The 144,179-nt window shown below is 37.9% G+C and overlaps 2 protein-coding genes across 2 annotated transcripts in view; one reads left to right on the top strand and one right to left on the bottom strand.

Moving 5' to 3' along the window:
* The window catches only part of LOC145987164 (alkaline phosphatase-like), a 56,036-nt gene extending 43,149 nt beyond the window's left edge, over nucleotides 1-12,887 (bottom strand). Inside the window, exons 1-2 of the mRNA XM_083121675.1 lie at nucleotides 12,761-12,887; nucleotides 2,728-2,793 (exon numbers count right to left, since the gene is read on the bottom strand). Of these exons, the coding sequence (XP_082977801.1) occupies nucleotides 2,728-2,793; nucleotides 12,761-12,863 (169 nt within the window). The 5' untranslated portion in view covers nucleotides 12,864-12,887. The remainder of the gene's footprint in view (nucleotides 1-2,727; nucleotides 2,794-12,760) is intronic.
* An 18,841-nt stretch (nucleotides 12,888-31,728) lies between these two features.
* Nucleotides 31,729-137,951, top strand: LOC145987163 (S-adenosylmethionine-dependent nucleotide dehydratase RSAD2-like). Its single transcript, XM_083121674.1, has 6 exons — nucleotides 31,729-32,047; nucleotides 114,077-114,238; nucleotides 116,742-116,971; nucleotides 128,139-128,288; nucleotides 132,413-132,445; nucleotides 136,077-137,951. The coding sequence occupies exons 1-6, from the start codon at nucleotides 31,738-31,740 to the stop codon at nucleotides 136,239-136,241; spliced, it is 1,050 nt and encodes a 349-aa protein (XP_082977800.1). The 5' UTR covers nucleotides 31,729-31,737; the 3' UTR covers nucleotides 136,242-137,951.
* The last annotated feature ends 6,228 nt before the right edge of the window (nucleotides 137,952-144,179 follow it).

The raw sequence follows: 144,179 nt of genomic DNA, 5'->3' as shown, positions 1-144,179 counted from the left end.
CTTCATTGTATGGTTTACTTTCTGAAAAAGAACCCTACTCCGTAGCCGTAGCATAAAGGTTTGGCACCCTAAGGATGTTGCAGTCTCCTTTCTATACCCCAAAGTTAATCACAACTACGAGTACGATGGGGATAAGGCAACAAACAGAATGAAACAGCCATGCTCGGAATTTGAAGCTAGGATAATCGCTTACATAAATAGTTGATTATAAAAATTGTACATTACATGATGTGATATCCTGAAACTAGACGACCGATACAGGCTCTTCTAAATTTATAGATTGTGAAGTACGTGCTTCAATACTGTCATCATCGCCACAGAAAATTTGCTCATACTCTCATATCTTTCGTTCAGTGTACGTACAATTAAATCAATCGAGATTCCTCGAACATTCTCGTATGACTATTTACCAAGGGCGAAGGATTTTTCATTTTTAGTCAGGGAGGAGGGAGCAGAGTAAGATATCACATCTTGACGTTAATGACATTAATGACATTAATTTGGAAAGAAAAGTAAAATAAAATTAATAAATAAATAGTATGTGTAACACAAGAAGAAACATCGCAAAGTGATTCCGGACGTCAGGTGTTGGATTGTGTACTAGAGTTTTATTTTTCTATGTTATTAGAATATAAATAGTATCCTGAGAGATATTTCATACCGAGGCGACAAACCACAAGTGTCGCTTGAAAACGAGCGGTCGGTAATCAATGCAGCCTTTCGAACCGTAGGGACACAAGCTCTGACTGCACCGATTCCTCAAGGAGATTTTACACCAAAGCGACACGCGACAAACGATACGAGGATTTCACACCAAAGCGACACGGGTCCTTCGGACCAAGGCAACTTTCACACCGAAGCGACATATGTTGCTTGGAAACGAGCCAATCAAGAGCAACATTTCACATCGTTGCGGCATGACGGGAAGCACAGGCCAGCGTTCGGTTGGTGAAATCCTCAAGCGATAAGTGTCGCGTGCCCCTTGTCGCTTTGGTGCGCAATCTCCCTAAAGCAAGACGCTCGTGGCATCGCGCATGCTCGAACAACAAACCACGACAACATGTTGCAAGCTATTGAGGAAATGGCCCAGTTTGAGCGACGCACAAGCGACAAAGCGACACGTGTGACTTATCGTGTCGCCTAGATCTGTTGTTGTAATGTGCGGTTTATCGTGTCGCCTATCTGTTGTTCGCACAATTAGCAGCGAACGCTTGCCAATAGACTGAAGCCACCATGTCGCTTGTCACGAACTCCCCCTGTAGCGCGTCGCTTCGGTCTGAACACTCTTCCTTTAAGGAGCTTTCCTCCCGAAGTAACAAGTAGCACGCGAATACGCCATATGAACGTGTCATTTGCTGTTTGGACCCTCATGTGCAATGAATGCATTTTACAGTCTTGAAGTGCGTGTCACTAGTGTGACAGTGTGAACATCCCGTGTCGCTTGTCCCATTGGTTTGAAAGTTTCCTTACACTCATGTCGACGACACTAAGAAAGTTTTGTGGGGTTCCCCTTGTCGTTTCATGGAATCATCATTATCATCATCGCCGCGATTAGTTTAAAGCGGAAGAAAAGAGACAGTAAATATCGAAAATACAAATGCTTCAGTGTGTATATCTTTAAAAGAAATTATGATGATGATAATAATAATGAACCTAATTCATACACAAAAATTTAGTTGCCAAGAGCATTACACGCGTATTTTTTCTCCCGTATTTTTAACGAAAGTATGGCGATAACAGGACATGGTCGACTGTCTAGAATGTTCGTTAATATCTTCGCGACCACTGTACCAAATATCATAGCAATTATCACATTCATAGAAATGCTTCATGTAAAAGAATCAGACGTTGCAGCGAAAACTCCATTTACTTCCATTATAAGCAGTCGAACACCAAGCACCGGGGTCAACACCAGCGCCTCTAGCGGATCATTTTCGAGTGGAACCAGCCAGAGCGCGCAGAACTGTGCCGTTTTCCACACTACGTTATTCAAGGCGCTGTAGCACAGGTATCAGAGAGATACCACACTTACCCAAACTGCTTCACGGTATCGGAAACTTCTGGGTTGTAAGGATACAATTGACTTCAATCGTTACAACCCAGAAGTGTCTGTGACTGCACCTCTGATTCATTTTTTACGCACCGAAGGGTACTGAAAATAAAAAGGAATTCAAAATGACGGCACGTTAATTATCAAGATCATATCCCGACTTTTCGGGGTCCCGAACAGTCGAAAAATTCTAAAATTTGAAAGTGGTTAATTCTTGGTATTTTATGCACTATAAGTGTGTGAAATTTCATGGATTTGGTAGTTTTTATTACAGTAAGTGCAAAAAATAATTACTTCAGGGGGAATAGTGTATAGAATTCGAAATTTTCACCACGTCCGGATATTAAACATACCTCTTCCCAATCCCATCCCGACCAAGATTTTTGTGTCTCACTCCTAGTTACGGTAGTCAACTTCATTCATGTCTCTGGTAAAAAGATTCTCTAGTTATTCTGTTGGATATGGCTCTTAATTGCCTGTAAATCACAGAAAGCAATATCATTTGTAGTAAAATATCACTATATTAGTATTATATGAAAAATTTCCAAATATCTGCCCCCCCCCCACACACACACACCCTTGCTGGCGCCCTTGATATTTACATTGTAGTATTAATTTCTGACTTACAATATCTGTCCTATTACTGGTAAATGGAAATAATGGATCACAAAACACACCTTCTTCATCTGCGTTCACAGGGCGTACATTGACTGTCATCATTCTTGGATGCATTTTATCCACATCTGAAAACAAGAAGAAGAAGAAATGGTTACAATTAGGGGTACAGTATTCACGGACACCTACAATATGGAGTTTCAAGGAAAGTTACTTTCAAGCTTCAAACAGATCTATATCCACTATAGGTACCAAATATGACATCACACATGATCAATAAGAACGCACAATTTAATCAGTTTTATGACACGGATTTCCACCTTGTTTTGGGAAGACATGAACAATTCTAGTATCGATGAAAGGGCAGAAAAATCACATTTTTACGTAGTTTTATATCTAAACGAGGCTTCATAATAATTTGTGACATCTTCCAGAACCACTAAAATACTCATGCGATAATCTATCTCATTTTCAAATATCTTGAAGAAGAAAAGTACCGGACGTGTAGAAAGTATAAAATTATGCAAAAATATTTTCCAGGCACTTACCAAATCAAAATTTCCCCTCACACCGGCAAACCCGCCCATCCTCGTCTGTCTGGTCTAAATATCGTTTTGGATGCCAGGTTTCCTTTGATTGATTGTTTGATTTGGTTTATTTTACTTGGTATTTCTGCGGATTTTGGCTAATCACGAAGATGAGGTTGAGTGATGGTATGATCAAATTGATGAAGGGTCACTCACAAAGAGCACCCATGGCCAGGCCGGGATTCGAACCGGGGATCTCTGGCAAGTTTTCGGTATTTGGTGCATATATACAGTATAGCTATCAGGGTTTCGGAGCGGAGTGCGGAGCCTACTAAAGGAGCGCTCCGGAGCGACTCCAAGCGTCGCTTCTACTCCGCTCCTCGCTCCGGAGCGGAGCGTGGTACGACAGCACTCCGATCCGGAGCGGGGTGGTTCGACTTTTTGAGTCGCACGCTCCGATCCGTAGCTTAGCGTGATGTAACAGCAAGGGAGGGGGGACGACGACAATGAGGCAGAATTTCCCTAAAATAGTATTACTCCCTTTAAAAATAATATTCAGTTTGAAGTTATCATGTTCCTGCAACGCCCTTGCAATAATTAACATATATTACTGTGACTGAAATGAAATTATATGCGTGAAATATGTACTTTTTGATTGACTTTCATTTCCAGGTGGCGTGGCCCCCTCCCTTCCGGACGTCCATTCGTATAGAGAAATCATTCCAACCAGTCTCGGTTAATGGAATTATAAGGTGACTAGATTTATTAAATCAATATACGCGTACAAGAACATCAAAGAAAAATCCGTAATTGTTAATTCTATGCATCACAAGCCACGAGAATCATGGAAGACCTATACTGTAATAATGAATGGAAGGAAATCATGCCGAGTTTTTATTTATCGTAGTCTACCTGTTCAAGTAGGAATGGAAAGGTGCACAAAAAGAATTACAAAAATGTATGTAAAAGAAAACCAAGTATTTCGATCAAGTTATTTCTATAATTGTAATCAACAATGACCAATTGTCCTTTCAACTAAGTATAAGTTTCAATTTGTCTTTTCCGGACTATTACCTTTGCCTTGCCTTTAATCGTATATTTCTCATGATCCGTAATTTTAAACAAATCCTAGATAAGTCGGTAAAAAAAATAGGATACCGAAACTATGGAAAAGAAATATACTATGATAGAGAAACAAACACAAAGGAAACATCAATGACACCAATGACATGGTCAAACCAACACCATTTGTCGTTGAGAGCTGAACTCACATCCACGAACTCGCAGAAATATTCCCATGGAATTCCTTATTCGTCTGATATTGAATACCCAATTATGCTTTCTGTTATGTAATAGACACTTATGAAGTGAATACATTATTAGGACTTTGCCAGATTTCAAAACACACACACACACACACACACACACACACACACACACACACACACACACACACACACACACACACACACACACACACACACACACACACACATACGTAAAAGATATGAATAAGAGGTTGTTCATTTGGAAATGAATTTCCAAGTTGTATTTTTATGCTCTTGTGAATAGATGTAAAGGAAAGTGAAGTCTCTTATTGTTAAACAGAATTACAAATTTATATTTGCTTAAGGATTAATTTATCACAATATACATTGCAATTATACATTCAACATATGTTGAAACAATGCCTTTTGTTATGGACTTTTGGTGGATTTAAGACTCAACAATACGCTATCGAGAATAGACCTACAGTTTAAAACCTACCTAAAGTGGGATTCGAGCCACTATGTCCCTCCACCGGGTATCGATCCCAGTGCCCCTTCATTACAAGGCGACGTTGTTACTACTATGTTATCGGGTCACAGCGCGCTACTATTGTTTTTCAGTACACATTTATCAATTCTCTCATTATCATCGTCGCGATTAGCCAAAATTCAAAGCTAAGTAACAAAATCAAATCAAATGCCATCAGTGAGGAAGGCGCGTATTGCTCGCAGTCCTGTTTTTTTTTCAAAATGAAACCATAAAATTCAAGACATGCCCCTATCTAAGTAGGTAATATTACATTTTGTGTTTATCACGGTTATTAAGGTTTATACATCTTGTTTCGACTTATCTGCTGACTACACATTGTGCATTACTGAAAACTTGCTTTCAATTTGCTGTGTACAACGTACTCAATACAAAAAATATTAATTTTATACGTATACGTTTTCTGGCTTTCTAGACTCAGAAAGTTAAATATAGCAACATTCCATTCGTCGTTTTTCCAAATTTTTTGCAATTTTCTTATAACCACCATGCCTATTTCCAGGTTATTGCTTACAAACTTGAAATGTTAGATATGGCAACCAGACATTTCTGTCTTTTATAAGTTCCCTATTTTGTAATTTTTGCGGTAGTATACGTATGTAACCATTAAATACCTATTTTAACTTCCTGCCCTTAACATTGGGAAAAATAATCGATATGACAACCCTGCATTTCATACTATTTAAATTCCCCTGTTCGGCTGTATACAAACAGCATTCCGATTTTCGACTTTATACCTTCATAAAATTAAACCAAATGTGGCAACTTACATTTTTGGTTAAGCCGGTTTTCAACTTTCTAGTGTCAGGATTTTAAAAAAGTTAGATATGACAACTCTGTATTTCAAATTAAAACGTTTCCTAATTTCCTAATTGGCCGTGTTTACGGTAACATTAATAAGCATGATTCCGATTTTCAACTTCATACATTCAAAATTCGAAAAGTTAAAATTAGCAACCTGAATTTCCAATTACTTTTAACTTTCCCCTTTCGCTACATTCAAAGTATCATACATAACCAGCGTAAAAGAAAGTTAGATATGGCAATCATGCACCAGCGAGTGTTTTACATGAACACCTGCCTGCCTTTTATCTTCCTCCGTACAAGTTGCTTCGCCTTTCCTCTGCGCGCTCCTGGCCTTTAGAAGGTCGAATGGATTCTCTGCAGTAGTTTCGCCAGTGTTACTCGAACCAATATTCCGGAATAACTCACTTCTCCCGCGGCGTGGACTGTAACGTCGGCCGATATGCCGAAGCGCTTAGCCCGAACCAGAAGTTGAACCGAAATGAGTTTCAGTCGTGATCCCTGGTGGCAGGAAATGAGAGAGTGGTTCCATTCTCTCAACCTATAAAACCACAGGTGGCACACCTGTTATTGAAATATATTGTCCCCAGAAGTAGTAGTAGAGTAGTAAAAGTGATAATGAAAATAGTAATAATAATAATAATATCGCTCTCTTCACGAAAACCGTCCAGTGAAGATCAAAGCTTCCCCTTGCGTCCTCCACACCCCTGGCTCTCCAGGTTTGCCACACTACTTCTACGCTTCACACTTGACACATTGCGCGTTGTACGTATGCGGTTGATTGTGCCTTCCCTGGTGTATTGTGTAAGAAGTATTCGTTGCTTATTGGCAACATTGTAGGTGAGTGACGTGATCTTGACTGGACTGCTTCCGTGGCGTTAGCTTTAGTAATAATCAGTTTTATAACAACAATAACGGGCGATGTTCAAATGCCGTACAAATTCCACAAACAAAATTACTAATGTACTCGGAACCTTTGATCGTTAGTTTTCTGTATACACTCGTATTATCCAACCTCAGAGCACTCCGGAGTCGAGTGGGCAAGTTCTTAGAATAACGTTCCACGCTCCGGAGCGGAGTGAACCAATCCATAAAATTTCGCTCCTCGCTCCGGAGCGGAGCGAGAAATTTTCCGACTTCCTCTGCTCCGATCCGGAGCGGAGCGTGTCAAGATAGCGCTCCACTCCGGAGCGGAGTGAACCATTTTCTAAAATTTCGCTCCTCGCTCCGGAGCGGAGCGAACCATTTCTTAGAATCTCGGTCCTCGCTCCGCAGCTTGGGCAACAGCGTGACTAATATTTGTTAATGTTCAATTTATTGTGTCCATGCATGTATTGTGTCCAGCTAGATTTCTTTAAAAATCTGTTGTCGTTATTTGCCAACATTGTGAGTTGTGTGTTCAAATAATAAAGCAATGACTTCGTAAGCAAATATTTTTACAAGATATTTGGTACACGTAAATGTACACAACTTGAGGTTTTCAGTGGTTTTTTTGTGTATTTTAAGTTATTTTTGATCCAAATGTATGTAGTGCCGTGCCCAGGGAAAGGGATTGGTGCTAGGGGTTTTACCCCCCTTTTCATTCAAAATTTTCTAAAAAAATTAAAAGGAACTAAAACGTAAGAAGAACTATGAAACTCTTGGCAAGTCACTGTATGCGTGTGTTTGTGTGCGTGCGTACACACGCAGGCGTGTGTGTGTGTGTGTGTGGTGTGTGTGTGTATGAGGGGGGCGTGCCGTGTGTGCGAGGTGTGAAGGACGTGGCATTGTGTAAAGTGCATCACACATATTTTTGCCGTTGCGCAGATACCAATTTTCGTTTCGTCTCCCTCTCTCTTAGCATCACGTGTTCTACGCTGCTCGCCAACCTTCGCCATTGTTGCCATATTGTCATTCCATTCCTGGACACACTCGCGCAAACATAATTGAAAACAATTGAATAGCGCTCCAGCTCGCGGTTCACACCGATCGGTAGGGACGGTAATGTGGCAATATAGCATGACGAAGTGGTTGTTTCTTTTATGCAGTGCATGTTCATTGGCTAGCTAGTAACTAGTGTTGCCAACTGTAATAATGAAGCACTATTTCTGTCACGGAAGGAGAAAGGCCGGAAAAGTGACGGTGAGTTTTGTTGGATTGGAAACACCATATTTTTATTTTATACTAAGTATTTGACGTTGTGTGTGTGTATTGCGTGGGTATATGTGAAAGTGTTTGTTTGTTAATGAACGTTAAATTCCATAATGCCTCAAGTTCTATCAAAGATGAAATAAAAAACCTTGCATAGCCAAGCTCGGGAAATTCTAAGCAACGTGCACGAGTTCATGAAGGAGGAAGCCAGTCAAGGTGTTAGCATCCCAATAAAGAATTTTGGCAAGAGAGCAGCGGCTGCGACATTTTATTTTCAAAAATTTTCCCATATTTCTAACTTTAATACCTATTTAAGGAAAATATACTTAATTTTACATATTTCAACAGGTTTATTTCACAAATTGTTCACATTTCATAATTTTGGAATTGTTCAAATAAATAAATTATGTGGCTCCATGAGCAGAGGCGCAACCGCGAACTTTTTTCTGGGGGGGCAAGTACCAGGATAAATGTACCAATAGTAATGATAATAATTTTAATAATAATAATGCTAATAATAATAGTGTTATTATTATAACATTATTATTATTATTATTATTATTATTGATTTGCTTTATTTTACTTCGCTTCTTGTGCTACTTTTGGCTAATTTATGAAGATAGGGATGAGTGATGATATGGTGAAATTAATGAATGAACACTCGCAAACATACGTACATGTCCAAGCTGGGATTCAAACCCGGGACTAACATTATTATTATTATTATTATTATTATTAGTTGTAGTAGTATCAAAGATGTTATTACCCTCGTAAATTATGCAAAAAGGGGTAGAAGTTGGTGCTAAAGCATTTGTGTTCGAACAAGGGATCTGAATTATTTTTTCAACACGTCAGAAACTATTTTTGAAAGACAGAAAGTTCTTGATAAATGAATTCCAAATATAATTAATTATTTTTACATTAACATGTTTAACTTTCATGCACGATATGTTTCACATATATGCAACATGGAGCGACGTGGACACTAAATTGTGTACGTATTCAAAGTTTCTTTAATACATATTATATACAACATATATTATATAAATACATTACACAACCTATTCATCCATCTCACAACATCCAACAGCAAAAATTACAGCCGGTCCCCGTGGCGGAGTGGTTTAGCATATCGAGCTACGACGCCAGGGGCTCCGGGTTCGGATCCTGGCCTGAGCATGGATGTTTGTGAGTGTCCATTCATCAATTTCATCATATCATCACTCATCCCCATCTTCGCAAATTAGCCAAACGTGGCACAAGACGCGAAGTATAATAAAGCAAATCAATCAATCAATACATAAATTGTCTCAAATGTGCACGCTCCCTTTCCTCGAAACAATTGTTCATGCATTTAAAACAAAATCAATTAAGACAAGTCTTATTTCTCTGTCTGGTAATTTACAATGCATTACAGAGAACAATGATAAATTGCGAGCGAAGCGAGGAAGAACATTTTTGGATCCAAATTTTTTTGCAGGCTGAAATCAATATTGATTTAATAGGGCGCAAATAATTTCACGGGACGCCAATGCATTCTCTCTTTGACAACTTTTGTGCCTCCCCGGTGGTAACATCGTCGCCGTGTGATCAAGGGGTCACGGATTCGATACCGGGTGGAAGCAAATGGCACAGTGGTTCGGATGCCAATTTTAAATGTAGGTCCAGTCCCGATTAGCCTTTCTGTGCGTAAAGTGGACTTACAACCACAAATCAATCAATCTTACAACTTATTTTCATTTAGATCATTCGGCGTCCAGGGCCGACTGCCGCTGCTACCTTGATACGGTTGTGAACTTGATAAGAATAAGAAAAGCAGGAATTGCGAGCGAAGCGAGCAAGAACATTTTACGAAAAGTATTTTTATTAGCATAAGACTTGAAGTTGTGGGCGGTAATTGCCCCCTGCAGGTACACTTGGCCGTCGATGTTTGCCCCCGCTTGCCCCCTAGAACTCATTTCGCTCAAAGGTTGGGGGGGCAATGCCCCCCTTGTGGTTGCACCACTGTCCATGAGTATTGCTTGGCTCCGGCACGTGTTCTTGTAGAAATTGCATAGAAGAGGCTGTCATTTTTGCTGCTTAATGCGATGCATATTGTTATCTGTGTTAAAATTGTCATGCTTGATGGGTGACAAGTTCATAGCAAAAAAAAAAAAAAAAAGCCGCGCAGCTTATCGTCTAGTGGCAGTATATGTACTTGTTATTGTTGTGGAAGCCGGCATCGTTTGTAAATGTACAACAAAGGCAACCGACTGTCGCCGATCACAGAGAGGCAATAATACTGCTTGAGGAGGAGTGTTGTGGTCCAATTGTCGCAGTTTAACACGTTCGCATGTTATTAGTTCTCAAAGCAGTGGTAGTGTCGGTCGTGTATTATCTGTCGTTCCAGTTCCGTCCGTACCAGTGTAGACGGGTTCTGGGAGTGAACAGTTAGAACGCCACCAGTGCATTAATGCAATGGAAAATAATAAAGTGTTTATTTTGTTTGAAATCACTCAAATAAGGAATCACTATGAAAGTCTTCTTTGCAGGATTTTTGGTAATTTCACGTTTGTGTTAGTCCATATTTTGCGAATTTTTACTCCAGGTGTATGTAGCTACATGCAAAGCCACTTGTTAGTACGTATTAATCCTAGTCCTGGTATAATGCATGACTTTTAAAACTCAACGTTAGATAGACCTGAATTCTCTAATTTTCTTGTTGTACGTAACAGCTGTGCATCGGTGCACTGCAGCGATTTTTCTATCTGCTCCATTAGCAACACTGCTTCTTGAGTTGTGTCGCGCATCGCACGGCAGAAATATATGTGTTGGGCTATATGCTATTCATATCCGTTTCTAATTTTCATTAGCTGTTATATTTTACCATTTATAAAGGTAAGGAATTACGTATATTTTTTCTTCTATTGCAGGCTCTAAAGATAACAAATTTTGACGTGATGTAATTGCCCACTAGAACTAAATGAAAGTCAGTGAATTAGCCACACAACATGGATGTCAAAGGAGTAGAGCGCTTTAATGGGGAGTGTTGACAAAATGGGCTTCCGTGTTTTCTTTGTAAACAATATTTTTCAAGTCATGAAAGTGGATCTTGGAATGGATGTAATATAGTAATATTTCATTTCGTTGACTTAGTGGTTTGCAGTTGGAATAAGAGAACCTAAATAATAATAATAAACCTATATGAGAGAGAGATATCCTATGTGGGAGAGAATCTTCAAAAGAAAAAAAATGATCTGTCGAACTTCAGACGAGACATTTCAGAAGCTCTAATTATGAGGAATGATAATAGGAAACAGGGCACCCTTGTGAAAATGGGACGCCCAGGTCACCAAATATAGAAGATGAGGATTTAGTTCAAGAGGGCAATAACTTAAAAGAAAATACGAGTCCCAAGAATAATATATTTGAAATGACGCCGAAGAAATATGTGGGTCACGATAAGTTCCAATCCAACATATGCCAGAACATTCGCATGGTTGAGAGGCACACTTATAAAATGGGGGTTGTTCATGGTAATGTAGGATTCAGGGTTGACAATGTGATGGACTATGTTTTAACAAGAAATATAATTGTTTTAGAGATTGTCATGGGAAATAATGAGGAAAGAATGTTATATTCATCCAAACCAGGAGAACAGTATTCCTGTAAAGATGATATATTTGATCATGCATTGCTAATATCTACAAAAAATCTACTTCATACGATTTCTAATAATTTGTTACCTATATATTATTATAAAATGCCATGTACCACAGGCACTAAATAAACATTATAAATGTGTCAATATTTTAACAGAAGTGTGTATTAATGGTATTCATATGTAGAAGGATTAACAAACGATGAGCTCCCTTGACTCACAGTGACGTACGTCATTTGACAACATCCGATTTTTCAATCTTTACGCACACAATGTATATAAAATATATATAATATCATTATTACGAAAAAAAAAAAATAGAAAAAAATTAGCAACAAAAGGAAAATTATGTGAGCCAAAAGGGTAATACATAGAAATACGCATAATATCGAACCTTCGAAAATACTGAAAATATCGAATATGTGTAAATATAAACGAAAATATCCAAGATATCACAATGTGACATTCAAGAAATGATTCAGAAATGTTATAGAAGGGGGCCAATTTGACTACTGTTAACCACATTCGCTGTAGAGTTTGAGAAACAATGCATGGTTATTGACGAACGAAAATTGTATTTAGTTAAAATTATTTATACTAAAATCTAAATTTAGATGCATTTATTTTACTGAAGAAGTTCGTGTTTATCAAAGCTATCTTCAGGTAGGCGTTATATGTACATTATTTTAAATCTCGTTTTTCTTCACCTCTTATTTTGTTCACTAAGATTGAAGTTCGTAGTGTAATTTCAACGTCATATTTAATAGAACTACTACTGTATAAAGCATCGTTTCGAGAATAATATACAGAAATCCTTCATTTAACATTAGATGCCGGCTCAAAATTCGTAATATTATTTCGGCCGTATCTCGTAAGACTATTTCCCTATTTGTGATTTCCGCTATCCATCTATCGAAGGCAGTGTTCGTTCACTGAATCTGATCTTTGTGCGATCTTGCTTTGGTTTTTACTAGCTGACTTACTGTTATGTTATTGTTTCTCCCTACTTCAAAATATATCTCACTGTAATTAAGGAATTTAAATAGAAATTAAATTACGTATACCCAGAAATAGAAAGATCAGAATAAACAATGATATTGCAGCTACAGTAAACCAAGCGTATCCAACTATTAATTTTAATAATCTTAATCCTATTGGCGTCGTAAATATTTGACCAACCTGAAGCAGGGCCCTGCGGAACGCAAGCAGCCATAGATTTTACTCCTAGACTGCATACGATGCAAAGCGTAAGGAACGCAGCAATCCATCTTGTAAAAGCCATGTCTGCAATCTGAAGGAGAGAGAGAGATAGGACACTCTGTTTGACATTAGTAGCTGTTATATATATACACACTTGGATGAACATAAAAAAATGCCTCTCACGATATCAAGTGGTTGATAAAATTATTTTGATTAACCATCTGTATCAGTCAAGCTGCCACAGATGACGAAAAATAATTGCTCAAGCTTACCTTTTTGCCATCTGACAAAACTCTAAAGTGCAAGGACATATACCGACATTCCAACATCATCTCAATAACTGATAAAATAGATTGTGAAAGGTGAAAACTTGTTCAACTGTCTCTTTGTTTCCCGCCAATCCCTTAGCATGCACTGATTGCGTGCTGATAAGGTCTCAAGCGATCAAGACGCAAAGATCCAGTGGCATGCCAAAGAAAAGTTGGAAGGGAATTTGACACTCATAATGGTCAAATGCAGTAAGTGTATTGCAACGTTCTTTCACCTCCGATACTCAAGCACGAAAGGAGAAAATAAACAAGTTCAATTCACAAAGCTGTAAACACCTCACCAGTATGTGGTGCTACATCTCGCTCTTACCGCAAAGCTTTACCCATACTGCTAACTTGTATGTGCACCAATCCTGACATGAAACTTTGTTACACACAAGCTTCGCGTGAAAATCAATGGCCTCCGCAGGGTGGTGGGGGCAAGTGACAGCGTACTCCGTGGAGAATTAATGTCAGCCTATTATTAAATATTTCACACATAGAATTTCAGTTTCAGTTACATCAATTTGCTTCAAAAATTATAAAGGGTCGATAATTACAATGAAGACTCTTTGCAATACTATAATAATTCTAATATGTTTGCTTAATATCTTCGGAAGATACCAGTGGCGTAGCGCAGTTTTCTGTGGCCTCTCGCAATGTAATTTTGAGGAACCTTTGAGAAGAAAAATATTGAGAATACTGTAACGTATAGACGCACTGGTGATGCCAGAGTGGTAGACGGGCGTTCAATAGTTAACTAGCCTCACGCCTGCCTAATAGCGTGGTAGTAACATCGTCGCCTTGGAATCAAGAGATCCCGGGTTTGATATCCGGTGGAGGCACATAGTGGTTCGGATCCCACTTTTAAACTGTAGGTCCAGTCCCGATTAGCCTTTCTGTGCATAAAGTGGGCTTAAAAACAAACTCAAAACAAAACAGATTAGCTAGTACCCACTTCCTCCCGACAACCACAACGGACGATTAATTTTCACCCCAATTTCTTTCTTCTAAAAAAAGGGTGAACCCCCAAAAATCGCCATCCTCCAACCGCATACATTCGGAAGTATGCGCCTTGGTCCAGGTACCTTAAAATAAACCCTGGGCGTCTCTTCCGCGAATGTTTACTCCAAATATGCTTCATCTTGCTTCCCAATTTTATGTTAACGACTTATCAGGGAAGTGCCTTGTGCAAACTAAATCAGGATTACACTAATCTCTCTGATAAATAACTGAAACGGGAAATTGGAAGTATTATCTTCAATTCAACGCAGTGTAATTTTATCTCTCACTTCAACGTAGCCAGGATTTTTTCTTTGAGGAAAGGGCATGATCCTTTGTATTTTTTTCTTCATACATTTTCTTATGTTCCATAAATAGATTACATAGCCGTTCAAACAATACAGTTTTGGGGCATTGTTTAAAGGATAATAAACTCCTCTTTTGGACTTTGAGGGATGGGGCTTGAGCTCCAAAATCCATCTCTTTGGCTGCGCTTGGACTACTAAATCTAATAGTGACTAATATATTCAAATAAACTTACAATTTCAGTCCTGGGGTTTGAAATGGACATATGGATTGTCGAAGTTGACCCAGAATCACTAAGTCAACTGGAATAATTTAGAAAGAAATAGAACGGACGGAACGGGATGAGACTCGAATCACTGATCACGCGTCGCTCATTCAAAATACTATAAGAAGGTTGTTGACACACGGACACGGAGTTTATTATTTTTATTTTAATATTAGTGGGCCTAAGTATTATGAATCATAATTTTAATTTGCTTTCGATATCCGCTGAACATACGTTTTCATGATACAAGACGCTTTAATATATCATAACCAAGCAGCTTTAACACTGGAAAAGGAAAAAAAACCTAATTGGACAGAATCCACAAAACTTCAATACGGAAGAGAAATGAATTTCACAAAATCCTCAAAATTACGGTGGCATGCAATTCATATACGGTACCCTTTACGACAAAAGAGAGATCCAGGATATACGATTTATTATTAGGGATGTACTTACCTTCAGGGCAAGAAGCAATAGCCCGTGGACCCCACCTCCTACGGAGTTTTTGGTATGCAGTTAAAAGTAAAATCAACTACCTTGTCATAGTACAATAAAAACCTTGACTAACGTGTAACACACAACAGGTGTGGACAATGTACGAAATTTATTTTAGCTCTTATTTTGAATATGAAAAAGCTTGGGGCCTCTTGAAAACATTTGGTGGGGAGCTACACACGTAAGTGAGGATTTGTGCAATTAAAAAGACGCACTGACTAAGCAACTGAATCTTCCTACTGGAAGACAATTTACACTCCATAAATTTACCACAAACGGCGTGTGTATGAAATCAAGTGTTTCCCCACATTGATGGCCGGCCATCTCAAAGCAAGTAAGTTAACTCGGCTTTTCGGGTGGAACCCATATTACAAATTCGCCGGGTCTCTCTGACAGCACGTCCATGCTTATGATTGCAGACATTGTCTTATGGCCGGCCCTCGTGGCGGAGTGATTTCGCTACGACGCCAGGGGTCACGGGTTCGAAGGCCTGGGCATGGATGTTTGTGAGCGTCCATTCATCATTTTCATATCAGCACTCAGCATTAGCCAAAAAGGAACAAAAGCGAAGTAAAATATAGCAAATTAATCAATCAAATCATCCAATCATTGTCTTATTATGTGTTACTGAAACCCTCTCGATAACCTGCCCATATTAAAAAGAAAATATCGTGAAGTTATTTGTGGTGTCCATTGATTCGTAAAATAGAGCTAACTGATTGTTCATACGTCTTCTAAGTTCCCGGACAATAAACCAAAAACAAAAAGACCGGTTCTTTCTATTTAGTGCTCACGTCAGTAGAAGGATTTTGTGTTATTCAAACGCTGTCGCCAAAATATCCAGATTTTTACTATACTGATATTTTAAGTGTGTTGCTTAAACCTTTAAGATAACGTAGCTATTGCGCAACCACTTTCCCTGCATTTCTCATGTTTCTAGAACAGCATTATCAGAATATTTTATTCCGTATTATCAATAGACAATCAAAAATAATATAATTTTAGGGGGAAATTTTGTTCTTATAAGGTTAACGCATGTTATTCATTTATCAACACGATAGTTCTTTTTTATGGGAGTTCGTAAGGTTACGAAAATGCACTAACCATAAGAGAATAACTTTCATCTTAAACTTTAGTTACTACAGTGTTTATTAGACTGCTGTTTAAGAATTCAGGAGTGCATTAAATATTGCAGTAATAAATTAATTTTCTAGAGAAAATAATAGCATATTTCAATATGACTCACCATTTTCCTAATAAATCATGAAGTGTGTGACACGCTCGCACTATTTCTTTCCTCTTCTACGACTCAGCAAATAATTTCATTATACTGCCAAAGTCAATTATTTCCATTAGATCACTATCAATATACAATAGGGAAAGAGCACAGAGCTTTTCTTGGTTTAAATTTGATCGCAAGTGATTTCTCATACTTCTTGAAACTGAAAGCGAACGTTCAACACTACAGTTAGTGACGACCATTTAAAAAAAAATCTGCAAACTTATTTCCATATATATATTTATATATGTATTCCACTTGTTCGTTTTCAGTACATTATAGCACGATTTAACCTCGTTTAAGTGTTGAAGGCAAGCTTTAAGAAAAAAAGCCTTCATAAGAGACTCGTTCTTTAGGAAATGCCAGATTCGAGTCATCTCTTCATATTACAAAAAAAAATCCAATTTGTTGAAGATTTACACAGATTTTGCATCTTCCGTTCAGGTCACTTAATAGAGTTAATTGTCTATCACTGTCTTCTGTCTAATTCTGTGGATTCATCGACGATTGATTGATTGATTGATTGAGTTGGTGTTTTGAGTCCAATTTATGCACAGTAAGGTAAACTGGATCTACAGTTTAGAGTGGGATCCGAACCACTATGTGCCTCCACCGGGTATCGAACCCGGGATTCCTTGATTACAAGGCGACGATGTTACCACTGCGCCATCGGAGAGGCCCGATTAATCGACGAGTTTAAGTTTATTCTTTTATAAAATTATCCAGAATTTTTGGTCTGGATGATTGTAAGGTCTTTTTAGTGTATGTAAGGGCAGATTTAGCACCAAAATAACCATAGATTTGGCTTTTGTTAAAAATTTTAAAGAGCGTTGGGAAAATTTATGGGTGTTGGGATGTTTGGTGTGTGAAAAAATCACTATCTTCTTTCTTTCCAAGTCCGTTTGGTAAACACATGATCCACCTGTTTTTCAAAAGTTTTGAACGTATTTTGCCACAAAGTAAAATCAAATCTGTAACGTATTACATTTGCTACAAGTTAGTGTTTACATTTTGAAGTTGATCACTTATGGAATTAAATTTTGCTACACTGAAGTTCCAAAAACATATCATGATCATAATCTCAAGTTTCACGAGATTATGTACGGGAGAACTGGCTTCGATTCTAACATATATATATATATATATATATATATATATATATATATATATATATATATATATATATATATATATTCCTTGATTTGTTGAGTAGATTTCTGACTCCTCGTAAAATCCTGTGCCATACACTGCATCCTACTCATCCTACTGATTAAAATATTTTTGCACTATATAGTTGGTGGTTGTATCAAGTTTGATTGAAAAGTTTAAGCTTTTAATGTTGATTAAATTTGCACACCATTTTTGTCTTGGACAACTCTAGACTAACACTGATATAGTCATCTAGTTGTTAGTGTAACGCAATGGGAAAAACCAGTAGTCACAGCTTCGATTCTTGATCGATTTTCGAATTTTTGCTGGCTCAATTAATCGATCACATACATCCACCCTTTCTCTTCTAGACAGACACCCTTAGAAAAAAAATCAAAGCAAGGTGATAATTCTCAGATGAATGGAAAACCCACAATTTCCCCTCTCATTACTGAAGATCAATTATCAGAAACAAATGAAGAGGAAAATAAATAATTTATATGTTATCATAAATCTTGTAACAAAAAGAGAAACCGATTCGATCTCCTATGTACTTTGAACAATATATATTTTTAAACGTTATCTTTAACGTCATTGCGCAGAATCGCCCAAAACACTCTAGGTGATAACTGATTTTATTTATGTATTTCCCTTTCATTTGTGTAAAGTCAGCCTCATTTACGAAAACTAGCCTTTGCATTTCGAAAAGAGGTTGATCGAGACCGAATCAAGTCTGTAGGGCGGGTGAAGTACCCATTTCAAGGAAAAGGGGCCGCTTTAAAAGGCCGATTGTTCTTTCTTCTCGGAAATTCTAGCAATATCATGAACCATAGAGGATTAAGAGGGATATGTATTTGAGGTTGCGAGTATAAATCCCAGGCTGTCCGTCCTGATTGAGGTTTGCCGTCATTTTCCTCGAGATATTCGCGGAAATGGTAGGATGGTATCTTCAGCGAAGGCCAAGTGTGCTTAATTCCATTCCCCCTCTCTTTTCAATTCTTCATCCTTTCATCTTCCTTATAGCTATTAACTTGCCCGTTGAAATAAGCGACGTTTAATATGTCAACAGCTATCCGAGTCTTCGTAATTATCTGAGCTGCATGAAATGAAGTTTTTTTTACTCATTTCAAATATTTCTATCTAAGAGAGATACCAGACCGAAGAAGCCAAACATGTAATTTGGGAACGAGCCAATCAATAGCAACGCTTCACACCATAGCGGCATGACGATTACGATTTTAATGCCTAAAACTCCAGTTTCGACTTCCATTTCTATTCTGTTTTAATGCAAACCCAACATACAGAATTCGAAATGATCGTGCCTGATCGTGTCAATTGATGCATTTTTAGTAAATAACCCGGAACAACAGCTGGGAAAAGTACCCCATTGGTGCATTCCATTGAATATGTCGATGCATCAATAACAGTTTGTGCACTTTAGAGTAATATATATATATATATATATATATACACACACGTATTTGTGTCAAGTGATACAGTTTGGGTTCTGGGTGTAGGAAAACAGCAAAAGTCGTTGCCCAGTTAGTCCTTTGAAACCTGGAGTTCTTCCTGAAAGATGGATATTGTTTGTTGTTGCGCCCAAGGCCACCAGTTCATTCTGCTTTCTGCTCCAAGGGCCATCTCCTTGACTCCTTCACTCGCAACCTAGATGATGTATTTCCCGGTCGCAACATGAGCACGTTGTCATGGCAACCACGCGTTTGGGAGCTCTCGTTTGTCTCTGGTTAGAGTTAATTTGTATGCCTTTTGTTTCGACTTGGCTGGAAAAATTTAGGACGAAAGGTAGCGCGCAGCAGATACACAGAACTGTATTCCAATTTGTACAGTACTAATGATACTTTATAGTTTTGATTGGTCAGCATAGAAGTCAAGCTTCTCCACCTTCTTGTTTTGTCCCACTACTGCTTTCTTTATCTGTTCCAATACTGCCCTCTTCTCAGCTTTCTGCTACCTGCTCTACACTTTGGTCTTCCTAGCCTTAAATGTCTGCCTCATTCGGGTAATGGCGACGATGAAGTTGAATGATGATTCAATGAAATTGATGAAGGGGCACTCACAAAGGAACGCCCACACTGGAGTCAGGTCACTACATTCCTTCCTTTCCCTTTCTGTATCTGTATCTCACTCAATCTCTCTCTCTCTCTCTCTCTCTCTCTCTCTCTCTCTCTCTATCATTTCGCAGTATCAACCCACCAATCATCACCAATTGGTGGAAAGTGCTTTTGTCTCTCTCTCTCTCTCTCTCTCTCTCTCTCTCTTGTCCTATTTTCTCCCTGTTTTTTCCCTATCAATGCCTATTTACTTCTCACTTTTGTTTGTATCTTTCTCTATCGATAAAGCCTTTTTCCTATTCTTTATCCCTGTGTTTCCTCCTGCCTTCGTGCTTGACACTCTCTCTCTCTCTCTCTCTCTCTCTCTCTCTCTCTCTCTCTCTCTCTCTCTCTCTCTCTCTCTCTCTCTCCCTCCCTCTCTCTATCATTTCGTAGGATCAACCCACCAATCACCAATTGGTGGAAAGTGTTTTTGTCACTCATGAATTCAACGAAAGCAATAGACTGAAACATGTTCAAGCATGTATAATACAAATATTTTTTTCTGTCGTGTGTAAAGTTTTTAAGGCGCACAGAAGAAGACGAGAGTAAACTTTTGATCAATATGAGATGCAGGAAGTGGATTTATCATTATAAAGCATGTTCATTTTCATGACTAATTCGAATATATTATACATTAAGTAATTAAAAATATTACAGTATAATTTATTCGGATGATGAGAGTCAAGCCCATTAATACAGCATCTAACAATTAATAAAAACAATTGCAATGTTTTTGCTTGTTAACCCCCCCCCCCCCCTTTCCAGTTGAGAATCACTGGTCCATTTGGCGTACGTGTAAAATGTGAACATTGCCACGGTTATCACAAGGTTATTACGTTAACGATAAACTTCCGTTTTGGACGGGTCTTCACTTGGCCGGTTGTTACTTCCGAAGATAACGAGCCCCTTGAGGAATTGCTCGCCACCCGATAACGACGAAAGGAAAGGAAAGTGACACCCACGACGGTATGATTAGCCAGCCGCTGCATCATTGGTCCTCCTACATCTTCGTCAATGCCTCCTTGACACAGACATATCACGCATATATGCTCCTAAAGAAAAGAAGAAGAGAAAGGCAACCATACTGGTTCAAGATTTACTCTGTATTTCTCGCTAATATCTGTTCCCAAATTACAAGATGTCAGGGGGAATGTGGCCGGGAAAGGGGACCTTAGGGTGACTACAGGGAAGCATTTTCGAAATTTCCTCTCCTTTCTAAAAACTTATATGATATTCCAAATTTTGAAAAATCGCATTGCTTAAAATTCCTTCTGCATCATTCGCGTGAATCTTGCGTGGTTCGCTTTTGTTGTCGTCGTAGGCCTATTAAACTTCTGCGAATATCTAGACAACAGTGAAAGCACAGGTTTCATCAAAATATATTGATGAGAGACTGGAAAGTCAATCTTCGAAATTATAGGGACCAGCACCAAACTTTTTACAGCCTATATGAAAAAAAAATCTCTTGGGAGTCCATTGTGCTGATGGTAGTGAAAGTAGTCTCTCAACATTTGTATTATGACTTGTAATGCCTAACAAATATTCAGCAATTACCGTAGTTTGAAGTGGTTACAGAAGTTTAATCTTGGGTGAATCGTGTGGTTTACTTTCACCACAGATAAGGGTATCTACCTGTATCTGTAGTGAAAGTAAACCACATGAAGATTCACGCGTATGATCTAGAATGAATTTTAAGCAGATGTAATATTTCAGAATTTGAAAAGCGCTTTACCTCTAATTTCCTTTCAAAGGACGAGGAAGTTTGTTTATGTTAATTATGTCCAATTCTAGCGGTCAATTTTGTCTGCGCAGGCAGCAACACCTACACATCAAATGGCGTAACCTCTCGCCACCCCTCGCTTCATTCAAAGCATCATTTGTTGTTCTCCAACGACCATCCAAGCACTTCAAAAACTAACAAACTGGACACACTATACCCTGTCCCAGATATATGTGAAGCAGGCGAAAGAAAACTAGTATCTGCGCAAGTAGAGACACGAGACGGCTCCACCAATGAACACGTGAGAGGGAACAGGATTGCGTAGAGGGGGAAGCGACTGCAGTTACCAGCCATCGCAGCAGTGTGTACTGCTTCCCTCTGTTCACTCGATTTCCTCCCCTTCTCTGACGCTATGCGCGGCCTTGCTCCAGGGACAGATCGGATAGGGTATAGCACCAGTTGCGCTTTCCTTTCCTTTTGCGTACCTGAAGTGTTTCCACCTTTAAGGGAAAACGTCTGAATGCACGATCGAATTATTTTTGCTAATGTATCTCTTTTATTTTAATTCATCGTCTCTAATTCCAGCTTTCATTCATTGCTGTCCATGCATCTCTGCCACAATCTTGCAATTAGTGTAAGAAATTTGACACAAAAGTGATACAAAGATAAGATTGAACAAGTCAATATCGGCTTCAAACTTGAACATTGCAAGGGGCGCGTTCTGCTGGTTATGCAGCAGCTTCTGTGAGAGCACGAACTGCGCATGTTCGTTTCTTGGATATAAAGGTTCAGCACTATCCGTTTGCATGTAGTATTTAGTAGCCGCCCCCCCCCCCCCCCCGCCAATACTTTCTCCATGGCAGGCAGAAGGTTCAACTGAGAAATTGCACCAGCGCGGTCGGTTCGTGGTTTCTCTTTCGCAGCAAAAGATTTCGTCGTGTTTCGTCCACAAATATATTACTTATTACGTACGAACTTTAGCGAAATCGTAAAGGCATTGTTTATTGATCTTGAAATGAATACCGTACATTACTGCCGTCACTACTTGCGCAGAGACTTGTTTTCGTTCGCCTGCTCCAGAGATAGCCGGGACAGAGTATAATCGTGGCGATTAGCTAAAAGTGGCAGAAAAGCGACATAAATGAAAGGAACGAACGCCTTTCCTACGTATTTTTTTACCAATGTGAACTGCCTTACCTCAGACACTTCGACTCCTTGCCCACAACGCACTAACCTTGAACGGTGTTGAGGTCGACTTTCGATTGATTAACCTACGGTTACGCGTGTTCCATTAGCAGGTCAGGCGCCACTCCCCTTCTTCCCCGTCTGCAGTTACGTGTCGCAGGTCAGACAGAAACAAAACACCATCAGTGTTGCGTCATCTGTTATCAGTCTGCGATAGAAATACGTTTTATCCAAACATTGAAGGCAAAACAAATTTCAGCTTCTTAGACTGGCGCCTAGCTACATTTCTACTCTGTGGCGAGAACGGAAGTTGAAACCGCCCCCCCCCCAGCCCTGGCCTGATCTACTTGAGGTAAATAAATCTTATATCATTATCCCCCCTTTTTTAAAGAAAAGATACATGCTCAACGGAAACTGCCCGAACTGAGGTGTAAGGAGTGATCGTTTCTTAAGACAGCCAAATATCAGTAAAGAATTCTACACAAATTTTTATCTTAACGTTACAACAAAAAATCTTAGAAATTATCCATTGTCTAGCGCTTTTAACTTTGCTTATTCTAACACTATATACTTTTCGAAAGAGTACGTACCTCTTCTCTCACTTTCAGTTGAACAAATTTATTTTCGTCGGTTGTGGGGATTGAAGCAACGACAGACCTGTGGTTTTACTACAAATCCGATGCCCTAACCAACTACTTTATTTCTTTGACTAAATCACAGTTTGTTTTTTTAAGTCCACTTTATGAACAGAAAAGCTAATCGGAACTGAACCTACAGTTTAAAGTAGGATCCGAACCACTATGTGCCTCCACAGAGGATCGTATTCGGGACCTTGCGATTACAAAGCGACAACCGACCATCATAGTAGGGATGCACCTTTAGGTCATAGACACCGAGTTACAGCTTAAGAAAAATAAGACTGCCCCCGGCAAACTCGCCAACTAATGTGAACAGTCATTTGTTTTCTCCTATCGCTTCCCTTTCTCTCGTGTCTGTGAACGCCATGCGACTACTGCGCCAGAGTGGTATTATTATCTTGGTCAAGCTGTATGACGTGATTTTGAATTATTATTATTATTATTATTATTATTATTATTATTATTATTATTATTATTATTATTATTATTGGTGGCTACTTTTCAAGGTGACGGCCAGGGGATTAACTCAGTCAGTGCATTGCAATCTCGTTGCATTAATATATTTTCAGTTCATCAAAGCAAGTACGTCATATTTTACACTTTCTAGGATAACAGCGACTACATGGAATGATGGAGAAAGAGAGGACGAAAAAGCCAAAATGACAGCCTGTGAATTGTCAGGGTCATATTCCGACTTCAGGAAATTATTTCTCGAGTTTTCGGACTACGGGCAGTCGAGAAAGGATCATATTCTTGGTATTATCTTCACTGAAAGTGTGTGGAATTTCTTGAAATTAACAGGTTTTATTCCAGAAATGCAAAGATATTCACTTTGGGGGGAAAAGCGTGTAGAATTCGAGAATGTCACCGTCAGGAACACGGACCTTTTTTCCATCAGGAAATGGCGAATTTTTTAGGTTTCGAATGTCGGGATAAAAATTTCCCTTCCTAATCTCGTCCTAACCCAAAATTTTACCTCCCGCACACCCCTAGTTAGGGCAGTCAACATGATTCTAATGTCTCGTGAAAACATTCTCTCCTTATCATGTTGGACATGGCAATTATACTCTATCCCGGCAATTATACTCTATCCCGGCTATCTCTGGAGCAAGGCTGCGCATACCGGCCGAGAAGGGGGGAATCGAGTGGGCAGAGCGAAGCAATACCAGCTGCTGCGAAGGCTGATAATTGCAGTCTCTTCCCCCTCCACGTAATCCCATTCCCTCATACGTCTTCATTGGTGGAGACGTCTAGCGTAACTACTTGCGCAGAGACTTGTTTTCGTGCTCTTGCTCAAGAGATATACGGGACAGAGAATAGTTGCTGTAACTTAGAGCCCGTAAATCACAGAAAACAATATTATTATGTAATAAAATATCGTTACAACTTCACCATTTGAATTACATGAACTTTTCCCAGATCTCTCGGGGGAAGGGGGAGGGCAAGTGACCCCCCGCAACCTCTTGCGCGGGCGCCCTTGGATTCGAACCAAAGATACCCGTATTCTCCGCTGCAAAAACGAAAGATATTCTAGGTCAGAGGTAGGCCTTGGGCGAACCTTTTTCCCGCGTCGTAACAGTTCAATACGGGGATACCCCGAACGAAGGTCCAGTGAGCGAACGAGAAAGTGAGCAATTCCATCGATCTCTCCCATTGGATGAAGTCCAAGGTTAAACTCTGTTGCTCCGTTCTAAATGTGCTTATAGCAAGAGTTGCCAACTGCGGCTATAAATCTGGGTAGAACATTAAAATACTCTTAAAGTATGTCCAGAGAAAGAAGTTAATTTTTCACCCATCTATGGAATTATCATGTGCCTCAAGCAATACTTTCTTTTTTTTGTTTCAACGCTATTAGCTAGTAATCAAGGTGTAATTTCTGGTAGGAGCACATTTCGGTGGTTCAAATCTCACCTTAAACACGAACTTCAGTTTTGATTAACTTATCTATGTGCATTAGACTTATAGCAACTTTGCATTTTTTTTCTAAATTTTCAAATTGTACCTTGATTTTTTTTTGTTATTTAGCGTCACTTTTCTTCCGTTTGGCTAATCGCGACAATGAAAATGGGTGATAATGTGATGAAATTGATGAAAGGGCATTCACGAAGAACACCCAATCGCATGTTGGGATTCGAAACCGGAACCCCTGGCGTGAAAGTGAAGGTTTTCTCTCTCCCCTTTGTGGTTAGGTTTTCCCTCGCGGACACTTGTGCGCAAGGTGATCCTTCGCTATCATTTTGCAAAAGACTCTAAGAGGGCTGTGTCGTGGGAACGCCACGAGGTGGTGGTATCTGTCGTTTCCCATATTTTCTTTGAATTTTATTTTATTACTTTCATTTTTTTTGCATTTTGTACAAATTTACATCCATTCGGAATCCGTCAGATATTTTTTTCCCCTTTAGAAATCAAATTGTCAGTAAACCAAGTGTATGGCAATTTCTCAATATAAGCCAAATGCCTCGGACATTTCTTGACATTTCCGTTTTCCCGGAGTTTATCTAAAGTGTATTTTATTCTGTCAACAAAGTTAATTGTGCTGTTTTCGTTTCTTGCCTTTAACTTCTAGTTTTGTTCTGTCTTAAGAAAAGTCATAGAATTCAGCATCTTCCATCAGTACATTAATGAGTATGTCGAGGTCTGCTTTATTGAATATTTAGTCTTCTATTCTATTCCAACATGTCCTTAGAGGCACTGAACGAACATTTCAGTGATGTTCCAACAATGTAAAAAACAAAACAATATATACGATTTCAACCAGCATCAATAGCAGCACACCTAAAATTTTCTATTCTCTTATTCGACCAGAACACGTCCAAGCAGCTCTCAGTAAAATAAAATCCTCGGCTATGGGTAATAGACGAAATCTCAATATTAATGATTAACAAAAAAATTTCCCATACACTCTCGTTGCCACAACAAATATCTTACTTCTTTCTGTCCGTAGGCATATACCCATCGATTTGGAAACGAGAAAGTTTGTCCTCTACCAAAAACGAATAAAGTTATCAGTCTAAGGATGGAAGCATTTCCTTTTAGCATTCTTGCGAGCATAATTGCTATGTGTGTATGTCGTGCACTTTATACACCATGTCATCGGACGTTTACGTGCAAGATCGTTCGGCAGATGAGTAATTTTCGGGCTTCTTTATGGCACGTTTAAATTCAGCAAGCGAGGGCACCTATCCTCACCGTGGCGGCTATTAGGGGGGCGTGGGGCTTTTTGCCACTTTGCCCCAGAACTAAGCTAAACCTTATCTACCAATGAAAAGTAAACTATCCTTGGCCCTCTAGTTTTGGAACCCAATTGCCACCAGAGTTGACCATTTGACTTCGGCCTCACGAGGCCCGGCCTCCGAGTTGAAGGTCAGCCTCCGGCCTCACTCGGCCTCAGCCTCCGAACTCCAACTCGGCCTCAACTTTCGAACTCCAACTCGGCTTCGGCCTCACACGGACTCAACCTCCAAGCTCGAGGTCGTCATCAGCCTCCGAACTCCATCTTGGCCTCCGGCCTCACACAAAGCCTCGCAAGGCTCCTGGAGGCAGAGGTTGAGGCTGAGGCTGAGGCTGAGGCCGGGCCTCGGTTTCTCTGGTCAGACCTGGAAAAACGTTTGCCAATTTCTTCAACAGTTCATGGGAAATCCTGTGTGTGTGTGTGTGTGTGTTAATAGAACGGGCTAATGATCACACAATATTAATAATCATGTTATATTTAACATAGAATTTTATGAGGTATGGCTATATTTTCATTTTCGGGTCATTCCACGTCAAATCATCCAGGCCATGTCACCCACCATCTCCGATTTTGATGAAATTCGGTATACTTATAGAACTTTTGATGCTGATTACAAAAATGACAACTTTTTTGAGATTGGTCAAGGGGTTCAGAAATTACGTGATTTTAAAAATCTCCCTGTACGCCACATGCGGCTCCACTTTGAATGACACGCATTAGGCTATAAATTATAGTATCTTCTCTCAGGTTTGCCGTAGAAACTTCAAGTTTGATTTCTTTTTCTCAGGATAGTGTAAACTTTCATTTAAATAAAGTTTCTGATCAGTGTATCAATAATCATGTATTTTATGTATAGTTTCTTGTATTTTTTTAGAAAAATAAATGACTAAATTCAAGAGCGAATTTCGTACAATGCCCCCCCTTCAATTTCACCCAAATTTTATATACAGGTAGCTGAGAGTGGGTACTAATGCTTGATGGAAAAATTGGGATGGGCGGTTCAGAGACAGGGTGATAAAAAAATCATTTGCATTAAAAGTTAATCTTATTAAAAATACTTATGTATTTAGCACAAAGTCTGAAGTACAATATATTTTGAGGTATAATATTCAAAATTTCTGTTCACTATGTGTGAAGGTAATCATAGGCGTAACCTGGTGGGGGCAAAGGGAATAATTTTCCCTATCCAAAATGTATAGGTTAATTAAAAGCTACAAATAATAATTGCAGTGGAACCCCGATTTCAAGTTCCTCGATTTTACATTTCTCTGCATTTTACATTCAATATTGGTGGTCCCAACATAGCAAATTTTCCTCGGTTTTACATTTTCTCGCATTCTAAGTTTTTTCAGCTTTGTCCCCTGAACAACATAAAATCGAAGTTCCACTCTATCTAAGTTAGTTTCAACTGTCTTCAATTTTTTAAAAATATTATGATCATAGTCATTAGCATTCCCAAGCTTAGCAAATTTTCTTCGAGAACATTCTTCTTTTTGTGCATTTTATCTCAATAAGGATTTTTTTTAATACTCTTCACGGAGATACGTAATATGAAGTAAGAATTAAAAATACACATTTGTGCTGATTGAAGTTTTTTCAAATGGAGCTTTTCTTGCCACATACCACAGAAAATCTCCTTGTGATGGGGTGGTTGGAACACTTAGAAGACTTGTATAGACATCAACAGTATCAAGTAACAAGTTCAGCAATGAAGAACCAATTCCATAGAAATAGTATTAGAGGCATACCTTTCTTATTAATCACGTAAGGTGAAATGATAACAACCTGCAGTACAATGTGTCAGCGATTGCAAAGTACTATACAACAGCACCAGGAAGATTAAGTATGCACTGTTTTGAACTTAGGCTACAGGTTATTTACAGTGTTCGGTAAGTTACTTTTGACAAGTAACCGAGTTTCAGTTACTCATTTAAAAAGTAACTCAGTTACAGTTACTGGTACTTTGAAAGTAACTGAGTTACTTTACAGTTACTGTAAAATAAACTTACAGTTAATGATCATTGATTTGTGTAAAAATTACAAATTGTGTTTCTAGTACATAATCCGTATGTCTTCATAAACCTACATTACTACTGCAAATAAATGATGAAACACAGAATCAACTTTTCTTGAACGATTTTAATTAAGAAATCATTTGAATGCTGACCACGGTATTTTTAATACGGTGTCATTGATTCCACTTGCACCTATTTCTTTCTCCTCCATTCCAAGTTCAACAAAATCCGAAGATCCACTCCTTCAACGATGACTGTTTCCTAGCTCGACAGTCCACCTAAAACACTGAAGTTTTCACATGCAAGTAGATATGAATTAAAGTAAAGCGTGGATGAAGTTAGCATGCAACAAAGCATAGCTTCCTTGACAGGCCAGCAATTCCAAGAAAATCCTTTTACGTAGCATCCAGAGAAAGTACAGGTATATTTTTTTACAGTTGGGAACAAAAAATGAGAACGGCACAATTTATAGTGCATGAAATTTTGGCAATGCATAGTATACAATCGAGTAAGTATTTTTCGGTACTATCTTCATGGGCGTAACTTGGGAACTTGGGAACTAACTTTGGTTGAGAGAATCAAATAGTGTCAAAGATTATTTGCTAAATACATTTGAAAAATCACAATAATTACTCTTTTTTTGTTTGTTCCTAAAGTGCCAGGAGGTACACAAAATATATTTAACTTGTAGGTTTTAATTAATCTATAAATTTTGGATAGGGAAAATGATTCCCTTTGCCCCCACCAGGTTACGCCTATGCTTACCTTCACACATAGTGAACAGAAATTTTGAATATTATACCTCAAAATATATTGTACTTCAGACTTTGTGCTAAATACATAAGTATTTTTAATAAGATTAACTTTTAATGCAAATGATTTTTTTATCACCCTGTCTCTGAACCGCCCATCCCAATTTTTCCATCAAGCATTAGTACCCACTCTCAGCTACCTGTATATAAAATTTGGGTGAAATTGAAGGGGGGGCATTGTACGAAATTCGCTCTTGAATTTAGTCATTTATTTTTCTAAAAAAATACATGAAACTATACATAAAATACATGATTATTGATACACTGATCAGAAACTTTATTTAAATGAAAGCTTACACTATCCTGAGAAAAAGAAATCAAACTTGAAGTTTCTACGGCAAACCTGAGAGAAGATACTATAATTTATAGCCTAATGCGTGTCATTCAAAGTGGAGCCGCATGTGGCGTACAGGGAGATTTTTAAAATCACGTAATTTCTGAACCCCTTGACCAATCTCAAAAAAGTTGTCATTTTTGTAACCAGCATCAAAAGTTCTATAAGTATACCGAATTTCATCAAAATCGGAGATGGTGGGTGACATTTTCACAAAATTCTGGATGATTTGACATGGAATGACCCTTTCAGAACTTAAGCACCTCAGGTACAGTCTGCTGCCCTCGTTTTTCTTAACAAGGGTGGTGAACAGGAGTACACTTTCCTTCTCAGGAAGCACGCGACGACGACTGTACATTTTCTGGATGTGGTTTGTAGATAGTCCAGAAGTTACGGACTTTCTATCCAGAATACCCTCGACAAAATCTGAAAAGAGTAATAAAACAGACAAAAAGGAACAAATTGCACCCTACGCAACAGAGAGCCAGGCGTGATGCCAAAAAAAGGAATGCAATCTCCCGTCGAGGCCAAAAATCACCTATATGCCATGGCTCATATTAACAACTAGTAGAAGGCGGGCTTCCTTTCTGAAGGACAAAGACAGTTTCACAAAGTTCCAACTTCGTAATAATTCCAGATCCAATCAATTGGAAGTGAGATCGGATTCTGCTATCGTGTATGGAGAGCTGTACATTTGATATGCTTGCGAGACCCAGCCTCCATCCTCACACGGCCTCAGCCTCCGAACTTCATCTCGGCCTCCGGCCTCACACGGCCTCAGCCTACGACAACCAACTCGGCCTCGGCCGCAAACGACCTCAGCCTCCAAGCTCAAGGTCAGCCTCCGAACTCCATCTCGGCCTCCAGCCTCACACGGCCTCAGCCTCCGGACTCCATCTTGGCCTCCGGTCTCACACGGTCTCAGTCACTCCAACTCGGCGTCAGCCTCGCAATGGTCCTGGAGGCTAATGCTGGACATCTCTGATTGCCACCAGCACTGTATAGAAGGATACATTGAAGCGGTATGAATCACGTTTTCAAATGTTGACAGCATGAGAGAATCTTGTTTGCATTGGTCCATTTAAAAAAGCAGCTTGTAGTCTCAAAAGAAATTGAGTATATAGGAATACACAGTTGTCAGTTTTGGTAGCAACTTGCTGTAGGCTACTCGTCGAACGACAATGGTCTGAGGTATTTTGAAATGAAAATGAATAGTTTCCGACAATGCTAGTTCTCGGGTGAAATCGTAGATCCAAGGCAGCAATAATTGAATCGAGGCAAGGCAAATATTTCCCGGCAAAGGTATTCGTCTACACTTCTTGATGGATAATGCAGAATCAAGAACGAGAATACGGGAAAAAGCCAGGGAGAGGCAAATGCCCCCCCCCCCCCCCTGCCCTTATGTATGGCGCCTATGTCCGTGCCTCCTCATAGTTATAAAAATCTTGATCTGATTTCCCTGTAATTATATTCCGTTTTGTTTCCGCTTGCTCCATCTTGTTACCATCTCTACTGTAAAGTGGCGGAAAATAGTACAAAATAGTGTTCGATGCTCAAATATTACGTCAAACATGAATTATAAAGCAGTGGTGAACTTAATAATCAGTATTCTGTGGCTTTATATCGAACCAAAATACAACTTATTAAAGCAAAATGTTATTATGTCAAAAATTTCAAGCACTAATCATTAACAAGACATATTTCATTTCGCAGATAAATACTACAAATAAAATTAATGTATACACTGCCATCTGATTGGAAATACTTAAAACAATACTACTTCTAATCCTTCAACTTGTAGCAGTGAGTGTTACAAGCAGCGTGGGAATTAACAGGGGAAATGCCGGAGAGTTCTTCCCATGAAGAACTTAATCCTTGGCAAAAGAAAATTATTCATTTCATTTCCTCAGGAGAAACTGTCACAAACATCAGACCATCGGAAAAAATATTTTATCTACAATACACCCGTCTTGCGTCATCATGTCACTTTTGCACTACCGAGCTGTTTATTCGACAGCTTTGTGCCAACAGTTGGCAACGCTGACGTATGAAAGCGCGTATAGCTCGAACCTTGTAGTGTGAATTTAGATGCAATAGACTTCATGGCAATAATGCGTTCGGTCGAGTACTTGTACTATTTTTACCAGTATTTTCTCGGGTTCTTCCGTGAAATTTATGACAGATTGAATGTGTTTGGTGTGAAGAAGGAACAGTACGGAAGTGAAGAGTTGACAAATGCCGAAAGAGATGAATTTCCGCAAAATGTGAACCGACCAATTCCAACGAGCGTAAACTATCATTTCACTCGTCGGTGCAATTACGAATGTGGATTCTGTTTCCATACGGCAAAGACATCTTTTGTACTTCCCATTGAAGACGCAAAAAGAGGACTTCAGCTTCTCAAAGATGCTGGTAAGTCGATTATATTTTTAAAAACATAATTTAATTATATCAATCTCGGTACGGTGCTTCGATGGTTGCATTCAGCGATTGAAGTGACTGCAAGGCCCCCAGGAGAACTTTTTCACAGGGGGGGGGGGGAGCAGTGCTTAAGTGATGCTTTCCCCCAGTTAAGAATAAATTTCATATGTACTTAATCTGCCGTCTCACGGCACCCCTCGTCCATGTTTTCACGCTACACTTGCACCATTTAAATTAATGAAGCATCTCCAGATATCTCGGGGCCCCTCGATTGATTGAATGGCTGTTTTAAGCCCACTTTATTCACAATAAGGCTAATCTGGTCTGGGCCTACAGTTTAAAATAGGATCCGAAACACTATGTGCCTACACCGGGTATCGAACCCAGTACCCCTTGATTACAAGGCGACGACGTTACCACTATGCCATCGGGGAGGGCGCCTGTTCGGTGGAGCTGGAGGTTTTAACATGGTGACAATGAGACAACAGGGGTAGGGGAGAAAACAGAGGAGATCCTTCCCTTAAAATAATATAAAATTCAACGTGTAATTAAAATAATAATAATAAAAAAAGTTTATACGTACCTTGTACGATGAACAGTCAAAGACAGTTCTGGATTATAATTATCCCAATGAAAGTCAACGTGGTTTTTACAAGCCAGAGGTGTCCGTGGCTGAATGATGAGTCGGGGGAAGGGAAAATCAGAATTAATTCATTTACTTTAGCTCATTCCAAGTCACTTTTGCTACTAAAGGCAACATATTCAATTCGTTAAATATAGAAGAGTGAGAATTTAGAGGGGCAGATCAAATAGTGTTCGTTAAAGCAAAAAAAAGAAAAAACTTTCAGTAATACAGTAGCATAGTAGTAGACACGCTGCAATAAATAACTTGTGAGGATTATGACATGATCTGGGGACGCCCGATGTACGGTTAGATTGTTTTGTAAAATTAACATTTTAAAATTACGTCTACGCATTTAAATGGTCATACTGTTCATGAAAGTATTAGTCTTCTGCAGGCCCGTACCCAGGGGAGGAGTCGGGGGGGCCATGGCCCTCCGCTCGAACCATGAAATATTTAAATATTAATCTGTAAAAAGCAACGAAAATAACATCGACGATTTTGCAAATTTGTAAAAATGTCAATTTTGTTCTTGCATAAATAAATGTGTTTGTTGTGTAAAAGTCTGCAATGATGGGTAGTTTTAGTTTTATAATCGTTGATGCAAGGCTATCAGATGTCCGGTTTAGCGATTTACTCGGGACAGTCAGTCCATTACTTTTAATCCCTGTCCCGACTTTTTTCAAACTGTAGTCGTGCTACAAAAATGTTTCTTCCTTTTGTTAATGCACATTTAGATATGTTCTTTATTGTAATAATAATATTAATGAGCAACATTAAATTTATAAATATATTATTATCTATACAGAATTATCATGACTTTTCAATGGCGCTGGTATAAGAAAATTAATGGAAATTTGAAAACATTGTTAATTTGCGGAACACAGAACTGTTTTAATACTTCAGAGAATTGAATGTAAACAGTAAGCACTAAGCTGTAGGACCACAAGTTGCAACTATACAATTGTACGTTTATTTCTAGTATTAATATTGCCATAATATTGGTGGCCACATTTAATACTCCAACACCATTCTCCAACCGCCTTGACGGAGTGGTTAGCAAAGGGTTCCTGGCTCGAATCTCAGCTTGTGCATAGGTGTTCTTTCTGAATGTGTACCTTCATTAATTTCATCACATCATCGCTCATCCTCATCGTCGGGATTAGAAAACGTGGCAGAAAAGCAACCAAAAATAACCTAATTGAATCAACTTCACAGCATGTCTGATATTCTCTCTTTGTTCCACGTATTCGGATCTACCAATCCCTCTTAAAAGCAATTATGGGTACGGTTCTTAGCAACATATACAAAATGAAGATGAAACACGAATGAAAGTCTGATATACTTAATTATGAAATCTTATTGATAATTATTAACAGAAAGCAAGAATTAAATAAAATCGAACACTTAAAAAGCATTTCAACATTTCAACTATTTTGTAAAAAAAAACACTCACTCACTCACACACATCTCTCTCTCTCTCTCTCTCTCTCTCTCTCTCTCTCTCTCTCTCTCTCTCTCTCTCTCTCTCTCTCTCGGTCTCTCTCTCTCTTTCTGTATGTGTATATATATATAAACATGTTTGGATCTGGCTCCTCCCTCAAAAAAATTCTGCGTATGGGCCTGGTCTTCTGTTAATCATGCGGGACATTAGTGCGACCGGAAGAAACTTTCCGGGACACCGGGACAAATATGATACAATTCCGGGACGAATAGCAACTCTAGTTAAAACATTTCTCGCTCGTAATTGCTCTGTGGCCTTCTCAGCACAGCAGCCAGCATATGGCGTACACTCATGGACACTTCTTAACTGCTATAACTCTTATTCAGTCTCAATAGGTGGGACATCAGGATTCGCACCGCCGCCATGTTTCCGGCAATGCTGTTTGTCGTGTGCAAGGAAATACCCACCACACAGCGTTCGTTACACCTGCGCCAAGTGCACGCTTAGTACTGTGTAAACTGTCGGTAACATTGCATAAAAATGCAACGAAAAGGCCAACTCTAGTTCACCTGTGTTTATTTACTTGAACTAGCTACATGGGATCAGTTTGTTTTCGTATTTATTAATGGTTTGGATTCTGCTTGAAATATTTACATCCAGTAAGTAACCTATGTTTCCCGCTCGGAGTGGGAGAAAGTGGTCATCGACGACCTTGAGTACAGATTAAATGAATATTCCAAGCCATTATCTTCTATGTTTCGTTTTATCGTTTCTTCAAGCGCAGTAATTTGATATCTTGAGATGTCCAAAACAGTAAGTTGTTGAAAAACAGTAATTTCACTCCTTGCTTTAACAATTTGGGATATGCAGACCTCAGTGACGCAGTGGTTAGCACAACGCACTACGATGCTAGGGGTCCCGGATTCGAATCTCGGCCTGGGCATGACTGATCTTAACGACTAGCCAAATATAGCAGAAAAACGAAGTAAAATAAATCAATCAATTTGAGACACTTTGATATATCATCAAAGCAGTGCTTTTTTTCTGAAAGTACGCAAAACCTACTACCGGCACCTTTTCACATGAATAGGATAACAATTAATAACAGCTTGTGTTAACGAATGAAATATAAATAATCAAGTACAAGGATTCAATTATCAAGATGAATTTAACTTTGAATGTTATCATTTTTATCGTCAAACTTATCAACACCTTTCTACCAGATAAAACAATAACAAGGAAACGCTACATGCAAGTATGATAAAAAAAAACAGTTCAATCCATTTGAAGTAAGAGCCACAGAGAAATGCGCTATATGAACTTACCTGAAAAGAAATGTTCACCCCACCGCTCTGTACTGTTTGTTTGGTTCATTAACGTTGTCACGATTTATTCTCGCCATGGCGGCTTATTCTAATCAACAATCGGAAAATTCTGTGAAGTGAATTGCACCTTCTGTTCTTTCTCGGAAAATCCTAGGATAAACATGAATGCCTGTTAGACATAAACAACCTAATATTGAACAAAGTATAACATCATAAACAAGGTTCAAATCACCCCCGCCGGCTTGAATTCCTAATGTTTACATGTAAACATTCTTGCAAGAACCCCGCCACAATCATGACTGCTCGATCCCACAATGCAACAGTTTGTGAGGTAGGTGAAACACACCTATAGAATCGTTACAACCCAGAAGTGTCCATGACTGTACAGCCAACGGCAAAGATAATAGTAGGCAAATTGTCCATCACTTTTCGTAAGTTTGTGTTCATTGTGTTCATTGTCCACGTCGTGTTAAATGAAATTAACGATGGGGGAAATATTAAAGAATAAAATCTCAATTTCAACGAACTGGATAAATCTTATAAATTTGAACATTTCATATTCTTAGTGGTATAATCGCAGGAAAAATTTAAAATCTTACGTGGAAGATTTTATCTTGCTCTGAACTCAGTCAAAATGCATTTCGCACCGATCTAATACATTCACTAATGCATTCTAAAATGTTATTGAATGTTTAATGTCGATAATTTGATCAATGCATCAATTCTTGACGGTGAGACAATATTTTCTGCAACTACTACTCTAGTCTCTCATCCCAGTCTCTTTCTGTTCTTCTCCTCTCCTTCTCCAGCTTCTAACCCCTCCTTCTCCTCTGCTTCTATCTCATATTCCCTCCCCTACTGTTCTCGCCTCTTGTCTCCATCCCACTCTTCTCCACTCCTCTTATCTCCTCTCCTGTCTTCGATTTACAACTCCACTTCCCTTCCTCTCTATTTTATTTTACTCTACTCTCCACTACCCTCTTCTCGTCTCATCCTCTCCTCTCATCTCGTTTTTCTTCTCCTCTTTGCCCCATTTTCCTCATCTCTCCTCGCATCTTTTTCCATTCTTCTCACTACTTCTATCCTCTTTTATCCTCTCCTCTACTTTTCCTCTTCTCCTTTCGCTTTCTATTTTCTCCTCTCCTTTGTCCCCTCTCGTTTCCTCTCTCCTTTTTTCCTTTGCGTAGACTCATCAGCGATGAAATACTAGAATATCGTTTTTCTTTCTTTCAGAAATAATTTTGTCATTTGCGATATAGTGCTGATATATTTAATAGTTTTATACAATAATAATTGATTTTATTCCTTTATCATATTTCATAAATATCTATTGTGCATGTGGCAACCCTGAAATTAAGCCTAAATCTACACGCACGCAACCCACCAACACATTTTGTAAGTTGGGTTGTCTAGTTTAAAATGTCGCTGTCCTAAGACTTTTGAGAGACGCTGTACAAGGCTTAGGCTGAGTTTAACCCAGCTTGATATTATGTCGGAACTAATTTTGATACCATCAATGTTTGTATATAATAGTTCATTTCGGAAATAAACCTGCAATGTTGGAAAGCGGACAAACCGAACGTAGTCTTCTTTGTTTGGCACACACCGCCTATTAGCGATTTCCTGCCAGAGGTCCTAGTTGGTAGCAGTTCATTTTACTCAAAGAAAGCCTTCACTTTAGTAACACTCTTCTTTTTCTGATACCATGTCTCTAAAGTCTAAACACGTGCGTGTTTTGCTATGTGAAAGTTTGTTTACTTTTGAAGTCGATTTTGTGTTTCCGTGCAAAGCTGTACAAGATCCACATGACGTCAGTCCGTGGTTCGTAAAGTAGAGACGAGAGGGACATCGGAAATGGGATATCCACACGTTGTAATTGTTTATAAAGAGTATTGCGATGTTGTTGCCGAAGTGGGCAATGGAGAAATAAATGGGTGATTGATTGTGTAGGTTCTCCACACTGACAGGAAGTTACCGGCACTGTATATGAACTGGTGTGTATAACGACGTGACCGGTACGTGTGCATGCGCATGGTAAACACTAATACTGCAGCGGGTAAATTCATGTTTTGAAACCAATGACGGTTGTTCCGACTTGTGCATGCCACTTGTAGGTAGTGGTATTTTGTAGTTGTTGGATGCACCAATCGTCCCATTGTTTTTCTAATTTGATTTTGACCCGTGGGTGTTCGCATCGGGGTAACGTGTTCTTTCGTTCTCGCTTGTTTAGCCATGACATCGACGCGATCTTGAAATTTATTGAGTTCACTTGCGCTTGGTAGCGCTTGAAGTACTTTCAATGCGTCCGTGAGAATTAAAGAGTGATCGAGTCGTAATTGCAGGGCAAGTTGTAACGCTTTAAACATAGCATAACATTCCGCCGAGAAGATAGACATATCTGGTGGGAGGGAAAATTGTCGAGTGATGTTATGAGATGGTATGTAAGAAGCACATCCCACTCAGTCTGCAGACTTCGACCCGTCAGTATTAATAAAAGTTGATGCGGGCCAGAATGTTCGATAATTTTCGTGTCTGCCATGATCTTCATAATGTATCAGACAAACTGATCGAATCCCAAAAAAAAAAAAAATAAGAAAAAATGACATCCTATCTACAGAGACCAACCACTTAAATTTGTTTGTTTGTTTTACACTATAAATACAAAGAAAGGAAAAATAACAACGTTATACTCTTCAGAACTGAGGTCCTGTTATCACTTGCAATATTGTGTTATCGTCTTTCTAAAGATTAAGAACGCCCCTATCGCCGTTCGTGTGAATCCGTCTGAAGTCAACAGTTTATACATTAAACCGTGGTTGCTGTATATTTATATTATAACACTTTTACATTTTTCTAAAATTTCGGTAATAAAATATTAAACTTCTTGAATAAAACAGAATTTTTCAAGTAGCAGTATGTAAATAATATACAGGGTGCGGCAAAAGTAACGCTCTTTTCTAAGTGAAGTATGAAGCGAATATTATCGAGAATGTTTAATTGTATATCACCTGTTGAGTTAAGATTTTAATAATGTTTGTTTTTAGATCCAATAGGTGAAATGGTCATGTAGATTGCCATACCTAATTTTATCTAGTGTAAACCGAAAACTTTCGGGGAGGGGCTCGAGCCCCCTAAGCCTCCCCTTGGATTCGTACCTGTTTAGCACAACGCACTACGATGCTAGGGGTCCCGGATTCGAATCTCAGCCTGGGCATGACTGATCTTAACGACTAGCCAGATATAGCAGAAAAACGAAGTAAAATAAATCAATCAATTTGAGACACTTTGATATATCATCAAAGCAGTGCTTTTTTTCTGAAAGTACGCAAAACCTACTACCGGCACCTTTTCACATGAATAGGATAACAATTAATAACAGCTTGTGTTAACGAATAAAATATAAATAATCAAGTACAACGATGCAATTATCAAGATGAATTTAACTTTGAATGTTATCATTTCTATCGTCAAACTTATCAACACCTTTCTACCAGATAAAAAAATAACAACGAAACGCTACTTGCAAGCATGATAAAAAAACACCAGTTCAATCCATTTGAAGTAAGAGCCACAGAGAAATGCGATATATGAACTTACCTGAAAAGAAATGTTCACCCCACCGCTCTGTACTGTTTGTTTGGTTCATTAACGTTGTCACGATTTATTCTCGCCATGGCCGCCTATTCTAATCAACAATCGGAAAATTCTGTGAAGTGAATTGCACCTTCTGTTCTTTCTCGGAAAATCCTAGGATGAACATCATGCCTGTTAGACATAAACAACCTAATATTGAACAAAGTATACCATGATAAACAAGGTTCAAATCACCCCCCGCTGGCTTGAACTCCGAATGTTTACATGTAAACATTCTTGCAAGAACCCCGCCACAATCATGACTGCTCGATCCCACAATGCAACAGTTTGTGAGGTAGGTGAAACACACCTATAGGATCGTTACAACCCAGAAGTGTCCATGACTGTACAGCCAACGGCAAAGATAATAGTAGGCAAATTGTCCATTACTTCTCGTAAGTTTTAGACATATCCCATTGTGTTCATTGTCCACGCCGTGTTAAATGAAATTAACGATGGGGGAAATATTAAAGAATAAAATCTCAATTTCAACGAACTGAGAAGTGGAGAAAAATTGGATAAATCTTATAAATTTGAAAATTTCATGTTCTTAGTGGTATAATCGCAGGTAAAATTTAAAATCTTACGTGGAAGATTTTATCTTGCTCTGAACTCAGTCAAAATGCATTTCACACCGATCTAATACATTCTCTAATGCATTCTAAAATGTTATTGAATGTTTAATGTCGATAATTTGATCAATGCATCAATTCTTGACGGTGAGACAATATTTTCTGCAACTACTACTCTCCTCTCATCCCAGTCTCTTCTGTTCTTCTCCTCTCCTTCTCCAGCTTCTAACCCCTCCTTCTCCTCTGCTTCTATCTCATATTCCCTCCTTTACTGTTCTCGCCTCTTGTCTCCATCCCACTCTTCTCCACTCCTCTTATCTTTTCTCCTGTCTTCGATTTACAACTCCACTTCCCTTTCTCTCTACTTTATTTTACTCTACTCTTTACTCCCCTCTTTGTGTTTATATTGTGTTATAGTTGTGATGTATTTGTGTGTGTCTTGTGTAGTAGTTGTGCTGTCTAATGTGTTTGTGTTAGTCTTGTGTAGTAATTGTGCTGTCTAATGTGTTTGTGTTAGTCTTGTGTAGTAGTTCCTCCATTCATATTGGGGGTTAGGCGTAGAGCTGACAACTCTGCACTGTAAAACAAAATGTCAAGAAACAGCAATATAAGGCCATGGATGTTCCCAAGGTAAAATATTCCGGAGGTAAAATAGTCCCCCGTTCGGATCTCCGGGTTGGGACTACTTTGGGAGGTCCCTGGACTAAGGATATGATCTACGTTAGGAATAAGGATATTAAATTAGGCACCTGGAATGTTCTGAGCCTTTACCGGCCTGGGGCATTTCAGTGTACAGTTAATGAGATAGTTAAGTATAAATTAGATGTAGTAGCTGTCCAGGAAGTTAGGTGGCTAGGAGAAGGGAACTGTAAAACTAAAAATTATACTTTTTTCTATGGTGGTACTGAAAATCATAATTTTGGAACAGGCTTTTTCATAAATAATAGAATTATCTCGGCTCTTAAAACAGTAGAATTTATTAATGATAGGATATCATATGCAGTTTTACAGGGTAGGTGGTGTAAAATTATTTTAATAAACATACATGCACCAACGGAAGATAAAGATGATAATACTAAAGATGATTTTTATACAGAGTTAGAACAGGTCTTTGATAAATTTTCTCAGTATGATATGAAAATTCTGTTAGGTGACTGTAATGCACAGATTGGGAAAGAAGAGACATTTAAACCCACGATTGGTAAAGAAAGTCTTCATGAATTAAGTAGTGATAATGGTATAAGATTGATTACTTTTGCAACCTCAAAGAATTTAATTGTGAAAAGTACCACTTTTAAACATAAAGATATCCATAAATATACCTGATCTTCTCCAGATGGTAAAACTCATAATCAGATAGATCATATTCTCATTGATAAGAGAAGGCATACTAGTATAATTGACGTTCGTACACATAGAGGTGCTGACTGTGCCAGTGACCATTATTTAGTAATTGCTAAATTAAGAGAAATACTCTCAGTGATAAATCATAAGCAACAAAATCTAAAAGTTTTAAAATTTGATACAGGAAAGTTTACTGATGAAAGAATTAAAAAAGATTACCAAATTAAACTGTCAAATAGATTTGATGTTTTGGAGGATTTAAATGATGATGAAAATATAAATGAAACAGACTTAAATAAAAATTGGGAGCACATACGTAATACAATAGAATCAGCAGCTAAAGAAAGTATAGGATACCATAAACCGAGAGAAAAAGTAAGCCATGGTTTGATAATGAATGTCATAATCTAATAGAAATAAGGAATCAGGCTAGACTTAGGTGGTTAAATAACTCTGATGATACAAATCTAAACAATTATAATAGAATAAAGCGAGAAGTTAACCGCACGTTTAGAAGTAAAAAAAGAGATTACTTGAAAAGCAAAATTAACGAAATTGAAACAAACAGCAATAATAAAAATATCTGAGATTTATATAAAGGTGTAAATGAGTTTAGAAAGGGGTGGCAACCTAAAGTAAACTCGATAAAAGATAAAGACGGTGATTTTCTAGCTGACCCAAGCGATATTCTAAATAGATGGAAGAACTACTTTAATGACTTTTAAATGTTCATGTAGGAGATACATCAGAAGTAAATGAAGTCCACACAGCAGAACCTGTAGTTCCAGAACCTAACTTGACTGAAGTTAAAGATGCTATTAAAAGGCTAAAGAATAACAAAGCACCTGGCATTGATTTAATACCAGCTGAGTTAATTAAATATGGTGGAAATTCATTAATATGTCAAATTCATAAATTAATTTGTTTAATATGGAATAAAGAAGAAATCCCTAAACAGTGGAAAGAATCCATAATTGTTCCTGTGTTTAAGAAAGGTGATAAAATGAACTGCAATAATTACCGTGGAATTTCTCTACTCTCAACAACATATAAAATATTATCTAACATTCTTTTAACAAGACTAACCCCATATGCTAATGAAATTATAGGTGATTATCAATGTAGATTTAAACGTAACAGATCAACTACAGATCAAATTTTTCACATCAGACAGACACTTGAAAAAATGTGGGAATATAATCAAAATGTCCATCAGCTATTCATTGATTTCAAAAAAGCATATGATTCTGTCAAAAGAGATAAATTATATAATATATTAGTAGAGTTTGGAATACCTAAGAAGCTTGTTAGTATGATAAAAGTATGCACCCTGAGACAGAAAGTAAAATTCGTGTAGGTATTAATATGTCGGACAAATTTACAATTCATGATGGGTTAAAACAAGGAGATGCATTATCTCCATTGCTCTTTAATTTTGCCTTAGAATATGCTGTTAAGTAGTGGGATTTGTGGTATTATAAACGCGATAAAGGAAGAGCTCCCCCCAAGCAGAATTGTCTACACTTAAACCTAGCTCAACATGCCCATATGAGCTTTTTGCTCAAGTGTGGAACCCCCTCTAATCTAAGATTTTTGTAAAAAAGCCCTCATGGATTCCATGAGAAAGGAAGAGCCCCTCAGATTGATGTGCCTATACTTACAAAAAGGCACTTCTGTGAGATTGTTGTCCATAATTCTGTCAAAAATATGCTCCTCTTGATATTTTTTTCGGCCACACTTAAAACTAGGCCACGACACACATACACACCTACACACACCCACACCCACACACACACACACACACACACACACACACACACACACACACACACACACACACACATACGCACACACACACACACACATATTGACCTTGACCTTGACCCCGACCTTGACCTTGACCTTGACCTTGACCTTGACCTTGACCCCGACCTTGACCTTGACCTTGACCTTGACCTTGACCTTGACATTGACCTTGACCTTGACCTTGACCTTGACCACACCCACCCACATACACACCTATACCCACCCTCATACACACCCACACCCACCCTCATATACACCCACACCCACCTACACACACACCCACACACACCCACACCCACCCACACATATTTACTTCCGGTCTACTTGTGGCCTATTTCTGGTTTATTTATATTGCATCATGCTGTGCAACATCTAATAAATTATTAGATACGTGTTGTTTTCTGATTGGTTGCTTATGACGTAATGTGATTATGTGTTATATTCTGATTGGCTTATTGTTTCAGATGTGTCGTTTTCCGATTGGTTGCTTATGACGTAATTTGATGATGTGTTATATTCTGATTGGCTTATTGTTTCAATGCGGTCCGTGCCTAGGGATATAAAGAGATTTTGCATTGCATATCAGCCAGTATTGTAAGAGCTGTTGAAGAGTAAGGTTGTATTGTTCCAGTGCTGCTTATATTTTTTAATTGCAGATTTGTATAAATTGAATTACAAATCACACTGCTGAACCCAACTGATCCAGCATAGAGATATGATTTGAACCCCAAGAAATTTTATATAAATACCAAAGCCAAAAATATTAACACACACACACACACACACACACACACACACACAGCACTGTGCTGAACCCAACTGATCCAGTATAGAATTTTGAATTGAAGCCCAGGAAATTGTATATAATAAACAACAACAAAAATTTCATAGCTATACACACACACATGCACTAGGTATACACACTAGGTATACAAAGCACAGTGTTGAACCCAACTGAACCAGTATAGAATTTTGAATTGTATCCCAGGAAATTGTATATAATAAACAAACAACAAAAATGCCGAATCAAAAATATTGTAATCAATGCAATAAAAATATATTTAGCTCTAATTGGGCCAGACACCAAAAGATTTGTAACCCAGACAAACGCAGAACTCCCACAAAAATTTGCCCCAAATGCAATAGAAAATATAGCATGGAATATTTCACATATAAACATAAAGGTACTTGCTCTGCACAGTCATCAACATTGCCCCCACAAGCATCTACATCTGGTCTGAAAAGGAAGCATGAAACACCTCTTAATGCCAGAGCAGCAAAGCAGCCACGCTATGAAGCTATCCATAGCAGTTTTAATGGCCAACTTAGGGATTATCGGCTTGTATCAGAGCCAAGATGTGGTATTGAGAATTTCTTGAACAGTGTAAAACCTGATGTACAGGCAATTCTAAATGCACAAAATGGCTCTTATAAGCTCTCTCTCAAATTGTTTGTACAATATAAGAAACCAAATGGCACAAAATTTACACAGCCCCACATAACAGAAACTGTACCGGTATATTCAAATGCAAATTCAGACACAATAATAAGCAGTTTGATAGATCAATTGAACATTAAACACTCTGAATTTGCAGCAAAAGAGTCTGGATGGAGCCTATGCGGTTCTTCACACAAGCTCTATGTTAATATTTCTGAATTCAGCCCATTACAAGGCTCTACATATCTGCCATTACCTGCAAATATTAAAAACAAAAGAGCCGTGGTTAATATTGAAAATAATGATAATAAATGCTTTTTGTGGTGTATTTTAGCTGTTCTGTATCCAGTTTCAAGGGATCCTCAGAGAATAAGTTATTACAAACAACATGAACATGATTTTGATGAGGCAATGGAGGGTTTAGAATATCCAATGTCTGTTCAGAATATTGATAAATTTGAAAAAAGAGCCAGGGATATGAATGGTAGACAATTATCTATTAATGTATATATTTGTTCCACTGGTCGTGATAATTGCTTGATAGCACCTCTCAGAATCAGTACATTTGTTGATGAATCTACTGTTCCGATTGATTTGCTCTTAATTGAAGGGGATGACACACACCATTACACTCTGATACATAATCTTCTAGCTTTAGCGAGAACACAACTAGACAAAACCAATACAATATTCAGGTTGTGCAGAAGATGTTTAACTGTATTTGATGGTAGAAAAACGGTGAAGGGGGTTCGTAAAGAGAATGCAGAAATTGCTAAGAACAAATTAATTGAGCATCTGAAATACTGTGGGAAGCATAAACCCGTTCATATGGTGATGCCCAATCCAAGTGAAAATTGCAAATTCAAAAAGTTTGAAGCCTTGTTGGAACACCCAGCATATATTGTCTGTGATTTTGAATCGATCCTCAAATCTCTTGTATTTTGTAGCCCAGATCCTGAAGAATCTTCAATTACACCATACCAGCTACATGAACCTTCTAGCTTTTGTTATGTGGTTGTACAGGATGGTGTTGTTACTAAAGAATATTCATACTTGGGGCCAGATGCCATCAAAAAATTTGCACATAGAATAGAAAATGAGTGCCGTGACATAGCATATAATATTTTATTAAAATCAAAACCCATGTTGCCTTTAACAGAGGATCAGATTGAAGATTTCAACAATGCAGAAAAATGCCGGGCATGTGATTCTGAATTTTCAGATACAAATATCAAGGTGAAACACCATTCTCATACAGATGGTAAATTCTTAAAGGCCCTGTGTAATAGCTGTAATATTAAGATCAAGAGACCAAGATTTGTCCCCATATTTTGTCATGGAGCATCCAATTATGATTTTCATCATCTGATCAGGTACGAGGGGTTTGAGAAGCAGAATTTAAATATTTTAGCTGAAAATGATGAGAAATATATATCTATTAGCAAAACAATTAAAGTTAATGGATTTTCTATTCAAATAAGATTTCTTGATTCTTACAGATTTTTACCTGCTAGCCTGGATACACTGGCCACTCAATTACCTGATGGTGAATTCAAAATCACACGTGCAGTGTTTCCAAATCAGGACCCGAAATTAATTAGGCGGAAGGGTGTATATCCATATGATTATGTTACAGATTTTTCTAAATTTGATGAGTGCTCCCTGCCACCACAACATGAGTTTTACAGCAAAATCAGAGGATCTGGAATCACTGATGAGGATTATCACCGTGCCCAATTGGCGTGGGACAATTTAAAATGCCGGACATTTGGTGATTATCACATGGCATATTTGAAACTTGATGTGACCATCTCAGCAGATATAATGCAGACATTCAGAAAATCTTGTATGCAAAATTATGGACTGGACCCAGTGTATTTTTTCAGTGCCCCGGGCCTAGCATGGGATGCAATGTTTTTAAACACCAAAAAGCAATTGGATCTGATCCAAGATCAAGATATGTATTTGTTTATGGAGCAAGGTATAAGAGGGGGGATGGTGCAATGTTCTCAGAGATATGCCAGAGCAAATAACAAATATATGCCTGATTATAATCCAGCACTGCCATCAAATTATATATTGTATGTGGATGCAAACAGCCTCTATGGTCATGCCATGATGCAAAAACTGCCATATGCAGGGCTTGAATGGATCGAAAATTTTAATATTGAGGATCTTCAGAACTATGATGACAGAGAACATGGCCTGTTCTTAGAGGTTGATCTGACAATTCCAGATTATTTACATAACAAATTTTCTGATCTGCCCCCAATTCCCGAGGTTCAGTGCTCACCTGGCTCTAAACAGAAGAAGCTCATGATGACACTGGAGTCAAAACAGGGTTGTGTTACATATTACAAGAACCTCCAGTTCATGATGAAACATGGTGTTCAAGTGACCAAAGTTGGAAAAGTTTTGAGGTTCAGGCACTCAGAATGGTTGAAGCCATATATTGATACAAACACGGAGCTTCGAACATCTGCAAAGAGCGAATTTGATAAGGGATTGTTTAAATTGATGGTAAATTCTGTATATGGCAAAACAATTGAAAATGTCAGAAAACATACCGATGTTAAAATAATTACTGACCCCAGCCTGAGCAAAAAATTGGTTGCAAAGCCTAATTTCAATTACAGAAGAATTTATGATGAAGATATGGCACTTTTCAACATGAAAAAAACAAGGATTAAGTTTGATAAACCTATTTATGTAGGGGCTGCAATATTGGAATTGTCCAAATTACATATGTTAACGTTGTATTATGATGTGTTGAAACCTTTTTATGGTGATAATGTAAAACTGATGTACATGGATACGGATAGTTTTATTCTTGATATTCAAACAGAAGATGTTTATCAAGATATGTCACAGCCTGAATTGTTCAAATACTTTGATACCAGTGAATTGCCAGACCATTTGAATATTCAACCCCACAACAAAAAAGTGCCCGGCAAGTTAAAAGATGAGACACTTGGTGATGTTATTGTGGAATTTGCTGGGTTAAGTGCCAAGATGTACAGTTTTAAAACATGTAGTGGTGTTGCTGCTAAAAAGGCCAAGGGTATTGGCAGAGTAGCTGTGGAAAAAGAGCTTAAATTTGAAGATTATAAAAATTGCCTCAAATCCCAGAGCTTAATCAAAACATCAGAATCCAGAATTCAGAGTGAAGATCACTTATTGACTTCAAATGTTGTAAGAAAAGTGGCTCTGGACCCACATGATGATAAGAGATGCATTTTATCATGTGGGTCCAGAGCCACTTTTCTTACAACATTTGAAGTCAATAAGTGATCTTCACTCTGAATTCTGGATTCTGATGTTTTGATTAAGCTCTGGGATTTGAGGCAATTTTTATAATCTTCAAATTTAAGCTCTTTTTCCACAGCTACTCTGCCAATACCCTTGGCCTTTTTAGCAGCAACACCACTACATGTTTTAAAACTGTACATCTTGGCACTTAACCCAGCAAATTCCACAATAACATCACCAAGTGTCTCATCTTTTAACTTGCCGGGCACTTTTTTGTTGTGGGGTTGAATATTCAAATGGTCTGGCAATTCACTGGTATCAAAGTATTTGAACAATTCAGGCTGTGACATATCTTGATAAACATCTTCTGTTTGAATATCAAGAATAAAACTATCCGTATCCATGTACATCAGTTTTACATTATCACCATAAAAAGGTTTCAACACATCATAATACAACGTTAACATATGTAATTTGGACAATTCCAATATTGCAGCCCCTACATAAATAGGTTTATCAAACTTAATCCTTGTTTTTTTCATGTTGAAAAGTGCCATATCTTCATCATAAATTCTTCTGTAATTGAAATTAGGCTTTGCAACCAATTTTTTGCTCAGGCTGGGGTCAGTAATTATTTTAACATCGGTATGTTTTCTGACATTTTCAATTGTTTTGCCATATACAGAATTTACCATCAATTTAAACAATCCCTTATCAAATTCGCTCTTTGCAGATGTTCGAAGCTCCGTGTTTGTATCAATATATGGCTTCAACCATTCTGAGTGCCTGAACCTCAAAACTTTTCCAACTTTGGTCACTTGAACACCATGTTTCATCATGAACTGGAGGTTCTTGTAATATGTAACACAACCCTGTTTTGACTCCAGTGTCATCATGAGCTTCTTCTGTTTAGAGCCAGGTGAGCACTGAACCTCGGGAATTGGGGGCAGATCAGAAAATTTGTTATGTAAATAATCTGGAATTGTCAGATCAACCTCTAAGAACAGGCCATGTTCTCTGTCATCATAGTTCTGAAGATCCTCAATATTAAAATTTTCGATCCATTCAAGCCCTGCATATGGCAGTTTTTGCATCATGGCATGACCATAGAGGCTGTTTGCATCCACATACAATATATAATTTGATGGCAGTGCTGGATTATAATCAGGCATATATTTGTTATTTGCTCTGGCATATCTCTGAGAACATTGCACCATCCCCCCTCTTATACCTTGCTCCATAAACAAATACATATCTTGATCTTGGATCAGATCCAATTGCTTTTTGGTGTTTAAAAACATTGCATCCCATGCTAGGCCCGGGGCACTGAAAAAATACACTGGGTCCAGTCCATAATTTTGCATACAAGATTTTCTGAATGTCTGCATTATATCTGCTGAGATGGTAACATCAAGTTTCAAATATGCCATGTGATAATCACCAAATGTCCGGCATTTTAAATTGTCCCACGCCAATTGGGCACGGTGATAATCCTCATCAGTGATTCCAGATCCTCTGATTTTGCTGTAAAACTCATGTTGTGGTGGCAGGGAGCACTCATCAAATTTAGAAAAATCTGTAACATAATCATATGGATATACACCCTTCCGCCTAATTAATTTCGGGTCCTGATTTGGAAACACTGCACGTGTGATTTTGAATTCACCATCAGGTAATTGAGTGGCCAGTGTATCCAGGCTAGCAGGTAAAAATCTGTAAGAATCAAGAAATCTTATTTGAATAGAAAATCCATTAACTTTAATTGTTTTGCTAATAGATATATATTTCTCATCATTTTCAGCTAAAATATTTAAATTCTGCTTCTCAAACCCCTCGTACCTGATCAGATGATGAAAATCATAATTGGATGCTCCATGACAAAATATGGGGACAAATCTTGGTCTCTTGATCTTAATATTACAGCTATTACACAGGGCCTTTAAGAATTTACCATCTGTATGAGAATGGTGTTTCACCTTGATATTTGTATCTGAAAATTCAGAATCACATGCCCGGCATTTTTCTGCATTGTTGAAATCTTCAATCTGATCCTCTGTTAAAGGCAACATGGGTTTTGATTTTAATAAAATATTATATGCTATGTCACGGCACTCATTTTCTATTCTATGTGCAAATTTTTTGATGGCATCTGGCCCCAAGTATGAATATTCTTTAGTAACAACACCATCCTGTACAACCACATAACAAAAGCTAGAAGGTTCATGTAGCTGGTATGGTGTAATTGAAGATTCTTCAGGATCTGGGCTACAAAATACAAGAGATTTGAGGATCGATTCAAAATCACAGACAATATATGCTGGGTGTTCCAACAAGGCTTCAAACTTTTTGAATTTGCAATTTTCACTTGGATTGGGCATCACCATATGAACGGGTTTATGCTTCCCACAGTATTTCAGATGCTCAATTAATTTGTTCTTAGCAATTTCTGCATTCTCTTTACGAACCCCCTTCACCGTTTTTCTACCATCAAATACAGTTAAACATCTTCTGCACAACCTGAATATTGTATTGGTTTTGTCTAGTTGTGTTCTCGCTAAAGCTAGAAGATTATGTATCAGAGTGTAATGGTGTGTGTCATCCCCTTCAATTAAGAGCAAATCAATCGGAACAGTAGATTCATCAACAAATGTACTGATTCTGAGAGGTGCTATCAAGCAATTATCACGACCAGTGGAACAAATATATACATTAATAGATAATTGTCTACCATTCATATCCCTGGCTCTTTTTTTCAAATTTATCAATATTCTGAACAGACATTGGATATTCTAAACCCTCCATTGCCTCATCAAAATCATGTTCATGTTGTTTGTAATAACTTATTCTCTGAGGATCCCTTGAAACTGGATACAGAACAGCTAAAATACACCACAAAAAGCATTTATTATCATTATTTTCAATATTAACCACGGCTCTTTTGTTTTTAATATTTGCAGGTAATGGCAGATATGTAGAGCCTTGTAATGGGCTGAATTCAGAAATATTAACATAGAGCTTGTGTGAAGAACCGCATAGGCTCCATCCAGACTCTTTTGCTGCAAATTCAGAGTGTTTAATGTTCAATTGATCTATCAAACTGCTTATTATTGTGTCTGAATTTGCATTTGAATATACCGGTACAGTTTCTGTTATGTGGGGCTGTGTAAATTTTGTGCCATTTGGTTTCTTATATTGTACAAACAATTTGAGAGAGAGCTTATAAGAGCCATTTTGTGCATTTAGAATTGCCTGTACATCAGGTTTTACACTGTTCAAGAAATTCTCAATACCACATCTTGGCTCTGATACAAGCCGATAATCCCTAAGTTGGCCATTAAAACTGCTATGGATAGCTTCATAGCGTGGCTGCTTTGCTGCTCTGGCATTAAGAGGTGTTTCATGCTTCCTTTTCAGACCAGATGTAGATGGTTGTGGGGGCAATGTTGATGACTGTGCACAACAAGTATCTTTATGTTTATATGTGAAATATTCCATGCTATATTTTCTATTGCATTTGGGGCATATTTTTGTGGGAGTTCTGTATTTGCCTGGGTTACAAATCTTTCGGTGTCTGGCCCAATTAGAGCTAAATATATTTTTATTGCATTGATTACAATATTTTTGATTCGGCATTTTTGTTGTTTGTTTATTATATACAATTTCCTGGGATACAATTCAAAATTCTATACTGGTTCAGTTGGGTTCAACACTGTGTTTTGTATACCTAGTGTGTATACCTAGTGCATGTGTGTGTGTATGGCTATGGAATTTTTGTTGTTGTTTATTATATACAATTTCCTGGGATTCAATTCAAAATTCTATACTGGATCAGTTGGGTTCAGCACTGTACTGTGTGTGTGTGTGTGTGTGTGTGTGTGTGTGTGTGTGTGTGTGTGTGTGTGTGTATGTGTGTGTGTGTGTGTGTGTGTGTGTGTGTGTGTGTGTTAATATTTTTGGCTTTGGTATTTATATAAAATTTCTTGGGGTTCAAATCAAATCTCTATGCTGGATCAGTTGGGTTCAGCAGTGTGATTTGTAATTCAATTTATACAAATCTGCAATTAAAAAATATAAGCAGCACTGGAACAATACAACCTTACTCTTCAACAGCTCTTACAATACTGGCTGATATGCAATGCAAAATCTCTTTATATACCCTAGGCACGGACCGCATTGAAACAATAAGCCAATCAGAATATAACACATCATCAAATTACGTCATAAGCAACCAATCGGAAAACGACACATCTGAAACAATAAGCCAATCAGAATATAACACATAATCACATTACGTCATAAGCAACCAATCAGAAAACAACACGTATCTAATAATTTATTAGATGTTGCACAGCATGATGCAATATAAATAAACCAGAAATAGGCCACAAGTAGACCGGAAGTAAATATGTGTGGGTGGGTGTGGGTGTGTGTGGGTGTGTATGTAGGTGGGTGTGGGTGTATATGAGGGTGGGTGTGGGTGTGTATGAGGGTGGGTATAGGTGTGTATGTGGGTGGGTGTGGTCAAGGTCAAGGTCAAGGTCAAGGTCAATGTCAAGGTCAAGGTCAAGGTCAAGGTCAAGGTCAAGGTCAAGGTCAAGGTCGGGGTCAAGGTCAAGGTCAATATGTGTGTGTGTGTGTGTGTGCGTATGTGTGTGTGTGTGTGTGTGTGTGTGTGTGTGTGTGTGTGTGTGTGGGTGGGTGGGTGTGGGTGTGTGTAGGTGTGTATGTGTGTCGTGGCCTAGTTTTAAGTGTGGCCGAAAAAAATATCAAGAGGAGCATATTTTTGACAGAATTATGGACAACAATCTCACAGAAGTGCCTTTTTGTAAGTATAGGCACATCAATCTGAGGGGCTCTTCCTTTCTCATGGAATCCATGAGGGCTTTTTTACAAAAATCTTAGATTAGAGGGGGTTCCACACTTGAGCAAAAAGCTCATATGGGCATGTTGAGCTAGGTTTAAGTGTAGACAATTCTGCTTGGGGGGAGCTCTTCCTTTATCGCGTGTATAATACCACAAATCCCACTACTCTGTTAGGAAGGTAAAAGAAACTAAAGAAGAGTAGAGAGGTAGCACTTCTTTCCTACGCGTCAGCAAAAAGTCGATGCGACTGGTGTTATGTTATATCCGGTCGTAGTGGTGTACGAGCAATTTTATTGTTGAGTCAGCAGAACGTGTCTGATCACGTTGAAGACATCGGAAGCGGTGGGGGGAGGGGGTCAATGGATTTGTCACGTTGTTTCTTGATGTATGCTAACCTAACACATGCTTATATTTGTGTGTGTGTGTGTGTGTGTGTGTGTGTGTGTCTGTGGAGGAAATGCGCGCGCAACCATTGCGTATCATGCAAGGACATGAAGAAATGATTTAAAGATGGCGCCGAAGGTGTTGTACCCCGAAAGTTTAGCGGCTAAGGTTATTGCTCTGTAAAACAAGAGGCGTCGAGGGTTCGATTCCTGGTAGAGTCAATATTGATTGATTTATAGATTGAGTTAGTTTTTTTAAGTCCATTTTATGCACGGTAAAACTAATCAGGATTGGACCTACAGTTGAAAAGTGGTGATTCGGACCACTATGTGCCTCCACCAAGTATCGAACCTGGAACCCTTTGATTACAAGGCGACGATGTCAATATTGAATGGTCTCGATTAGCCTGTGTGTAAATAAAGGCAACAAAATGGTTGAGTTCGAAAATCGAGTTGGGTTAGTGGTTAATGTTGTCATCTGGCAATGAAGAGGTCGCGGGTTCGATTCTCTAGGTAGTTAAATGAGGCCAATTGTTTTGTCCCGCCATTATAGGTCCCCGATTAGTCCATCTGTGCATAAATAGTGTTTGAATAAAATCAATATGGCGGCCGCGTTTTGTATTTAGCGGCGGCGGCGCGGGGGGTGTTTTTTATTCCGCGAGATGTTTTAACCAAGTGGTTGAGGGTTCGATTCCCAATGTTGGTGAAAATTGGATATTCAATTGTATTTGTTTAAAAGTTCCGATTAGCTTTTTGTGCACAAAGAGAAAATGAACTAATTGGAAATAGGATGTTTATGCTGTAAGGAAAAGGTCCCGGGTTCGATTCACAATGTCAAATTGGCTGATAATGATGTTGTTTTTAAAATAAAAAAAAAGAAGTGTTGTGAGTCCCCATTAGTATTTATGCAGGAACAGATATTAAAAATCAAAACAAAATGGCTGTGACTGGTGTTTAGTATTCGAAAGGTTCCAGGTTCGAGTTCCTAGTTATATTTTTTTTTTTAGTTTACAGAATTAGTCCCCATTTATTGCGTTTTGGCGAACATGTCCTCCCCCTTTGTGGCATTTGGACATGTTGGAGATATACATAGAAATTGTTGTCAAAGTGCCTAATAATGATTTTCTGTTTAAATAAAAAAGAAGTGTGTTATCAGTCCCGATTAGCACGAACAGATATTCAAAAAGCAAAACAAAATAGCTGATATTGTTGTTTAGTATTCAAAAGGTTTTGGGTTCCAATGCTGGCAAATTTGCAGAATAACATTGATTTGTTTAAAAAGTGAGTTACTATTCCCGATTATTTTTGATACACAAATAGAAAATGGGGTGATTTTGGAGTTTTGCAACCAAGGGGCTAATGTTGGCGTTTTTTAACGCAGTCCCGATTAACCGTAATGCATAAAGCTGTTTCAACGAATATCGAACCTGGAACCTTTTGATTACAATGCAAAGACTTTACCACTAATGTATGCTATGTTTTAAAACCAAAAATAAATAATAGTATCGAATTTTTAAAAAAAATGCGTTACCAGTCTCGATTAGCCATTATGCACAAACAGATGTGTTTTGAAACCAAAGGGGAGTCGAGGGTTCGATTACAACTGGGTATGTGTGTTGAGGAAACTAAAGGTCAACAGGCATGGAAAGTTTTTACTCGCCATCTCAAAATAAGTTTTTGGGCTTGGTACAGGTAGCTTTTTGTAGAAAGCCCCACAACGACATCAACGTGGCTACCATCTGTGGGGGCCTCTTTTTTTTAAGTTGGAGAGGGGCACAAAGCCGTTTGTATCATACAACGTTGCACCGAAGAACCAACTTGTCAACTAGTCACTCACTCCATCATTAAAGTGCACAACATAATATCAGATTTGCACTGATAATAAGCAAAAAATTATAGCGGCTGCATAATTATATTTCAATGACAGCAAATGGTTTCAAATGAATGGTTTTCACTTTTATTTTTTACTAAGTAACAGATTTGGTAATGAAAAGCTTTAACATTTGCATATAATATGAGATTTCTTTTGGTATCCAGTTTGTATGTTGACCAAATCACAGATATACTATTACTAAGGATAGCATTAACTTAATCTAATAAAAATATATTCCACTGCATTACAAAATTAACTCATTCTGTTTTTTGTTGTTTGAATCCATATGGTAAAGTCTCGAAATTTGATGCACATCTTTTTCTTTTGGTATATACCACCTGAAAAACCCTTATTTCCGGCTTACTAACAACAGAATGTGTTTTTGTGCGTACGATTTTGTTCGAGTTGAGTAAAGTTAAAGAGGAGGTGTTGTTGAGAATAGCATTGGTGAGTGATTCGAAATTGATTGTGCTGCTGTTTTTATGGTTTAGACATATGCCTTTCACCTTGCAAACAGTAGTAACATTAGTATTGTCTGGATTTACTACCTCAAATGCATAACTTTTCGGCCCACTGGATGAAAATGCTCTGATATAAGCATTTTTCCCATAGAGTTCTAGTTCATTTGTTAGAAAAGGCGCATTTAAGAATTCCCCGACTCACAGGTAGTAAAGTCCAACTTTTGCCCCCATCCAGCAGAAAGTGATTATTCAGTATTTTTAAGTTCAAAAATAGTTTCAAAAACTCAGTTTGCTGTGCTCTGTAGTGAGAAAAAGTTAAGCCGATTGTTTCGCTGCTATACTTTTTTATTTCTGCTGCAACCCCACAATGCAACTGGAGGTAAGTGCGTGATATAAGTTTGTTTTTCTAGTTAACTGTTATTTCAAACTGCTTACCCTACTTCTCTAATGGTTACTAATTTTAATCTCTAGTGCGTGTGTGTCTGGTGTGTAGTTTGACCAATGTAGCTCAACCAACAGTAGAATTCACCAACGATAAGATGTAAACCAAATTGAAATGGAATAAAATTAACACTGCAATAAAAAATTCTAGGGTTCGAATCAAAGCGGGGTTATATGTATCTATATAAATTTGTTTTTTAAAAACTGTGTCACCAGCACCAATCAACCGCTGTGCGCAAACAGCGAAATTGTTTAGATGGCCGCTTTATGCACACATGGGGTAATCGGGGCTGGACCTACAGTTTGAAGCGGAGCCTTATGTATGTATTTAAATTAGTTTTTAAAACTGTGTAACCAGTCCCAATCAGCCGCAGTGCGCAAAAAGAGAAATTGTTTAGAATGCCGCTTTATGCACAGATGGGGTAATCGGGACTGGATCTACAGTTTGAAGCGGTGTCATATGTATGTATTTAAATTAGTTTTTAAAACTGTGTAACCAGTCCCAATCAGCCGCAGTGCGCAAAAAGAGAAATTGTTTAGAATGCCGCTTTATGCACAGATGGGGTAATCGGGACTGGACCTACAGTTTGAAGCGGAGTGATATGTATCTATTTAAATTAGTTTTTAAAACTGTGTCACCAGTTCCAATCAGCCGCAGTGCGCAAACATAGAAATTGTTTAGAATGCCGCTATATGCATAGATGGGGTAATCGGACCTGGACCTACAGTTTGAAGCGGTACAATATGTATCTATATAAAATCACTCTTTTAAAACTGTTACCAATCCCAATCAGCCGTTGTGCGCAAAAATAGACATTGTTTGGAAACCCCGTTTTATGCATAGATGGGGTAATCGGGACTCTACATATAGTTTGAAGCGGATTCATATGTATCTATTTACATTTGTTTTTAAAACTGTGTCACCAGTCCCAATCAGCCGCTGTGCGTAAAAAAAGAAATTGTTTAGAAGGCCAGTCCCAATCAGCTATTGTGCGCAAATAGTATTTGAATAAAATCAATATGGCGGCCACGTTTTGTATTTAGCGGCGGCGGCGCGGCGCGGCGCGGGGCGGAGCGGAGCGGCGCGGGGGGTGTTTTTTATTCCGCGAGATGTTTTAACCAAGTGGTTGAGGGTTCGATTCCCAATGTTGGTGAAAATTGGATATTCAATTGTATTTGTTTAAAAGTTCCGATTAGCTTTTTGTGCACAAAGAGAAAATGAACTAATTGGAAATAGGATGTTTATGCTGTAATGAAAAGGTCCAGAATTTAGTCAAAGTAGCTGTATATCCACCCAGGGTGTGCTCAATGATTTGGATTTGGCCTTGGGTACAACTGGGGGAAATAATTCGATTGACAACATAGACAAAACCGTAAACATTGATACTCAAGATATTTTTGTTGCTGTTGCCAATGAATTGGGGGAAGACATTGCTAATAAATCAACTGGGGTTGATTATTCACAAAAGCATAATAAGCACAAACAAAATGTCTCTTTGCTGATTGGGATTGGTAACAGTTTTAAAAGAGTGATTTTATATAGATACATATTGTACCGCTTCAAACTGTAGGTCCAGGTCCGATTACCCCATCTATGCATATAGCGGCATTCTAAACAATTTCTATGTTTGCGCACTGCGGCTGATTGGAACTGGTGACACAGTTTTAAAAACTAATTTAAATAGATACATATCACTCCGCTTCAAACTGTAGGTCCAGTCCCGATTACCCCATCTATGCATAAAACGGACTTCTAAACAATTTCTCTGTTTGCGCACTGCGGCTGATTGGAACTAGTGCCAGTTTTTAAAAACTAATTTAAATACATACATATGACACCGCTTCAAACTGTAGATCCAGTCCCGATTACCCCATCTGTGCATAAAGCGGCATTCTAAACAATTTCTCTTTTTGCGCACTGCGGCTGATTGGGACTGGTTACACAGTTTTAAAAACTAATTTAAATACATACATATGACACCGCTTCAAACTGTAGATCCAGTCCCGATTACCCCATCTGTGCATAAAGCGGCATTCTAAACAATTTCTCTTTTTGCGCACTGCGGCTGATTGGGACTGGTTACACAGTTTTAAAAACTAATTTAAATACATACATAAGGCTCCGCTTCAAACTGTAGGTCCAGCCCCGATTACCCCATGTGTGCATAAAGCGGCCATCTAAACAATTTCGCTGTTTGCGCACAGCGGTTGATTGGTGCTGGTGACACAGTTTTTAAAAAACAAATTTATATAGATACATATAACCCCGCTTTGATTCGAACCCTAGAATTTTTTATTGCAGTGTTAATTTTATTCCATTTCAATTTGGTTTACATCTTATCGTTGGTGAATTCTACTGTTGGTTGAGCTACATTGGTCAAACTACACACCAGACACACACGCACTAGAGATTAAAATTAGTAACCATTAGAGAAGTAGGGTAAGCAGTTTGAAATAACAGTTAACTAGAAAAACAAACTTATATCACGCACTTACCTCCAGTTGCATTGTGGGGTTGCAGCAGAAATAAAAAAGTATAGCAGCGAAACAATCGGCTTAACTTTTTCTCACTACAGAGCACAGCAAACTGAGTTTTTGAAACTATTTTTGAACTTAAAAATACTGAATAATCACTTTCTGCTGGATGGGGGCAAAAGTTGGACTTTACTACCTGTGAGTCGGGGAATTCTTAAATGCGCCTTTTCTAACAAATGAACTAGAACTCTATGGGAAAAATGCTTATATCAGAGCATTTTCATCCAGTGGGCCGAAAAGTTATGCATTTGAGGTAGTAAATCCAGACAATACTAATGTTACTACTGTTTGCAAGGTGAAAGGCATATGTCTAAACCATAAAAACAGCAGCACAATCAATTTCGAATCACTCACCAATGCTATTCTCAACAACACCTCCTCTTTAACTTTACTCAACTCGAACAAAATCGTACGCACAAAAACACATTCCGTTGTTAGTAAGCCGGAAATAAGGGTTTTTCAGGTGGTATATACCAAAAGAAAAAGATGTGCATCAAATTTCGAGACTTTACCATATGGATTCAAACAACAAAAAACAGAATGAGTTAATTTTGTAATGCAGTGGAATATATTTTTATTAGATTAAGTTAATGCTATCCTTAGTAATAGTATATCTGTGATTTGGTCAACATACAAACTGGATACCAAAAGAAATCTCATATTATATGCAAATGTTAAAGCTTTTCATTACCAAATCTGTTACTTAGTAAAAAATAAAAGTGAAAACCATTCATTTGAAACCATTTGCTGTCATTGAAATATAATTATGCAGCCGCTATAATTTTTTGCTTATTATCAGTGCAAATCTGATATTATGTTGTGCACTTTAATGATGGAGTGAGTGACTAGTTGACAAGTTGGTTCTTCGGTGCAACGTTGTATGGTACAAACGGCTTTGTGCCCCTCTCCAACTTAAAAAAAAAGAGGCCCCCACAGATGGTAGCCACGTTCAGTGTTGCCAAGTTGGCCCTTTTGGGGCCAGAACTGGCCCTTTTGAGTACGTACTCAGCCCCAAAATTTAGCAAAAGCCCCAAGGGGCTTTTTAGCCCTACAGAGAGAAATCTTGCTACAAATCTAGCCCTTTCAGTAATGAACTGTTTTTTGGTATTTCAGTAAACTACAAAGAAGAATTCACTTAACCGACCCTCCTCTGCACCTGCAAGCTCGTCCTGCGACCCCTCCTGGGGAGCAGGTAGCAAGTGCACATTATCTATCACTTTATCCCATTGTCTCTGGTTTTGGTATGCTGTGTAGCCCGAGGCGAATTACGGATAATGTCGATTCCAGAAAATGCGAATCTTTGTTCAGTTGCATTGGATCTGGTCCTTGAAAGTTCACAGAAGTGCGGTGCGGAATCGACGAATCGTTCGTAACAGTGAGGTTCGCACAGAGACTAGTTCGTGCGTGCGGCCGTGTGTGTGAGTGTACGTGTACATATATATGAAGGAGGAATATGCCGAAAATGTGTAATGCTTTTGTGTAATCTACTGCACCACAATTTACGGCGGAAATAAATTATTTAAGTTAAGAAAATTAAATTTAGTTGAGCGTATGCCCCTCATCGGTAAATATTTACTATCCTTCGGACACCTATAAATTCTTCGTTTCGTCAATTTTTGACATTCGTACTTACCTATCTGATTCGCGGAACATTCCGTGAATGGTTTTTGGGGATATCCATCCCGGAATCGGTGGGAAATTTAAACTAAAAAGTTAATTTCGTTTGAAATTTTTGAGTCCAAATTTCCCACCGATTCCGGGCTCCGCCCCTGGGGTAATTGACCTACCGCCCCCAACCGCTAACGCGGCTCCGCCTCCGCTCCGCTCCGGCTCCCTGGCTTTCTCTATAGACTCCCTGTTAAAGGCATGTTAGAAATTGGCCGGAGTCACCTGCCCCCAAATGAGCCCCAAACTTTTAAATTTGAAGAAATCCGTTTCCAGGATACGGAAAAATTACCTGAATTTCAGACAAAACACCTTCCCGATGTTAGACAATACTACAGGAACTTATTACGGTAAGTAGTTTCTTTTGTATAAATGAAGAATAGTAAACTAGTACCAACCAGATTTTCTTTTCAGTGCGCAGCCGCACCTTTGTAAATCTAGCCCCTTGGATGTGAATTTTAGCTCCATTTTGGGTGCGATTTAGCCCGTTTTTCTCTCGTGATGTTGGCAACACTGGCCACGTTGATGTCATTGTGGGGCTTTCTACAAAAAGCTACCTGTACCAAGCCCAAAAACTTATTTTGAGATGGCGAGTAAAAACTTTCCATGCCTGTTGACCTTTAGTTTCCTCAACACACATACCCAGTTGTAATCGAACCCTCGACTCCCCTTTGGTTTCAAAACACATCTGTTTGTGCATAATGGCTAATCGAGACTGGTAACGCATTTTTTTAAAAATTCGATACTATTATTTATTTTTGGTTTTAAAACATAGCATACATTAGTGGTAAAGTCTTTGCATTGTAATCAAAAGGTTCCAGGTTCGATATTCGTTGAAACAGCTTTATGCATTACGGTTAATCGGGACTGCGTTAAAAAACGCCAACATTAGTACCTGGGTTGCAAAACTCCAAAATCACCCCATTTTCTATTTGTGTATCAAAAATAATCGGGAATAGTAACTCATTTTTTAAACAAATCAATGTTATTCTGCAAATTTGCCAGCATTGGAACCCAAAACCTTTTGAATACTAAACAACAATATCAGCTATTTTGTTTTGCTTTTTGAATATCTGTTCGTGCTAATCGGGACTGATAACACACTTCTTTTTTATTTAAACAGAAAATCATTATTAGGCACTTTGACAACAATTTCTATGTATATCTCCAACATGTCCAAATGCCACAAAGGTGGAGGACATGTTCGCCAAAACGCAATAAATGGGGACTAATTCTGTAAACTATAAAAAAAATATAACTAGGAACTCGAACCTGGAACCTTTCGAATACTAAACACCAGTCACAGCCATTTTGTTTTGATTTTTAATATCTGTTCCTGCATAAATACTAATGGGGACTCACAACACTTCTTTTTTTTATTTTAAAAACAACATCATTATCAGCCAATTTGACATTGTGAATCGAACCCGGGACCTTTTCCTTACAGCATAAACATCCTATTTCCAATTAGTTCATTTTCTCTTTGTGCACAAAAAGCTAATCGGAACTTTTAAACAAATACAATTGAATATCCAATTTTCACCAACATTGGGAATCGAACCCTAAACCACTTGGTTAAAACATCTCGCGGAATAAAAAACACCCCCCGCGCCGCCGCCGCTAAATACAAAACGCGGCCGCCATATTGATTTTATTCAAATACTATTTATGCACAGATGGACTAATCGGGACCTATAATGGCGGGACAAAACAATTGGCCTCATTTAACTACCTAGAAAATCGAACCCGCGACCTCTTCATTACCAGGCGACAACATTAACCACTAACCCAAGGCCGCCATATTGATTTTATTCAAACACTATTTATGCACAGATGGACTAATCGGGACCTATAATGGCGGGACTAAACAATTGGCCTAATTTAATTACCTAGAGAATCGAACCCGCGACCTCTTCATTGCCAGGTGACAACATTAACCACTAACCCAACTCGATTTTCGAACTCAACCATTTTGTTGCCTTTATTTACACACAGGCTAATCGAGACCATTCAATATTGACATCGTCGCCTTGTAATCAAAGGGTTCCAGGTTCGATACTTGGTGGAGGCACATAGTGGTCCGAATCACCACTTTTCAACTGTAGGTCCAATCCTGATTAGTTTTACCGTGCATAAAATGGACTTAAAAAAACTAACTCAATCTATCAATCAATCAATATTGACTCTACCAGGAATCGAACCCTCGACGCCTCTTGTTTTACAGAGCAATAACCTTAGCCGCTAAACTTTCGGGGTACAACACCTTCGGCGCCATCTTTAAATCATTTCTTCATGTCCTTGCATGATACGCAATGGTTGCGCGCGCATTTCCTCCACAGACACACACACACACACACACACACACACACACACACACACACACACACAAACATAAGCACGTGTTAGGTTAGCATACATCAAGAAACAACGTGACAAATCCATTGACCCCCTCCCCCCACCGCTTCCGATGTCTTCAACGTGATCAGACACGTTCTGCTGACTCAACAATAAAATCGCTCGTACACCGCTACGACCGGATGTAACATAACACCAGTCGCATCGACTTTTTGCTGACGCGTAGGAACGAAGTGCTGCCTCTCTACTAGAAGGACTAAAATTAAATGGTGTGACTCAGTTGTTAGCATATGCAGATGATGTAGACTTACTGGGGGATGATGTGAATACAGTTAAGAATAATGCTAAAATATTTTTCAAAACTGCTAAAGAGATAGGTTTGGAAGTTAACAAAGAGAGAACTAAATATATGCTTACAGGCCGAAACCAAGTATTAGGTAATAATCAAAATCTAATTATTGATAACAACTCGTTTGAACCAGTTTCCAAATTCAAATACTTAGGAGTAATATTAACAAATGAAAATTATATTAAAGAGGAAATAAAAAGTAGGCTTAATTCAGGAAATGCATGTTACTTCTCTCTTCATAAACTTTTGTCTTCTCGTTTAATATCTAAGAAACTAAAAGTTAAAATATACAAAACAGTAATTTTGCCTGTAGTATTATATGGATGTGAAACTTGGTCCCTTACATTGAAAGAGGAACATAAATTGAGAGTATTTGAAAATCAAATCCTTAGGAAAATATTTGGACCTAAAAGGGATGAGGAGACAGGTGAGTGGAGAAGGTTACATAATTTAGAACTACATAATTTGTATTCATGTCCAGATATTATTAGAATAATTAAATGAAGAAGACTTAGGTGGGCAGGCCATGTGGCACGAATGGGAGTGGAAAGAGGAGTTTACAGGATTCTTGTTGGGAAACCTGATGGTAAGAGACCTGTAGGAAGGCCAAGACGAAGATGGAGGGACAACGTTGAGATGGACCTAAGGGAAATCGGTTAGGATGGAAAAGAGTATATAGAACTTGCTCAAGATAGGGAAAGATGGAAGGCCTGTGTTGCTGCAGCCATGAACCTTCGGGTTTAAGAAGGCTAGGGAGTTAGTTAGTTAGTTAGTAACTCCCCTCTTCTCGTCTCATCCTCTCCACTCATCTCGTTTTTCTTCTCCTCTTTGCCCCATTTTCCTCATCTCTCCTCGCATCTTTTTCCATTCTTCTCAATACTTCTATCCTCTTTTATCCTCTTCTCTACTTTTCCTCTTCTCCTTTCGCTTTCTCTTTTCTCTTCTCCTTTGTCCCCTCTCGTTTCCTCTCTCCTCTTTTCCTTTGCGTAGACTCATCAGCGATGAAATACTAGAATATCGTTTTTCTTTCTTTCAGAAATAATTTTGTCATTTGCGATATAGTGCTGATATATTTAATAGTTTTATACAATAATAATTGATTTTATTCCTTTATCATATTTCATAAATATCTATTGTGCATGTGGCAACCCTGAAATTAAGCCTAAATCTACACGCACGCAACCGACCAACGCCTTTTGTAAGTTGGGTTGCCTAGTTTAAAATGTCGCTGTCCTAAGACTTTTGAGAGACGCTGTACAAAACTTAGGGTGAGTTTAACCCAGCTTGATATTATGTCGGAACTAATTTTGATACCATCAATGTTTGTAGATAATAGTTCATTTCGGAAATAAACCTGCAATGTTGGAAAGCGGACAAACCGAACGTACTCTTCTTTGTTTGGCACACACCGCCTATTAGCGATTTCCTGCCAGAGGTCCTAGTTGGTAGCAGTTCATTTTACTCAAAGAAAGCCTTCACTTTAGTAACACTCTTCTTTTTCTGATACCATGTCTCTAAAGTCTAAACACGTGCGTGTTTTGCTATGTGAAAGTTTGTTTACTTTTGAAGTCTGTATTTGTTTACGTTACGATTTTGTGTTTCCGTGCAAAGCTGTACAAGATCCACATGACTTCAGTCCGTGGTTCGTAGAGACGAGAGGGACATCGGAAATGGGATATCCACACGTTGTAATTGTTTATAAAGAGTATTGCGATGTTGTTGCCGAAGTGGGCAATGGAGAAATAAATGGGTGATTGATTGTGTAGGTTCTCCACACTGACAGGAAGTTACCGGCACTGTATATGAACTGGTATGTATTACGACGTGACCGGTACGTGTGCATGCGCATGGTAAACACTAATATTGCAGCGGGTAAATTCATGTTTTGAAACCAATGACGGTTGTTCCGACTTGTGCATGCCACTTGTAGGTAGTGGTATTTTGTAGTTGTTGGATGCACCAATCGTCCCATTGTTTTTCTAATTTGATTTTGACCCGTGGGTGTTCGCATCGGGGTAACGTGTTCTTTCGTTCTCGCTTGTTTAGCCATGACATCGACGCGATCTTGAAATTTATTGAGTTCACTTGCGCTTGGTAGCGCTTGAAGTACACTCAATGCGTCCGTGAGAATTAAAGAGTGATCGAGTCGTAATTGCAGGGCAAGTTGTAACGCTTTAAACATAGCATAACATTCCGCCGAGAAGATAGACATATCTGGTGGGAGGGAAAATTGTCGAGTGATGTTATGAGATGGTATGTAAGAAGCACATCCCACTCAGTGTGCATAAAAGTTGATGCGGGCCACAATGCTCGATAATTTTCATGTCTACCATGATCTTCATAATGTATCAGACAAACCGAACGAAGCCAAAAAAAAAAAATTAAGGAAAAATGACATCCTATCTACAAAAAACCCACAACTTAAATGTGTTTGTTTTACACTATACCAACTTTTACACTCTTCAGAACTGAGGTCCTGTTATCACTTGCAATATTGTGTTATCGTCTTTCTAAAGATTAAGAACTCAACCACTGGCGGATTCAGAAGTTACAGTTGCTCGCCAATCGCCCTCCGTGTGAATCCGCCTGAAGTCAACAGTTTATACATTAACTCGTGGTTGCTGTATATTTATATTAAAACACTTTTACATTTTTCTAAAATTTCCGTAATAAAATATTAAACTACTTGAATAAAACAGCATATTTCAAGTAGCAGTATGTAAATAATATACAGGGTGCGGCAAAAGTAACGCTCTTTTCTAACCAGTGAAGTATGAAGCGAATATTATCGAGAATGTTTAATTGTAAATCACCTGTTGAGTTAAGATTTTAATAATGTTTGTTTTTAGATCCCCTAGGTAAAATGGTCTATGTAGTCGAGTTGTCATGTAGATTGCCATACCTAATTTTATCTAGTGTAAACCGAAACCTTTCGGGGAGGGGCTCGAGCCCCCTAAGCCTCCCCTTGGATACGTGCCTGCTAGGGGTCCCGGATTCGAATCTCGGCCTGGGAATGACTGATCTTAACGACTAGCCAAATATAGCAGAAAAACGAAGTAAAATAAATCAATCAATTTGAGATACTTTGATATATCATCAAATCGGTGCTTTTTTTCGGAAAGTACGCGAAACCTACTACCGGCACCTTTTCTCATGAATAGGATAACAATTAATAACACCTTGTGTTAACGAATGAAATATAAATAATCAAGTACAAGGATGAAATTATCAAGATGAATTTAACTTTGAATGTTATCATTTTTATCGTCAAACTTATCAACACCTTTCTACCAGATAAAACAATAACAAGGAAACGCTACTTGCAAGTATGATAAAAAACACCAGTTCAATCCATTTGTAGTAAGAGCCACAGAGAAATGCGATATATGAACTTACCTGAAAAGAAATGTTCACCCCACCGCTCTGTACTGTTTGTTTGGTTCATTAATGTTGTCACGATTTATTCTCGCCATGGCGGCTTATTCTAATCAACAATCGGAAAATTCTGTGCCGTGAATTGCACCTTCTGTTCTTTCTCGGAAAATCCTAGAATAAACATGAATGCCTGTTAGACATAAACAACCTAATATTGAACAAAGTATACCATCATAAACAAGGTTCAAATCACCCCCGCCGGCTTGAATTCCTAATGTTTACATGTAAACATTCTTGCAAGAACCCCGCCACAATCATGACTGCTCGATCCCACAATGCAACAGTTTGTGAGGTAGGTGAAACACAACTATAGGATCGTTACAACCCAGAAGTGTCCATGACTGTACAGCCAACGGCAAAGATAATAGTAGGCAAATTGTCCATTACTTTTCGTAAGTTTTAGACATATCCCATTGTGCTCATTGTCCACGCCGTGTTAAATAAAATTAACGATGGGGGAAATATTAAAGAATAAAATCTCAATTTCAACGAACTGAGAAGTGGAGAAAAATTGGATAAATCTTATAAATTTGAACATTTCATGTTCTTAGTGGTTTAATCGCAGGTAAAATTTAAAATCTTAGGGTGGAAGATTTTATCTTGCTCTGAACTCAGTCAAAATGCATTTCACACCGATCTAATGCATTATCTAATGCATTCTAAAATGTTATTGAATGTTTAATGTGGATAATTTGATCAATGCATCAATTCTTGACGGTGAGACAATATTTTCTGCAACTACTACTCTCCTCTCATCCCAGTCTCTTTCTGTTCTTCTCCTCTCCTCCAGCTTCTAACCCCTCCTTCTCCTCTGCTTCTATCTCATATTCCCTCCTTTACTGTTCTCGCCTCTTGTCTCCATCCCACTCTTCTCCACTCCTCTTATCTCCTCTCCTGTCTTCGATTTACAACTCCACTTCCCTTCCTCTCTATTTTATTTTACTCTACTCTCCACTCCCCTCTTCCCGTCTCATCCTCTCCTCTCATCTCGTTTTTCTTCTCCTCTTTGCCCCATTTTCCTCATCTCTCCTCGCATCTTTTTCCATTCTTCTCACTACTTCTATCCTCTTTTATCCTCTCCTCTACTTTTCCTCTTCTCCTTTCGCTTTCTCTTTTCTCCTCTCCTTTGTCCCCTCTCGTTTCCTCTCTCCTCTTTTCCTTTGCGTAGACTCACTCATCAGCGATGAAATACTAGAATATCGTTTTTCTTTCTTTCAGAAATAATTTTATCATTTGCGATATAGTGCTGATATCTTTAATAGTTTTATACAATAATAATTGATTTTATTCCTTTAGCATATTTCATAAATATCTATTGTGCATGTGGCAACCCTGAAATTAAGCCTAAATCTACGCGCACGCAACCGACCAACGCCTTTTGTAAGTTGGGTTGCCTCGTTTAAAATGTCGCTGTCCTAAGACTTTTGAGAGACGCTGTACAAAACTTAGGGTGAGTTTAACCCAGCTTGATATTATGTCGGAACTAATTTTGATACCATCAATGTTTGTAGATAATAGTTCATTTCGGAAATAAACCTGCAATGTTGGAAAGCGGACAAACCGAACGTACTCTTCTTTGTTTGGCACACAACGCCTATTAGCGATTTCATGCCAGAGGTCCTAGTTGGTAGCAGTTCATTTTACTCAAAGAAAGCCTTCACTTTTGTAACACTCTTCTTTTTTTGATACCATGTCTCTAAAGTCTAAACACGTGCGTGTTTTGCTATGTGAAAGTTTGTTTACTTTTGAAGTCTATATTTGTTTACGTTACGATTTTGTGTTTCCGCGCAAAGCTGTACAAGATCCACATCACGTCAGTCCGTGGTTCGTAGAGACGAGAGGGACATCGGAAATGGGATATCCACACGATGTAATTGTTTATAAAGAGTATTGCGATGTTGTTGCCGAAGTGGGCAATGGAGAAATAAATGGGTGATTGATTGTGTAGGTTCTCCACACTGACAGGAAGTTACCGGCACTGTATATGAACTGGTGTGTATAACGACGTGACCGGTACGTGTGCATGCGCATGGTAAACACTAATACTGCAGCGGGTAAATTCATGTTTTGAAACCAATGACGGTTGTTCCGACTTGTGCATGCCACTTGTAGGTAGTGGTATTTTGTAGTTGTTGGATGCACCAATCGTCCCATTGTGTTTCTAATTTGATTTTGACCCGTGGGTGTTCGCATCGGGGTAACGTGTTCTTTCGTTCTCGCTTGTTTAGCCATGACATGGACGCGATCTTGAAATTTATTGAGTTCACTTGCGCTTGGTAGCGCTTGAAGTACACTCAATGCGTCCGTGAGAATTAAAGAGTGATCGAGTCGTAATTGCAGGGCAAGTTGTAACGCTTTAAACATAGCATAACATTCCGCCGAGAAGATAGACATATCTGGTGGGAGGGAAAATTGTCGAATGATGTTATGAGATGGTATGTCAAGAAGCACATCCCACTCAGTGTGCATAAAAGTTGATGCGGGCCACAATGCTCGATAATTTTCATGTCTACCATGATCTTCATAATGTATCAGACAAACCGAACGAAGCCAAAAAAAAAATTAAGGAAAAATGACATCCTATCTACAGAAAACCCACAACTTAAATGTGTTTGTTTTACACTATAAATACAAAGAAAAAAGATACCAACGTTTACACTCTTCAGAACTGAGGTCCTGTTATCACTTGCAATATTGTGTTATCGTATTTCTAAAGATTAAGAACTCAACCACTGGCGGATTCAGAAGTTACAGTTGCTCGCCAATCGCCCTCCGTGTGAATCCGCCTGAAGTCAACAGTTTATACATTAACTCGTGGTTGCTGTATATTTATATTAAAACACTTTTACATTTTTCTAAAATTTCGGTAATAAAATATTAAACTACTTGAATAAAACAGCATATTTCAAATAGCAGTATGTAAATAATGTACAGGGTGCGGCAAAAGTAACGTTCTTTTCTAACCAGTGAAGTATGAAGCGAATATTATCGAGAATGTTTAATTGTAAATCACCTGTTGAGTTAAGATTTTAATAATGTTTGTTTTTAGATCCTCTAGGTAAAATGGTCTATGTAGTCGAGTTGTCATGTAGATTGCCATACCTAATTTTATCTAGTGTAAACCGAAAACTTTCGGGGAGGGGCTCGAGCCCCCTAAGCCTCCCCTTGGATACGTTCCTGTTTAGCACAACGCACTACGATGCTAGGGGTCCCGGATTCGAATCTCGGCCTGGGCATGACTGATCTTAACGACTAGCCAAATATAGCAGAAAAACGAAGTAAAATAAATCAATCAATTTGAGATACTTTGATATATCATCAAATCAGTGTTTTTTTCTGAAAGTACGCGAAACCTACTACCGGCACCTTTTCTCATGAATAGGATAACAATTAATAACAGTTTGTGTTAACGAATGAAATATAAATAATCAAGTACAAGGATGCAATTATCAAGATGAATTTAACTTTGAATGTTATCATTTTTATCGTCAAACTTATCAACACCTTTCTACCAGATAAAACAATAACAAGGAAACGCTACTTGCAAGTATGATAAAAAACACCAGTTCAATCCATTTGTAGTAAGAGCCACAGAGAAATGCGATATATGAACTTACCTGAAAAGAAATGTTCACCCCACCGCTCTGTACTGTTTGTTTGGTTCATTAACGTTGTCACGATTTATTCTCGCCATGGCCGCCTATTCTAATCAACAATCGGAAAATTCTGTGAAGTGAATTGCACCTTCTGTTCTTTCTCGGAAAATCCTAGGATGAACATCATGCCTGTTAGACATAAACAACCTAATATTGAACAAAGTATACCATCATAAACAAGGTTCAAATCACCCCCGCCGGCTTGAATTCCTAATGTTTACATGTAAACATTCTTGCAAGAACCCCGCCACAATCATGACTGCTCGATCCCACAATGCAACAGTTTGTGAGGTAGGTGAAAGACACCTATAGGATCGTTACAACCCAGAAGTGTCCATGACTGTACAGCCAACGGCAAAGATAATAGTAGGCAAATTGGGTTATACGTCAAAACATCGACGCAAAAACATCGACAACAAAAACATCGCCGACATTTCATCGACAGTACAAAACATCGACAGCACAAAACATCGACGGTACAAAACGTCGACGGTACAAAACATCGACGGCACAAAACATCGACGGCAAAAACATCGACAACAAAAACATCGACGGCAAAAACATCGACGACAAAAACATCGACGGCAAAAACATCGACACCAAAAACATCGACACCAAAAACATCGACGCCAAAAACATCGACACCAAAAACATCGACACCAAAAACATCGACAACAAAAACATCGACACCAAAAACATCGACACCAAAAACATCGACAACAAAAACATCGACGACAAAAACATCGACGCCAAAAACATCGACGACAAAAACATCGACAACAAAAACATCGACACCAAAAACATCGACACCAAAAACATCGACAACAAAAACATCGACGCGAAAAACATGGACAGCAAAAGCATCGACAGCAAAAACCAACGCAAAAACATCGACACCAAAAACATCGACAACAAAAACATCGACAACAAAAACATCGGCAACAAAAACATCGACGGCAAAAACATCGACAACAAAAACATCGACGGCAAAAACATCGACGGCAAAAACATCGACGGCAAAAACATCGACACCAAAAACATCGACAGTACAAAACATCGACACCAAAAACATCGACAACAAAAACATCGACAGCAAAAACATCGACACCAAAAACATCGACAACAAAAACATCGACGCCAAAAACATCGACGCCAAAAACATCGACGCCAAAAACATCGACAGCAAAAACATCGACGGCAAAAACATCGTCGGCAAATCATCGACGGCAAAAACATCGACAGCAAAACATCGACGGCAAAACATGTACGGTAAAAACATCGACAGCAAAACATCGACGGCAAAACATCTAAGGTAAAAACATCGACAGCAAAACATCGACGGCAAAAACATCTACGGTAAAAACATCGTCTGCAAAACATCTACGGTATAAACATCGATGGGAAAAACATCGACGGTAAAATCATCGATGTGTCGAAAATAAATAAATAAATAAATATGTATTTATGTATCCGAACGCACATGTCATTCTCCCTTCCATGTATTCAGATTTCGTGAGTAAGCAATTGAAAATCACCTGGAAAGTCAAGTTGTATATTGGCCCTTTCTGTCTTTCCTTGTGGGTTAACTATCCTTTTCGTGGCTGCAGATAAGAAAAATCACTGTTACATTTGAGCACTATTGCCGCGTCGAATAAACAACGAACAACAATAGCCGGTGGTCTTTTCATCTTTCACACGAAGAAGCCTCCCTGCCTCCTTACACATTTCCCCCGACCACAAAAGCTGCCGACAAGAGGTGGTAAATTGTTACCAGAAAGCAAACAAACTCACTGCACAATTCAATTGTTTGTAATCTTCGCAATGGCCATTGCACATTTTTAACATTGGTACCACTGTCTTAAGTAAGTTGGCAACTATAAATCGGCGAGCTTTTAAAGTCCGTCCACTCGTTGCGTATTGTTCGTTTCAGTAACAATTTTCACAGACGCAATTGGAGCTTCAGGCGTATTTAGGTAGACTATCTCAAAATATCCGTGATTAGATATTAATTACTCAGTATGGAAGACGTTGTCAGTTTTACGACAAGCCAAAAAGGAAAACAAATTGCCGTGCACAAAGGATACATGTATAACAAGGAAAAAGTTAAAAATGAAAAGTCCTTTTGGAAGTGTGTTCAATATTTTAGTGGAAGATGTCGTGGAAGGTTGTGCGTTAATGAAAATGGACAAGTGCTTTCAGAAACTGGGGGTCACAATCACGTTCCAGATGCAAGGCAGATTGAGGTGAAACAGGTAAGTCAATTGTCATTACTCATTAATATTAGGATTTTTAAAAAATGTTATTACTTTTTAATATAAAGACATTCGGCAAAACGAAAATTTTACAGGAAGCGATGAATGGCTAATTGTTTAACGTATTTCATATATTAATGTGAGCAAGCACATATCTACATCATTCGTACATGCTGCTCCGTTAACAAGGATTTTTCTTCTTGGAGGGGGCACTGAATTTAGTTTCCGCATTTCTTCGAATCCAAGAAGCCATCGACTGTAAGGCATACCTTGATTTGCTTCAGTTTTTGAGAAAAAAATACTTCCCATTTAAGGCGTACAGATATACATAGCGGAGATACCGGTACTTTATTAGAACTATACCGTAGAAAATACTGTCATTAACCTCTCCAACGACAAAGGACACTTTACTTACTGTAAATTATTGACCAGCTTCACGGTTTCCTATTTCCTCATCACACAAAATAACTTTACGTTTAAATCTGCACAGCGCGAGGATTAAATATCTAGGGGGTGCTGAGGGGCTGCGAATGTAATTTAGGGAGTGTGATGTTCCAAATAAAGAAAACATGAAATATGCATGCATCCGTTACTTGTTCAAAGCCGGACAGTAGCATATATTGTATCATACACTCCAAGAGAGTGGTCAAAGAGTTTAAACATTCAGGCACAAGTTACAATCTTATTGAACCCCCCCTCCCCTCCCAAGTGTGTATTAAGAAAAGTGATTAGGGCTGAGCCGATACCACTTTGAACCGATACCGATACTCTTACCGATTTCCACCGATACTTCAAAATAGTTACAATAACAAGTGATAATATTAGTGAGCGAGTATTCCACTTCAATTATAAGCATCCGCCAACCAGAGTTTTGTTTTAAAATATTTAAGAATACATCATAATATGAAAATACCTGTTATGCAATCACAAAATACAGTTTTCTCGTGCAATATTTGTAAACAAAATCAATGGAAAATTTGAATGTTGCATAACTTCCAGTGTCGCGCTGCAATTTTACGGACCCCACGAACGTCGTGCAAAAGTATCAGCTGGTATCGGTAAATAAAATTCAACCGATACTTTCCGATACCGGTACAACTGGTATCGGGTCAGCCCTAAAAGTGACCAGTCAGAATTAAACGGGACATGATGATATTTTGATAGAAGCTGATATTTTTGTTGCAGTGGTACTTGAAGAAAACAGTTAGAACAAGTAGGTGGAAAATAAAACTGTTTCTTATCAGCAATGATAAAAATAACAAAACAACTCACACTGATGTATAGACAATTATCGAAAATCACAAACAGACCACCTGAATAAACAAAAAAACAATTCTAACAACAATACTGACAAAAGAAAGACAACGATCTTTGTAGAAACTGCCGCCAGTTCAAGGAAGTAAATGAGGCTTCTATCAGAATAGAATTAATGCTTGCCTGTTGTATACAATAATAGAGGTATCACCTCAATATGTAATATTGTACGCTCAATATGACGACATACATAATATGACATTACAAGATTTAATAGCATTTTCTGTTGAAAATCGGTTTATTAGAGGGTGCTGAAGGGTGTATGGAAGAAAATTAAAGGGTGCCCAAGCACTCCTTCACACTCCTTGGCGCCGCCCCATGCGAGCGATGCTCCTGTTTCTCTATTTTTAATGTCCGTTTATTGTGCACTACAAGAGCGAACTCACTGACCACCTCTTTACTGCAAATAGCACAAGAACAAACTTTCTGACTGAAAAGTGTTGATTTTTGTAGCATAACAGATTTAAAAGGAAGAAATTTTCGTTCAGGGTGAATTTTATCAATACTGGTATTTGCGCGACACGTCGGCGTAAAAATCATGCTTATTTAAATTGGTAAATACCACATTCTACATTACACTAATACCACGGTATATGTTAGGGCTTCCCAGATGGTGCAGTGGTAGCGTCGTCGCCTTGTAATCAAGGGGTTCCGGGTTCGATACCCGGTGGAGGCACATAGTGATTCGGATCCCACTTTAAGCTGTAGGTCCAGTCTATTAGCCTTTCTGTGCATAAAGTGGACTTAAAACAACAATTCAATCAATCAATCAATCAACCACGGTATATTTATCGTCTGATCCAAGATGCCTTTGAATCCACGGTTCAACTAAATTTTCAACATCAAAGGAACAGATAAAAGCGCACTTTGCATTCGAAGAAATACGGTATACCTAACTGATTTCATTCGTAAGTGGCTAATGAAACTTTACAGTATCTCAAAATGACATCTGGTGTAAAAGACGGAGTCATCTTAACGCATAGGCTTTTCAGCATTAGGCCAATCGGCGCAGTAAGGGGTAGGGGGTTACATTGTACTTCCGTCCATCCAAGTTGTATTCCTCTAAAATAATTTGGCGGACGCCAATCAGAACAGACTTTATTTTTTCATTGAGTGATTCGTGGTAAGACCAGAGCCTACTACTTCTTCTTTTTCAAGTAGCTTTCCAATTATCCTCTCGATGCTGAGCCAGCACCGAAATTTAGGGGGCTCCTATATGAATAGAACCAAGGACTGGTCACATCAAAGACGAGAGCGCTAATCTTTTGGTTACATATGAGCCCTGTTACAAAAGACTTTGTGGGAATTTTTACTGCTTGTGAAAATATACGTATAAAGTTCAGCTTTTCTTATACCATCACTGAAAGCAGAATTAATATTTTCCTTATTTTATGCACAAATAAACGTATTTGTTATTTTCATAACTTTGTCGGCGGGTGTTCGGAAAACAATTCTCAAACCTACAAAGAGAGAGAAATGGTACTTTCCTCTCAACTGTCGAGACTAGACCAGATGAAGCGCCTCCCCAATGGCGTTGTGGTATCGTCGTCGCCTTGTAATCAAGGTGTCCCGGGTTCGTTACTCGGTGGAGGCATAATCCCACTTTAAACTGTAGGTCCAGTTAGTCCCGATTAGCCTTTCTGTGCATAAAGTGGTCATAACTATAGAATAGATTGAGAGCACGCCCTTCGAAACGGGACCAAGAAAATCTCATTACGATCAAAATGAGAATATATTTGATGTCCGAGAGTCTCGATCTCGTTCGAAACTTTCGTGTCATGTTTGAAGAATTTAGTTAAAATTATTTTTCCATTACTATGTGACGTATTTAGGCATACCAATCGAATATGTTGTTGGTTTTTCAAATAAGTAATATTTTGTTTGTCACAATTGCGAAGTTAAATCCATTGTGTGACAACTGTGAGACTGTGATACCTGATGGCATATATTCAGAACAAAATTCCGTATTTCGAGGGTTCGTATCGTCTTAAGATGCTATCCAGAAGAAAAACGTTATTCGAGGATTGCACTTGGATAAAAACATTCATCCAAAAAAGCCGGTATTTATGCAAACTACTGCTTATGAAGCTCACACGCAACACCACTTGTCTTCTAAGGGCCTGTGACTGGTCACAGCGTTACCCAAAATAGGACTTCTCAGTTTGTCTAACAGGGTAACAGATGACCAGGTCCTGACTGGTCACTGGTGTCGGATTTATACCTTTCTTGAATAGGAAATGAAAGGCTATGGAAATGTCTTCCAATAAAGTCGTGTTTATTGTCCTCTTGCACAATTATAATAAAACTTGGTTACTGGCAATTCTGAATAGAGTTGACTGATCTGCTTGCAAATCTGTAACGGGCAACCCTTCCAAAATCAATCAACGGTTGGTTGGTATCGCAAGAACCGTCGCTCGAAAGCATAGGTTTATGAGGGACTAGCTCAAGGTACAAGCCGATTCGCCCGAGGGTAAGAGCAGTCCTCCCTACAGGGTTAATCTGTGATACCATACCAGCCTTACGGCAACCGGGTAAAGAAGGCCGAAAAGTACACAATTTGGTCCTTTTTTATGCAGAACGGTTTTTGACAAAATACCAAGCTAACTTGGTCGATATTTGCATATATCCATGGATTTGCATAATTACATCATGTAATTTAGGATTTTACAATATCTACATGAAATAATTAAAGTTGGAAATTACATACCTATTTAAAATATTTTTCAAATGCCGAAAGAGGTTACAAAATAATTTTGATATCTAAAACAATTGCAGATCCATTCCAGAATGTTCGAATTTCGTGCATGGCACAGATTAATTCATGCGCAGTTTTTCTCCCCAAAAAAGCCGGTTTTTCCCGACCACTTCCAACTCTATTTACAAATAAATGACGTGTAGGTTAAGACACGAAATCCAACTTAACAAATTTTACGTTCACAAGAAACAATACTAGCCCTTTTCGCAGAACATGTGTGTTCATAGCAACATGGTCACAAGCCGTTTCACGACAGGCGAAAACGTCATACTTTTTTTTTCAAGGTTCGTACCAGCGAAACGACACACCAACGACAAGAATAATACTAGGACCAATTATTTATTTTGATTTCGTCTATACGTTTCTCTGGTTTGTATATGGAAGACTAACTATAATGAAATTAACTCTTGTTTTTCAGATAATGCATGATGTGAAGGAACGTGCTCGAAGCACACAAGAATCCAATCTTCAGATAATAGCTGCTGCGTCTGTGGGAGCATCTGCAGCAGTTCAAGGAAGCTTACCGCCAGTAAGCAGGCTGAAACGGACCTTACAACGTGCCAGGATTGAGGTCCAAGCAGCCCCACCAAATCCAGTTTCGGTTGTGGACCTAGTGCTGCCTCATGAGTACACAGTAACGAACAATGGCGACCCATTTCTATTGTACGACAGTGGAAATAATGCAGAGAGAATGTTAATTTTTTCCACAAGAAGAAATTTGCAGTACATGAGCACATGTCGGCATTGGTATTCAGATGGTACATTTAAAACGTGCCCACCTTTATTTCAGCAAGTGTACACCATACACGCTGTAGCCTACAATAATGTAATCCCAACTGTTTATGCTCTTTTACCCAACAAGACTCAAAGAACCTACACACACCTTCTTCAAGTTTTGAAGCAAGAGCAGCCAAACTTAGCTCCAGAATCAATTTTGACTGATTTTGAAACTGCTGCTCAGAATGCCTTTTCAACAGCATTCCCTTTAATAAGGAAACGTGGCTGCTTTTTTCACTTCAGCCAGTGCCTCTGGAGACAGATACAACAAGATGCAGATCTGTTAAGGAGATACATAGAAGATGCAGATTTCGCATTACATCTGCGTGAACTTGCAGCTCTGGCCTTCGTCCCGGAAGCAGATGTTATAGCATCCTTTGAATTGGTCCTGGACTCTGAATTTTACAGGGAAAACCATATATTGCTACAAGGTATAGTAGATTACTTTGAAGACACCTGGATTGGTCGTCCACAATTAAATGGTGCACGGAGAAGGTCCCTCTTTCCCATAGAAATTTGGAATTGTCATGAAGCTGTGATAAATGATCTTCCTCGAACAAACAATTCCGTGGAGGGTTGGCACAGAGCTTTCAACCAGCTTGTGGACTGTCGTAATCCAACAATCTGGAAGTTTCTGAGGGAACTTAAAAAAGAACAGTCATTGAATGAACTGAAAATTGAACAATATGTTGCAGGAAATCCTCCACCACCAACTAAGCGTATCTACAGAGACGTATCTGCAAACATCAAGAGGATTGTTGAGGATCTTGGAAGAAGACCTCTTTTGGATTACCTCCGTGGGCTTGCACACAACCTCAGCCTTCAATGTTCTTGAAATTGTAAGGCTGATATCACGGTCCGACCACTCAGTGGCGCCTTGAAGTAACCTGACTGAAGTAGCTACGTAAATAAAGTACGCCAAATTTTCACTGACCGTAGGATGTGTAGCAGTAGCCTTAAGTGAAATTCAACTTCCAGTGAATGTGTTTGTGAGAAGGGACAGAACGGATGGGTTAATGCCAAATGACGAAATCAGGAATGTCAGTGTTGAGTTGTTTTAATTGAAACTTTTTTGCCATTTATTTTATATTCTGTCTTCAGCGCAACGATGTGCAGTTAGTGTTGACAATCACCCTGTAAACAATCACCCTGCATAGTGTTTCATAAAGGATGTACAGTATTAATAATTTTTGCATACTGATAACAAATGTACACATTGTGTTCTGTAAAATATATCATGATAATTTCGTTCATGCCATCGAAGAACATGGCAATTTCATGCATTTTTGCCAGAGGACTGCACCAGTCTTAGATAGAAAACTAATTAAAAATTAACTAAATTCCAGTGGGCGTGTGAGGGGTCACAATCTCTGTGGGGGTATATTCTTTTGCTACATAATTCATTTGTACACTATGCCACTTTGTAGATCATTTGCCTTGAAGATAACAATTGCCCATCTGGCACCTGCTGTCCTATCGGCCTGCACAAAATTAGTTATAACATTTTCATTTAAAATATTAAATTAATATTTTTTTACAAATAGAAATAAAATTTGAAAACTTTACCTAATTCTACTATAATGGTTAACTATATGTAATAATCACTAACATAAACAGTCCAAAGATATGTAGTGTAGGTTTTCTCTATTTACCTGTGTGCATATTTATGTGTAAGTAGATAAGATTTGATTGAAAATAAAATACAGAAAAAATATTCATTTTAATCTCGTTTAAGCGCGTAAATGGCGCACAGGTAAATAGAGAAAATTGTGTTTACTGTTCTGTTTTAAAGCTTCAAATATGTAATTGTTTCAGGCTTGCTATTTAATATATTTTTAAATACTATAATACAGTCCATGTGGTGTAAACAATGAATACCGTAGAAGGATAGATAGAGGTAAGGTCCTAACCCTGTTTAGATGCTGATTTCATTTTTTTATATAGGTATATCTTCAAAATTACACTTCCGTTATTCGAATCATGTATTAGCAGAAAAAATACATCATGGATGACAAGACTAATTTTGAACCTAACATGTGCATTTTCCTGGTAGTATAAACATTAATGTTATATTGGCGTAGTGGTAACGTCGTCGCCTTGTAATCAGAGGGTCCAGGGTTTCATACCCGGTGGAGTCACATAGTGGTTAAACCCAATTAGCCTATCTGTGCATATAGCAGTGGACTTAAACTCAGTGTTGTATTGTGATTCCTGGCTATCGACAAAGTTCAGAATATATTTTTAAAATATGGTCACCACATCAAATCTAATGTTGCTCACGAGAGGAGACATGTCCTCGTCACTAGACGGCTCGTGAAAACTCTCGTCTCGTTTCGAAAGTCTCTAAAAAATAAAGCGAATATTTTCCAGAAGAGACAGACCAACGTCTCGTGGGCAACACTAATCAATTACACTTTTATTTTACAGCTTGAAACAAGCGTACTGTATTAGAACATGCGGCTGAATGAAAAATCTGAAGGATTTTATGCATTTGCATCTTGTTTCACACAAATACCACAAAACAAATTTGAACACGATTCTTTTATCTGTAATGTATGTCTTGTCTGCTACATATAAAGTGCAAGGGTAACCCCACTGCTTTTTGCACAAAGAACCTGACAGTTCTGGACACATTAATGTGTGTTGGGAAGGCATAAACTGAATTCATTACAAGTGTAAGTACCTCTATCATGAACTAACTCTCTAGCCTTTTTAAACCCGAAGGTTCATGGCTGCAGCAACACAAGCCTTCCATCTGTCCCTATCTTGAGCAAGATCTATATACTCTTTTCCTTTATCATGAACAGGAAAATATTAAAACTGTGATAGAAAAAAATATGTTCTATTACATGGAGATGTTATTTAACTGAAACTGGATCGTCGTATTTCCTGTGTTGTGTTCTCCACTAGGAATTGTTAGATCAAGTCACACATCACAGACGAAGTAAAGCCTTACTTAAGAGCAACAATTCGATTCTTTATACAATATTTTATAGGTCGAACTTCATCTAGGAACAATAACGTATTTACTGGTGTTATACCAACTTCTTTCAGAAAGATTTAACTATAACATACGTAAAATTGTGTGTATTGTATTATGTACAGCTATCAAACCAAGCCGTTGAACCTGAATATTTGTGAGCTATTGAAAAAAAATACCTGAAGTTAGCCCGCCACTTGCTTAGAAAATTAACCTAATTTTGTCAATCATCAGTGCTATGTTTGTACTGGTTTCTACCGTTAAGTTTCGTTAGTGCTGCTATATAATTAGAAAATTAGGATTATTCCAAAATGGGTCGGGTTAACCCTCACGTAGCCCACCACTTGTTTAGAAAAACTCATCAAAATATGCCCATCGTTAGTGCTATTTTTGCCATAAATATTCTCGTTAGTGCTGCTAGTTTTGGAATAATGTCGTTATAAAATGGAGTGGGCTAAATTCGCTTTATTCTAATACAGAAAATTTAAACTTTTTAAATCCATAGAATAGTGAAATAAGTAGCACAAGATTACTTCACCATTGCCTACTTATCAATCTACAGTGAATCTCGCGTTCAACTTTGCCGTGGACCGGTTTCTAGCGCGCCGGGCAGCGAAAGCACGTCTGCAGGCAAACTGGATGCAACTGGAACTGCTAGCTACGTAATGAAATTAGCTCGTACAATTACATTGACAGTTGCAATTAAAATGATCACGTACCTTGTTACAAGACGTGTTGGGAATGTTGTCCTCCTGCATCCACACATTTACGGCATTTTTAAAAGAAATTTTTCACTAACACGTATCAGTTTCTCTTCCGAAATTGCTTCAATTTCTCTGCTCTCCAATTCTTCTAATGTATGGCTTCAGGTTTAAAAGCTTGATAGCTCACCACGCAGACGACTTGGAAATGTCTATTTCTTGTGCAAGGCGCAGGAAGGATTTTAGAGGAGTAAGAACACGCCGTTTCCTCTTCTCTTCTTATCAAGAACAGACCCTGCTTCCCTAAATTTGTTCACAAGTATCCAAACACTCTCTCTGTGTGGAACGGGAACATCTGGTAAATCTGCTGTAAGACGGCATCTAACTTCCCTACAAGAATTCGTAATGACCTAAGAGTCGTACATAAAAATCCGTTGTTTTAAATTGTACGTGTAGCGTACAATTATTAGACTGCAGAAAAGCACCAGTACCACATAAACTAAAACAAAGCAATCTAAAACACTTGTTAACACTTCACAAACCCGTGCTATCTGCATACTGAAGCACTGGCGTGTCCACTGCCAAGCCAGCGAACAGCTGTGGGTCTAAAGGCCGGCAGATGCGCTCTCACCCCCGGCACGCTGGCCGCCGCTCCGTGGCCAAGTTTACCGTAAGACTCACTTTCCAGATGTCAAAAAACTTAAAAAGTAACGGTACCCCTGTGCGTCCACACACATGCCATGAAGGTATGTGGGGTGATGTGGAGGTAAGAGCTCCACATATTCTTGATCTCGACCATAATTGGGAAGATGTATACTGCCGCCTTTACCTCCCCATTTATACGGGTCTGGGTGATCCTCAGAGCTGCGCAGAAACAGGGAGATGACTCGAAAATTTCCTGGTCCACGTCACCTGCCCCGGGATTAGGCTCAGGTCTTCCTCATAAAATTCTTGAAATATTATCACATTTGGACCATTTTTGTTAATTTACAAAGTACGCTGTCCTACGTCCTTTACTAGCCGACCTCCGTGCCATTGCAGTTAACGCATCGCATTAAGGCGCCAGGAGTTCCAGGTACCAATCCCAGTCGGGGCATGGGTGTTCTTTGAGAGTGCCCCTTCATCAAATTCATCATATCATCACTCATTCTCATCGTCGCGAGTAGCCAGTGTCGGCGAATAGAGGGGGCATGGGGGATGGAGTTGATCCCCCCACATTTTGCCACTTTTGCCCCCGAACTATTCCAAACCTTATGGAACAAGGAAAAATTAACTGTCCTTGCCCCCACCCCCAGTTGTAGAACCCAATCGCCGCCACTGCGAGTAGCCAAAAGTGGTATAAAAGCAACGCTAAATAAGAAAAATCAAATTAACAATGAAATCTATTTCTCACTCCCTCTATATCCGCATGCATCTATTAATTATTAACCAAGGGTAGGCATGGCCAAAAAAAAAAAAAAAAAGTAGGAAATCTCTTTTCAGAGGTCTGTAACTGGAACTGATTTTTTCCCCCAATCCCAGTACGATATTATGGAATCATACACATTCTTATAAATAAATAAAAATAACCTTAAAAATCACCAAATTATGGAGTGTCCTTGTTGTGTTGCTAGAGCAACATAGGATAGATATAATTCTAAAGATCAGTGAGAATTCTTGGAAAGGAAGTGTTCTATATTTCTCGCAGAGGGCAAACCAGGGCCGGTGCCCTACCTCAGAGGCGCAACCACGAATTTTTGTCTGCGGGTGCAAGTACCAGGATAAACGTACCAATAATAATAATTATAATTATAATAATAATAATTATTATTATTATTATTACTACTACTACTACTACTAGTGGTGGTGGTAGTAGTAGTAGTAGTATCAAATACGTTATTATCCTCATAAATTACGCACAATGGGAGTAGAAGTCGGTACTAAAGCATTTGTTTGGAACGAACTAAACCCTGCGACAGGTTAAGCATACAGAAACTTTTCGCACATAGAGACCCAAACATGCAAGCAGAAATAGTCCCGCTGCAATATTGCCGATTTTCTCATCGCCTGTGATATCAACAAAGCTGTTGAGGCGAGACTGTCTCGGAAGATTCTAAGAGTCATTCTCGCGTGGATTGATACATGAAACCTGCTGCAAACTTAACCTGTCGCGGGGCTATTTAAAATATTATTTCAACACGTTCAATTTCACATTAGCTAATAATGGAAAACAAGTACATAAACTGTATTTTTGAATGGTAGAAAATGAATGATAAATGCATTCCGAATATAATTATTTTTGTACATATAACATGTATAACTTTCATTAACAAGATATGTTTTACACATATGAAACATGGAGTGACATAAAATAAGAAAATATATATGCAACATGCTAACACTCAATTGTGTAGGTACTTTTGCAAAGTTGATTCAATACATATATACAACACATATTATTTAAATACATTACAGAAAACAATTATATTGCGAACTAAGCGAGAAAGAAAATTTTAGATCCAATTTTTGGAACTGAAAACAATATTGATTTAATAGGGCGCAAATAATTTCACGGGGAGCAATGGCATTCTCTCTTTTACAACCTTTTTCATTTAGATCGGTCGGCGTCCATCACCGACTCCCGCCGCTCCCTAGCTACGGCTCTGAACTTGACGATACCGAGAAAAGCAGGCATTGCGAGGGAAGCGAGCAACATTTTACAAAATGTATTTTTATTTGTATAAAATTTGAAATCGAGGGGTGTAATTGCTTCTCTGTGCCCCCTGCAGGTGTCCTTGGTCCAACTTTCGTCGAAGGTTGCCCTACCTATTCCCAGCTAGTTAAGGCTCCGGCCTTTCCTCTTCCTAACGTGTGTGTAGCTTATGGTAAAAGCCAGAAGACTGCTATATTCAGCCCCAGATGGCGAGAAGTGCAGAAAATGAACATGTTGGTAGTGAGATAATGATATCAGAATTTTCAATGCTTCTAATACCTTAGAAGATAGGAAATAAATACCGAAATATATATTGCACAAATTAGAACAAGTTATTCCATAAATATCGTCAAGGGTTCTTGACCGTTTGAAGCAATTGCTGCGGCTCTTGAGATAATGATCTCAGAAATTCTAATGCTTCCAATTCCTTAGAGCAGTGTTCACAAATTCCGGGATAGGGTGCACAAACACAAATTATGCACTACATATTGTTTTGATCCGTTTCGGGCAAGTGGTGAGGTTTGTAAAATAGCGCTCTCAGAATTTCAATCTTTTTATAATTCCTTACAGAAGCTTTCATTAATTTGGCAATTGCATGCACAAATTATGCACTAAATATTGTCACTGATTTTGGTCCGCTGAATATGTGGTTGGCCTGGTGAGAAAGGCAACTAAGAAAGTCTAATGATTCTAATTCTTTAGACGAGCCTGCACAAATTACAGGATAGCATTCCCAAATTAGCACAAATTGTGCACTAAATTTTGGAACTTTTTGACTCGTTTCGGCCAAGTGGTGGGACTGTTGAGAGAGTGATCTCAGAATTTCTAATGCTTCTAATTTCTTAATGGAGAGTGCACAAATTCCGATATAGCCTGTACAAATTAGCACAAATTATGCACTAAATATTGACACTGATTTTGATCCGTTTCAAACAAGTGGTGGGACTAGTGTGAAGTTGGCCCCACCATTTTGAATTACAAATTCTTGACATACCACCTGTGCATAAATTATGGGATAGCGTGCACAAATTAGTACAAATTACGCACTAAACAGTGGCGGGGAAAGGGTTACAAAACTGGGGCGGTGCAAGATGCCAACGCTGGAAGGGTGGCAAGGACAGTTACTTTCTCTTGGTAGCTATGGTTTAGCATAGTGCGGGGGCAAAATTGGCAAAAAATCCCCCCCCCCCCCACACACAGCAACTAATAGCCGCAACTGGCACTACATACTGTCATACTCGTTTTTCATTTTCATCATGTGGTGGGGCCAGCTTCACGTGACTCAAAATTCCCGTCTGTGAATCTAAATTCTTGGTCGAAGTAGAAGGAAATATGACACTGTGTTACATGCAATTACATTGTTTGAGCTCCGAGGCAAAAAGCAGCTGCAGGTGCTATTGTTTTGGTGTCGCATTGAGCGCGGAATTGTCGAATCAATTAAAATACCGCCCTTGTGCAACAACTATGGCTGATAAGAAATCTGAAAACAACATCTAACAATGTGGGCAAGTTTGGCCGAAACAAAGAACATCTGTAGCTTCACGCTGTTGTGTCAACACTAAATCCCATTGCTTTCACAGAAGCGAATCAAGATAAAACATTTTTTTCCTGGGCCCTTACTTTCGGCCCTGTCCACCAACCCCGTCTTTCACCTTCCTCCAATATAAAAAACATTACCATGTTCATAGGCGCCGACTCCATGGGGTTTGGGGGGGCTCGAGCCCCCCCCCCCCCAATGTTAATGATGTTGGGGCAGAGCCCCTCAAATAATTTTGCTTAAGAGGATCTAATGTATTATTTTGCTTCTCTTGTAAAGTTTACTCTGTATTGTGCCACATGAACGTAACTTTAAATACACGTTTGAAATGTTCTAGACCATCAACTTTGGGGGGCTGAGACCACTAAACCATCAATTTTGGGGGTCTATGACCGGAGACAGCAAAACACATGACTTATTATTATATACTAAGTATATAATTATGACTATTGTTAACATTTTTACTAAAAAGAGTTTCTAAATAACGAGGTGATATGACAATTATACCAATATGTTGTTTAGTGAATGTCCTCCTCCGGGTTAAGGCGTTCACTCGTCTTGAGATCGTTCGCTGCGGGACGGCGTAGGTTTGAATCCGGCTCTGGTCGGAATTTATTCGGCCTACGTATAGGGCCGGTGGCAACCCACCATCGTGAGGAAATTGGTTGGCTGGGGGTTGGTCGGGCCGACCACCCGTCCCCCTAGTCTGGCTGCAGATCTCCACGCCCCCTTGGTGGCCGCGTGGGACCAGCAGTCGGCAGGTAAGCCTTGGCCCAATATTGGGCTGTAGCGCTATAGGGTTAAGGGTTGTTTAGTGAATTCTGAACAATTTGAGGTCGTAAACACGACTTTCAGGCAATATTGATATGTACGATATTTATTTATCCTCAAAATCTCTTCCTCTAGTCCAAGGAATAAAGTCTTTGAGTTTATTTATTACTGGCTTGCAGTAAAGTACGCAAGGAAAGCTTATGAAAAGTCTGTATTGCGAAAGCGGGATCGGCTATGATCAAAGGCATTATTGCTAAAGCACGGCGTGCTATGTTTTTTTATAATTGCAAAATTAAATTTAAGAAGTGAAATATTGTAGCAAGAACAAAAAAATAAAACTATTTTCGTGCGATTTGGGTTAGCATTTATGTAAATAATTAAATAAAAACTGTTAAATATTGTAAATATTCTTTATTTTATGGCTACGTCAACACTAAGGTTATTTGCACCTGTCACATGTCCTTTTTTACAAGTCTGTTGCACTCATTAAAACACACCAATGCCCTCACTGAGACTCGAACCCGAGACCTCCGGATCAAAACGAGTTGAGTCGACCACCCAACATGCTCGGCTACCGAGGCCGGCATGAAACTGTTAGGTTGGCCTCTTAATGTAAATACATAGCCTACTTTTCAATAAAGATGTTAATTGTTATCTAAAAAAACAAATGAGCAGACACAAAAGACATAAAAAGACTTTGAAACATTTTCTAAAACGTTTTTCATGTAACATTTCATTCGCATGAGAAATATAATAGCTGCTTAAAAGCTGCTATACGAAGACGTAATTTTTATCTTTAAAAAAGGGAGGGAGTGAGGCATTCGTGATCTGAGTCCCCCCAATAATTTTGACAAGTCGGCGCCCCTGACCATGTTACACAATATTTATGGTTTTAGAGACAAAATATGATAGCGATGTTTTTGCTATCGATGATTTGGCGTGGACGTTTTACCGTCGATGTTTTGGGTGGGTTTTTTTCCATCGATGTTTTTGCCGTCGATGTTTTTGGCGTCGATGTTTTTGCCGTCGATGTTTTTGCCGTCGATGTTTTTGCCGTCGATGTTTTTGGCGTCGATGTTTTTGTTGTCGATGTTTTGCCGTCGATGTTTTTGCCGTCGATGTTTTTGGCGTCGATGTTTTTGTTGTCGATGTTTTGCCGTCGATGTTTTTACCGTCGATGTTTTTGGTGTCGATGTTTTTGTTGTCGATGTTTTTGTTGTCGATATTTTGCCGTCGATATTTTTGGTGTCGATGTTTTTGATGTCGATGTTTTTACCGTCGATGTTTTTGCCGTCGATGTTTTTGTTGTCGATATTTTTGTTGTCGATGTTTTTGTTGTCGATGTTTTTGTTGTCGATGTTTTTGCCGTCGATGTTTTTGCCGTCGATGTTTTTGTTGTCGATGTTTTTGCCGTCGATGTTTTTGCCGTCGATGTTTTTGCCGTCGATATTTTGTTGTCGATGTTTTTGTCGTCGATGTTTTTGTCGTCGATGTTTTTGCCGTCGATGTTTTTGGTGTCGATGTTTTTGCCGTCGATGTTTTTGCCGTCGATGTTTTTGCCGTCGATGTTTTTGCCGTCGATGTTTTTGTTGTCGATGTTTTTGTTGTCGATGTTTTCGTTGTCGATGTTTTTGTTGTCGATGTTTTTGTTGTCGATGTTTTTGCCGTCGATGTTTTTGGCGTCGATGTTTTTGGCGTCGATGTTTTTGGCGTCGATGTTTTTGGCGTCGATGTTTTTGGCGTCGATGTTTTTGGCGTCGATGTTTTTGTTGTCGATGTTTTTGTTGTCGATGTTTTTGTTGTCGATGTTTTTGCCGTCGATGTTTTTGCCGTCGATGTTTTTGCCGTCGATGTTTTGTACTGTCGATGTTTTGTACTGTCGATGTTTTGTACCGTCGATGTTTTGTACCGTCGCTGTTTTCTCGGCGATGTTTTGTCGGCGATGATTTGACGCTACACCGGCAAATTGTCCATTACTTTTCGTAAGTTTTAGACATATCCCATTGTGTTCATTGTCCACGCCGTGTTAAATAAAATTAACGATGGGGGAAATATTAAAGAATAAAATCTCAATTTCAACGAACTGAGAAGTGGAGAAAAATTGGATAAATCTTATAAATTTGAACATTTCATGTTCTTAGTGGTTTAATCGCAGGTAAAATTTAAAATCTTAGGGTGGAAGATTTTATCTTGCTCTGAACTCAGTCAAAATGCATTTCACACCGATCTAATGCATTATCTAATGCATTCTAAAATGTTATTGAATGTTTAATGTGGATAATTTGATCAATGCATCAATTCTTGACGGTGAGACAATATTTTCTGCAACTACTACTCTCCTCTCATCCCAGTCTCTTTCTGTTCTTCTCCTCTCCTCCAGCTTCTAACCCCTCCTTCTCCTCTGCTTCTATCTCATATTCCCTCCTTTACTGTTCTCGCCTCTTGTCTCCATCCCACTCTTCTCCACTCCTCTTATCTCCTTTCCTGTCTTCGATTTACAACTCCACTTCCCTTCCTCTCTATTTTATTTTACTCTACTCTCCACTCCCCTCTTCCCGTCTCATCCTCTCCTCTCATCTCGTTTTTCTTCTCCTCTTTGCCCCATTTTCCTCATCTCTCCTCGCATCTTTTTCCATTCTTCTCACTACTTCTATCCTCTTTTATCCTCTCCTCTACTTTTCCTCTTCTCCTTTCGCTTTCTCTTTTCTCCTCTCCTTTGTCCCCTCTCGTTTCCTCTCTCCTCTTTTCCTTTGCGTAGACTCACTCATCAGCGATGAAATACTAGAATATCGTTTTTCTTTCTTTCAGAAATAATTTTATCATTTGCGATATAGTGCTGATATCTTTAATAGTTTTATACAATAATAATTGATTTTATTCCTTTAGCATATTTCATAAATATCTATTGTGCATGTGGCAACCCTGAAATTAAGCCTAAATCTACGCGCACGCAACCGACCAACGCCTTTTGTAAGTTGGGTTGCCTAGTTTAAAATGTCGCTGTCCTAAGACTTTTGAGAGACGCTGTACAAAACTTAGGGTGAGTTTAACCCAGCTTGATATTATGTCGGAACTAATTTTGATACCATCAATGTTTGTAGATAATAGTTCATTTCGGAAATAAACCTGCAATGTTGGAAAGCGGACAAACCGAACGTACTCTTCTTTGTTTGGCACACAACGCCTATTAGCGATTTCATGCCAGAGGTCCTTAGTTGGTATCAGTTCATTTTACTCAAAGAAAGCCTTCACTTTAGTAACACTCTTCTTTTTCTGATACCATGTCTCTAAAGTCTAAACACGTGCGTGTTTTGCTATGTGAAAGTTTGTTTACTTTTGAAGTCTGTATTTGTTTACGTTACGATTTTGTGTTTCCGTGCAAAGCTGTACAAGATCCACATGACGTCAGTCCGTGGTTCGTAGAGACGAGAGGGACATCGGAAATGGGATATCCACACGTTGTAATTGTTTATAAAGAGTATTGCGATGTTGTTGCCGAAGTGGGCAATGGAGAAATAAATGGGTGATTGATTGTGTAGGTTCTCCACACTGACAGGAAGTTACCGGCACTGTATATGAACTGGTGTGTATAACGACGTGACCGGTACGTGTGCATGCGCATGGTAAACACTAATACTGCAGCGGGTAAATTCATGTTTTGAAAAAAATGACGGTTGTTCCGACTTGTGCATGCCACTTGTAGGTAGTGGTATTTTGTAGTTGTTGGATGCACCAATCGTCCCATTGTTTTTCTAATTTGATTTTGACCCGTGGGTGTTCGCATCGGGGTAACGTGTTCTTTCGTTCTCGCTTGTTTAGCCATGACATCGACGCGATCTTGAAATTTATTGAGTTCACTTGCGCTTGGTAGCGCTTGAAGTACACTCAATGCGTCCGTGAGAATTAAAGAGTGATCGAGTCGTAATTGCAGGGCAAGTTGTAACGCTTTAAACATAGCATAACATTCCGCCGAGAAGATAGACATATCTGGTGGGAGGGAAAATTGTCGAGTGATGTTATGAGATGGTATGTAAGAAGCACATCCCACTCAGTGTGCATAAAAGTTGATGCGGGCCACAATGCTCGATAATTTTCGTGTCTACCATGATCTTCATAATGTATCAGACAAACCGAACGAAGCCAAAAAAAAAATTAAGGAAAAATGACATCCTATCTACAGAAAACCCACAACTTAAATGTGTTTGTTTTACACTATAAATACAAAGAAAAAAGATACCAACGTTTACACTCTTCAGAACTGAGGTCCTGTTATCACTTGCAATATTGTATTATCGTCTTTCTAAAGATTAAGAACTCAACAACTGGCGGATTCAGAAGTCACAGTTGCTCGCCAATCGCCCTCCGTGTGAATCCGTCTGAAGTCAACAGTTTATACATTAACTCGTGGTTGCTGTATATTTATATTATAACACTTTTACATTTTTCTAAAATTTCGGTAATAAAATATTAAACTACTTGAATAAAACAGCATACTTCAAGTAGCAGTATGTAAATAATATACAGGGTGCGGCAAAAGTAACGCTCTTTTCTAACCAGTGAAGTATGAAGCGAATATTATCGAGAATGTTTAATTGTAAATCACCTGTTGAGTTAAGATTTTAATAATGTTTGTTTTTAGATCCCCTAGGTAAAATGGTCTATGTAGTCGAGTTGTCATGTAGATTGCCATACCTAATTTTATCTAGTGTAAACCGAAAACTTTCGGGGAAGGGCTCGAGCCCCCTAAGCCTCCCCTTGGATACGTGCCTGTTTAGCACAACGCACTACGATGCTAGGGGTCCCGGTTTCGAATCTCGGCCTGGGCATGACTGATCTTAACGACTAGCCAAATATAGCAGAGAAACGAAGTAAAATAAATCAATCAATTTGAGATACTTTGATATATCATCAACGCAGTGCTTTTTTCTGAAAGTACGCGAAACCTACTACCGGCACCTTTTCTCATGAATAGGATAACAATTAATAACAGCTTGTGTTAACGAATGAAATATAAATAATCAAGTACAAGGATGCAATTATCAAGATGAATTTAACTTTGAATGTTATCATTTTTATCGTCAAACTTATCAACACCTTTCTACCAGATAAAACAATAACAAGGAAACGCTACTTGCAAGTATGATAAAAAACACCAGTTCAATCCATTTGTAGTAAGAGCCACAGAGAAATGCCCTATATGAACTTAACTGAAAAGAAATGTTCACCCCACCGCTCTGTACTGTTTGTTTGGTTCATTAATGTTGTCACGATTTATTCTCGCCATGGCGGCTTATTCTAATCAACAATCGGAAAATTCTGTGCCGTGAATTGCACCTTCTGTTCTTTCTCGGAAAATCCTAGAATAAACATGAATGCCTGTTAGACATAAACAACCTAATATTGAACAAAGTATACCATCATAAACAAGGTTCAAATCACCCCCCGCCGGCTTGAATTCCTAATGTTTACATGTAAACATTCTTGCAAGAACCCCGCCACAATCATGACTGCTCGATCCCACAATGCAACAGTTTGTGAGGTAGGTGAAACACACCTATAGGATCGTTACAACCCAGAAGTGTCCATGACTGTACAGCCAACGGCAAAGATAATAGTAGGCAAATTGTCTATTACTTTTCGTAAGTTTTAGACATATCCCATTGTGTTCATTGTCCACGCCGTGTTAAATGAAATTAAGGATGGGGGAAATATTAAAGAATAAAATCTCAATTTCAACGAACTGAGAAGGGGAGAAAAATTGGATAAATCTTATAAATTTGAAAATTTCATGTTCTTAGTGGTATAATCGCAGGTAAAATTTAAAATCTTACGTGGAAGATTTTATCTTGCTCTGAACTCAGTCAAAATGCATTTCGCACCGATCTAATGCATTATCTAATGCATTCTAAAATGTTATTGAATGTTTAATGTGGATAATTTGATCAATGCATCAATTCTCGACGGTGAGACAATATTTTCTGCAACTACTACTCTCCTCTCATCCCAGTCTCTTTCTGTTCTTCTCCTCTCCTTCTCCAGCTTCTAACCCCTCCTTCTCCTCTGCTTCTATCTCATATTCCCTCCCCCTACTGTTCTCGCCTCTTGTCTCCATCCCACTCTTCTCCACTCCTCTTATCTCCTTTCCTGTCTTCCATTTACAACTCCACTTCCCTTCGTTCTTCTCTTTCTCTCTATTTTATTTTACTCTACTCTCCACTCCACTCTTCTCGTCTCATCCTTTCCTCTCATCTCGTTTTTCTTCTCCTCTTTGCCCCATTTTCCTCATCTCTCCTCGCATCGTTTTCCATTCTTCTCACTACTTCTATGCTCTTTTATCCCCTCCTCTACTTTTCCTCTTCTCCTTTCGCTTTCTCTTTTCTCCACTCCTTTGTTCCCTCTCGTTTCCTCTCTCCTCTTTTCCTTAGCGTAGACTCATCAGCGATGAAATACTAGAATATCGTTTTTCTTTCTTTCAGAAATAATTTTATCATTTGCGATATAGTGCTGATATCCTTAATAGTTTTATACAATAATAATTCATTTGATTCCTTTAGCATATTTCATAAATATCTATTGTGCATGTGGCAACCATGAAATTAAGCCTAAATCTACACGCACGCAACCCATCGACGCCTTTTGTAAGTTGGGTTGTCTAGTTTAAAATGTCGCTGTCCTAAGACTTTCTGAGAGACGCTGTACAAGGCTTAAGGTGAGTTTAACCCAGCTTGATATTATGTCGGAACTAATTTTGATACCATCAATGTTTGTATATAATAGTTCATTTCGGAAATAAACCTGCAATGTTGGAAAGCGGACAAACCGAACGTACTCTTCTTTGTTTGGCACACACCGCCTATTAGCGATTTCCTGCCAGAGGTCCTAGTTGGTATCAGTTCATTTTACTCAAAGAAAGCCTTCACTTTAGTAACACTCTTCTTTTTCTGATACCATGTCTCTAAAGTCTAAACACGTGCGTGTTTTGCTATGTGAAAGTTTGTTTACTTTTGAAGTCTGTATTTGTTTACTTTACGATTTTGTGTTTCCGTGCAAAGCTGTACAAGATCCATATGACGCCAGTCCGTGGTTCGTAAAGAAGAGACGAAAGGGACATCGGAAATGAGATATCCACACGTTGTAATTGTTTATAAAGAGTATTGCGATGTTGTTGCCGAAGTGGGCAATGGAGAAATAAATGGGTGATTGATTGTGTAGGTTCTCCACACTGACAGGAAGTTACCGGCACTGTATATGAACTGGTGTGTATAACGACGTGACCGGTACGTGTGCATGCGCATGGTAAACACTAATACTGCAGCGGGTAAATTCATGTTTTGAAAGCAAGGACGGTTGTTCCGACTTGTGCATGCCACTTGTAGGTAGTGGTATTTTGTAGTTGTTGGATGCACCAATCGTCCCATTGTTTTTCTAATTTGATTTTGACCCGTGGGTGTTCGCATCGGGGTAACGTGTTCTTTCGTTCTCGCTTGTTTAGCCATGACATCGACGCGATCTTGAAATTTATTGAGTTCACTTGCGCTTGGTAGCGCTTGAAGTACACTCAATGCGTCCGTGAGAATTAAAGAGTGATCGAGTCGTAATTGCAGGGCAAGTTGTAACGCTTTAAACATAGCATAACATTCCGCCGAGAAGATAGACATATCTGGTGGGAGGGAAAATTGTCGAGTGATGTTATGAGATGGTATGTAAGAAGCACATCCCAGTCAGTCTGCAGACTTCAACCCGTCAGTATAAATAAAAGTTGATGCGGGCCACAATGCTCGATAATTTTCGTGTCTGCCATGATCTTCATAATGTATCAGACAACCGATCGAATCCCAAAAAAAAAAAAAAAAAGAAAAAGAAAAAATGACATCCTATCTACAGAGACCAACCACTTAAATTTGTTTGTTTGTTTTACACTATAAATACAAAAAAAAGATAACTGAGGTCCTGTTATCACTTGCAATATTGTGTTATCGTCTTTCTAAAGATTAAGAACTCAACCACTGGCGGATGCAGAAGTTACAGTTGCGCCCCTATTGTCCTCCGTGTGAATCCATCTGAAGTCAACTTACTTACTTACTTAATTCCTGTTGTTCCCTGTGGAACATAGGGCATCAACAAAGCATCTCCACCTGGTCCTACTGACGGCAATTCTCTTCACTGCATTCCAGCTCTTTCCTTCCTCCAAGGCCTCAGCGTGAACAGATCTTCGCCACGTCTGTCTAGGCCTCCCTCTTTTCCTTCTTCCCTGCGGGTTCCAGTCTAGTGCCTCTCTCTCGACAGTCTCATTTTCCTTCCTCAACGTATGCCCTATCCAATTCCATTTTCGCCGCTTTATTTGTATGGACTCCTCGGTTTCTCCAGATTTTCTCCAAAGTTCTTGGTTTTGAATCACTTCAGGCCAAAAGATATTCAAAATTTTTCTCAGGCAGCGATTGATGAAGGTCTGTAATTTAGAGGTAATCTTTTTTGTTACTTTCCATGTCTCAGACCCATACAACAGTACAGACTTAACATTACTTCGAAAAATACGAAGTTTGGTCTTCATAGATATCTTCTTGTTTTTCCATACTGGATAGAGCCTCACAAAGGTGCCATTTGCTTTTTGGATTCGTTGAGAAACATCCTGTGCCGCCCCTCCGTCTTTTGCCACCACACTACCCAGGTAAGTAAAGCTATCCACATCTTCAATAATCTCTTCACCAATATTAAACGGGTCTGTTTTTGTGGAGTTAATCCTCAGTGCCTTGGTCTTCTTGGAGTTAATCACAAGTCCTGCTTTTTTTTTGCACTTTCTATCAGATCTGCTAGTTTTGTTTGCATATCACCATGTGCTTCAGATAAGAAGCACAAATCGTCTGCAAAATCAAGGTCTTCTAGTCTGTTATTCAATCCCCATTGGATACCACGTCTTTTCCCTCCTATTACATTTCGCATCACTGCATCGATCACGATCAGGAACATTGTAGGTGATAATATACAACCTTGCCTCACTCCAGACTGCACATCTATTGGTTCAGATACACGGCCTTCATGTATAACTCTACATGTATAATCACGATAAGTTTATCGGATAAGATCAAGAATTTTCGTGGGCACTCCATATCGTTTCACTTCCTTCCACATTGCATTTCTGTTGACCGAGTCAAATGCTTTCTCGAAGTCAACGAAAACTGTATAGAGACGAGATGACCATTCTATACATTGTTCCAAAATTATCCGCAAGGTGTTAATTTGATCAATACAGGAGCGATTTGGTCGAAACCCTGCCTGTTCTCTTCTGAGTCTCAAGTTAACATGCTCCTTAATTCTGTTTAGGATAATTCTAGTGAAGATCTTACTCGGAATGGACAGAAGTGCTATACCTCTCCAGTTGTCACACTTTGATGTATCCCCTTTTTTCGGTAGCTTCACCAACAGGCCACTCCTCCAGTCCTTAGGCATCACTCCCTCTATCCATATCTTCTCAAATAAGGGCTGAAACATATTTGCTGTGGTGTTTATATCACTTTTCAGCACTTCCGGTGGTATGTTGTCGACACCAGCTGCTTTACAATTACGTACCTCTCTCAGAGCCTGTTTAATCTCTCCTACTGTTGGAACATCCGTCCTAATTCTTACACTGGGGCCAACATCACCATCTTTATCATCTTCCTCTTCCCCCTGGTCTATCTGAGCATCCACAGAGCGATTAAGGGTTGCAGAGAAGTGCTCCTTCCAACGTTTCAGTTGGTCCTCAGTATTCGTAAGGAGGGTACCATCTTTACTTCTCACTGGTCGATTTCTCTGCATCTGTTTCCTTGACAGAACTTTTGTGATGTTGTATAGTTCTTTAAGATTCCTCTTTTTTGCTGCTTCCTCCGCCTGCTGAGACAGATTGTCTACCCAATTTCTTTGATCCCTACGAACACTACTCTTTACTTCTCGATCCTTCTCTGTATACTTTGTTTGCAATTCTGCCTTCCTTGCCCTTGTCCTGCTTGAGTTCATTGCCTCCTTAATTACTTTTCGCTCATTAATCCTTTCCCAGGTCTGCAGAGACATCCAATCTTTTTTCCTCCTATCCTTGAAACCCAGAACCTTTTCACTTACTTCTGTAGTAGTTGTATTTGTGGTATTATAAACTCAACAAATGATGAGCCCCCCTCAAGCAGATTTGGCTACACTTAAAACAAGCTCAACATGCCCATATGAGCTTTTTGCTCAAGTGTAGCACCCTGTCTAACCCAAGATTTTTGTAAAAATGCCCTCGGGAATTTCCCGAAACTACAGTGTACAAATGATGACCCCCCTCAGATTGATTTGCCCATACTTACAAAAGTTGCATCAGCCAGATTGTTGTCCATAAGCTTGTTAAAAATATGCCCCTCTTGATATTGTTTTGGATAGACTTGAAATTAAGCCAAAATCCTCATAAAACCCACACCCACCCACACCCACACACACACACACACACACACACACACACACACACACACACACATATACACACACACACACACATATGTTTACTTCTGGGTTATTTCTATTGCATCATGTTGTGCAACAAATTATAAGGCAAGAGCTCTTGCATCATGCTGTGCAACAAATTATTATCCAATATTATGCAATAAATTATTAGGCATGTGTTGTTTTCTGATTGGTTAATTATGACATAATGTGATGATGTGTTATATTCTGATTGCTTCATTGTTTCAGATGTTTTAATCCATGCTTAGGGTATATAAAGAGATTTTGCATTACATATCAGCCAGTATTGTGAGAGTGGCTGAGGAGTACAGATGTGTTGTTACAGTGCTTTTCATACTACAGGCCTGTTTGGTTTAATATATAACATTTCTTATTATTCATATTAAATATATTTCTGGTATATTGAACAAAAGGGCTTATATTTTGTATAAAAAATCTGATATTTGTTACATCCAGCTTGTTTGTTGTAATCCACTCATATTTAGAGTCAGGCTTATATCTGTCCCAGCCTGTTATACAAAAATCAATACATAACACAGTGTAAGGTCATTGCCTTTCTAGGACATGCATGTCTGTGCAGGCATTTGTGCTAGGTCAGTGTAGATCAATATTTATTCTCTTTTTCCACTTGTAGGCTATTAGCTTTACAACCTGTCATAGTAAGCATAGAGTTTTGATTTAAAACCCAAAAAATGTTATATAATAAACTGAGGATAAAAATTAATAATATTAACATATTAAATATACACAAGAAATATACAAAGCACACAGCTGAACAAAATATATATATATATTAAGTACAAAATTTTGAATTGAACCCCAGGAAATCTTATATAATAAACCAACAACAAAAATGCCAAATCAAAAATATTGCAATCAGTGTAATAAAAATATATCCAGCCCCAATTTTGCTAGGCACCAAAAATATTGTGACCCAGGCAAATATAGAACTCCCACAAAAATATGCCCCAAATGCCATAAAATATTTAGCAAGGCATATTTCAATAGACATGTAGCCTCTTGTTCTGCACAGTCATCAACATTGTCCCCACAACCATCTACATCTGGTCTGAAAAGGAAGCATGAAACACCTGTTAATGCTAGACTGGCAAAGCAGCCACGTTATGCACCACCTATCCATAGCAGTTTTAATGGCCAACTTAGGGATCACCGTTTTGTATCAGAGCCAAGATGTGACATTAACAATTTTTTGAACAGTATAAATTCTGATGTGCAGGCAATTCTAAATGCACAAAATGGCTCTTATAAGCTGTCCCTCAAATTGTTTACACAATATAAGAAGCCAAATGGCACAAAATTTACACAGCCCCACATAACAGAAACTGTAGCTGTATATTCAAATGCAAATTTAGACAAAATAATAAGCAGTTTGATAGATCAATTGAATATTAAACACTCTGAATTTGCTGGAAAAGAGTCAGGATGGAGCCTATGCGGATCTCCACACAAGTTATATATTAATATTTCTGAATTCAGCCCATTACAAGGATCTACATATCTGCCATTACCTGCCAATATTAAAAACAAAAGAGCCGTGGTTAACATAGAAAATACCGACCAGAAATGCTTTTTGTGGTGTATTTTAGCTGCTTTGTTTCCAGTTTTAAGGAATCCTGAGAGAATAAGTTATTATAAACAGCATGAACACATTTTTAATGAAGCAATGAAGGGCTTAGAATATCCAATGTCTGTTCAGAATATTGATAAATTTGAAAAAAAAGGCCAGGGATATCAATGGGAAACAATTATATATTAATGTATTTATTTGTTCTACTGGCCGTGGCAATTGCTTAATAGCACCTCTCAGAATCAGTACACTTGATGATGATTCTGCTGTTCCGATTGATCTGCTCTTAATTGAAGGGGATGACACACACCATTACACTCTGATACACAGTCTTGAAGCTTTAGTCAGAAAACAACAAGGCAAATCCAATACAATATTCAAGTTGTGCCGAAGATGTTTAACTGTATTTGATGGTAGAAAATGGTGAATGGGGTTTGTAAAGAGAATACAGAAATTGCTAAAAACAAGTTAATTGAACATTTAAAATATTGTGGCAACCATAAACCTGTTCATATGGTGATGCCGATACCAAGTGAAAATGCCAAATTCAAAAAGTTTGAAGCCTTGTTGGAACACCCAGCATATATAGTCTGTGATTTTTTAATCAAATCTCAAACCTCTTGCATTCTGTAGCCCAGACCCTGAGGAATCTTCAATTACATCATATCAATTACATGAACCTTCCAGCTTTTATTATGTGATTGTACAGGATGGTGTTGTTAGTAAAGAATATTTATACATGGGACCAGATGCCATCAAAAAATTTGCACATAGAATAGAAAATGAGTGTTATGGCATAGCATCTAATATCTTATTAAAATCAAAACCCATGATGCCTTTAACAGAGGAACAGATTGAAGATTTCAACAATGCAGAAAAATGTCCGGTATGTGATTCTGAATTTTCAGATACAAATATCAAGGTGAAACACCATTCTCATACAGATGGTAAATTCTTAATGGCCCTGTGTAATAGCTGTAATATTAAGATCCAGAGACCAAAATTTGTCCCTATATTTTGCCATGGTGCATCCAATTATGATTTCCATCATCTGATCAGGTACAAGGGGTTTGACAAGCAGAATTTAAATATTTTAGCTGAAAATGATGAGAAATATATAGCTATTAGCAAAATAATTAAAGTTAATGGTGTTCCCATTCACTTAAGATTTCTTGATTCCTACAGAATTCTGTCTGCTAGCCTGGCTACACTGGCCACTCAATTATCTGATGATCAATTCAAAATCACATGTGCTATGTTTCCAAATCAGGACCTGAAATTAATTAGGCGGAAGGGTGTATATCCATATGATTATGTTACAGGTTTTTCTAAATTTAATGAGTGTTCTCTGCCACCACAACAAGAGTTTTACAGCAAAATCAGAGCATCTGGAATCACTGATGATGATTATCACCATGCCCAGTTGATGTGGAACAATTTAAAATGCCAGACATTTGGTGATTATCAAGAGGCATATTTAAAACTTGATGTCACTCTCTTAGCTGATATACTTCAGGCATTCAGAAAATCTTCCATGCAAAATTATAAACTGGATCCAATGTATTTTTACAGTGCACCTGGCCTAGCATGGTCTGCAATGTTTTTAAACACTAAAATGCAATTGGATCTGATCCAGGATCAGGACATGTATCTGTTTATGGAACAATGTATAAGAGGAGGCATGGTGCAATGCTCTCAGAGATATGCCAGAGCAAATAACAAATATATTCCTGATTATGATCCAGCACTGCCATCAAAATATATACTGTATGTAGATGCCAATAGCCTCTATGGTTATGCTATGATGGATAAACTGCCATATGCAGGGCTTGAGTGGGTTGAAGATTTCAATATTGAAGATCTTCAGGATTTTGATGACAGTAACTATGGCCTGTTCTTAGAGGTTGATCTGACAATTCCTGATGATTTACACAACATATTTTCTGATCTGCCCCCAATTCCTGAGGTTAAGTGTTTACCTGGCTCTAAACAGAAGAAATTGATGATGACACTGGAGCCAAAACAGGGTTATGTCATATATTACAAGAACCTCCAGTTCCTAATGAATCATGGTGTTCAAGTGACCAAAGTTGGCAAAGTTTTGAGGTTCAGGCACTCAAGATGGTTGAATTCATATATTGATACAAACACAGTGCTTCGAACATCTGCAATGAGCCAATTTGATAAATCTTTGTTTAAATTGATGGTCAATTCTCTGTATGGCAAAACCATAGAAAATGTCAGAAAACATACTGATGTTAAAATAATTACTGACCCCAGCCTGAGCAAAAAATTGATTGCAAAGCCTAATTTCAATTATAGAAGAATTTATGATGAAAATATGGCACTCTTCAACATGAAAAAAACAAAGATTAAGTTTGATAAGCCTATTTATGTAGGGGCTGTGATATTGGAATTGGCCAAATTGCACATGTTAAAATTGTATTATGATGTGCTCAAGCCCTTTTATGGTGATTGTGTAAAACTGATGTACATAGACACAGATAGTTTTATTCTTGATATTCAGACAGAAGATGTTTATCAAGATATGTCACAGCCTGAATTGCTTGAATATTTTGATACCAGTGAACATACAAGGATTCAACCCCACAACAAAAAGGTGCCTGGCAAGTTAAAAGATGAGACACTTGGTGATGTTATTGTGGCATTTGCTGGGTTAAGGGCCAAGATGTACAGCTTTGAAACATGTAGTGGTGTTGTTGCCAAAAAAGCCAAGGCCATCGGCAGAGTAACTGTTGACAAAGAGCTTGAATTTGAAGATTACAAAAATTGTCTCAAATCATGTAGCACAATCAGAACATCAGAATGCAGAATTCAGAGTGTGGATCACTTATTGACTACAAATATTGTAAGAAAAGTGGCTCTGGACCCACATGATGATAAGAGATGCATTTTATCATGTGGCATACATACTCTACCATGGGGTCATTGTGATTTGAAAAGTGGTAATCAATGCCCAATGACAGAGCATGATTTGAAATAAATAAACATGCCTATGAACTTATTTGGGTTCAAAAAACAGGCTATTAAGGACCTGCCAACACCACAACCCTCTTCTGATATAATATCTAAACTAAGTGGTTTATTAATTATTCATCTGAACAGCATACTTGCAGATGTTGATGATGAAACAGGTAAAATATTGTACATATTTCACAATAATTTAAATCATTACCAATTACCTGTAGGTGGTCAATTACAATTTATTACAACCCCCAAGGGTAATATCAAGGTTTCAATAGGCAAAAATATTTACAGGATAAAGCACTCAAACATGATTTCTGGCACTGTATATACTGTTTCTGCTGGTGACTGCTTATATATTGAGGTCCCGGGATCCTATGACAAGCTTATACCTTTTTTTATAGAATTAAGAATTAGATATTCAATAATAAATAACCACTAAAACAAAATGCCTAATGATATATTTGGCCATACAAGGCATGAAGATCACAGTGATGAGTTTCTTATGCTTGATGTCAGAGTCAAAAAATTAAGAAGTGATTTACAAGCTTTACAAACCACACTCAATGCCAGTCTTCAACTAGAAATTACAAATTTACAATCACAATGCATGGACCCTCTTCTTAAAATTGACTCAGAACTTAAATTATTGCTTCAAAAATATACTGATTTGGCCACATTGGATAATTTTCAAAGTTTAGAAGAAGCTGTAGCAGCTCTTCAAGCCAAATTTAAGACCCAGGCCACCAACTCTGAGCAATTGAAACAACAATTGGAAGAACAGATTAATAATGTCCAGACACAGCTCCAAACAATTGTCAAAAGCATAAAATCACAAGAAGATTTTGATCTAGTGATTTCCACTCTAAAAGAACAGATTCAATCACTGGAGATTCCTAATCTGGGCCCTCTGAACAATGCCATAGCCGAGGTTAAAGAAAAAATTGAGACACTTGAAAATGTTATGAACAACTTGCCATCTTCTGATGCTTTGAGTGCAATAACTCGGAGTGTTGCCAATATTAAGCTGCAACTTGAAACATATGAAGATTTTGGAAAAATTCAAAGTACCATAACCCATCTTGAGGGTACAATAGCAGCAGTGCAAAGTGATTTGACAAATGTACAAGAATCTCTAGAATCCCGCCTGCCTGGTATTGTAGATACCCTTGTCAGTGTCCAGCAACAGATCACAAAACTTGAAAACCTCAACACTGAATCTGAGCTATCTCATTTTCATCACTTGATCGATGATATCCAAACGAAGCTTGAAATTTTACAACAATCAACACCTTCTCAGGCAGATATAGCCCTGCTCCAAGATGCTATGCAAAGTGTGGCTGATGCTTCTGAATTAAACAATGTGAAATTGGCACTTGAATCTTTGCAGAATACTGTATCAAATCTGCCTACATCACAGGAACTTAAAAATATTAAGAGAGCTGTGAATCGCATATTGAAATCAGAAGATATCAAGAATATCCAAACAGAGATCAAACAACTCACTCAGACAGTGGCCACTCTACCAACTAATCAACATATTAATGAACTGCATGCCCTGTTTGAGGATATCAGAAGACAAGTCCATGATCTTACTGCTCAAAATTCAAAATTGGCAGTTGTTGAAAATTTACAGCAAATTGTAGCTAATATCAAGCAACAGCTAGGGAGCATGGAATCCAATCAAGCAAATGCTTTGTCTGTTTTTGCCACCCAGCTTCAAGAGATTGTGCAACAATACAAGAAACTTGTTGTGGACATAAAGATCAAGCCAGGCCATGATGATGTTGTTAGGACTATCAATGAGCACCTTGAATCTGTAACAAGTAGATTGCTTACAGCAGAAAAAGAAATAACAGGCATAATCGAGAATCCTAAACATACAGTAATTCTTGAATTGTACAGTATCCCCAACAAAGAATATGATTCACCATTTACACCAGGAGGCAAAATATATATGCTGTCCCCTGCACAATTTTATTACCAGTTTTTTGTTGGGGGCACACTTAGACCAATCAAGATCAAATATTGGCTTCAACCACAGGCACACCACTACCCTACCTTATCAATAACAAATGCTGATATCAAAGCAAAAATCACCAGTGTAGAGTTAGAGGATTTTACAGATCCCAATACATTAGAAACAGCCTATGCTGAAGATGATGGCTCTCTGGAATTTAAAATACAAATAGGGGACAAATTATATTTAGAAAATCCTGTAGTATCAGCTGCTGAACACCCTATAGTTGCAATATTCTTGTTTACATATTATGTCTAGACAAATTATTGTTGATGAATTACACAGACAAGCCAGACATAATTATAAGAGACTGCCAGTAGTTACAAAGGGCATAGATGATTTATGGCAGTGTGACTTGGTTGAGTTGGCAAGTGGACAGCTGAAAAACTTAGACAAAATCAACAAGGGCTACAAGTATCTACTCACTGTCATGGATACATTTTCAAAATTTGCCTGGGCTGTGCCACTCAAATCCAAGACTGGAGCATGTGTTACAGAAGCCTTCAGGACAATCATCAATCAGAGTGGAAGATCACCGCGCTATTTGCAAACAGATAATGGCAAAGAATTCTATAATTCAGTGTTTCAACAATTTATTAAAAGCCAGTCAATACAACATTACTCGAGTTACAGTGATCTCAAGGCCTCAATTGTAGAAAGATTCAACAAAACCCTAAAAATATATGTATAAACAATTTACACTTCAAGGTAATTATAAATGGCTTAATATTCTTCCAGAACTTCTACATAAATATAACAACTCGGTCCATTCCACAATCAACATGAAACCCTCTGAAGTGACTTCATCTGATGAGCAAAAATTGATCAGAACTGTTTATTATCCTAGATACCAGCCAACAACAAGAAAAGCCAAATACAAGGTGGGTGATCAAGTAAGAATCAGCAAATATAAGCACTTATTCAAAAGAGGCTTTACAAGAAACTGGAGCACTGAATTATTTACAGTGGTTCAAATTAAACCTGGGACCCTTAACACATATATAATAAAAGATCACCGAGGAGAAATTCTCAAAGGCAGGTTTTATGAAGAAGAACTCAGCAAAACTAAACAGCCTGACACATATCTCATAGAGAAAATCATCCGCAGAAAAGGCAACAAGATACTTGTCAAATGGCTAGGTCTCCCAGAACACAGCTGGATCGAGGCAAACAAAATAATAATATGAACACCTGGGATGTTATAAAAAGGCTGCCAGATCCTGAACAGCAGATTAAGAGAAATGGAAAATTGCTGCCTGATAATATTAGATGTCTTATTGTTGGGCCATCAGCTTGTGGTAAAACTACACTAATGATTGATAATTTTTTATTGGCACCCAACTGGTTAGACTGGAAAAACAGGCACTTGTATGTCTTCTCTAAGAGCTTGGAACAATTAAAATATCAGCAGCTGATGAAGCTATATGATGGATTGGATATTGCCACTTTTGAATCAGATGTTAAGCCACTCCATGAATGTCTCGATAATTCTGTTGTTGTGTTTGATGACATTATACTGGATAATCAAAACAAGGTTAGAAATTTCTTTACACAGGGCCGACACAAAAACATAGATTGCTTCTACCTGGCACAGACTTTTTCTAAAATACCGAAGCAGCTGATCCGAGACAACAGCATTTTTATATGTGTGTTTCATCAAGATCATACCAACCTCAAACACATACATGATGAATATGTAGGTGGTGACTTGAGCTACAATGATTTTTCCAAGATTTGCAGTAGGTGCTGGAACCAGGACAGCTATGGGTTTGTCACAATTGATATGACAAGGAAACCCAATAGTGGTAAATATAGAAATAAAATCAACAATTTTCTAGACATTGAAACATATATAAATAACCATGAAAAGGCCAATCATTGATGATCTTAAATTAAGAGATTATCTTGTAGAAAGATTTAAGGGATGGAAATCAGAGAACCGAGGAATCTATGAAAAACACAAGCAAACAGAACAGCCTATTATTGATGCTATTAGTGAATTAGGTAAAAATATCAAAACTGTTACAGAGCAAAATCAAAATTTAATCTCAGAGCTTGTACCTGTAGCTGCTAGGAACATATTAGATTATCCAATCACCCCACTTTCCAGTATTCATACACCTAGTCCTGTTGCTAATCGAAGAATTGAAGCTACTCAGGATCCTATTGAATTGGGTCTTCTTGCTCAAAAATATTTAAGCACACCTAAAGACAACAAAGATGAGGTCTTTGGCCTATATGCTGACACAGAGCGTGATGGTAGCATCATACATAGAATTGGCAATTTCAGAGTAACATTTATGGGAGATGATCTGATTGTATATTCAGAATCTCATCTTAGAGAAAGAGGTGGTTTTGTTAAATATCCTGGCACACCTGGATTGTGGGAACTGATGACTAGGAAAAGGCCTGGCAGCTATACAGATCAAGATTATGAGCATTACAAAGAAATATTAATAAAATCAGATGCTCTATACCAGAACAATGATCCCACACAAAAAAGAGTCAAGTCTAGCAGTGGAGCAAAATACAACAATTTAATCAAGCCCATATGGTCACAGATCAAGACAGGTAGTGGAATCAAACAATACAACACCCTACCTAAAGAATTTGTGTGGGTTGATGATGTCAGGAAACTTGTAGATAGGTTGCTGGTCATAGCTGGGGAGGAAAATGCTGGCAACCACAATTTTTACAATGAAAAGGTTGGAATTATGGACATGATAAGCACCAAATTGTCTAATTTTATAGTGAATGACACTAAGGGCATTGGATATCTTATAAAAATTATTAATACTCTACCACCTAAATTTTGGAATATTTCTGAGGGTCGGGGCTGGTTAATGACATCATAAACAAGCTGCCATTTGAACTACACATTCCAGGCTATCAGTATTGTGGTCCAGGCACAAAATTGGACCATAGATTAAACAGAGGTGATCCTGGTGTTAATCCCCTAGATGCTGCTTGTAGAGACCATGACATAGCATACAACACACATTCTGATCTTGACAAGAGACATGTTGCAGACAGGAAATTAGAAGAGGCTGCATTTGGTAGATTTGTAAGCAAAGATGCTTCTTTAAGTGAAAGAATAGCAGCATTGGGGACCACCATAGCTGTGAGCACCAAACAAAAACTGGGGTGGGGTTTGTGAATATGTATATAATAAACCTAGGATGAAGGCCAAGGGTGTTATGTATCAGATACCTTATGCAGGTCTTAAATCTCTTAAAACTATTGATAGTCTTTGAACCAAAAAGCAGCGCAAGAAAAAAAATTCTTGTCTTGCCAAGGGCCATGGTATGAAATTGTTGCTTAGCACCCCCCAATTAAAAAAATTACAGCAATCTAGAAAAAAATTGCATACAGGTGGCTTCATATTTACTATCCCGGCCATCTTAGCAGCACTTGGGGCTGTGGGGAGCTTGGCTGGGGGATCAGCTGCCATAGCAAAAACAGTAATAGATGCCAAGAAGAATAAGACAGAATTAGATGAGCAGAGGCGCCACAACCTGGCCATGGAAAAACAAGGCAAAAGTGTTAAGAGAGCCATGAATAAGTTTAAAAAAAACAAGAGCCGCTTACAAACCAAGATATTGAAGCTTTAATCAAGCCACTGGGCATCAAAAATTTTAGAGGTGTGTACATGTCTGATTCTTTACCAGAACAACCACTCAACAAAGAGTGTGGCATAGTTAATTTGGATAAGTACAAAAATCAGGGCACTCACTGGATCTGTTATCTTAAATATTTAAAAGATGAGGCATTTGTGTTTGATTCATTTGGAGGTGTTCCACCTGAAAATTTAGTAAAATATCTGAAATCAACTAATCTTTATTACAATAATGCCCGTGTTCAAAATTTCAAAGATGTTAATTGTGGACATTTGTGTTTATCTGTTCTTAGATATCTGTCTCAAATAAATAAACCATCAATTGAAAATTTTCAAAAAGCCTTGTGGTATCTGAAACATCATGGGGGTATTCCATCTCACCAGCCAAAATTCAATATTGAAACTTAGATTACATGATGATATAGTGTATCCCAAAACAATAGCTCTCAGAGCATTTTATGGCATGTACTTGATCCCTAATATTACACACCACAACAACAAAATTGCAGTTGGTGACCAAAACATTGTCATCACTCCAGGGCAGTATAATCTGTCCACTTTAAATGCTCAGTTACCCAGAGGTATAGTATTAACTCAAAATTCTGTCACTCACAGAGTAGAGATTGTATCTGCTACAGAAACAGTGGATCTGGATACTATAGGAGAGCTGTTAGGCTTTGAGAACAACACAAAACTTGAACCGGCCATTAAGCACACTGCTATTAATATACCTAAATTCTTAGCCATAGAGACTCTGAATATTCACTGTAATTTGGCCGAGGGTATGATCACCAATCAAATGGCATAGGCACTCACAAACAAACTGGCATCATTGCAACATTCAAACCTAACTCTGAATTTATGGAGCCGATCATCTACAATCCATCACCAACATTATATTTTCCTGTGTGCCATAATAGAATAGATTACATTGAGTTGATGGTCACTAATGAAAAAGAAGAATTAGTTGATTTTGCTGGAGCCACAACTGCAATCATAGAGATTAATATTTAAATAAAAATACATACAAGAAAAAAATGGAAAATATTGAGAGTTATGAGCTACAATCATTCCCCCCAAACAGGAGGACCTTTGCAAATTTAAATCAACCCAACACAGAGATTGAGGTTGATCTTGATGTAGGGGATGGCTTTATACACCCTCACAGAGCAGATCTATACATCAAGTTTGATGTTGTAAAGCTCGATGGTACAGATTATCCGGCAAATTCAAATATAAGATTGGTAGATAATTTTGTGCCACATCTATTCTCTGAAATTGAGATCAGAAAACATGGCGTTGTTATAAACAGAGTGGATTACCCCGGCATTACCTCCACAGCTTTGGCCACACTAAAATTATCCAAAACCGAGGCTTCTTACTACAAAATAGGTGGATTTGAGGCTGGTGATAAGATATTATCTAAAAGCCACACAGTGCTGTTCCCCATGCGCCTGTTGCCAGGATTCTTCTCAGATTACAAAGATATTATGTGGAAGGGTGGTTTAAGAATTACATTTAGAAGAGCTGCCAATGATAATAATGCTTTGATGAGGTACAGTGCATTAAACTCTACAGGGGAAGCTCTGCCTAATACCCTACCTGATGAAGGCAAATGCATTATTCAGACTATGGAGCTAAGAATGCCAGTTGTTGAATATGAAGCCAGTTATGCTCTTAAATACAAAGCAGATATTCTAAAAAATCCACAGATTCCTTTACAATTTTATACATATCAATGTGTACAGAAGCCTGCCACTGGTACCTATTATGAGTTTGATGCTACAAATTCATTCTCCAGTATACAATATGACATGCCAGATTTTGTGGTGGTTCTGTTTCAGACTGGAAGAAACAATAATCAGGAAAAAAATTCAAGTAAATTTGATAACTGCAACATCAAGAACATATATCTTAAAAACGGCAGAAATGAGGTGTTCCCTAGAGAAAATTATAATTTAAACATGTCCAAGGATGATTTCCTCAAATTATATGAAGCATTTACAGCATACAAAAGGGTCACCACTGGCAATACTGACATGTATTACACACCAGATGAATTCAAAGCACAGAGACCCATGTTTGTCATCAACACTTCAAAAAGGAAACAAGTTGTGGTTAATGACAGGACAAACATTAAAATTATCTGTGAATTCCACGATACACTCCCTGATGACACCATATGTAGTGTTATTCTTATAGGTGAAAAATCATATGTTTATGATGTAAGAAATGAGAGAGTCACAGAGCAATTCTAGAAGATTTCTGCATATTACATTGTTTTAATATTAGATAAACAAATTGAACCTGGTATCCAATTGAACTTAAACCGGAAGTAAATATGTGTGGGTGGGTGTGGGTTTTATGAGGATTTTGGCTTAATTTCAAGTGTATCCAAAACAATATCAAGAGGGGCATATTTTTAACAAGCTTATGGACAACAATCTGGCTGATGCAACTTTTGTAAGTATGGGCAAATCAATCTGAGGGGGGTCATCATTTGTACACTGTAGTTTCGGGAAATTTCCGAGGGCATTTTTACAAAAATCTTGGGTTAGACAGGGTGCTACACTTGAGCAAAAAGCTCATATGGGCATGTTGAGCTTGTTTTAAGTGTAGCCAAATCTGCTTGAGGGGGGCTCATCATTTGTTGAGTTTATAATACCACAAATACAACTACTTTCTGTGAAGGCAGATCGAATTTTTGTCCATTCTCTTTCAATTGTTTCATTCTGCTCACTTTCATCGATCAATACTTGGAACCGATTTCTCAGTTCAATCCTGAAGGTTTCCTGGAGATTCTTATCCTTCAATTTACTAACATCATACCGCTTCCTTGTCTGTTCCATTCTCTTCTTCTGAGCTTGAATTTTCATTTTAAAGTTAGCCACTACCAAATGATGATCACTCCCAATGTCTGCACCTCTCTTGTTTCTTACATCCTGTAGCGAACGTCGCCACCTCCGTCCAATTGCCACGTGGCAATTGGACGGAGGTGAAGTCAACAGTTTATACATTAACTCGTGGTTGCTGTATATTTATATTATAACACTTTTACATTTTTCTAAAATTTCGGTAATAAAATATTAAACTACTTGAATAAAACAGCATATTTCAAGTAGCAGTATGTAAATAATATACAGGGTGCGGCAAAAGTAACACTCTTTTCTAACCAGTGAAGTATGAATCGAATATTATCGAGAATGTTTAATTGTAAATCACCTGTTGAGTTAAGATTTTAATAATGTTTGTTTTTAGATCCCCTAGGTAAAATGGTCTCTGTAGTTGAGTTGTCATGTAGATTGCCATACCTAACGCAGCACTATATATTTTTGTGGGGGTTGTCTTTAAATATCTTCTTAATCAAATCACGTTGTCATCTTTCTGAGAGTTAGTAGTGTGAAACTAATATATTTGATTGATTTGTTTTATTTTACTTCACTTTTGGCTAATCGCGAAGATGTGGATGAGCGATGACATGATGATCTTAATGAAGGGATGCAAAGAATATCCATGCCCAGGCCATGATTCGAACCCGGGACCCTTGACGTTGTGGCATGGTGTGCTAACCACTCCAACACAGAGGTCGGCCAGTTCCTTTTGGAGACATACATATGCGATACAGAAACGCGTAGTGAGAATTTTGATTATTAAGTATATTTACTTTTATGAAATAACGATTCAGCAATGATCTCGCAAGTAAATATCCAGCTTTTAAAGGATGGAAGAAACGAATATGAGGTAAAGTGTAAGGTGGCTGTCACCCCCTCTGATGAAAGAGTGCTAGAAATGTTTCTGGCATTAAAATCATATTTCTTGACCCAATCTAACCCATACCTGAACGGAATATGACCTTCCTAAGGTTTGCGATTGTTGGTGGTAGATTTGGTGTTTTAAGTCCACTTTATGCTCAGTAAGGTTAATCGGGACTCGACCTACAGTGTGCCTCCACTGGGTATCGAACCCAGGACCCCTTGATTCCAAGGTGACGACGCTACCACTGTGCCATGGTTTTCGATTGTTTCTAGTGGTGTACAAAGTCGGAAAGATAAAACTAGTGGCACAAGATTCAAAGGAGAGAACATTTCTGCACGTTTACTGAAAATTGGAACCCATTCCAAATAATGACATGGGTGCAGGAAAGATATGATTAAAAAGTTACGTTTAGGCCATATTGGGTACATATCTACCCAATATGGCCCAGTCATATATTTTGTTCTTTCACATCAAAATATGCAACAGAAATTGTAAAGGAAGTACAACTTGTGTTGTTTATATATATATATACACACCGTGTCCCAAAAGTCCGGTAACACTTTTATTAATTCATTATACAAAAACTACAAGTGATATAGCTTTCGTGTATATGTCATATGAAAGAGTATCTCAAATGTTTTTTTTTAATGTATGAGTTCACAATGCCTCGATATGGGAACCATGTGTAATACAACATATGTCTACACGGTAATCAAATTCTTGCCAGAGATATGCTCCAAAGAGTATGTTGTTACATTTGCATTCACTTAAGGGAATATTTCATTCTAATATCCAAGAATTGGAAAAGGAGTAAAATTCTAGGTGCTTCAAATGAAAGATATTAGTAGTTGGGATCGTCAAGTGTTGTATAATAGATTAGGAGATTGCTTTCGTTGCTTAAAAGGTACTAGGAAATTATTGAAAACGATCATATGTATCTGTAAGCAAAGTGTTGGCAAGAATTTTGATATTTGTTAAATTATGAGTAAATATGTTGCCATTTTTTGCGGTGTCCTATTTATTAAGACTTTGTCCTCCTTACTCGCCATGCTCTGTCCTCTTTTTTGAATGTGTGTGTCTGGTCACCCTACCTCTGATCCATACTTATATGTAAAGGGTGATCCATAAAGAACGCCGGATTTGAAGTTGCTATACATGAAATTAATTTTTGGAAAAAAGTACAAAACACATACCATTCTCTTCAGAAGATATTAAGGTTTAAACATGGAAAACAATATCAGGCATATGATCCCCCCTACTAGCCCTACACGCAATCACTCGGTCCATGAAATTCACCATGAGTCGATCACACATTTCCCCATCAAGTGTGTTGAGGACACGTCGAATTTCTTGCTTAAGTTCCAACAAATTTCGGGTTTTGTTCTGGTAAAATTGTGACTTTGTGTACCCCCACAAGAAAAAGCCACATGGTGTCAAGTCACAAGATCGAGGTGGGAAGGTTTGGTCTCCTCGCAACGAGATTATTCTGTTCGGGAACTTTCACGCAGCAGATTGAATGTTTCTTGTGAAGTGTGGCAAGTTGCGCTGTCTTGTTGGAACCATACATTTTCGATGTTGATTTGATCCAAACGAGGCCAAAGAAAATCAGTTAGCATTGCACGGTAACGAATACCATTCACTGTCAGGGCATTTCCTTCTTAGTCTTCAAAAAAGTAAGAACCGATCAAACCCCCACTCCAAATCCCACACCAAACCGTAACTCTCTGAGGATGCATTTCCTTTTCCTGAATCACTCTTGGGTTCTCAGATCCCCATATCCGGCAATTCTGCTGGTTTACGAACCCGTTTAAATTAAAATGAGCTTAATCGCTGAAAATGATGCTCTTTGCGAAACCCTCGTTCTCTCGTTCCCTTTCAAGGATCCAGTCAACAAAGTGCCGTAGTTTTCCATGATCCGCTGGTTTCAGTTCCTGCGTTAACTGCACTTTGTACGCGTGCAAGTGCAGATCTTTCGTCAAGATTCTTTGCATTGTTGTTGGCGCCATATGCAGTTTTTGAGCACGACGGCGATACGATTTTGCAGGACTCACAGCAACAGAATCACGCACAACAGCAACGTTTGCTTCACTCCGGCGACTTCGAGGGCGTCCAGGGCTTTTGATGTCTTCTGTTGATCCAGTTTCTTCAAATTTCGATCAACCTACGAACAGTTGATTCGTTCGGTGCATGAAGATGACCAAGTATCGTACGGAGTTTCCGAACAGTCACCGCGAAACTTTCACCATTCTTGCAGTGCGTTTTGACAATCAAAACTCGCTGTTTCTTACTGTACCTTTCCATGGCGTTAGCAACACACACAAACAGTAGAACAACTGAAACGCTTCTCAACACAAAACCTCAATGATAACTGATAACAACAATCGCACCAACAATGCTGCCAAACAAACAAAAAAATTATGGGGTCCTTTTCAAATCCGGCGTTCTTTATGGATCACCCTTTAGTTGCCCACGACAGGGATTGTTTTAAGTTTTTCGACTTGTATGTCTCGTACTTCTTACCATTGGTAGCAAAAATTTGTGCAGAAAAAGAAAGAAAAGAAGAAATATTTTTCTTTGAAGACATTCCTCCATTTAATATACGTCTCGAATTTAGGAGAATAAAATTAAGTCCGAATTTTTCTTTATGAACACGCGGATAGAACAGGTAATCTGGTAATTTTACTAAACCAAAGGGGGGGTTGACCCGTTGAGCCCCCCTTAAATACGCCCATTCCTCCACGGCATGTTGCAATGTGGAGCAGGTAGCTTTACTTTACCTTTATATATTTGTTTTATTATTAATAATATAGAGAACATGCTCTAAATATAATATATAAGGTAGGTGAGCCAAAGGTGGCCCACTTCACGAAAATCATATTAGTATTTAAGAAAGTTAACAAATGCCACTAAATCAATGTACCCAGTCCTCCTCTGGTGTACTATGCAGAAAACGACCTGCCTTGGGCTGCCAGCAGCCATTTTATGGAAGTTATTGTTTTAGGGAGCGAGAAGATTAGTTGTCGTCGTTATTTTAAGGCAAGTAAGAAATGTGTGTGTGTACGTCCTTGAAATTAACAAACGTTAATATTTTATACATATTTTGAAAGCTCGTTTAATTATCTTTTTGATCCCCTAGATACATTGTAAAAATGTTTTTTTTGTGTGTCAAAAGAACGATACCTATTTTTTGTTTAAAACGTAGTCCAGATGCGGGTTTCTAAGGTGACCCATGGCGGGCAACCTTGGGAACTGGTTACACTCGCCTCTGGAATTTACACTTTTTTTCAACATTAAAATACGTTTTATTATTAAAGATTACCTAATTATGTTAAATTTTCACAGACTTTCATGAATCACTAAATGTTATTATTATGTTGGGTTTATATATTTTCGTGGGCCAAAGATCAGTTCACTACATCAATGGACGCTGCTCTTAATGATGACAATCACTCCGAAGAGCAGTTGAAGAATTTCACTTTTGGGTAATCGCGAAGATGAAGATGAGGGATATGGTGAAATTGATGAAGACACCCTCACAAAGAATACCCATGCAGGATTCGAGCCTGGAACCACCGGCACCACTCAGCCACGGAGGTCGGTTATGCGTCGTAACTGTACATAATGCATGCCACCAATCAAAAGTTTGAGACTAACAATGTCTCTAAAAAAAATATTTAAAAAATGAATAAATATATTTTCTTGAGCGCAAGCAACATTTTCTACGAAACTATAAGCAGTGGTCCACCTTTGACACGCATTGGTCAATCTTGGGAACAGACGTAACGGTTTTGTAATTATTTTTTTTAAAAAAAAGGTACGAGCAATTTTACAAAATATTTATATGGTACGTGTTGTTAATTAGTTATAATAGTTATTTCTTAAAATTTCATAAATTTATCTCTCATTGGAGATTTGTAAATTGCCCTAAAAGCTTAACTATGGCCACCTTAGGCTCACCTTCCTTATGTTCAGTAATCGGGATTGGGTGTTAAAAAAATGGAGGGGGGGGGGCAAGGGCAAGGACAGTTAACTCTCACTTGGAAGACAAGGCTTAGCATTAAGTGACCATAGTGTGGCCACTGCTCCCCAACGTCCCCCTAATCATCATTTATAGTTTGTTGCAGATTGTTGTCAAGATAAGGCAAACAACTTATCAATATAGAGTGAAATTTGGCTACTTACGACTATTTGTCGTACATTTTCAATATTTCTTTTATTTATTAAGGAAGATGTTTTGTTTTTAAAGAAGTGAGCGAGTTTCAAATATTATGTGTTATACAAAATAATATAAAATATACAACACTGCTTCATCACAAATTATTCATTCTAGAAATGTGTTTGATTTTTCTTGCAGGAATGGAGAAAATAAATTTTTCTGGAGGGGAGCCATTTATACACCACAGAGGCCGTTATTTAGGAGAACTTGTTCGCTACTGTAAACAGGAGTTGAAGTTACCTAGTGTCTCCATTGTGAGTAATGGGAGCATGGTAACAGAACGCTGGTTTAAAGTATTTGGTAAGAGAATAAAATATTTAAATATTAATAACAATATCATTAAAACTAATGTGCAAAAAAAGCATGTGATGATTTATTTGCAGCATGAACATATTGAAGACACATTAAATTACTTGTATTGTTGTTCATGTTAGCAAGCAGAGTGGATAAAAATCACGATTTTTATTTTGAAAATAATTTTTGATGATTTTTTTATTTAAATCATTTTTTTGGCACCCCCCTACACACACAGATATATATATATCTGTAATATATATATGCATGCTCTGTAATAGCGCAAACTGACACAGGTGAAAGTACACGACACACACCACACACACACACACACACACACCCCATCACACACACACACACACACACACACACACCCACACACACACACACACACACACACACACACACACACACACATATATATATAATAACCCTTGGCTCTACAGCCCATGAAGGCCTTGGCCTGTCTCCCGACTGCCAGTCTCCCTCCTACAATCCTGCCTAGAGGTGTGGAGATCTTCAGCCAGTAATGAGGTGATGTGTGGTCAGCACGTCGAACCCCCAGCCATTACAGGAGATATCCGTGACTGGGTTATGCTACTCATTCATAGCTCCAGAATTTCCTCATGATCATGGGTTGCCACCGGCTCTATACACAGGCTGAGAACCCAGAGACTGAACCGAGGCAGACTTGGTTGAACCCATTCTGTCCCGCAGTCAGAGCCCAAAGCACACTGCCTTAGACAACACGGAGAAGTACTTTTTTTATATATAGAAAATCTTTTTCAAGTAAAGGCGCTGTAAAATGTTTGAATAATTTGATTAAAGCGAATAAAAATTATATGTAAATATATATTTTTCTGTTTCTGATACTGTATATATGAACCTGCTGTGGAAATGTTTCTTGAGTGTGTTAATGAAACTATAATACATAATTTCAGTAACTATTCTTCCAATGGAAATTAAATTTTCTGGATGTACTCCATAATTGTAACTTAAAATATTTTTTAAAGTCTTTGTAGCTGAATATTGGCATTTTTTAAAATGATAGTTTGCAAAATATCAGCAGCTATGTTAATTGCAGTTTAATGATAATGGCACTATTTACGATTTAACATAGTAAGTATTGTGTATATTTTTCTACACAAAATGTTTGTTATTTTTGCCTAAAAAAATATTGAATTTTAAATCAAGATAAATTTAAGTGTGTTTACAGTTTACATATTACATTTCCTTTTACAGAGGCTGTTCAGCGTATGTTTGACCAAACACGATTCCTTCCCCTTTGCTCTCAGAATGAACTTGCCCAATCTTGGTCGGGCACACTTGTCAGTGTAGTGTGTGAGCTGTAAAAGAGTGGTTTTGTTTTCTCACTGGGACCAAAATCCCGCCCAAACTGAGTTGCTTTTGGGAGGAGTAAGTTGTATAACTTTTCCAAGTGTTTGCGTTTTCTCGCTTGGCCGAAAATGCTGCCGAAACAGTCGCTTTTGGGAACGTTATGTTGTAGCCCTTTACAATGCAAAGTTCAGTGCGTCAGGGATCAGGAAGTACTGTAAGAGCAACGATTGTGACGTTAGTTTGACTTTAATAATCAAGAATGTGATCGGCAAGCATAAGAATTGCATGGCCCCAGCGTTCGGTTCTGCAACAAAGGGGATGAGAACACTGCCATGCACACAAGCCACCACCAGTATGCAGGTGCAAGATGCAGTTAACAGATTACAAAGACATATTTAGAAGATTCGCCATCTGTCTTTGGGTTGGTGGATTATCTTGCATGGCCATTCCGCAAAGTTTCGCATGCATACTGGTGGTGGCTTGTATGCACGGCAGTTTCTCGTCCTCTTTGTTGCAGAACCGAACGCTGGTGCCATGCAATCCTTATACTTGCTGATCACATTCTTGAATAAAGTCAAACTAACGTCGTAAAGGGCTACAATATAACCTTGCCAAAAGCGACTGTTTTGGCAGCATTTTCAGCCAAGCGAGAAAACACAAACACTTGGAAAAGTTATACAACGTACTCCTCCCAAAAGCAGCTCAGTTTGGGCGGGATTTTGGTCCCAGTGAGAAAACACAACCACTCTTTTACAGCTCGCACACTACACTGACAAACATGCCCGACCAAGGTTGGACGAGTTCATTCTCAACACGGGAAGGGGGGGGGATGGAATCATGTTTGGTCAAACATACGCTGAACAGCCTCTGTATATGAGCTTCACCCCATCAGTACATATATTTTGCTGCCTTTCTTTTCCCTTCTTAGAACCTAATAAATGCTATTAAATGATTTCGAGATTAATGTACTTTCCCTAAAAGTGATTCTGATATCTACAAAGTCCTTATGTTAGATTATTCTATAAATTATTTATTTAAATCAACCTACCTTGTTAGCAAGAGTAAGATTTTAGATAAATATCAAACAGAAAATAGACAAAATTTGTTCCATGCATACAAATTAAGTCCCATTGATTTTGTTAAAAAATTGATCCAGCAAATTATTTTACAGGTGAATATCTGGACATATTAGCCATATCTTGTGACTCTTTCAATGAAGAGATAAACAAATTGATTGGTCGTGGGCAAGGGAACAAGAACCATGTGGAACAGCTGTTGAAGATCAGTGAATGGTGTCACCAGTACAAAGTGGCTTTCAAGATTAACACAGTAGTGAACACATACAATAAGGATGATGACATGACACAAGAAATTGAAAGACTAAAGCCAATCAGATGGAAGGTAAGTATTCTCTATGAGATTAGATTATCCTCAATGTAATGTATTTGTGTTTCTTTTAGCAGCATTATGTATTTTCCATACTTATTACCAGGAGATCCATGGTGGTATAGTCTGTAGGGCGTCTGACTGCCATGCAGGAAACCTGTGTGATCTAAGGTCAGAATATGCTGCATAAAGTGGCTCTAGGGCTCAACTAGCCTCAAATCAATTAGTACCGGGGGCAACCCTGGGGGTAAAGGTGTCCAGAACATGGTGCTGATCACATCACCTCCAAAAAATGGCTGAGATCGAGAATGTGTGGGGTCCTACACCCACATCCCCTAAATATGCCTTCATGGCACAGTGCTATATGCATGGAGAACTTTACCTTTACCATTCCCAGGTGTTTCTGCCACTCACTGCTGCCTAGGTTTGAAGCTCCTCGGTCAGTTGCATCATTGCTGCTGTGGCATTAACGGCTGTTCCGTTGTCCACTGCACCAAACAAGAGCAATGTTCAGTGATTCATTTTTGTGGTCTGAAGGTGTACCAAGGGCCAAAATCCCTCAAAGATACTCAGAACAGTATGCATCTAGAGGCCTGCATAGTCTGCCTTTTACCTACCCACTGCCCGCTTGCCCGCGAGGACAGGTATACCTGCTCGCCTGCCCACGGCAATGAGTCGACTTGCTTCTTTACCCGGGTTCTTGGTCTTCAAGGTGCTCTGCGCTTACAAGGTAACTGGGCATTCAACAAGACCCGGGCGCCTGCAAAACCAACTGGAAGGAAACAGCCCTCCGGCAGCGTGTCGCTCCAGGTGTTTCATCACCAGCCAGTGTTGCCTACTTACGTAGCTACTAAATCCTACGAAGTCCTAGGAGGAGCTCTCTCCTCCAAGGAGAATTTATATACTTAGCGATTTCAGTTCAGCGTAAGCAGTTTTTATCTTATTGCCAGGAGATGCACGCAATATTACAGCTTCATTTATCTAAATGAATGATCGAGCAAACAAATATCTCCTCACTGAAAACTAACTGTTTTTCATTGCATGGTGCCTTAACCAGACATGCAGTGGTGCAACCAGAGGGAGCAGGGTGCATTCCTCACAACCTTGGACGGAAATTAAGTCTATCGGAGGGGTCAGGGTGGGGGTCAAACATTAAAGTACAAGAAAAAACAGGCTAGCAGAATTTAAGAGTAGCAGGGCTAAAGGGTACTCAAGATGGAATTAATTTTCATATTTTTCTTGCATTTTCATTCCAGACGGCCAAGGGCACCTGCAGAGGGGGAATGGAGGGGTAATTGCAACCCCTTGATTTCAAATTTTATGAAAGTAGAAATATATTATAAAATATTATACAGTCTCATCAAGTTCAATGCCGTAGCAAAGAGGTAGCGGGAGTCAGCCCTGAGTGCCGAACGATCTAATTGAGAAAAGTTTTAAAACAGAATGCTATGGCGGCCCATGATATTATTTGCTATTAATGTTGGTTTGTTATGAGTTGGATGAATTGATTATGTAATACGTCGCTCCATGTGAAAAGAAAATATTGTAGATGGAAATTTTACATGCCATATGTATGTACATTTGGAATGCATTTATCATGCACTTTCTTTCTTTCAAAAACAGTTTGTGTGCTTGTTTTCCATTATTAGCTAATATGAAATTGACGTGTTGAAAAAAAATATTTCTAATCCTCTGTTTCAACACAAATATGTGAGAACCGACTTCTACCCCCTTTTTGCGTGATTTATGAGGATAATAATGTCTTTCATGCTACTTTATTACTATTATTGTGATTGTTGTTGTTGGCACGTTTATCCAAGTACTTGTCCCCCCCCCCCAAACGAGGGTAACGGCAATGCCCCTGGCTGGCTACGGCCCTGGTGTTCGTAGTAGAACAGTGTGTTTTTCGACTCGCGACCTCAGTGTCGAACGTGACATGTTTCAGTCCTGCCCTATATCACTTTAAATTCGTATATTGGTTGTTTACGACTTATACTTATGGATCCTGTGCTACGGAAAACCTATTTCAATGTGGGTGGTTGGGGGGGGGGGGTAGCAACATTCGTAAATCTCATTTCATTGGTGATGTGTAGAGTGCGGATTTTGCATATTTGCATATTTTATTCCGGTCCTCTAATTAATATGCAACCGGGTTCTAAAGTTGTTTCAGAGCATTCCGAACCGAAGTAGGGGGGTTTTAAAGTGCATATAAATGCATATTTAAGGTGTTCGTGCATATTTACTGTGTAAGCGCATATAAATGCATATTACGTGAAAAAATCATTAAATTGATAGTTTTTTAAAATATATTTGTTTACTTGGTTAATGTTTCGTCTGTGGAGTGTTTCTGAGAGTAAAATTTTCAAGCACAGGTGTTCGAAAACCTCTGTTTATGCGCTGCAGAGCAGATGGCAATGACACAGAGAACACGTGCTTCCCCTCCCCCGGCCTTCTTCCTTGGCCTAGATAAGGCAACAGAGATTTTTGCTCCTAAACAGTCTGTACTCCGTTGAATTAGTGTAGTTTGCATTGTGTGAAGATGCCGAAGGAAAAATCATCAAAGATTGTTTTACTGAAACAGTGGATTATAGCAGAGCTTTCGTAAATGCACACTTTGCATCCCTCCCTTCGATTGTGACGCAACTGGACACAGATGGAATGTCTTTGTGTTCTGCTCTCACTCTTTGGGAAAATGTCAAGAAAGAAATTTTATCCATTCCAACATCAGTGGGGAGAATTATTGCAGAAAAGGCAGATAAAGTGACTTCCAAGAACCCAGGTTTGAATTTTTTGTGCAAAGTTAAAGCTGTGCTACAAGAAAAACTAAATATGCTGACCAAGGCAGTAATTTATTTTATTAAAAACATAAACTAAATGTAACGTAAGGTTGAAACGTTATGTTTAGTTTATGTTTTTAATAAAATAAATTACTGCCTTGGTCAGCATATTTAGTTTTTCATATCATAGAAACAAGGCTTAATGGCGTTATAACTGTGCTACAAGGTGAATCAACAGAACTATTACAAGATATCACGCCAGAGGACATAGCTGCATTGAAATATTGTCCAGTGACAAGTTGTAGTGTGGAGCGCACCTTTTCTTCATACAGGGATGTACTAACTGATAAACGGAAAAGAAATCACTCTAACCAATTTAGAGAGATATGTTGTAGTGCACTGCAATTTACATAAATTCAAAACTACTTAACGATTTTCGTTATATTGTGTTTAACAACGGGAAATAGTAAATTCAATTTAATACAAGATTTTGCAACCTTACTTGACATGGAAGCTGTTGTTACTTCGTCTTTACCTTCAATGGTCACTATGTGTCTGTAGTACTTTAAAAATAAATGTATTTCGAGGAATTTTTTTGTGTCTATATTTTTCCTTTAGTGCATAATTTGCATATTTGAGTGCATATTTTACTTGTTTTTAGTGCATAGATGCATGCGTATTTTCCACTTTTTTAGTGCATATTGATCCGCACTCTAGTGATGTGGTTTACGAAGCTTTGAGTTCGCTTTTTTAAGTAGTGAAAATCTATTGCAGTTAGCAACACCGCAGAACGGTGTGGGCCCGGTGCAGTTTCTAAAACTAACTAACTAACTAACTAACTCTCTAGTCTTCTTAAACCCGAAGGTTCATGGCTGCAGCAACACAGGCCTTCCATCTGTCCCTATCTTGTGCAAGATCTATATACTCTTTTCCATCCCTACTGATTTCCTTTAGGTCCATCTCAACGTTGTCCCTCCATCTTCGTCTTGGCCTTCCTACTGGTCTCTTACCATCAGGTTTCCCAACAAGAATCCTGTAAATTCCTCTTTCCTCTCCCATTCATGCCACATGGCCTGCCCACCTAAGTCTTCTTGATTTAATTATTCTAATAATGTCTGGACATGAATACAAATTATGTAGTTCTAAATTATGTAACCTTCTCCACTCACCTGTCTCCTCATCCCTTTTAGGTCCAAATATTTTCCTAAGGATCCTATTTTCAAATACTCTCAATTTATGTTCCTCTTTCAATGTAAGGGACCAAGTTTCACACCCATATAATACTACAGCCAAATTACTGTTTTGTATATTTTAACTTTTAGTTTCTTAGATATTAAACGAGAAGACAAAAGTTTATGAAGATTATTATATATATATAATTTTCATTTGTTAATATTACTCCTAAGTATTTGAATTTGGAAACTGTTTCAAACGAGTTGTTATCAATAATTAGATTTTGATTATTACCTAACACTTGGTTTCGGCCTGTAAGCATATATTTAGTTTTCTCTTTGTTAACTTCCAAACCTATCTCTTTAGCAGTTTTGAAAAATATTTTAGCATTATTCTTAATTGTATTCACATCATCCCACAGTAAGTCTACATCATCTGCATATGCTAACAACTGAGTCACACCATTTAATTTTAGTCCTTCTTTAGTTTCGTTTACCTTCCTAACAGCATATTCTAAGGCAAAATTAAAGAGCAATGGAGATAATGCATCTCCTTGTTTTAACCCATCATGAATTGTAAATTTGTCAGACATTTTAATACCCACACGAATTTTACTTTCTGTTTCACTGGTGCATATTTTTATCATACTAACAAGCTTCTTAGGTATTCCAAACTCTACTAATATATTATATAATTTATCTCTTTTGACCGAATCATATGCTTTTTTGAAATCAACGAATAGCTGATGGACATTTTGATTATATTCCCACTTTTTTTCAAGTGTCTGTCTGATGTGAAAAATTTGATCTGTAGTTGATCTGTTGCGTTTAAATCCACATTGATAATCACCTATAATTTCATTAGCATATGGGGTTAGTCTTGTTAAAAGAATGTTAGATAATATTTTATATGTTGTTGAGAGTAGAGAAATTCCACGGTAATTATTACAGTTCATTTTATCACCTTTTTTAAACAGGAACAATTATGGATTCTTTCCACTGTTGAGGGATTTCTTCTTTATTCCATATTAAACAAATTAATTTATGAATTTGACATATTAATGAATTTCCACCATATTTAATTAACTCAGCTGGTATTAAATCAATGCCAGGTGCTTTGTTATTCTTTAGCCTTTTAATAGCATCTTTAACTTCAGTCAAGGTTCTAGAACTAAAGGTTCTGCTGTGTGGACTTCATTTACTTCTGATTTATCTCCTACATGGACATTTAAAAGGTCATTAAAGTAGTTCTTCCATCTATTTAGAATATCGCTTGGGTCAGCTAGAAAATCACCGTCTTTATCTTTTATCAAGTTTACTTTAGGTTGCCACCCCTTTCTAAACTCATTTACACCTTTATATAAATCTCTGATATTTTTATTTTTATTTTTTCTGTTTGTTTCAATTGCGTTAATTTTGCTTTTCAAGTAATCTCTTTTTTTACTTCTAAACATGCGGTTAACTTCTCGCTTTATTCTATTATAATTGTTTAGATATGTATCATCAGAGTTATTTAACCACCTAAGTCTAGCCTGATTTCTTATTTCTATTAGATTATGACATTCATTATCAAACCATGGCTTACTTTTTCTCGGTTTATGGTATCCTATACTTTCTTTAGCTGCTGATTCTATTGCATTACGTATGTGCTCCCAATTCTTATTTACGTCTGTTTCATTTATATTTTCATCATCATTTAAATCCTGCAAAACATCAAATCTATTTGACAGTTTAATTTGGTAATCTTTCTTAATTCTTTCATCAGTAAACTTTCCTGTATCAAATTTTAGAACTTTTAGATTTTGTTGCTTATGATTTATCACTGAGAGTCTTTCTCTTAATTTAGCAATTACTAAATAATGGTCACTGGCACAGTCAGCACCTCTATGTGTACGAACGTCAATTATACTAGTATGCCTTCTCTTATCAATGAGAATATGATCTATCTGATTATGAGTTTTACCATCTAGAGAAGACCAGGTATATTTATGGATATCTTTATGTTTAAAAGTGGTACTTTTCACAATTAAATTCTTTGAGGTTGCAAAAGTAATCAATCTTATACCATTATCATTACTTAATTCATGAAGACTTTCTTTACCAATCGTGTGTTTAAATGTCTCTTCTTTGCCAATCTGTGCATTACAGTCACCTAACAGAATTTTCATATCATACTGAGAAAATTTATCAAAGACCTGTTCTAACTCTGTATAAAAATCATCTTTAGTATTATCATCTTTATCTTCCGTTGGTGCATGTATGTTTATTAAAATAATTTTACACCACCTACCCTGTAAAACTGCATATGATATCCTATCATTAATAAATTCTACTGTTTTAAGAGCCGAGATAATTCTATTATTTATGAAAAAGCCTGTTCCAAAATTATGATTTTCAGTACCACCATAGAAAAAAGTATAATTTTTAGTTTTACAATTCCCTTCTCCTGGCCACCTAACTTCCTGGACAGCTACTACATCTAATTTATACTTAAGTATCTCATTAACTGTACACTGAAATGCCCCAGGCCGGTAAAGGCTCAGAACATTCCAGGTGCCTAATTTAATATCCTTATTCCTAACGTAGATCTTATCCTTAGTCCAGGGACCTCCCAAAGTAGTCCCCACCCGGACATCCGAACGGGGGACTATTTTACCTCCGGAATATTTTACCTTGGGAACATCCATGGCCTTATATTGCTGATTCTTGACATGGCTTTTTACAGTGCAGAGTTGTCAGCTCTACGCCTAACCCCCAATATGAATGGAGGAGCTACTACAGAAGACAAACACAAACACATTAGAGAGCACAACTACTACACAAGATATACACAAATACATCACAACTATAACACAATATAAACATAAACACACCACAACTACTACACAAGACAAACACAAACAAATTACTACTACGCATAACATACTGGACAGCACAACTACTACACAAACATACTAGACAGCACAACTGCAACTAAATTCTTTTAGTTTTATTCTTTCTAAAAAAAAATTTTCAAAATTTCAAAATATTTCAAATTTTTTCAAAATTTCAAAATTTTTCACAATATCATACCACCAGGGACTACAGAATGGTATTCCAGTGCAAGAATCAATTTTGTAAGTTCTCTCTCATATATCACGCAAGAAAATACTGATGGAAAAGTTGACAGATTGCACCAATATGATACAGGAAACGCTTGATAGTGAACGCCTTCCGAATGAATGAGAGAGCCCCCCCATCCCCAAAAAGTGCAACGCCACAAAATGATCACTTCCTTCAATATCGTGGAAGTACCATATCCGCAAGGCATTTGCATTGATTTACGAGAAGCAACAAGGAAGAAAGTAGCAAAGAAGACTGCGCATTGAAAATCTAACGTTCGTGTCACTAATTAAGGTTTACAATGCGCCAACAAATTGAGAATTCCCTCGACGGAAAGTCACTTCTCACACGCGTTTCATACCCAGGACAGCCCACTCCTAAATGATAAGCTCATCTGCTAATGAGCTGTTGGTATGCTGTACTGCTTAATTTAAAACAGGTGCATCATTTGGAACAAAAATATATCGAATCCGCATTTCTAACTTTTTGTCACAGGAAAATTTTACTTTAACAACTTAAATTTGCACTGAAGATAAAATTCACGTAATTATTGTTATGGGTTAATAAAATAATTATATTTACCCCAAGAAAACGGGGGTGAGAGAGAGGCGAGTTCTCTGAAAGAGGAACCGTATTATATTTTCGCCCTGAGCTTAAGAATTTCTAGCTAGGGATGTCTCGTGAAACAATAATTGAATCGGTCATATGGCTGAAGCATGTTATTTGGTTTACCAAGGTTGAATTTTCTGTCTTTATCTTAACTTGTGTAACAATTTGTGTTAAATACTCAAATTGCGAGTTTCAAAAACCCACTGACAAACACTATTTATATGCAAGTAAATTTAACCAATCAAAGCTTTAAGCTCTTTTTCGAAAATCGAACAATTAAAAACTTAGGACAGTTTAACATAGTATTTCATTCAAATGGACCTCAATCATTATGTATTCATCCAAACTATTTTTGGGGATTATGATCAACGATTTTAGGGGCGATCTTGAGTGATGGGCACCAATGTTTAGGGAGGAGGGGCAGATCAAGTAAAGTGTTCAGTAAAGCTAAGGAAAAAGTTACTTTCGGTAGACATGATGTCATAATTTAATACTTTGTGGGAATTACGATATGGTTTGAGGGTACAAATGATATGATTTGGGGGGGACACGCATGGATTGCACCATTGGCTTTGGGGGGATGGGCACCCCTGGAGCAATGCATGGTTTCTAGGTTGGGCAAGTTTTATGGCATTTCCTGGAAGAAGAGTTGAGTAGCAGGGAGCAACATAACAGCACAATTGACTCATCTTGCAATCTATGTTTTTCATGTCAAACTTGACTGAAAGGTCAGAAAAGTTAACAATGATATCTATTTACATTAATTTATATCAACAACAGCAAACAATATTATGTACCGAATTTACAATTATGTAAGCATTGATGACTTTAATGATAAGCCATCTCTTTGTACATTATGTACTTAAAGCTATTCTACATGTGGCACCTGTCTGACCTAGCAGTTGACTTCATTGATGCGAGGTAGCGTGTGAATTCCTTGTGGTCCTAAGTAGCAAATTGCTACCTCCCAACACCCAGGTAGCAAGTGCCTCCAGTGACCTTGCTATTTCGGTTTGCTCCAATGTTCAGCATTCCTTGAGGTGTCCCTTGGAAACGAATTAGTAGTTACGTCCATCATTCATTACATAATTTTTTAGTAGAAAGCACTTTTCTTAAAAAAAAAATAATTAAAAACTGAAAAGTCATCAAGGGAAGGAAAGATAAATTCTCCTACTGGCTCAAAAAGAAATTAAACTTGATTTTAATACTGCATGATTCTAGTGATATATACATGTATATGATACCCATATACAATTTTCATATCTAGTTTTTATATTTGATAACTTATTTTAACACATTCAACTGAAAATGCCCATGTTGTCTTTAACATTCTGAAAATCTATTGTAAGGTAAAGTGTTCCCCTGTGCTTAGCACCATGCCATGAAGGCGTATAGGGGGTGTGGGGGTAACGCCCCACACTTTCTTGATCCGGTCATGAGTGGGGGTGATGTGATCAGCATGGTAGTCAGACGCGTTACCGACTGAGCCACCGCAGCCACTTGAAAATCTATTGTACACTGTAGAATTTTCAGAATACAGTACGCACTGCAAAGAAACATAGTAAAATATTCAATTACAATTTAAGTACATAGTAGCAGTGAAGAATAGTTTCTACTCGAAGCAACTACGTCATGCAGAGGGAGGGGTCTGCAGTTGATGGAAAGAACGAACTGAGACCTACTAGGTATCGTAAGACTGCGGGTACCCGGCGGGTCTACAATGCCTGCCAGGATACGATCTGGGCAGGTGGGCATACAAGCTGCTCAAGCGAGGGTGTTGCGCAGGTTGCATGGCATTTCAGGAGCGATGTCTCGCGAACGGGTCTGCTCCAGGTCTTGTGCAGGCGTCTGTATGCATCTTGCCACTACAGAGTGCATATAAATGGACTGATAAGTTGTAAGATGTTTGTACAAGTCTCTTACATGAACAAGTAGTCTGGCATCCATCCACACTCACCTAAGAAAGAAGTTCTAAAACCAAAAGCAAGAAAAGTGATACTTGTAGTTGTTTGGAACTCACAAGGCTCAGTACTGGAACCACATGAGGACAGGGGCTCAATAATAAGCATCGCTCTTTGCAGTGAGATGCCTAGTGACAGGCTAAACCCCACAATTCAAAACAAAATACTGAGGACCATTCCCAAGTAACCAAAAGTGGTTAGCTCAATGTTGGACGTTTGGTCGATACACATGCTTAGAATTTCTCCTAGAGCGTGAATCTTCGTGAGGTTTACTTTCACTGTTGTCTAGATATTCCCAGTAGTTGAAGAGGCTTATGTATCTGTGAAAGGACAGGAAATTTCAAAAACGGCTTTTCTGGCTTCAGCTAAAGGTCCAGCCGAGTTGTAAGAAAATAATGTTATTGATATAAAGTTTATAGCTGCATTGCAGATAATTATGGACTTACCCTCACTAATTTCAAAATGGTAGTATAATACGTGGGTTGGAAATTTAATAGTGGCAACACTGCTGTATATATGCCATGAAACGGAACTGGAGCTTCTCAATTATACCACATGTTAGTTTGATACCTAAGCTTCCTCGCAGTAAATGGACTCTTCCTTCCAACGCTAGGTGCATGTGCAGTGACGAGAGGAATAGAGTATCGTTGGAGTTGGCGGTCTAAAGTTGTGTAGTTAGAACTCCACTAATGTGAAAGTTCTGGTGATTCTCGCCGTACCTTAATGTGATCCCTAAGATGAAGCTTCAAAAATGGTCCAGAGATTCTTCAGGCAATAGACCTCACTATTCAAACCATCAACAGAGCAGGCACTGCTACATAAATACTACGATTTCCTCATCGCTGGCAATGGTTCTACAGTCACAGACACTTCTGGGTTGTAATGTTTCCATTGAAATTCAATGTGTTTGTTACAATCCAGCAGTGTTACAACCCACAGTGTGACTGTACACAATGCTGGTGACTACATGGAAAAACTGGAAAAGTCTCACAGAGGTATCTCTTTTGAATCATTTGAGAATAAATATTTGCCACTATTAAATTTCCAACCCACATATTTTGATCAAATGTACAATGCATATTATGCTTCAGCAATATGTTGTGAGGCTAAGAAACAAATATCAATCTCATGAAAATAACATTCCCAATCCAAGATAACACAAATATGATGTTTTGCTTTATCATGCACCAAATTCTCAAATGAAAACATGAAAACTGCAGGTTCGAAAATAAAACATTCCATCTTGTTAAGAAAAATTACAAAGTTTTAAAATCATGTAACTATGAAAAGAAGAAGTTGTATATCAATAATTTAAAATTGTCTTATTTAGCTTTTATGTGGATAAAGAATGAAAAATCTATCAGGTAGCTTATGTATATTCTTCATAAAACTGAAACTGCTGCCTCTTTGTTATTCTGTACCACCAGCCAACCTTATTGTCATCTTCTTAATTACGTCCAATTTTTAACAAATTCATCAAATCCATGTCCACTGTTACTCATATTGTGATTGAACTTAAAGAAAATTAAACCCAGCAACTGCTGTTTATATACTCCATTAGGTTTTCCAGTGTCTGCTACTGGAAGGTGAGAATGCAGGACCTGATGCCTTACGAAATGCTGAAAGATTTTGGATCTCTGATGAAGACTTTCAAGAATTTCTGAACCGCCACAGCACAGTTCCATACTTGGTTCCAGAAAGTAACGAAAAGGTAGGTTTCAGTCTGAGCCATGTGAATATGAAATTATTAAAAAGTGTAGATATTATGAGCAATGGTGTTTAAAATACATAGGAGCTGCAGTGGTCTATATGGTAGGGCACCAGACTGTCATGCAGGAGACCAGGGTTTCATAACTGATCTCATGTGTAGAACGGTCCCTCATGAAGTAGCTCTGGAGTTCAAGTAGCCTCTGGGAGAAAGGTGAGTGATTTATCCATGAACCCCGAACAACCCCCTAAAATTTTTCACAATGACCCAACTTGTGATCATTTTGGCTGTACATTTACCCTTACCCCCTCCCTCTACATATTAACTTCCACCCTACAGATTTTAAATTCTGGATAAATCCCTGGGCAGGAGCATAGCACTGATCATATCACCTAACGACAGCTGAGATCGAGAATATGTGGAGCCTTGGGGACCATCCCGATGGTGTAGTCAGTAGTAACATCATCACCTTGTAATCGAAGGATCCCAGGTTTGATACCCGGTGGAAGCACATAGTGGTTCGAATCCCACTTTAAACTGTAGGTCCAGTCCCGATCAGGTTATCTGTGCATGGGGTGGACTTAACACAAAAACTCAAACTCATGTGGAGCCTTGTGCCCAAATAGTAGAGTACATAGCTCAGTTTGGATGCACTCATTTTAAAGTTTTGCAAGGTCAACAAAGTTTGAATGATTGAATGTTATAGCAAGCAGAATATGATATCTTTATGTTTCTTGGATCGCTGAACATGAAAGTGATGCTTAAATTAATTGATGAGCTCGTGTTTTGGAGATAACACTTTCATAGTTATATTCACAAACTACTGTATATGCTATGTATGCAGTAATAAAATACCTTAATGGAAAAACTTGATTTGATTCTATCAAAGGCTCGTGTACAACATTTCTAATTCAATGTATGAATGATTGTCTTTGGGGCTGAATTTTTCTAGTGTAGTGGTATCTCTGGCACAGCTATCCTACTTGCTCATATTTGGATATGTTTAATTTTTTTTACTGGTAACATATGTAGCAGGAATGGAAGGAAACTTGTTTTCATTGTATAAGAGGACTGCTTTAAGACTTGTCTTTGAAACACATGTTCATTGCATCCATCAGGGCATAAATATCTTGCAGTAAGAGAAATCGTTTCCAGTTTTGAAGAATTTCTCATGCTCCTTATTTCTAAAACGAAATGTGGTCCTTTTCACTGACGCCGAAAGTTCCAACTTATTTTCCGAAGTTCAAGATCCATTGGTGACGTCATTCAAGTTGCCTTCTGTGATCTTATGATTTGAGAAGTCTGTGCTTGGCAAGTAGCCTGCATCACTTGATTTTCATCAGAGTATGCAGAAAAATTGCCCCGAGGTTCAGGAACAGGAAGTCCATAAGACAAATTGCAGGTGGTATATTAGGGTACACAAGTGTTGATTTCTTTCTTCCTAGATATCTCTTTTTAGAGGGCACCTTACAGAAATGACAGTCAGTGCTGTGATTGCTAGCCTCCCTCCAAATGATAGGTACTCACTCCAAAAGGCATACAACGTCCTTTTTGATTCACCCATGCATATTCTGTTGCCCCAGCTGAACTGCTTGCCTTATTATCACAAGTAAACTCGGGCAAGTACTAGGTGTACTTTTTATAATGACCAGAGTATAATTGGGCCAAACTACTTTTCTTGTTACATTTTTTTTTTATCCTGTACAAGCTCGTGAGAGGCTCTCTGCCACAAAGAACAGTAAATGTCCACTTGGAAGCAGCAACTTACTCATCTTGATACTTGGAATGTGTAGCAGAGTGAGAGATGCCAAAGGCAAAAAGATTGGCAGTAAATCATGTTCCTACTGCCCAGATTGCAATGTCCTCTTATGTGTGCCTACATTCTTCACCTCACTGTGTCTATTTAATATGTAATAATTTGTAAGATTTTAAAAACACATGAAACACATGTAAAACATTTAAAGGCAAGATATTATGTCTACGTTTATTATGATTTAAAAAAATGTCTATTATGATTTTAAAAAATGTCTATCCTTCATTAGCCCGAGTATACTTGGGATAATAAAATTTGTTCATACTTCTGTATATGCATGTATATATATATATATATATATAAAGTGAAAGAGGATAGAGGAACACTCACCGGATGCAGAAAAACTTCAAATTTTCATGATGGTATGTCACATCTTCAGGAGTAGAGAGACGTAGAACTCTTCGTTCTTGTCACCAAGTTCTACAACATCTTTACTCCTGAAGATGTGACATACCGTCACGAAAATTTGAAGTTTTTCTGCATCCGATGAGTGTTTCCTCTCTCCTCTTTCACTTTTTATTTAGCCCTTGTGGCCCTCCTTCCTTTTATCCTATATATATATAGGATAAAGTTTATAAGTGAGTGAACTGAATTGTTTAAACTTTCACTTCATATATGCACAATATTTAGTAGCAGTACATTATAAACATTTTGTAAAAATAATTTTCTTACATTATGTTCATGAAAATGAACATTTTTCATGCATATGTGTGTAGCCTGAGTTAACTCGGGATAATAAAACATAAGCTTTATGCATGTAGATATTCTATCTTCTTAGGTATATTTGAGGTAAAATATGTATTCTTAGTAACAACCATTCAATATACTCGTAGAACAAAAAACGGGATTTAAAAAATTGAAAAAATTTGGGATCAAATTTTGGAAATTAAATTGTAATCAAGCAGTTAAAGCCAAAATACATTAAATATATATTTTTACATTTGGGATAATCAAACAATTTCTCAAAGCAAATGTCACCTATCCACAATTATAGCAGAATTTATCCAGGCTATGTACATGCTTCTGGGGCATTTTTATGAATATACTATACATATGACAATAGAATACCAGATAAAACTATCACAACATAATTCTCAAAGAAAAGCTTGGGGACACATCAAGAACATGACCACTTTCATGCAACACTTTTTAAGAAATGAAAACCATTACAGGCCAACAATTCTTGAATTTGAATTTAGAATTTTGGGTGCTACATCACTTAAAGGCTGTTTTGCACCCATCACGTTATACGGGGTCAAGCCACTTACCTTATCCGAACATATATTGCTGAGTAATGAAAAGTGAGAGACATTGGCCGGGAGGAAGTCGTGGCTGATCGGGGAGTTGCATTTGGAGAAGTGTGGAGAGAAGGTGGGTGCGACAGTGAGGAGAGAGAGTGGTGTTCTGGAAGTGAGGATGTACCAGGACAGGAGGGGTAAGTGAGAGGGGTCTACTTCTTCTTCACATTCGGGGTCTGCATGGTCTCGGTGTCATAATAAATATTGGTCAGGATAGAAAGCAAGTGTATCCCCGTACTACTAACAAGGTAGTTCAATAATAAGAACACAATTGCACCATAACTAAAATATTTAAAACATTCTGACTTCGGTTAAAAGCTGAGGCTGTAAAGGGGCACTCAGTGCACACAAGAACAAAACACACCCAGCCTACGAATATTATACTGCCCATAGATCCAGACACCAGGGTCGCAATTCTACTGATCACATAGTAAAAAAACACGTAGCTACCGAAGCTAATAAACATGATAAGATCGTGCCACCCAGTTGCAGTGTTACCATCTGTTGTAGGTGAGGATACAGCAATTAGTAAGAGGGGATCATAATTTCAAGCCACGATGTTTCACAGGCAACAAAGGACACATGTCACCTGGAAGCAAACACTCAGTAATCAATGCAGCCTTTCAAACTGAAGTGACATCACAAGCTGCATGTGCTGCTTGTCGCTCAGATGGGGAGTTTTCTCATTGGCATGCATCGTGTTGCCTTGGTCTCTTTTTTTTACACGTGCATGGTGAATGCTTCCTTATGGCCTGAAGGGTTCTGTGTTGCTTTGATGTGAACCTTCCCTGTCGTGAAGGCATGAAAGCTTCCTTAGATATGGATCTAAATCCCAAGGCAATGAAATTTGACTAATGGTTCCCACGTCTTCTTGCCGATTCCTTTTATCTCGACAGTAATTATGCAATCAAACTAATGGCAATAATGCTCTGTCGTCTCTACAAAAACCGTTGTTTACATATAAATGTTCCAAAAATCAAATATATAAAATGCATTAATTTTCCTTCTATTTTCAGATGCAGAACAGTTACTTGATTCTTGATGAATATGTAAGTAATTAAATCCTACATGTGTATTTAAAATATTTAACTACTTTTCCATTTCCTTGTATTTCATTACTTGTGTATTTGTAAGTATTAAAAATTGATTGGATTATGAAACAGAAATTGGCATAAACTTTGTTGGTGTGTGTATTTCTATTCTTGAATCTTATAAAATGAAGTATATAGGAACATGCTGATGGACAAGTTAAATTTTAGTTCTAGTAGTATACTACTATAAATTGAAGGGAGGGAAGTACAACAATGAACAAGTCCATTTGTTTTTACCCTTGTTGAGTTTAGGATGCCTCAATATTTCAAGTTTTTACATACCATCATGCAGATATCAAAATAACAAATACAAAATTCCTGACTTTACCTTCTTTTTTTTCTTAACCTTTATTTATACTACCTCTACCTAGGTGGTTGGAAATTAGCAATTAATAAAATAGCTATTTATTTAAAGAAAAACCCCTACCAAAGACCCAGTTAAGATGAAAACTGAAGCCATATTTAACAAGAGAATTAGACGACTTGCTCTATATATTAATGCATTCTGGACTCCTGGGAGACTAGCAAGGCTCTAGACTGACAGCCAGGATAATCTTATGTGGGACTCTGGTTGTCATCCCTTCAGCCATCTTATCTTACCAACATTCATCCTCACCTTTGCAATTAAGCTAAAGGGGCAGAGACATGAAGTAAAATAAACTAAATCAATGAATCAGCCATTGTGATAGCAAAAATTCTTGACCACGAGTATAATCTTTTGACTTTTTATTGACTTCTTGACCTATTTGTTGATTTCTTTACTTTATCTTGATACCATGATAAAGATAATAATAAACCTTTTCGAGCAGGCCTCATCTACAGGAAGTTATCAACTCGGGGCAAGCCCCAGCACCTAACAACCTGTTTGGTGAGATAAGTCAAGGCAAAGGGATAATAAACCTTTTCCTGCTCCCTCAAAAATAGACAATAGTCAGGCTGGAGAGTTCAATGAACTAACCGATCTCTAACTATGTACTGGTAATGATCAGTCTGGAAAGTTCACACAAACTAACTGATGTTGTTGATCAGACAAGCTCAAGATTGGTAGATACCATGATACTGTCTGGCTGCCTTAGCTGAGACCATAGACGGAAGTGCGCATGTGTCAGGAAGCAGGTTCCGTGAAAATGGTCTGCTGTGCAAACAGCAATGAAGTTTCAAATGTAGTAACATTACCGCCAAAATAAAAAAAAAGATGTTTACGAATTATGTAAGGGTACATAATGAAAAAAATAGCCATCCATATACTATATAAGCAAACAGAATATATCAGGAAGATAAACTTGTTTGTAAACCAGTAACTTTACTTTGGATCATTCAATTAAATTGATCTCCTTAGTAAATATTATAATTAGCACAAATGTACACAGCAGTAATCAGGATAGTATTCTCTAATAATAGTATTATAAATATAATAACGAAAATGTAATAACTGCATGATTTGTCGCATTGTGTATTATATCGAGGGCATTTTGTAGAATGTGCAAGAGGCACCAAAACGACACAGTTTTCTTTGTTCCATTTCGAAACGGTTTGTTACGAATTGTAAGAGACATCACAAATACAACACAGCAAGCAGTAATAAACACAACATGTGAACACATACAAGCAAAATGCCACAGGGTGGTTTGATGAGTGTTCTACCTGCTTCCCCACTTGCATTTGGAATCGTACTTTCCAGCTAGTTTCGTTTCCCTTGGCCGGACTTTATAAATATACAACAGATATATACCAAGGACATATTTAGGGGGTCCCCCTTAGAAAGACTTACCAGGTATTAAAAAAAATAATGAAAATTTACTTTTTTAACATTTCTTGTACTATAATTGATGGTTATTTATATCCTCTGAACTTGGAAGGCAAGGATTATCATATAGGAATCATACGGCTTTGACAAACAGTACCAAAGAAGATTTATGCACACTGCTACTTATGAAAATATGCATGGAATATTAACTTTAATTTTCAACTGGATCTAACATCCTTTTTTATTATTCAATAAATATTCAATTCTTTATCTACTTGACACGAATTTCCTTGATATTACATAAATTTTGGCGATTAAATACACACAAACTGAATCAATATGAGCTGTTGTATTTGGGTCAATCCATATCAAGTGGTACAGAAAAAAAAATATTGGTTGCTTGACCATTTTTTAAAAAGTATATATTTTGTGTGGTATGAGCCTTATATTTTGATAGTCCAGAACCACTGTTATTTTATTTTTACTATCACTGATTTCAGACTTTTCTTTACCATGGCCCAATTTCATTTTCTCCATTTGTAAGCATCAACGGTAACTTTTCTATGTCAGCTCTGGTAAGTCCTAGGACAATGAGACAAAATCTGTGATGTTAAGCACATTATAGGCTACAATTATATTTGTGATAATATTCTAAATATTATTCCTTCATAATACATTTTAAGATCAAAATTGTGTATCCAAATCACTCAAAATATAATTTTCGAATTATACAACCAGTGTTGTACCACTTGATATGGATTGACCCATTTATATTCTTACACCACCTTTTTTACATATTCATGAAGTAATAAAAATCAAAATTAATACATTTACATATTTAATTTAATTATTTTAATTTAAACATTTATATTATTATTATTTACAAGATATTTGGCTTGTACCCCCTAAAATATGCCTGATATGTGTACATATCTATATATGTGTGTGTGTGTGTGTATGTCTAGTTATTTGAAATGGAATGCGTCTAGTTGTCTGAAATAGAATGCCAGGGTGAAAGGTTACATTTGATTGGTTTTCAATGGCCATAAATTGCCAGGCAAAATTGGATGTTTCTTTGATTGTCAGCTGGAAAGTGATGAATCAGTTCAATTGTGTATGGCTGAATTGTTTTATAGTGTCCTAAGGTGCTGAACACTGGTTGGGGAACCAAACATGCAAGAATTGGAGATACTCCATGTTGCAAGCATGTTGTACATAATTTGCCCCCTAATGTCGTTTTAAATGTGAGAATTCCTAAAATACCTTGTTACAAGTGGGCCTTCATGAGCATGTGATATTTAGCAGTTAAATATTGGCTTGTCGTACCATCTAATTCCCTTATATTTAAATTATTTTTCCTTTTTGTAGAAAGTGACAAAGCAGTGCTTAAAGTAGTTTCAACCAATAGCCGCGACACGAACCACAAATGAAATAACACAAGGAGGAGGGGGAGTATTAATAATAATCATAAATGTATAATAAAATAACAATGGTGTTTATTATTTTTGTTGTTGCATTCAAAATAAATATATAAACACAACATCTATCATGTCTGTCATTTCAGCACTGACCGAAATATATTAATTTCCTCCAATTTCCAGCAGGAGACAAATTTAGTACAAAAACTTTATCTTTTCCTCTTCATCTAATATTTGCAAGATTTAATGTAACAAAGGATGGACTTTTATATAGTGTATTAAATAAATAAAATGGATGTCCAATGTTCCATTAGAAACTGAGTTCCGACAGCAAACTGATTTGCCAGAACAGAGTTCCGGTGCATTCTGATTCACTTTAAGCCCTGATGACAAGTAACTGTTTACTGAACTACATTTATTTCAGATGCGTTTCTTGGATTGTCAAGGTGGAAAGAAAATTCCATCGAAGTCTGTTCTAGATGTAGGAGTGCTGGCAGCACTGGATAAGTCTGGATTTGATGAGAAGATGTTCTACAACCGTGGTGGAAAATATAAATGGAGCAAAGCAGACATGAAACTTGATTGGTGAAAATTTGTATTCACAGCAGTTTCAGATCTCATTGTAATAGTGTAATAGATTAATAATTGTATTAAGTCTACGGTTGTTACAAGCAACTGTGTTTTTATGCTTGTAACAACCATCGACTACAAGAGAAATAATTCAGATGTGTTACTTAAAATAGAAAAAATACTATGCTAGTGCAGATGTGTTGTACATCATGTACCATTAGGAAATATTAGGTTATCATTTTTTATGTTTTTTGAAAAAAGCAAAACTGGGTTTCATATTTTCAATATTTAAAACTGCTGGATGTTCATTGTGGAACTAAACTAAAATTTAACTCCCATGCACGTAGAAGCTTGTTAAGCAGGTTGCTCTCTGCTACATACCATTTTTTTTATTACAGACTTGGTTTTTAGATTTAATTAATATTAATATGCAACCATTTTCCGTTCTTAAGCTTTTTGTTGTTTTGTTCTGAATTATCCAAAAGGTCCTTGTAACTTCAGTTACATAACCCAGTTCTGTTTTTAGAAGTTTATGATTATTTTTATTATTGATTACAGTTCAAATGAATGAAAGATAGAGAGAGAGAGTAAGCTTTGTAAAAAAAGAAAAAGAAATAATGTTTGTAACACAATAATATAGTCGAAGGCATTCGTTTTTCTACTGTAGCAAAACATTCAATAAGTTATATATTTTGAACCTTTGATAAGTATTGATAAATATTTGAGTAATTTCACAGAAGCCACAGAGGTGAAATTTATTGTTAGTGCAGCATAATTGAAAAAAGACAAAAGCACCTTTAACCACTAAACTTTTTTTTTTTTTTTAACTATGATGTAATTCAAAATTCTTCCATCCTGTTTGTGCCTTTTTGTAAACAGAATGTATGAAGATTTCTGATTTTCAGGTACAAATGATTTTGAGTTTTGAGTAATAGCATATTATGGCCTTAATGAATGTTTAATTTGTAGCTCAAATATAAGAATAGATATTACATGGAACAAATTCAAAGAATTGAAAGGTGATATTTCATGCTTAATTAGCGACAGAAATTTCAGTGTGAAATATGTCATTGATATTTTTTTAATGCTCACAACCAATAAACACAGGAGCAATAATGTAGAAATATTCAGAGGTTAAATAAGCAACTTCAAACTCCTATTATGTTAAGCAAATGGCATTCAAGATTTCTGTGATTTATTCTTAAATATGAAAGTACAAAGCAACTTTTCAGTTTAGCCAGTATTATGATTTATAATAAAGTGTTCTTGATTAGATATGTTTTACAAGAAGGCAAGACTTGGGAAATGGAGTTTGGGACGAGACTTCATGTAGGGTAGAGTACCCTATAGGTATTGATATCCCAAGGTACTAGTGAGCACTAGCCAGCTATTTCCGAGAGAAAGCATTTCAAAGTTTCGAAGCTTTCCAAGCATTCAAGAGGAAAGTGCTCTTTATCGTCTCGTCCCAAACTCCATTTCCCAAGCCGTGCCCTCTCCTTGTTAGTTAATTATGTTCAATTGGTCCTGGAATAAGTGCATGGAAAGTACTCTAGGGCTAATTCATGTACTTATATCTTATATGCACCTATAAAGATGAAAAAGTACATAACTGCTTTTTCCTTTTTTAGTAATTTTGTGTGTAAGAAACAATTTTGAAGAAAAGCTTAAAGACTTAGTTAAGCAATTTTGTTTAAGTATCAATGAATGTTTCTTACTTTTCTTAACAGTTAAATAAACGAATTTTGAAAGAAAAATGTAAATTGACAGTGTACATTTTTTTAAAAAATATCCGTCATCATTACTTGATTAAAATTGAAATAGAAGTTTGTGACCTGCCACATTTTCTGATTGATTTGCTTTATTTTACTTTGCTCCTTGTGTCACTTTTGGCTAATTTGCGAATATGGGGATGAGTGACAACATGATGAAATTGATGAATGGACACCCAAACATCCATGCCCAGGCCGGGATTCAAACCTGCAACCCCTGGCATCGCAGCATGATGTGCTAACCACTCTGCCACAGGGGCTTGCCCCCAATTTTGTGTTATCAACTATTGTTTATTATTTGCATTACATCTGAAAGTTGCCAAACTTAAGTGTATGCCTCCTTCAGTCTTGCAGGCCTCCCCAATGGTGCAGGGGAAGTGTCGTCGCCTTGTAATCAAGGGGTCCTAGGTTCGATACCCAGTGCAAGCACATAATGGTCCAGATTCCACTTTAAACTGTAGGTCAAGTCTCGATTAGCCTTTTTGTGCATAAAGTGAACTTAAAATACCAACTCAATCAATCAATCAAAATCCTGCAGTCTTGAATTTTATGATGTAGTTAGATTGAGAAAAATGAAATAATGATGATAAACTGTGACAAGGAAACAGTCAGGATAATATTCCCTTTTGTATGAAACAGATCTGCAGCTGAAATATACAGATGTGGAGATCCTAATATTTTTACCTTCTCAAAACTCTTTCCAGATAAGGGATGTTTGCAGAGGATGTGCTATTAAAATTCAACATCAATCATGGCAGGCAAACTTCTCCCAGTCAGTATATTTCCTGTGTGCCATGAAAGTAAACAAAATATGTGAAAAAAATCATTATGGGTAATTTATTCAAATTCTCATTCATTGTTTAATTATTTTCTTAGCATCTTCAAATGTGTAACTACGTATATCAATTCATGGAATGTCATTTCCCTTGATGGAAGTAATTTAATTTCAGAATATTTCTCCCTCTTTTCAATTTTTCAGTTCTAGAAAATACATTTTTCGTAACTGCAACGGGTGTGGCACTTCTGAAACATGCTTTAGGAACTTCCTCAGTCCTTCAAAAAACTATGGGAACTATACGAGTTCGCTGAAACAGTTTTATTTTATTTTCACAAAGCAAAGTTTATTTGTATTTTGATTCTTTTGGTTTCTAAAAAAAATTATTACATACTTTTTTAATAATCACTTTTTGCCTGTGACAAATTTTGTGATGGGTTTGACACCATGCGCATTATTTAATTTGTAGTACAGCATGTTCCATTAAAACCTCCCACATTTCAATTCATTATTGCTAAAATGTTACGAAACATAATGGAGTGGTACTAGATGAAAGAGAAACTCAAAGAATTTTATTGCATGACCTCCGAGTTCACCACTCTCTCACTATGCAGCGCCACAATCACATAAAGCACAATGGCGACTCCGCAGCAGCATGCACAATCTGTATTCTGGTATGCAGAGACCAAATCAATCACTACATTGCACAATCTGTATTCTGTTATACAGAGACGTAATAAATCATTACAGTGCAAAGAAATTACCAGAGAGAATATGGATGTGAAGCACCTGATGGGAAAACTGCTTATGAAGCACTCGATACAGTGTTGTTGTCGGCACTTTGAACTGCTTGGATGCTTGGCAAAGTGATTTACGTAGGCTTCTCTGAAATCCCGTTCGAATTTCTTCCACCTACTCCTCCGAAACATGTCAATGAGAACCTCTGGATTGTTTACTAACACTTCCAGTCACCAAAAACTTCGCACACCATGCCTTAATGGTTTTCCAAACAGGTGCTTCACCTCCATATTCTCTCCGGTAATTTCTTTGCACTGTAATGATTGATTTGGTCTCTGCATACCAGAATACAGATTGTGCATGCTGCTGCAGAGTCGCCATTGTGCTTTATGTGATTGTGTCACTGCATAGTGAGAGAACGGTGAACTTTGAGATCATACAAAAAAAAATATTTGAGTTTCTCTTTCGTCTAGTACTAGTGATTGGCATCAGTCGACTAATATTAGTAGATTATTAAAACCAACAAAACAATCCATTGACTGAAAAAGTTAGTTCGATTAATATTAGTCGAATTATTCGTTCGACTATTAGTCGAATTAGTTGTTCGACAAATATTAGTCAAATTTGTCATTCGACTAATATTAGTCGAATTAGTCATTCGACTAGACTAATATTAGTCAAAATAGTCGCTCGACAAATATTAGTCGAAATAGTCACACGACTAATTCTAGTCGAAACCGAACAGAACTGATTCCGATTCCAGACTAAGGATAGACCACTGAAGTAGAGAGGGCTTATCCCTAAGAAGTGAAGCGAGGGGGGATGTGGGTATTTCATTTCTTGGAAAGGTCAGTGATTGGAAAATTCCGATACCGTGCCAGAGCTGCCAAATTGAAAGCGAAAGGTGCCCCTGCTGTAGTCATTCATGTGGCTATTTTTGTTGACAATACTGTACTTTCTCAAGGGATACGCATTCAGACTTCGAGAATTTCGTGGAATTCACAGGCCTGTGACCATCCCTAGGTATCATTAGTGGTGCAAGAAAGATATCGCAATATATAAATCTCAATGTCTGGCCTTCAGATGGACTAGAGATCTTATCTTAAAAGCACTGTACTGTAATGATAATATTCTTAAACCTAAAACTAATGTCAAACATAAGAATATAGTTTAAAATCAACCAGTTCTCATGCAAGGCAAGGGAAAATAAGTTTAATTAAAATGAACACTAATTATGTTCTTGGGGCAAATACTAAATTTTACGCTGTGAAGTACAATCTCAAACTTGCTGCACTCGCTATAATACAACCTTGTATGTTGATTTTCACTTTCCGCTGAGTGGACTATTCACATTTTCATCAATCATGACTCTGGGTTCGAATCCTGGCATGGGAGTGTTTCTTTGTAAGTTTTCACTCATCAATTTTCTTTAATCACCATTCATTCTCTTCATCCCAATTAGCATAAAGAGGCAGAAAAGCGACAAACTCTGGAACATTATAATGAAAGACATAGGATTATTTACTGCAGAAACTTGTAACAAATAATTATCAGGTATGAATAACGTTTTTTCAAGTTGTTTCATTATTGCTGTTTCACTACACAAAATAGGCATATTTACATTATGATTGCTTGTAAGTTGTAATCCTTAAATCTTACCGGAAAGTAATCATTACTTGAAAAGGGTTATTGAAGCCTCCTAGTATTCAAATTTGTATTTATCTTATTTAGCGTTACTTTTCTGCCACATTTGAGTAATCACGATGATGAGGATGAGTGACGATTATGAAATTGGTCAATGGAAACTCACAAAGAACACCATATCCAGCAGCGTAATCAAGGGGCAGGGCAATGAGGCCATTGCCCCCTTCGAATTATGAAATGTTTTAATGTGATGCTATATAAAACCTATCAAACTAATTGATGAATGAATACTATTTTGTCCTTGCATAAATGAATGGGTTGTTCGCGGAGAGAGGCAGGCACCAGTCTGCCATATTTGATAATTGTACCCAGGTAGTTTTATAACCATTGATGCAAGTCTACCAGACATCCAGATTTAGTTGAGACAGCAAATCTTTTAATCCCTCTCCAGAGTTTCTTCGAACTGCAGTTGCAATGAAAAAAAAAAGCCATTTTTCTTGATTAACTCACATTCACACATGTTCTTCATTATAAGAATCATTGCTAATAAATATCACTTAATATCAAAATATATTATTTCTACACATAAAATTATTATGGTTGGTAAGTGATATTGATAAACAGTAGCGGTGATTGTGATTGGGTACTAAAACTGGGAAGGTGTACTTTTCTCGGTAGACAAGGCTTAACATTAAAAAAAAAAAAACATGTATTTCATCGCATAATCGTCGCACACCCTGCTTTTTCAGTCCAAAAAATAGTTTATAATCTTTCATCTCGTAATCATTCTCATTGGTGTGTTAGATAAGAAAACCAATTATAGCGGCGCATGATCTTTGGACACTGTTTCGCAATACTCGGGTAAATTTTCTCAGGTGTAATATTTTGACTATAATGCACAAATCAATAACAACTAATGTCTTACTTTTCTGTTTCATACCGGAAGAAGGTTTACTGTCACAAAGAAATTATGTTTGTCGATTTAGACTATTCAATTTCACTAGTGCATCCTAATATTGAACCAAAGGCAGTTTACATAGTAATAAATAACTTTTAACTGGTCAGAACTATTTTTTTTTAAAGCTTCACATAATGGTCATACCCTTTAAAGATTGCGACGGTTAGTATGGGAGCAAGAAAATAATAAAAAAAATATATACAGGGTGGCTCATGCAGAACTCAAAACATGTATCTCTGATCATTATCCAAGTTACAGTATGTTAAAAAAGTAACATACTACGAGAAAAAGCTGCTTGAGACACCTGTGTCACAACCCATCCTTAAGGGAAATACCTGCTGTGACACGCGTCATGGCTCGTCCTTTAAAAGTTAAGAAGTATGGCATGCAGTAGTCCTTTTTCTTTCTGGTAGTCCACAGTACAAGCACCTATTTACAGGTGAGTATAAAACTAATAACATTTTATGTTAATGGATGTTTGGGTTTTGTTTCAAGTTCAATTTGTGCACAGATAGGCTAATTGTAGAGGCATGCATATTTAGATTTTGCCGAAAACACAAGATGTAAAATAACACACTGTAATGTTCATTTTGAATGTTTTCGAAAGGTGTGAAGTTCATTTCCCTACCATATATTGTCACGAAATGAACTGCAAAATGCAAAATAAACTCGCACGAAAATTAGAGTTTACTTAATGACACAACACTTTCTGAAGTCTGTTTTATCCTGGGAGTTATGAAAATCATTGAAAACTGATTAATTCTGCTGTAAATATTTGAGAAGCAAAAATGGACTATTTTACACAGGAATTAACTTCATACTCTGATAACTACATAAATGCGCTATTACAAGAAAAATGTTTCTTTTGTGTAATAAGTGTATTTTAGGGTTTTATTCTCCATTTTAACACCAAAATACCATTTTTTATACAGTTTTTGATCTTGAAATGTACCCATTTTTTGTACCAAAATCTTGATGTTTTATTCATCATAAATATGTTTAAGGTGGGATACAAACCACTATGGCTCCACCAGATAACAGACCCAGGACCCTTTTATTACAACATAACACCGGGGAGATAATATTTTAACGAAAAATGTGTGTAACTACATGGATTCAAGATCACTGATGAATGTACCACAATATGTTTTGAGTCGTATAATGAACATCGCACGTCGTGGCAATGTTTGGGCTCCGACTATAGAATGCGTGGAGGTTCGAGTCTCCTGGTGGAAAGAGTAACTAACAACTTTTCTCCTGAAATTTCGGCCTGTGTATGGGACCGGTGGCCAACCACCATCGTGAGAAAATTGGGGAGCTACAAATGAGTAGTGTAACCTGGTCACAGAAATCTACGATAACTGGGGATTCATCGTGCTGACCACATCACCCAGTAACTGGTTAGATGATCTCCCACCTCAGCAGGTGGGAGTGAGGCCGGCAGTCAGTTGGTAGACCCTGGCCCTCACAGGTTATTTATATACAGTATATCTTATGATAAACACAATAACAAACCAACCTGAAGAGTACTGGAACCTCTCCCCCTAGAAAAAAGCACTGATGTAAGTGTGCATATTTTCACTTTTCAAAATATAAGTGCCTCAGATATAGTTCACAGAGACATCGCATTTCCTAATGGCAGCCAGTCTACAAAACAGATTGTTTTCATGACTACCGAAGCCCTGCTTCAGCATTATGCTGGTTCAATCACACACATCAGGCTGTCTCCTCGGGTTTCTGACCAAGTCTGATGCAACGTAATTTTCTCATAACTGTTGAAAATATGAAAAAGTGACATATGGAAAATCAATTCACAACTTGCAGATGCAAAGATGATAAAAATTTCAACTTTTTTTTTTTTATGGGCAGAGAATCAAGACGACGGGGAACTGAAGTTGCCTTGGTGTACAAAAGCAATCAGTAACTGACTTGAAATCTTGCACACCTAAAGTTTAGCATTAAAGTCCCAACCTAGGCACAGGCCCCTTCATCAATTTTATCTAATCATCATTGACACAATTAGCTAAAAGAGGCAGAAAAGCCTCTACTGCATTCTATTTGGATTGCTATAGA

This window comes from Lepisma saccharinum, chromosome 4 (genome assembly GCF_977018435.1).
Source record: "Lepisma saccharinum chromosome 4, izLepSacc3.1, whole genome shotgun sequence".
Lineage (NCBI taxonomy): Eukaryota > Metazoa > Arthropoda > Insecta > Zygentoma > Lepismatidae > Lepisma > Lepisma saccharinum.
Note: the sequence above shows the minus strand (reverse complement) of the source record. Positions and strands in the feature narration are given on the sequence as shown.

Bases quoted from the DNA above. Each gene is read 5' to 3' on its own strand.
- LOC145987163 (XM_083121674.1), top strand. From the start codon at position 31,738: ATGGCAATAATGCGTTCGGTCGAGTACTTGTACTATTTTTACCAGTAT. The intron at 116,972-128,138 runs GTAAGTATTCTC...ATACTCCATTAG, and splicing joins TAAAGCCAATCAGATGGAAG to GTTTTCCAGTGTCTGCTACT. The intron at 132,446-136,076 runs GTAAGTAATTAA...CATTTATTTCAG, and splicing joins ACTTGATTCTTGATGAATAT to ATGCGTTTCTTGGATTGTCA.